The sequence below is a fragment of the Gossypium arboreum genome, unplaced genomic scaffold, assembly GCF_025698485.1.
Source record: "Gossypium arboreum isolate Shixiya-1 unplaced genomic scaffold, ASM2569848v2 Contig01109_ERROPOS376215, whole genome shotgun sequence".
NCBI classification, from domain to species: Eukaryota; Viridiplantae; Streptophyta; class Magnoliopsida; order Malvales; family Malvaceae; genus Gossypium; species Gossypium arboreum.
In genome coordinates, this window is record NW_026441215.1 from 38,001 (window position 1) to 150,964 (window position 112,964).

Below are 112,964 nucleotides of genomic sequence, written 5' to 3' on the forward strand. Positions count from 1 at the left end.
TTGCAAAGTTTGGTGCAAAGGCAGACGAGAAAACAGATTTGAGTAAGGTAAGCAAAATATCATATACCTTTATAGTCAGCAGATAAAAGTATGCATAACTATTTTCCAAATCTCTTATCTTTGTATGTATCTTTTTTATTTTTTTATTTGGTTTTAGCCATTGTTGGATCTTGGAAAGAAGCATGTGCCTCGACATCTCCGTCAAAAATTGTGATTCCTAAAGGGATATATTTTTTAAGTACAGCTACCTTAGATGGTCCTTGCAAGGCTCCTATTGAGCTTCAAGTTCAAGGCAATGTGAAGGCTCCGGCAGACTCGGTGCTTTCAAGGAGCCTAAATGGATTGCTTTCAATAGAATTGAAAATTTCAAATTATCTGGCGGAGGAGTTTTCGACGGTCGTGGAACCACCGCTATAAAAGGGAAGGTTGCAAAGGTCATGATTATTGTAGTTCACTTCCTATTGTAAGTTACTTTCTTATTGTGAAGTTATGACTTTTGTTTTATAAATAGAATTAAGTAATTATTTTTGTTTCATTCGAATTAAAAGAACCTAAGGTTTGATTTTTAACCAACGCAATGATACAAGATATAACTACCAAAGACAAGAAGCGTTCTGTGCTAATGTTCTAGGATGCAAAACATTACTTTCGAACATTTCATTGTATCTCTTTTGTGAAAGCCCAAACACAGATGGGATTCACATTGGGAGATCAGATGGGGTCAATGTTCTTAACTCGGAGATAAAAACTGGTGATGATTGTGTTTCAATTGGGGATGGTTCCAAAAATTTGGTTATCAATGGAGTAACTTGTGGACCAGGACATGGTATCGAGATTAAGATCTCGGATTGTTTAAAAATGAAGAACCAGTTGATGGAGTTACAGTAAAAAATTGCACCATGACTAATACTTCCAATGGTGTTAGAATCAAAACTTGGCCAGGTGCTGAACCTGGCACTTGTTCGAACATTCACTTTGAGGATATTATCGTGACCAATGTCAGTTCTCCTATTATAATTGATCAGAAATATTGCCCATGGAACAAATGCAAAATAAATGTATGTACATATTTATCAAAATCGTAAGAGAGCAAAAAGAGTTAACCGGTCATTGAATCATTATTTTGTTGATGCAGGAAGAATCAAAAGTTAAACTAAGCAACATTAGTTTCAAAAACATTCACGGCACTTCTGCGCGTCCAGAAGCTGTCAAGATTATTTGTAGTGCTATTTTGCCTTGTGAAAATGTGGAACTTGCAGACATTGACATTACGCATAGTGGACCGACTGGACCTGCAATATCACAATGTTCAAATGTGAAGCCTAAAGTTAGTGGCAAACAAAATCCAGCTGCATGTTCTGCCCCTATCCCAGCAAAACCTACCCCGACCGCTTAATCAATAGCATAGGTATAAATTTTTTTGATGACGTTGTAACTCTTATAATTATATTTATTTTGCAAACAAATTTTGTTTTTTTTTTATATTCTATGTTATTAAGAATATTTTTCATAAACTTAATTATTTTTAAAAATACACTTCAACAAAAAATATTGCAATGTGACAACATTTTATGCATTTAGGCTTACGATATAATTATTTTAGAATCTTGCTAAACCAAATACTATTTAAATATTTTGTTTTTTTTCTTTATATAAATTTTTTATTTTTATATATAAAATTGGCATAATAAAATTTTAATAATCAATATTTATACATTGTATCAATTTAGTTTTGATTCGAAAATAACCTTTAACTTTTACACCTTGTATAATTTGATTTTCTTTTTAGTTTTGTTTTTTATTACTCTTTCACCTTAAAAGCTAAAAAATAAATTTATCAATTAAATTTGATTGAAAATATATTAAAATTAAAACCTAAAAATTTAATATAATAATTTTATCTTCTTTTATTTTTTAAATTTAACCTTGAATCTTACAAATAAAAGCAAAACTCTAAAAATACAAAATTGCACTATATAAATGTTAGGAGTTGAATTTTTAGAATAAAGATTAAATGGACACAATGTATAAACAAAGAGAGTTAAAATTACTATTATGTCAATATTAAAAGCTATCAAAGTTTTATAAAATGTTTGGCTACGGAATCCATCAAACTGGTTGAATCAAAAAACGATGGTTTAACACAATAGCCTATATACTAAACGACCCATCATTGCAACGAATTAGTGACTCCTCTTTTGGCTTACATATTAACCATGGCATTAGCTAGCAGGTACGATAGTTTAACATAACTATCAATGAAACAAGCCATTCTCGAGGAAAAATTGAGAACAAGTTACCCAAAAACCATCGTATACTCGAAGAAAATCCTCCCTAGATTAAACTCGAACATTATGAAACTCCAACGTAAGGCCTCGTTGGCCTTACAATAAGGACCAATCCTTCATTGACGCTATCATAGTTATGTTTCAGGAAAACGCCGACTCCTAGGATTAACACGAGTTGGAAGTCACCGAGTTCATAAGATAACTGGTGGCTTCATGTTGTTTTTCTCTATATTCGGTATAAGTCCAACATTGATACGCTCAATCTTTTATATATATATATTTGAACAATCATACTTATATTCATATATGAATATATGTTGGAATAAAATTTAAATTTAGGTAATATAAAGGGTTAGATTACTTTTGGTATCTGAACTTGACAAATTTTCTCATATTGTGTAACCCTAAACCTTAAATTTGACAATTGATTCTACTTTGAGGCTTGGATTTTTTTATCTAAATTAAACCTTGAATTTTGTAGTTGTTCTCACAATAGGGTTTGAAATTTTTTTGGTTCAAGTTTGTCCTTAAAGCCCCTAGAGTTTAGGCCTCAATGTGGGAACCATTGTAAAGTTTAAGGACTAACTTAGACATAAAAAGTTCAAGCCCCAAAGTGGGAACGATTACCTTGTTCAAGTCTCAATATGAGAACAATTTACTAAGCTTAAAGCCTAACTTTGGGAAAAAAAAAAGTTCAGACTCCAATGTATAAAAGTTACTAAATTAGATCCAAATAGTGATTTAATCTTAACATATATGATAATTTGTGTAGGAAAATTTGGAGCAGTGTTTGCATCCATACCTTTCCCCATCTTTGCAGCACTTTATTTTATACTTTTCGGCCTTGTAGGTATGTATTAATTCTAACCATACCTACCCATTTTTATCCCAACGTTAGATTGTCACATCCTGGAAACCGGATCGATGGTATTGACATTATATTATAGATTAAAATAGACTAAATAGAAATCATGTTAGTAATTAGTACTAAATAGGAATAATAGCAAAGTAGAGAACTTAAATAGGTAAATCGGGACTAATGGTTAGTGGGGATTTATTAAAACAAATGTAGAATTAGGAGGATCTATATGATAAATAAACCAAGTTTATAAATGAATTTTCCTATATAAGTTGTCACTGCTCATTTTCTTCTCATGTTTTAATTTCCTTTTTTATTATTTTCTTTCTTTCTACACTTTCTTCATTTCAAAAGCTGTTGCACTTGGTAGTTAATTTTCCTTCAAAATTTTATTGCGCATTACATTTCTACGCAACCAAGCACCATTTTCTTTTTTAAATTCTCAAGTAATACACCAACTTTTTCTTCTTAAACTTTGGTTCGGTTATTGAGCGGACCACTAGAAAGTCATGAAGGATAGCAAGAACGAAGGTAAACAATATATTTTCATATCAAACATGCATGGAATGCTTTTGACTAAAGTATAAACGGTTTAGTTAGAAAATATAAATAATCTTTGTTTTTTTTCTGATTTGGCTTTATGAAAATGGTGGATTAAAGTTGGCGAAGCTAAGAAATGTTGTTTAAAATGGTTTTGTTCTTGAGGAAGACATTGAACGGTGACTGATTCTTAAAAGAAAGATTTAGGTGAGAGTGACGTTTAAGTAACTGTCTAGATCTACAAATATATGTACATTAGGAAGGTTAAAGGTTAGATAATGGGGTAAGTATTAGAATAATAAAAATCTGCAAGAGATAACGTAAGTAGTGGGCTGTTATTGAATAGAGAATGAATTAAATTGTTTTAGACAATATGTGATGTGTATTTTTTCATTCGAAGCTGAAAATACCGGAGAAGCATCGACTAGTAGAGACAAAGGGATGGAAAAGGTCACATAATCGACATTGTGGTGAACAAAGGTGAGTACACTATATACTGCATCTGAAAACGAGGACACACTCTACTAAAAGCAAGTAAGACATGCGAACCCTATCTTCTGTCGTGACTTGAACATGTGCATGTGCGAACCTCTTCCATGCATTGTGCAAAGCTCATCTATGCGTTGTGCGAACTCCTAGCATGAATCTATGTCCGTGTGTTTTTACATGCTATGCGAACCTTGAGTAACATGTACACATGCGTCCAAGGTTAGGTTAAATATATGATATATATATATATATAGGCCTCTAAATTTTGTTATATAATATAATTTGTGTGTACTGTTATATATTATATATAGGTTTGTGGCTTTTAATTTATGTAGTATATATACATCGATGTAAAAGGGAATTGTTATATATAATGAATGCATGCGCAAAGGATATTATAAAAATATATGTACATAACTTTGCATTAAAAGGGTTTTGTATTTTATGTATGCATGCGTGGGTTTTAATATAAAAATATATTTACATACCTTTGCATTAAAATTTTTGTTCTATCTATTATATATAAATGTAGATATATGTGGTGTGCGAACCCTAAATCTACTATGCTGTTGTTTTATGCCTAATTTTCTATTTTGCAAGCTATTCTATGATGTGTTGTGGTACTGTGAGCTCTATTAAAAATTTTGAACCTAAAATGACGTGATCTGTAAATGTGTATTACTACGATATGTTGGCATTGTGAGTTTTTGGAACTATTAGAAATAGTTGGCTTGCCATAGGATCGTGAGTGCTCACCTATGTAATGTGATAGGGCATTATGGCCTAATGATTTGATGGAGAAATAAGGGAATGTCGAGTAATGCTTCATTCACCGGGGATCGTAAGGGTGTGTTTTTCGAAGAGTGTGAGCATTCGTGCTACCCTTATATGGCTATTCGAGTGACTTTTTGAGTCTTAGGGTGTGTTTTAGGAGAACCGTTTATCCAATGAATATATTATTTAATTATGTTTCATTTTCACAAACTGATAATATATCACTAAACTAAACGGGGTTGATTATATGTGAATTAGTAACATGCCAACCGATTGTATGCAAACCACCTATGTGTAGAACTATTTATGTGCGAACTGTTTTATACGATTTGTCTATAAGTGAGTTATTTAGTTTGTGAATTATTGATGTGTTTTCTTGTGTTGTGTACTTGTGTATTCACTAAGCTTTCGCAAGCTCATCTCTTTTAGCAGTGGAAAAGTGATAATTGTATGTACTTTTAATAAAAATCGGGGGTTTATAATTAACTGTATAGTGGCATCCTTAAATTCTATTTACGTGTCATGCAATACAAAAAACAAAACCTAAACTCTAAATTCCATGCCATAGTTCAAAATAAAATATATTAAAACTTTGAATAATTAAATAAATTGAATAATAAGCCTAAATAATTCAATAAATAAAACTGAGCCGAGACCCTCTGGATGTCGCGTCCATGTTTTAACTTGGTGGGTCATCTATAAGGATGGAAATAAATAGGGGATTTAGTTATGACGCTTAGTGTGAGTCACTCATAAGAAAATCAGAGCAAACAGTCGTTAAAACATATTAAATAATAACACATAGAAAAATAGTATCCAACTAACAATTCCATCTTGATCAAAGATTTCCGATATGGGCACCCTATGCAACCGCACTATCTCAGAAATATAGAACTTAACCAGTTTTTTCAAAGAGTAATCTTTACAGACAGGAAAGAAGTGTGTGGACTTAGTCAGCCAGTCTATTATTACCCAAATTAGATCTTTCTTAGTGGGTGTTAAGAGTAACCCACTAACAAAGTCCATCGTTATTCGCTCTCACTTCGACTAAGGTATTTTGATAGGTTGCAACAACCCAGAAGGGAACTGGTGTTCTGATAACCAATCCATACCTGTAATTAAATCAAACTCCCAAAATGGTAACTCCATAAGGTCTACTAGAGGCACTACCCCTTAAACCTCTAATGGACATCTCCTATAGACTTTATTTATAATAACTAACTATCCTAAGTAGCATGCTATGATTATATCAATAATGGTTTCCTCTACCACAACACCTAATTTATCAGGCATATTACATGCAACATACGAATGGGTGGATCCTATTTCAATTAAGGGCAATTTATGAGATTGAATTAATGGAAAAAAATACTTGTGATGACATCAGACACATCCCTTTCATCACGACCTCTAACGATGTTAAACAACGGTTGGTTACCTAGCCTCGGTTCTAATCGTGCCTGTTGCTACATTATTTGTAGCCCTATTTTGCCAAAGACCCTTTAGAGGTAGCTAGCCCACTCCTTGATTTTGGGTCGAAGTTGTGCTTGATTACTTGAGCTAGAACAATCTTTCATCAAATGCTCCATTAATCTGCATTTCAAACAAGCACCCATCTTCTTCCGATAATCTCCCAAATGGTAGTTTCCACAATATTTACAGTGGTAAACCTTACCCCTAGAGTTAGTTATTGCGCCCCTTGTCTGTGGTTTACCCTCTCTAAATTGTTTTACAGGATGAAAGTTTGAACTAGTGGAACCTAAATCTCTTTTGACTAAGAAACAGCAGGAAGCTTTTGAGAAGTTGAAGAAAGTTTTGACTGAAGCACTTGTGTTAATTCAGCCAGAGTCTGGGAAGGATTTTAATGTGTACAGTGATGCATCACACGTGGGTTTGGGCTGCGTGTTAATGCAAGAGGGTAAGGTGGTTGCATATGCATCATGACAGCTTAAGCCTTATGAGTGGAACTATCCGACTCATGATTTAGAGTTGGTAGCAGTAATATTTACACTTAAGATTTGGAGACATTACTTGTACGGAGAAAGGTGTATTATATACATTGACCATAAGAGTCTTAAGTATTTGTTGACTCAGAAGGAGCTGAACCTTAGGCAAAGGAGATGGATTGAGTTACTTAAGGATTATGACTTTTCGATCGAGTATCACCTAGGCAAGGCTAATGTGGTAGCCGATGCTCTAAGTCGTAGAGCTGTATCTGATCTGAGAGCAATGTTTGCTCGTCTGAGTCTGTATGATGATGGAAGTCTGTTGGCTAAGTTGCAAGTGACGCCAACCTGGGTGGATCAGATTAAGGAAAAAAAAATAGTTGAACGGTGAGTCTTTGGTCGCTCGTTTGCAACAAGTTAAGGAAGGGGAAACTTCTGAGTTTGGGAGCCAGAAGAGACGATGCAACAACAATACCCTCATCTGTTTGGATTAGGTAAATTTCGAGGACGAAATTTCTTTAAGGAGGGTAGAGTTGTAACGCCCCAATTTTTGGGAATCCTGTGAATGTTGGCATAGGTTTAATTATGTTAGTGGGCCTCTAGAAAGCCCAAGCTAAGATAGAACCCGTAATTTTAGTTTATTTTTGTTCCATAAGAAAAGAGAGTGAAATTATGATATAGGACCTATGTGAAAATGTTTGAAAATGCTATAGGCTAAATTGAAGTGGCCAAATAAATAGGAGTGCAAAATAGGAGGATTTGCATGACAAACCTCCCATTTTACATGAAGTGGCCAGCCATCATGTTGTTGTAGACAAAATGTACACTTGATATCCATAATTTATGGTACAAATTGATACAAATTGATAATAGGTTAGGTAAATGTTCCATGATAATAGGTTAGGTAAATGTTCCATGATAATAGGTTAGGTAAATGTTTCATGATAATGGGTTAGGAAAATGTTTCATGATAAGAATTTCATGTCTTTTGTATTCAAGAATTAAATGGATGAAATATGAAGTTTTATTAAAAGAAAAAGGGGTGAAAAGAACAAAGTTTTGTCCATCTTTGTTCATCATAGCTGAAAGTTAGAGAAGAGAAAGGAGAGGAGAAAGCTCTTGAGTATTCGGTCATTAGGAGGAGGAAAATTGAAGGTAAGTTCTTGGTACCTTGCTTCTTATTTTGAGGTTCATGATTTCATCTTGATTCTACCTTAACTCTTGAAGCATATTTTGGTTTTTAGTTGTGTTGTGATCATTTAGTCATGAATTAAAATGAAGGAAATGATTGTTGTTTCATGTTCTTTTGATGAAAAATGGAAGATAGGTGAAGTTGAGCCAAACAAATGAGCATGCATGTGCCTTAGATGTTAAAGGGAAAAATCAGCTAACATGTTGTGCTTTAAAATGATGAAATGGAGATTATACTTAAGTAAAATCATAGATATGTGATGATTGATTGGTGATATACATGTTTAAATAACAAGCATGCAAGTTAGGTGTGAAAGAGTGATTTGGTAATAAATCTGCTTGGGATAGCAGCAGTAACGTGCTTTGGAAAATCACCATAAATTGTGGGAGATAAGTTAGAAGCTGCATAAATTATGTAATTAAAGCTTAATGAGTCTAGTTTCAAATAGAATAAACTAGAACATATTTTGAATTCTGTACAATAAGAAATTTGATTCGTAATGAAGAGTGGTTAGATTAGTCAAACAGTGAAACATGGGAAACTTTAAGAAAGATCTGGTATTTATTGGCCATACCAAAAATTCTGAAAATTTTATGGATAGAAGATATATGAGTCTATTTTCAGGGAAAATTAACGGCACTTGATTTGGAGTTTCGTAGCTCCAATTATAAATGATTTAGTGACTATTGTTCAGGAAGACAGCTTGCAGTGAAATTATGATTATGTGGTAAACATTGACAAAAATTTGTTAATGAGTTGCTTATTGATTTCTTAAAGTTTACTATGATCTGTAGGTGTGGTTGATCGAATATTGTAAGGGGTTAATACGTAGTTTATATTTGAATAGTTAGATTAACGTGTTAGTAATCCAATTGTAGGCGGTTCGTGTGGATCTCACAAGATATCGTCGCAAAAGCAGTGTGTAACTAACACCTCTTTCTTAGTCTAGATCGGCAAAAGTCGAAAAGTCAAATACCGAAAACCGTATTTTGGAGATTTATGAAAAGTGCGAATGCTCGTGAGGTAAATCGATTAATGTTTTTGGTAAGTTACAATGTTTGGACGCAAAGTGCATGATTTACGTGCCCTCGACATTTTTGGGCCTAATGGGCCAAAATTGGAATGATGGGCCAACGGACCCAATTCGGTAAGAACCCTCGATACGTGATTCTGTAGTACGTGAAAAGTAGGAATATGCATGGAAAACCCTAAAATAGATAAATTACTGAAATACCTTTAAAAGTGAAAAATTTACAGTTTTACCCCTAGGAGGTAAATTACCGAAATACCCCTAGGGTTAAATTGACTTAAATGCATGTTTGACTATTGTTATTTACTGCATGCCATGTTGTTATTATCTCGATGCATGGACTGGGATATTGACGGAGGAAGTACTGAAGTGGCTTGTCCACGTCATCGAGCCTTTACCTCAATTTATCGTTAATCGAGTAGCAAGGGCAAGAATCGTGGAGTGTTAATTTGGGTGGGTTGAGCTATTCCCACATGGAGTGTATGGCTGGTACGAGTGGAGTGTAGTGGTTGGTGGGTTGAGTAGTCTCCCCAAATAGGCTTGCATATGTTTACTGATGTTGCATGTATTTTGAAATGGACCTATGGGCCATACTGTTATCTGAATAAGGGGCTAAAGCCCAGTTTATTGTAATCTGAAAAGGGCTCTGGCCCAGTACCACTGTTACCTGAATGGGCTTAGGCCCAATGGGCTTGAGCTGACTTGGGCTTTGAATGGGTTTTCCTTACACACTGAGTTTCCCCAAACTCACCCCTTTTATTTTCATCCACGCAGGAAATCCCCAACCATAGTGGGCTTGGAGCTGTGAGGGAATTCGGAGTGGCCACCCATTCTGAAAGTTTGATTTTCTTCTGGTGAACTGGACATCCTTTTATTTACGATTGAAGTTTTGGGTTTTTAAATGTAATAAGGCCGCTTAATTATTTTTGATGGTTTTAATATGTATTACTAAGATAGGTATTACTTATTTTAACTGTTGAAATTGGATAGCTTTAGGGCGCGTTTTTAGAAACAACAATTGATTTCAAAATAACACGACAACAACCAAAGCTTCTGCAATGAAAGTATTTTCCAAAATTAATCATTTTTCCTAAAAATAACTTAATCAAATCGGTTTCCTAGAAATATCCATGACGTTAAGGTGTGGCAATGGCAGTATGCATGTCTAGGATTGGATCCGAAGAGAGCTTGGTACTTAAGCAGTCCGATGGACTCACCACCTCTTTTCCAGTTTCCTACCTGGTGCATAGCTTCCATTCACTTTAATCCTTAATGAATTAATCTTTTGAACATCAAGTACGATTTTTTGGACTTAGAATGGAAATTTTTTTTTAACGTTTTTGATGTGGCATGCCGGATCCGGCCATAACTTTTGGGCCTGGTTTGGGGTGCTACATTTAGTGGTATCAGAGCCTAGGTTGCAACAACTCGGCTGTGGAATGGGTTTACAAAAACAAAGATTTTTGAAAACGAAAATTTTATAAAGAATGCAAAAAACTCGATTTTCAAAATTTAGATCTTTAGAAGGTGGCATTCCGAATCTCCGTCTCAAGTCTGTAAGTATTACTCTGAACTCTTCTGAATATTTTTCTGAATTATCTGTCTGTACTGAAACCTTACTAGGATACTCTAGATAGGATTATTTTGAAACAATAAAAAAATCTATAAGAGACTGAAACTGTAGCTAGACTTCGATTCTGCGAAAACAAACTTTGAATTACTGTTTGATTCATAAAACATCTGTAATAAACACTGGAATATTGAATTGATGCATAAAAATTCGTAATCAAGATAAATCGATATGAGTACGAGAGCTACTTGGGAAGAGGCCGTGGTCGAGGCCGAGGTAGTACTCAAGTCGGATCTTCGTCTTCGAACACATACCCACTAAAGTAGCACGACCACCACCGACGGATGAGAATGGGCCGTATGATAGGGCCACCGAGGATGATGCCTTGTCACGAGCAATGCTTCATGTTCGGAAAGGGTTCTTGAGCAAGTTCGGCAACGAAATTCATGGATCAATTTCGAATGACTTGGGACTAACGAACGGAGATCTTTAAGGCGTGTCTGGTATAGCCCGAATGTGGCGGAATATTGGTTGGAGGCCATGAACCGATTATGGACGACTTGGACCGCCTCGAGGAGATTGTGAGTGGGGTATCTGTACTAAGTCCCTTGGGTCACTTTCGGTTAGGGTAGACAAACCGTATAAGAATGTACCCTTAAAAACTCAAGGTAAGATTTTCCCTGGAGATCTGATGGAGTTACCATTCGGAGAGTTTGATCTCATTTTGGGAATGGACTGGCTTGTTAAGTATAAAGCGATTCTGGATTGTGCTGCTAAACGAATAGAGTTAAGGACCACAAAGGATGAGGAGGTTATGGTGATAGGTGAGCGAAGGGATTATTTGTCCAATGTGGTGTCGGCATTAAGAGCCAAAAAGTGGATTCGGAAAGGTTGTGAGGCCTATTTGGCATTTGTAAGTCAGTCAGAAGAGGAGGGACTGACAGTGGATAAGGTTAGGACCGTAAAGGAGTTCCAAGATGTTTTTCCGGAGGAGCTTCCAAGATTGCCTCCGAACTGAGAAGTTGAGTTTGGAATAGATTTTTTGCCTGGAACGGCGCCCGTGTCCATCGCACCTATAGGATGGCACCGAAGGAGTTAGTGGAGTTAAAGGCTCAAATTCAAGAGTTGTTGGATAGGGACTTTATTAGGCCAAGCGTGTCTCCATGGGGAGTACCGGTGCTATTCATGAAAAAGAATGATGGTAATGCGGATGTGCATTGATTATCGCCAGTTGAACAAACTGACGATTAAGAATAAGTATCCACTGCCAATGATTGACGATCTGTTCAACCAGCTTAGAGGAGCTTCTATATTCTCCAAGATCGACCTTCGATCTGGATATCATCAGTTAAGCGTCAAGGAGGTAGATATCCATAAGACGGCATTCAGGACTCGGTATGGTCATTACGAGTTTCGGTTATGCCATTTGGACCGATTTAACGCTCTGAAGCGTTTATGGATCTGATGAATCGTGTGTTCCAATCATTTTGGATCAGTTCATAGTCGTCTTTATTGACGATATCCCGGTATATTCAAATCAAACGAAACATGATGAGCATCTCCATATAGTGCTGTAAGTATTAAGGGAGAAGGAACTCTTTGTGAAGTTCAGCAAGTGTGAATTTTGGTTGAGGGAGGTAACCTTCTTAGGACATGTGGTCTCTGCTGAGGGGATTAAGATGGACCCTCGAAAAATTGAAGCGATTTTGGAGTGGACGCCGCCTAGGTCAGTGTCGGAAATATGGAGTTTCCTAGGACTGGCAGGATACTACAGAAGGTTTGTGGAAGGTTTTTCTGTGATGGCAGCACCTCTGACAAAACACATAAAGAAAGGAGTACCGTTTGTATGGACTAAGAAACAGTAGGAAGCTTTTGAGAAGTTGAAGAAAGTTTTGACTGAAGCACTTGTGTTAATTCAGCCGGAGTCTGGGAAGGATTTTAATGTGTACAGTGATGCATCACACGTGGGTTTAGGCTGCGTGTTAATGCAAGAGGGTAAGGTGGTTGCATATGCATCATGACAGCTTAAGCCTTATGAGGGGAACTATCTGACTCATGATTTAGAGTTGGTAGCAGTGATATTTACACTTAAGATTTGGAGACATTACTTGTACGGAGAAAGGTGTATTATATACACTGACCATAAGAGTCTTAAGTATTTGTTGACTCAGAAGGAGCTGAACTTTAGGCAAAGGAGATGGATTGAGTTACTTAAGGATTATGACTGTTCGATGGAGTATCACCTAGGCAAGGCTAATGTGGTATCCGATGCTCTAAGTCGAGAGTCAGATTCGATCCGAGAGCAATGTTTGCTCGTCTGAGTCTCAGTATGATGATGGAAGTCTGTTGGCTAAGTTGCAAGTGACGCCAACCTGGGTGGATCAGATTAAGGAAAAAAAAATAGTTGAACGGTGAGTCTTTGGTCGCTCGTTTGCAACAAGTTAAGGAAGGGGAAACTTCTGAGTTTGGGAGCCAGAAGAGACGATGCAACAACAATACCCTCATCTGTTTGGATTAGGTAAATTTCGAGGACGAAATTTCTTTAAGGAGGGTAGAGTTGTAACGCCCCAATTTTTGGGAATCCTGTGAATGTTGGCATAGGTTTAATTATGTTAGTGGGCCTCTAGAAAGCCCAAGCTTAAGATAGAACCCGGTAATTTTAGTTTATTTTTGTTCCATAAGAAAAAGAGAGTGAAATTATGATATAGGACCTATGTGAAAATGTTTGAAAATGCTATAGGCTAAATTGAAGTGGCCAAATAAATAGGAGTGCAAAATAGGAGGATTTGCATGACAAACCTCCCATTTTACATGAAGTGGCCAGCCATCATGTTGTTGTAGACAAAATGTACACTTGATATCCATAATTTATGGTACAAATTGATACAAATTGATAATAGGTTAGGTAAATGTTCCATGATAATAGGTTAGGTAAATGTTCCATGATAATAGGTTAGGTAAATGTTTCATGATAATGGGTTAGGAAAATGTTTCATGATAAGAATTTCATGTCTTTTGTATTCAAGAATTAAATGGATGAAATATGAAGTTTTATTAAAAGAAAAAGGGGTGAAAAGAACAAAGTTTTGTCCATCTTTGTTCATCATAGCTGAAAGTTAGAGAAGAGAAAGGAGAGGAGAAAGCTCTTGAGTATTCGGTCATTAGGAGGAGGAAAATTGAAGGTAAGTTCTTGGTACCTTGCTTCTTATTTTGAGGTTCATGAGTTCATCTTGATTCTACCTTAACTCTTGAAGCATATTTTGGATTTTAGTTGTGTTGTGAGCATTTAGTCATGAATTAAAATGAAGGAAATGATTGTTGTTTCATATTCTTTTGATGAAAAATGGAAGATAGGTGAAGTTGAGCCAAACAAATGAGCATGCATGTGCCTTAGATGTTAAAGGGAAAAATCAGCTAACATGTTGTGCTTTAAAATGATGAAATGGAGATTATACTTAAGTAAAATCATAGATATGTGATGATTGATTGGTGATATACATGTTTAAATAACAAGCATGCAAGTTAGGTGTGAAAGAGTGATTTGGTAATAAATCTGCTTGGGACAGCAGCAGTAACGTGACTTTGGAAAATCACCATAAATTGTGGGAGATGAGTTAGAAGCTGTATAAATTATGTAATTAAAGCTTAATGAGTCTAGTTTCAAATGGAATAAACTAGAACATATTTTGAATTCTGTACAATGATAAATTTGATTCGTAATGAAAAGTGGTCAGATTAGTCAAAAAGTGAAACATGGGAAACTTTAAGAAAATTCTGGTATTGATTGGCCATACCAAAAATTCTGAAAATTTTATGGACAGAAGATATATGAGTCTATTTTTAGGTAAAATTAACGGCACTTGATTTGGAGTTTCGTAGCTCCAGTTATAAATGATTTAGTGACAGTTGTTCAGGAAGACAGCTTGCAGTGAAATTATGATTATGTGGTAAACATTGACAGAAATTTGTTAATGAGTTGCTTATTGATTTCTTATAAGCTTACTATGATCTGTAGGTGTGGTTGGTCGAATATTGTAAGGGGTTAATACGTAGTTTATATTTGAATAGTTAGATTAACGTGTTAGTAATCCAATTGTAGGCGGTTCGTGTGTGGATCTCGTCAGCATATCGTCGCAAACAGGTGTGTAACTAACACCCTCTTTCTTAGTCTAGATCGGCAAAAGTCGAAAAGCTGAAATGCCGAAAACCGGTATTTTGTAGATTTGCGAGTGTGCGAATGCTCGTGAGGTAAATCGATTAATGTTTTTGGTAAGTTACAATGTTTGGACTGCAAAGTGCATGATTTCTGTGCCCTCGATATTTTTGGGCCTAATGGGCTAAAATTGGAATGATGGGCCAACGGACCCAATTTGGTAAGAACCCTTGATACGTGATTCGTAGTACGTGAAAGGTAGGAATATGCATGAAAACCCTAAAATAGATAAATTACTGAAATACCTTTAAAAGTGAAAATTTACGTTTACCCCTAGGAGATAAATTACCAAAATACCCCTAGGGTTAAATTGACTTAAATGCATGTTTGATCGTTGTTATTTATCGCATGCCATGTTGTTATTATCGATGCATGGGACTAGGATATTGACGGAGGAAGTACTGAAAGTGGCTTGTCCACGATCGGAGGCTTTGCCTCAATTTTCGTTAATAAGCGAAAAGAAGGCATTGCTGTGGAGTGTTAAATTTGGGTGGGTTGAGCTATTCCCACATGGAGTGTATGGCTGGTACGGTGGAGTGTAGTGGTTGGTGGGTTGAGTAGTCTCCCAAATGGGCTTGCATATGTTTACCGATGTTGCATGTATTTTGAAATGGGCCTATGGGCCATATCGTTATCTGAATAAGGGCTAAGGTGAGTTTATTGTAATCGAAAGGGCTCGCCCAGACCACTTATACTGAATGGGCTTAGGCCCAATGGGCTTGAGTGACTTGGGCTTTGACTGGGTTTTCCTTACACACCGAGTTTCCCAAACTCACCCTTTTATTTTCATCCACGCAGAAATCCCCAACCATAGTGGGCTTGGAGTCGTGAGGGAATTCAGAGTGGCCACCCGCTCAAAGTTTGATTTTCTTCCGTGAACTGGACATCCTTTTATTTACGTTTGAAGTTTTGGGTTTTAAATGTAATAAGGCCGCTTAATTATTTTTGATGGTTTTAATATGTATTACTAAGATAGGTATTACTTATTTTAACTGTTGAAATTGGATAGCTTTAGGGCGTTTTGAAACAACAATTGATTTCAAAATAACACGACAACAAGCAAAGCTCCGTAATGAAAGTATTATCCAAAATTAATCATTTTTCCTAAAATAACTTAATCAAATCGGTTTCTAGAAATATCCATGACGTTAAGGTGTGGCAATGGCGGTATGCATGTCTAGGATTGGATCCGAAGGAGCTTGGTATTTAAGCAATCCGATGGACTCACCACCTCTTTTCGGTTTCCTACCGGTGCATGACTTCCATTCACTTTAATCCTTAATGAATTAATCTTTTGAACATCAAGTACGATTTTCGGACTTAGAATGGAATTTTTTTAACGTTTTGATGTGGCATGCGGATCCGCCATAACTTTTGGCTGGGTTTGGGTGCTACAACGGACTTGTCTCCTTGTTTTAGATCGATAAATTTGAGCCTACAAGCCTCCGTATACCTAGTGCCCAAATAATTTTTCTGAAAGGCCTCTTGAAAGTATTTTCAATTTATGCGGTATACTTGCATACCTCTTATGGAAAACTACCACTAATGATATGCCTATTCTCTTAGGGAGGACATAGTGCTCTTCAACTTCTGCTCTGAAATACAGTTTAAATCCTTCACAATTCTCTCCACTGACTCCATCTAATACTCATCCACCATTGGATTTGTTCCAGCAATGCCTTTGAACATTTCTAACGCATTCATGCGGAGCCTCTCTGCAGTGGATCCCTGGCTCCCCGATCCAGTTTGGGCTCCAGTAACCCTTTGTAAAATCCTCAACATCACATGGTTCATCGTGTCGTCACCATTTTCGTTCTCAACATAATCCTCCTCTGGTATTGGGTTTTCTCCTTGGACAATGGGTAACTCTATAGGTGCAGCTTTACGTGGCCAACCCCTACCACGTCAGCCTTGGGTGTTCATAGTGATCTTTCGAAAGTTTTAAATCTAAAGTATATCTATAGTTTTCAAACAAAAGTTGAAGCATTATTTATCATCCTAAATGTTCACAATCTAAAGTTTACAATTTATCTAAATTTTTTACAATAATCTTGGATTTAATTTTCTATAGAAAAATAAAATTTTCAAAAATCTTGTGGCGTGGTTTTTCCTAAAATGCCCCTTTTTGATGCACTCATGCAAACATATATCAAAATTTCACGATGCAAATTTAGAAAAACTAGGCACTGATGCCACCAAATGTGACGTCCCCAACTTGGCCTAGACGTTAGACTTGAATTCGAAAGATTACATTAGCCACCAAAATGGCCTAGTATGCAGTCGAAGTTTTGAAAACAAATATTTTTGAACATTTGTTTAGCTTTAGAAGAAAACTTAGTTTATTATCAATATATTTATTACTCAAAATTTTAGTATTGTTTAGTACATAAATTATTGATGTATGTCTTCTTATGTTGTGTACATGTGTATTCACTGAGCTTTCCTGATCTCATCTCTTTGCTTTCTTCTCCCTTCACGATAAGTAGTGCATGGGATAACGAGCAGGGCAACAGTTCAATGATCCATCACACAAACTTTGTTTTTACAGTATGTGCGCCACGCTTATAAAATCCCAAGAAGGGAATATGGGACATTTCCATCCTACAGAATTGGAATGGGGCTTAGATAATTTTGGACAATTTAAAAATAATTTTTTAGAGGGTTGTAATTGGAATTTTTTGGTCTATTTTAAATTTTGGGATTTTTAATCTCCATGTTTGCTTGTTTGGCTGAATTTGCTGTTTGAATTATATGATAACGCCCATATGAACTAACGAGACATTTTGCAGCTAGTACACTTGCCAAAATCTAGGTACGCCTTATTCCCTTATTATATGACTTATAGTTTAATTTAGAAAAGCATGCTCTTAGGAGTAAATGCTTGTATGAAAATTTTGTATATGTATGGTGAGTATGGATGGTTGGTGTGATTTGTGGTAGTTTTTCAGAGAATCACCTCGGTGGCAAATGTGTCGCTCAAATCCAGTCGAGACCCTCCCTTTGAGTTTGGGGTGTCATATAGATCTTTACTCGACTAATTCAAATTGAGCTCGATATAACTTTTTTAGCATAAAAGGTCATATTAGTTTAAGAACTTGATAACTTTTCTCAATTTAATCCTTAAATTTAGATTCCATTAAAGTACACTTAAATGATATTACTAAATTTCGCCATCACCGATTTTTTAATTAATATTTTAATATATTTCTTACATTTTATAGATTTTAAAATTTTAGGTGATGGCTTCAAATTAAAAGTGTTACATCATCCGAATCCAAGTTCATGACAAAATTTCCCAATTTTGTCAAAGACAAATATGGACCAAGATGAAAAAAATTATTGCATTTAGGCCTAAAATTGGTTTATCTAATCTTAGTAACCTTAATGAAAATATTGTTGCTTTGTTGATTGCGAGGTTCGTTAGATAATCATGTACGCAATTCGAAACATGAATTACACGAGAAACCTTATCATAACAGGATTATCACTCTTCTTAGGGATTTCCATCCCTTAATTCTTCAACTAATATTGGAACCCATTCCATCATGGCCTCGCTCACACTGATGTAGCCTGAGTAAGTGTTTTATTTTTTTTTCAAAAAAAATCCAATCCCATAATCTTCAATGATAAAAGAGGGTAAAACAAAGTGAATGTTTTTTTTAGTTTAATGTATTCGTGAACACCGTGTTCTCACTGCCGATAATGGTGGGATTGATGGTGGAGGTGATCTTAGACAACACGATAAAAGTGGAGAAATCGAAGAAAGATAAAGGGATGCCATGGGGCTTAAGTTTTGATCGTTTAGAGGAGGTAATAGGATTGAAGAATTTTATACTATGCCTTTTAGTCGTAATAGGGTTTTTCCACCAACCTAAATTTCCCAAAATTAGGCTTGGTAATTGCATATGTTTTACCCGTTTTTCCTTTGATAAATATGGGTAGTAGGAGAAGACAATTCATGTAATTTTTTAAAATAATTTATGAATTGTTTATTAATTTATATTATTTAAATTATTATTTTTTTATAAATATTTTTGTATTAGTGGCAAGAGTAATTTAAATATGAGCTTTTAAAGTTGTCAACATTGCTATTAAAGTAAGGCCTTAATCTTTCGGCTGGCAGAGTGGTTGTTGACGATTATATGGCTGAAAATCAACTCTCCCTTCCCCCTTTATCTTCCATCTCACTGAATTTTGTATTATCCAGCATAGTATCGGCCTGTGGACGCCAATGAGATGAGAATGAGCCTTCTCTTTTCCAACATAATATTGCACTGCTTGGCTCCTCTGATAAGGCTTCGATTTCCCATTTTTGAGAGCTCTCAAGAAGCTTTAGTTTGCCTATTTTTGCACAAGCTTTTCGTATTTATTGGGTGCTTGATGCGTGCCCATTGTAACAGCAGTGAAGGTATGACAAAACTATACACATCAAGGTCTAACCTTCACATCCCTAATGGCTAAACACCAACATATGATATAGTTTTCAACTTGATTCAAACAAAGTATGATTTTCTTTTGTAATTCATTTTTTATTTACATCTTATTTAGTACATTTACCGAGATTTGATCCTCACTTGTAATTTTTTTCGTTGAATGGATATTATTTTTTAAAAAAACCTTACCAATAAATTGAAATAAAATAAAAGCATACTTGCATATTATGTTTATTAACAATACTTAGTAGCATTATAACTAAACTTGTATACCATTGCTGATACATGGAATAATTATATGAAATTGCAATGAGACTTTGAATTCAAGTAATCTACAGACCAAAGTTGGTTCCCTTGGCTTGTGATACCAACTCAATCAAGCGAGTTCAGTTTGTTTCATTGAAAATGGTTTCAAAAATATTTTCTACATTTTCCGTGTTTGTCTCATGGAAAACAGTTTGGTCAATGGAAAATAACTTACAAGTCAACGAAAAATAAGCCCTTTTTCTTTCACTCTAGATTGACTTAACCTTTATGGGTGATTTTATTTTATATAAAAATTAACTTAAGTCAAGCTTAATATTATTATATTATTAATAAATTTTATTTTTAAAATATATCAAATTAATAAAATACTATAATTTTCAATACTATTAAACATACATATTTAATTATCTATATCTAACCATATAATAAATTATTAATACAATATAGAAAAGAAATTAGTAATGGATAATTTTACTCATCATTTTTTATACATTGCCTAGAACTACTCATAACTCCTCCCCAACCCTTAATATAGGATATCATTAATGCCCTTCAACATGCTCGAACCCACGTCTCGCATGTGCAATAAGGTCGATGCCAATTGAGCTAAGTCGACAATTTCATTCATCATTTTCATTTATATATACAAACCTTAAATAGTTATATTAAGTCACGTGTTAGTTAATTATTTTTACTATATCAAGTTTGTTGGTAAATTATCGAGTTAATTGCTTCCAAAAAGAAAAAGAAGTGCTAATTATAGTAAGCAAAACTTGGTCAAATTATTTACCCACGCTAAGTAAAATAGAAAATGTTTAGTTGGTTGTAATTTGGCCTTACTCTATCTATATAAGATGGTTTGAAACAAAACAAAAGACAGAAATCATTCTCTTTTTGTAGTGAATAAAAATAAAGTATGGCAATTCAATTTAATTTTGTTTCATCCATGTTAATACTAGTACTGTCGAAACCATTTTTAAACCAAGTTTTTGAAAATGGGAATCGACTTTAAGAAAAACGAAAACGGGAGTCGCAACCAATCTTTTTAGGTGTGATTGGATCACCTTATAAAATGTTTTGGTCTACGAAAATTAAGGAAACATGTTCGGGAGTCGGTGGCCGTTTTATATATGATTATCATTTTTCCTTAATTTTAGAGACCAAAACATTTTATAAGGTGATCCAATCACACTTAAAAGGTTGGTGGCCGTTTCCGTTTTTCAAAAGTCGATCCCCATTTTTCAAACATCCCTTTAAAAAATGGTTTCGACAGCTTGACGTGTGACATCCCTAAAGTGACCCTAGTCGGAAAGCGGTTTCGGGACCACTAAACCGAGTCACTAAATTATTTGAGTATGATAGTTCTTGTCTAAATATGTGAAAATGCATGTGTGAATTTTTTTAATTCTTTGATTTAGTTAATTTGAAGGTGAATTGAAAGAAAAGGACTCATGTGAAAGGATTTAATTATATATGGCTAATTTTAAGAGGTTAATAAAGGAATGAAGTAAAATAAATGGAGTTGCATGTAAAATAACCCATTTGACAAGGTTAGTGGCCGCCATGACAAAATTATGGGCAAGGAACATGTTTCCAACATGTTATGCTAGTGGTGTATGTAGGAAGCCATAAAATAATAGCTAGCATTAAAGAAATGAACAAAAAATGAGCATGGATGCCCCCATTGTGCCGTAACTAGAGAGAAAAACAAAAAAAAGAAGGAAAATGCTCATTCTATTCTCCATTGCCGTGGCTTGAAGGAGGAAGAAGAAGGAATTCTTTTGTGCATGATTTGGCTTGGTTGATGCTTAGGAAGAGGTAAGCACTTTGAAACCCTTGGAAATTTAGATGTAAATGAGGTGATTAGTTCAAGTTCTATTCATTCCATGGATTAAATTTGGTTGTTTGGAGGTTTGGTATTTGGCCAAGTAGTTGAAGCTCTTGGTACATATATTTTCATGAAAGTTGAAATTGGTTTGTTCATAAGGGAGGGTGCGAATGTGGCCAATGAAAGGCCTTGATGAACTATATATGTGGCTTGGGTTTATGATATTCAGTTAAGGGATATTGTGCTAGCAAGGTTGGTTTTATATATACATGTAAGTTACTTTGTATATGATGTTTAAAAAAAAATAGTGAAGGGCAAGTTAATGATGTTGGATAAATTTTAGTAGAGTTGTGCTTAGGCATTCGGTCATTGATGAGCATTGTGGTAACCTAGTTGTAGTTGCAACTCCTAATTTTGAGATGGAATTTGTACACATACGTTAAGTAAATGGTTAGGGCGAATGGGGACTATGTGTTTGAAAGAATAAAATCGATACTATAATTGATAGTATAAGTATTCGGCCATTCAATCAAGGGTATAGGTGATGTTAGATCAATTTTAGCACATTCAGCTATTTAGGTATACCCAATCATGATATTGCCTTTGATTGTATAAAATCAACTAAAATGGGTGGTTAGTGAGGGTGGCTATTTAATATACTGAATATGTATATGTGTATGTGTGATAGGATTATTGATAGAATAGTAAATTGCATAAGGCTATTGGCGAATAGCCAAGAACATAAGGTAGCAAGATAAAATTTTACCATGTCGCTCCATATGTTATATGATCATTAGAATGTGGATACCAACATATGTACCAAAGCGATTGAATGAGTTAATTTGTTTGTTTAAGCTCAAGATCCTAAAGGAGAGGCGTCCAACAAGGGGAAATCAAGGTCAACGAGTAGCCGACTTAGAATTATTTGCCCAACACAAGGTAAGTCATTAAGCACATATGTTTGATATTGCTTAAATGATTGTAAAATCTATGCAATTGTGTTTAATGGGATGCTATATATATATAAATGAAATTGTATGTGTATGGAGTGATGACAATTGTTGAATGTAAAAGAAATAGTGAAATGTGTAGAAAGTTTGCTTTCGGCACTAAGTGTCTTGGGCAATACGTGTGTACGGTGATTTAGATTTGCTGGAAATATATGGCACTAAGTGTGCGTGCTGGAAATATATGGCACTAAGTGTGCATGCTGGAAATATATGGCACTAAGTGTGCGAGCTCAAGGGTATGGCACTATGTGTGCGGGCTTAAATCGCATGGCACTAAGTGTGCGAAATCGAGTATTAAGCACTGTGTGTGCATCTCTATATATATATATATAAATATCTCCGATCGAACAATTATATGGAGGGTGTGTCTCCATCGAGTTGAGTATGGACAGCGGATCGGGTAAGTACCTTGAGCTCATGATGAATAGGTAATATGTTCATGCTCGGGGTTGAGCTTGGTAAGCTTTAAATCTATGTGATGATTGCAATTGTATGATTGTGGTGAAAATGAGTTGGTGTGTAAAAATGCCTCAAATATCTTATTGTATAGAATATGAAATGTGGATGTATGACTTGGTATGAGATTGAACCGAAAGGTCCAAGGAACTATGATATAGTTCGATATGGATGGAGTACTTAGCCTCGTTCATTATTTCATGTTGTAATAATTTTGTTAATGGATGCTTGTGGAATGCTTATGGCTTACTGAGTTATAAACTCACTCGGTGTTTTCTTGTCACCCATTTTAGGTCTCTTGGACTCGTCTCTTGTGTACTCGAACTGTCGTCAAGTCATCACACCGGCTGGAAATCTTTTGGTATTGTCTTCGTTGTTGAAGAACATTTGGCATGTATAGGCTGTTATGTTTTGTTGAACTGTGGGTTGTAAACTTTAAGCCATGTGAAAATGGCCTATGTGGTCGTCGAGTGGGATGCTAGAACCTATAGCTACGAGTCTTAGAAACTTTAATTTTGATAAGGTGGCCATAATTTGTGTCATGTATGATGGATGATTAAGGCCAAGGAAAGATTCATGAAATTGGCATAGTCTACTGCAGTAACTGTTGAGGACAGCAGCAGTGAGATGAGATTGAAAAATCACTAAAAATAGTAGAAGTAGAATTAAATAGTGAATAAATTATGAAATTTAACCTTGATGAATCTATTTTTATATGGATGAAACGAAACGACCATATGAGCAGTATACTGAGAGATATTAAAGTTCTCGCGAGACAGGGCTGGAACGGTTTCTGGGTCCCCTGTCGCGACTTTGAAAATTTACTATAAATTATAAAGAAAGAATTAGAAGTCATGCCTTATATTTGCAGATTCCATTTTGAGTCTAGTTTCATTAGAAACAATCGGCACCAGTATTAAAGCCCTGTACAGAGAGATATTCAAGTTGTAACACGCGAAGGTCAGTGTAGTCGAACCCTGTAACATGGGTGACTTTAACTAATAAACTGTACCAATTGGCCAGACCAAAAATTCTAGAAATAAATCCATGGATGGATATATGAGTCTAAATTCAGGGAAAATTTACGGAATCAGTTTCCGAGTTTTGGAACTCGAGATATGATTTTTAAGGCGACAGTGACGCAGTTTTCCAGCCTGTCTGGAAATGCCAAATTGGTTGGTACTTTGAGAGGATTTGGCCCGTTAACCCCTCGTGTCCGACACCGGCGACGGTCACGGGTTCGGAGTGTTACATTTAATTGGTATCAGAGCTATGGTTTAGTCGGTTCTAGGACTACCATAGAGCGTGTGAGTCTAGCTATACATGCCAAATTGTTAGTGCTTAATAATGTGATGACTTCTGACGGTTGAAATTTTTGTTTTGATTAGCGATGGAACCCGGGATAGAGAGACCCTTGGCGGATGACGTTGAAAGTGTAGCGGCTGCCCCCGTGCAAGGGACACCTCCTGTTGAGCCTCAGTCATCCGCGAATAATCAAAATGAAGGGGCAAAACAAGCCTTCTTCACCATGATGAATGAGTGGGTCGCGCAATATGCCCGAACCAACCCGGCTGCCCAACCATTCCCAAATTTAAATACTCCACCCCAAGAGCCCGTAATGCCTCCAGTTACTGATCCTGTGAGGCTAAGCAAACCACCTGTAGACTTGATTAGGAAGCGCGGGGCCGAGGAGTTCAAGGCCATAGTCACTGATGATGCTGAAAGAGCCGAATTCTGGCTTGATAACACCATTCGAGTGTTAGATGAACTGTCATGCACACCCGATGAATGTCTTAAGTGTTCTATATCCTTGTTGCGAGACTCAGCTTACTATTGGTGGAGGACTTTAATTTCCATAGTCCCAAATGAACGAGTTACTTGGGATTTCTTTCAATCCAATTTGAAAGAAATACATTAGTCAACGGTTCATCGATCGAAGCGTAAGGAATTCTTGGAACTCAAGCAAGGCCGGATGATCAGATCTCGAATCGAACATGAGTTCGTAAGACTTAGTCGGTATGCTCGGGAGTGTGTGGCTGATGAGGTTGCGATGTGCAAAAGATTTGAAGAAGGATTGAATGAAGAGTTAAAGTTACTAGTGGGAATTTTGGAGATAAAGGAGTTCGTGACACTAGTCGAACGAGCACGCAAAGCGGAAGAACATGGGAAGGAGAAGAAGAAGGCTGAATTTGAAGCAAGAGATTACCGTAAAAGATCGACGAGTAAAGCTCCGTTCTCGGCTGTAAAGAGGTTCGGGGAGGACACCGATGAAGTCGAGGACATCTGGAATTTCCATTAGAGCCCGACCATTGCACGGAGCTAGATGAGAGGAATAAGACACAAGGTGCAAGACCTAGTGGAACGACGGTGGAGGTAGGCCCCGAGAATCTCTAGAGGTAGGGGTGGTAATCGAGAGGAGCCTCTAATCGGCTGTCCGATCCGAGACTCGTGCTCTGCTAGAGCATATGCCATCCGCGCACGAGAGGAGGCATCCTCCCCGACGTTATCACCGGTACTTTTACTCTCTTTGATACTATTGTGATTGCATTGATTGACCCGGCTCTACTCACTCATATGTATGTGAAACCTTAGCATCCAAAGAAGACTCTACCGTTGAGTCTCTGAGTTCGTAATTGAGTGTCAAACCCTTTGGGTCAATACGTGCTCGTTGATAAAGTGTACAAGAGATGCCCCTAATAATTCGAGAATCCTTTTTTACCGATCCGATGCTTCTACCATTTAATGAATTCGATGTTATTCTTGGTATGGATTGGTCGATCAGACATGATGCGATGGTGGACGCAAAGGAAAACCATTGATTTGAGGAGTGCAAATAATGAGGTAGTCCGAGTCGAGTCTCATCGATTTAAAAGGAGCGCCAACGATAATATCTTCTATGACCGCTTCGGAGGTATGTGAAAAAGGTGTGAAACATACCTTGCGTATGTGTTTGAAAGTAAAGAGACGGAAAGGAAACTCGAATCGGTACGATGGTTTGTGAGTATTGGATGTTTTTCCCGAGGAGTTACCGGATTGCCACCGGTTCGAGAAGTGGAATTTGGCATCGGTTGTACCGGTACTACGCCGATTTCAATAGCCCCGTGTCGTATGGCATTAACGGAATTAAAGGAATTGAAGGTTCAATTGCAAGAATTGACGGATAGAGGTTTCGCTCGACCGAGTTTTTTCTCCATGGGGCTTTGTATTGTTTGTGAAAAAGAAGGACGGAACCATGAGGTTGTGCATCGACTATTGTCAACTCAATAAAGTGACGATAAAGAATAAATACCCATTGCCACGAATTGACGATTTGTTTGATCAATTAAAGGGAGCCTCGGTGTTTTCAAAGATAGATTTGAGGTCGGGTACTATCGGTTGAGGGTCCGAGAATCGGACATACCCAAAACCGCTTTTAGAACGAGGTACGGTCACTACTGAATTCTTGGTGATGCCGTTTGGGCTCACTAATGCCCTGCGGTGTTTATGGATTTAATGATAGAATTTTCAGGCCATACTTGGATCGATTCAGTAGTTGTATTTATCGATGACATTTTGGTCTATTCGAGAGATGAACCGAACATCTTGAACACCGAGGCTAGTGTTGCAAATCTTACGAGATAAGCGATTATCGCAAAGTTCGGTAAATGTGAATTTTGGTTGAAAGAGGTTAGCTTCTTGGGGCACGTGGTGTCCGTGATCGGTGTCGTGGTGGACCCGAACAAAATTTCAGCCATAGTCGATTGAAACCACCAAGGAATGTTACGAAGTTAGGAGCTTTTGGGGCTTGCGGTTATTACCGACGATTTGAAAAAGGTTTCTCGATGATAGCCACGCCAAAGACGGCTACTCCAAAAGGATGTTAAGTTCGAATGGACGGAGAAATGTCAAAAAGTTTCGATCAACTGAAAGCTTATTTGGTGAAGCCCCAATTCTAGTGCAACCGAATCGGGCAAAGAGTTTGTCATTTATAGTGACGCATCCCTACTTGGGTTGGGTTGCGTATTGATGCAAGAAGAGGCGAGTTGTGGCCTATGCGTCGAGACAATTAAAGCCACATGAGAAAAATTATCCGACCCATGATCTCGAATTGGCTGCCATCGTATTCGCCTTAAAGATATGGCGATATTACTTATTTGGTGTGAAGTGCCATGTGTATTCGGATCACAAAAGTCTCAAATATTTGATGACCCAAAGAGACTTAAATCTGCGACAAAGGCGATGGCTCGAGTTGTTAAAAGATTATGAGCTCGTCATTGATTATCACCCGGAAAGGCTAATGTGGTTACGGATGCCTTAAGCCGAAATCTTTATTTGCTTTCTGAGCGATGAATGTACACTTGTCTATCCTACCCGACAATGTGTTAGTAGCTGAATTGAAAGCCAAACCATTATTGATACGTCAAATTCGTGAAGCTCGTAAAGTCGACGATGAGTTGGTTGCAAACGGGATGAGTGTGTTCGAACAAGGACTCGAATTTCAAATCGATGATGACGATTGTTTGAGGTTCGAAGTCGTCTGTGTGTTCCAAAGAATTCGAACTTATTCCAATAATTTTGAATGAAGCCCATTGTAGCGAATGGCAATCCACCGGGAGTACGAAGATGTACAACGATTTGAAACGTCGGTTTTGGTGGCATGGTATGAAACGAGACATCTCGATTTTGTTTGAGATGTTTAATATGTCAACAAGTGAAAGCGGAACATCAAGTGCCTTGAGGATTACTTCACCGATCACGATACCCGAGTGGAAATGGGATCGAGTCACAATGGACTTTGTATCCGGACCGCCATTGTCGTGAGTAAGAAGGATGCGATTTGGGTCGTTGTCGATGGATCGACTAAGTCGGCTCACTTTATCCCCGACGCACGGATTTTTCAATGGACAAACTAGCCGAATTGTACGTTTCTCAGATTGTGAGATTACACGGGGTGCCTATTTCCATCGTGTCGGATAGAGATCCGAGATTTACCTCGCGATTTTGGAAGAAGTTGCAAGAAGCTTTGGGTACCAAGTTGCATTTCAGCACCGCCTTTCACCCCCAAACCGATGGTCAATCCGAGCGGATAATTCAAATACTTGAGGATATGTTGAGATGTTGCATCCTTGAGTTTAATGGTTCATGGAAGCAGTATCGCCTTTGATTGAATTCGCACAACAATAGCTTTCAATCAAGTATTAAGATGGCGCCTTACGAGGCTTTATACGATTCGTAAATGCCGTACCCATTATTCGGACTGAACTTAGTGAAGGTAAATTCTTGGGTTGATTTGGTTAAGGATGCCGAGCAAAAGTTCGAGTAATTCGTGAAAGTTTGAAGGTCGCCGGATCGCCAAAAGTCGTATGCGGATTTGAAAAGGAAAGACATTGAATATCGGGTTGGAGACAAGGTATTTCTCAAAGTCTCACCGGAAGAAGGTGCTTAGATTTGGCCGTAAGGAAAATTGAGTCCGAGGTTCATCGGTCCGTATGAAGTATCCGAACGAGTTGGACCGATGGCGCATCGATTAATTTTACCCCCGAGCTTGAAAGGATCCATAACGTTTTCCATGTCTCGATGCTTGACGATATAGATCCGACCCATCGCACGTAACCACTCCATCCGAGATTGAGATTCACCTAATTTGAGTTATGAAGAAGAACCGATTCGCATATTGATGCGTGAAGTAAAGGAGTTGCGAAATAAGAAAATCCCATTAGTGAAGTGTGACATCCCTAAAGTGACCCTAGTCGGAAAGCGGTTTCGGGACCGCTAAACCGAGTCACTAAATTATTTGAGTATGATAGTTATTGTCTAAATATGTGAAAATGCATGTGTGAATTTTTTTAATTCTTTGATTTAGTTAATTTGAAGGTGAATTGAAAGAAAAGGACTCATGTGAAAGGATTTAATTATATGTGGCTAATTTTAAGAGGTTAATAAAGGAATGAAGTAAAATAAATGGAGTTGCATGTCAAATAACCCATTTGACAAGGTTAGTGGCCGCCATGACAAAATTATGGGCAGGGAACATGTTTCCAACATGTTATGCTAGTGGTGTATGTAGGAAGCCATAAAATAATAGCTAGCATTAAAGAAATGAACAAAAAATGAGCATGGATGCCCCCATTGTGCCGTAGACTAGAGAAAAAAAGAAGGAAAATGCTCATTCTATTCTCCATTGCCGTGGCTTGAAGGAGGAAGAAGAAGGAATTCTTTTGTGCATGATTTGGCTTGGTTGATGCTTAGGAAGAGGTAAGCACTTTGAAACCCTTGGAAATTTAGATGTAAATGAGGTGATTAGTTCAAGTTCTATTCATTCCATGGATTAAATTTGGTTGTTTGGAGGTTTGGTATTTGGCCAAGTAGTTGAAGCTCTTGGTACATATATTTTTCATGAAAGTTGAAATTGGTTTGTTCATAAGGGGAGGGGGTGCCGAATGTGGCCAATGAAAGGCCTTGATGAACTATATATGTGGCTTGGGTTTATGATATTCGGTTAAGGGATATTGTGCTAGCAAGGTTGGTTTTATATATACATGTAAGTTACTTTGTATATGATGTTTAAAAAAAAAAATAGTGAAGGGCAAGTTAATGATGTTGGATAAATTTTAGTAGAGTTGTGCTTAGGCATTCGGTCATTGATGAGCATTGTGGTAACCTAGTTGTAGTTGCAACTCCTAATTTTGAGATGGAATTTGTACACATACGTTAAGTAAATGGTTAGGGCGAATGGGGACTATGTGTTTGAAAGAATAAAATCGATACTATAATTGATAGTATAAGTATTCGCCATTCAATCAAGGGTATAGGTGATGTTAGATCAATTTTAGCACATTCGCTATTTAGGTATACCCAATCATGATATTGCCTTTGATTGTATAAAATCAACTAAAATGGGTGGTTAGTGAGGGTGGCTATTTAATATACGAATATGTATATGTGTATGTGTGATAGGATTATTGATAGAATAGTAAATTGCATAAGGCTATTGGTAGAATAGCCAAGAACATAAGGTAGCAAGATAAAAATTTTACCATGTCGTTCCGTATGTTATATGATCATTAGAATGTGGATACCAACATATGTACCAAAGCGATTGAATGAGTTAATTTGTTTGTTTAAGCTCAAGATCCTAAAGGAGAGGCGCCCAACAAGGGAAATCAAGGTCAACGAGTAGCCGACTTAGAATTATTTGCCCAACACAAGGTAAGTCATTAAGCACATATGTTTGATATTGCTTAAATGATTGTAAAATCTATGCAATTGTGTTTAATGGGATGCTATATATATATAAATGAAATTGTATGTGTATGGAGTGATGACAATTGTTGAATGTAAAAGAAATAGTGAAATGTGTAGAAAGTTTGCTTTCGGCACTAAGTGTGCGGGCAATACGTGTGTACGGTGACGAGATTGGCACTAAGTGTGCGTGCTGGAAATATATGGCACTAAGTGTGCGTGCTGGAAATATATGGCACTAAGTGTGCATGCTGGAAATATATGGCACTAAGTGTGCGAGCTCAAGGGTATGGCACTATGTGTGCGGGCTTAAATCGCATGGCACTAAGTGTGCGAAATCGAGTATTAAGCACGTGTGTGTGCACTCTATATATATATATATAAATATCTCCGATCGAACAATTATATGGAGGGTGTGTCTCCATCGAGTTGAGTATGGACAGCGGATCGGGTAAGTACCTTGAGCTCATGACGAATAGGTAATATGTTCATGCTCGGGGTTGAGCTTGGTAAGCTTTAAATCTATGTGATGATTGCAATTGTATGATTGTGGTGAAAATGAGTTGGTGTGTAAAAATGCCTCAAATATCTTATTGTATAGAATATGAAATGTGGATGTATGACTTGGTATGAGATTGAACCGAAAGGTCCAAGGAACTATGATATAGTTCGATATGGATGGAGTACTTAGCCTCGTTCATTATTTCATGTTGTAATAATTTTGTTAATGGATGCTTGTGGAATGCTTATGGCTTACTGAGTTATAAACTCACTCGGTGTTTTCTTGTCACCCATTTTAGGTCTCTTGGACTCGTCTCTTGTGTACTCGGAACCGTCGTCGAAGTCATCACACCGGCTGGAAATCTTTTGGTATTGTCTTCGTTGTTGAAGAACATTTGGCATGTATAGGCTGTTATGTTTTGTTGAACTGTGGGTTGTAAACTTTAAGCCATGTGAAAATGGCCTATGTGGTCGTCGAGTGGGATGCTAGAACCTATAGCTACGAGTCTTAGAAACTTTAATTTTGATAAGGTGGCCATAATTTGTGTCATGTATGATGGATGATTAAGGCCAAGGAAAGATTCATGAAATTGGCATAGTCTACTGCAGTAACTGTTGAGGACAGCAGCACTGAGATGAGATTGAAAAATCACTAAAAATAGTAGAAGTAGAATTAAATAGTGAATAAATTATGAAATTGAACCTTGATGAATCTATTTTTATATGGATGAAACGAAACGACCATATGAGCAGTATACTGAGAGATATTAAAGTTCTCGCGAGACAGGGCCGGAACGGTTTCTGGGTCCCCTGTCACGACTTTGAAAATTTACTATAAATTATCAAGAAAGAATTAGAAGTCATGCCTTATATGTGCAGATTCCATTTTGAGTCTAGTTTCATTAGAAACAATCGCCACCAGTATTAAAGCCCTGTACAGAGAGATATTCAAGTTGTAACGCGCGAAGGTCAGTGTAGTCGACCCCTGTAACATGGGTGACTTTAACTAATAAACTGTACCAATTGGCCCGACCAAAAATTCTAGAAATAAATCCATGGATGGATATATGAGTCTAAATTTAGGGAAAATTTACGGAATCAGTTTCCGAGTTTTGGAACTCGAGATATGATTTTTAAGGCGACAGTGACACAGTTTTCCAGCCTGTCTGGAAATGCCAAATTGGTTGGTACTTTGAGAGGATTTGGCCCGTTAACCCTCGTGTGTCCTAATCGGCGACGGTCACGGGTTCGGAGTGTTACATTTAATTGGTATCAGAGCTATGGTTTAGTCGGTTCTAGGACTACCATAGAGCGTGTGAGTCTAGCTATACATGCCAAATTGTTAGTGCTTAATAATGTGATGACTTCTGACGGTTGAAATTTTTGTTTTGATTAGCGATGGAACCCGGATAGAGACCCTTGGCGGATGACGTTGAAAGTGTAGCGGCTGCCCCCGTGCAAGGGACACCTCCTGTTGAGCCTCAGTCATCCGCGAATAATCAAAATGAAGGGGCAAAACAAGCCTTCTTCACCATGATGAATGAGTGGGTCGCGCAATATGCCCGAACCAACCCTACGCCCAACCATTCCCAAATTTAAATACTCCACCCAAGAGCCCGTAATGCCTCCATTCATCGATCCCGTGAGGCTAAGCAAACCACCCAGACTTGATTAGGAAGCGCGGGCCGAGGAGTTCAAGGCCATAGTCACCGATGATGCTTTGAAAGAGCCGAATTCGCTTGATAACACCATTCGAGTGTTAGATGAACTGTCATGCACACCGATGAATGTCTTAAGTGTGCTATATCCTTGTTATGAGACTCACTTACTATTGGTGGAGGACTTTAATTTCCATAGTCCCAAATGAACGAGTTACTTGGGATTTCTTTCAATCCAATTTCAAAGAAATACATTAGTCAACGGTTCATCGATCGAAGCGTAAGGAATTCTTGGAACTCAAACAAGGCCGGATGATCAGATTCGAATCTGAACATGAGTTCGTAAGACTTAGTCGGTATGCTCGGGAGTGTGTGGCTGATGAGGTTGCGATGTGCAAAAGATTTGAAGAAGGATTGAATGAAGAGTTAAAGTTACTAGTGGGAATTTTGGAGATAAAGGAGTTCGTGACACTAGTCGAACGAGCCTGCAAGGCGGAAGAACTTGTGAAGGAGAAGAAGAAGGCTGAATTTGAAGCAAGAGATTACCGTAAAAGATCGACGAGTAAAGCTCCGTTCTCGGCTGTAAAGAGGTTCAGGGAGGACACCAGTAAGTCGAGGACGACTGCGGGAATTTCCATTAGAGCCCGACCATTGCACGGAGCTAGATGAGAGGAATAAGACACAAGGTGCAAGACCTAGTGGAACGACGGCTGGAGGTAGGCCCCCGAGAATCTCTAGAGGTAGGGGTGGTAATCAGAGAGGAGCCTCTAATACGGCTGTCCGATCCGAGACCCGTGCTCCTGCTAGAGCATATGCCATCCGCGCACGAGAGGAGGCATCCTCCCCTGACGTTATCACTGGTACTTTTACTCTCTTTGATACTATTGTGATTGCATTGATTGACCCCGGCTCTACTCACTCATATGTATGTGAAACCTTAGCATCCAAAGAAGACTCTACCGTTGAGTCTACTGAGTTCGTAATTCGAGTGTCAAACCCTTTGGGTCAATACGTGCTCGTTGATAAAGTGTACAAGAGATGGCCCCTAATAATTCGAGAATCCTATTTTTCGGCCGATCTGATGCTTCTACCATTTAATGAATTCGATGTTATTCTTGGTATGGATTGGTGATCGTACATGATGCAATGGTGGATCGCAAAGGAAAACCATTGATTTGAGGAGTGCAAATAATGAGGTAGTCCGAGTCGAGTCTCATCGATTTAAAAGGAGCGCCAACGATAATATCTTCTATGACCGCTCGGAGGTATGTGAAAAAGGGGTGTGAAACATACCTTGCGTATGTGTTTGAAAGTAAAGAGACAGAAAGGAAACTCGAATCGGTACCAGTGGTTTGTGAGTATTCAGATGTTTTTCCTGAGGAGTTACCGAGATTGCCACCGGTTCGAGAAGTGAAATTTGGCATCGAAGTTGTACCGGGTACTACGCCGATTTCAATAGCCCCGTATCGTATGGCATTAATGGAATTAAAGGAATTGAAGGTTCAATTGCAAGAATTGACGGATAGAGGTTTCGCTCGACCGAAGTTTTTCTCCATGGGGCGCTTTTGTATTGTTTGTGAAAAGAAGGACGGAACCATGAGGTTGTGCATCGACTATCGTCAACTCAATAAAGTGACGATAAAGAATAAATACCCATTGCCACGAATTGACGATTTGTTTGATCAATTAAAGGGAGCCTCGGTGTTTTCAAAGATAGATTTGAGGTCGGGGTACTATCAGTTGAGGGTCCGAGAATCGGACATACCCAAAACTGCTTTTAGAACGAGGTACGGTCACTACTTAATTCTTGGTGATGCCGTTTGGGCACACTAATGCCCTGCGGTGTTTATGGATTTAATGAATAGAATTTTCAGGCCATACTTGGATCGATTCGTAGTTGTATTTATCGATGACATTTTGGTCTATTCGAGAGATGAAACTGAACATGCTGAACACTTGAGGCTAGTGTTGCAAATCTTACGAGATAAGCAGTTATACGCAAAGTTCGGTAAATGTGAATTTTGGTTGAAAGAGGTTAGCTTCTTGGGGCACGTGGTGTCCGTGACGGTGTCGTGGTGGACCCGAACAAAATTTCAGCCATAGTCGATTGGAAACCACCAAGGAATGTTACCGAAGTTAGGAGCTTTTTGGGGCTTGCCGGTTATTACCGACGATTTGAAAAAGGTTTCTCGACGATAGCCACGCCAAAGACGAAGCTACTCCAAAAGGATGTTAAGTTCGAATGGACGGAGAAATGTCAAAAAAGTTTCGATCAACTGAAAGCTTATTTGACTGAAGCCCCAATTCTAGTGCAACCCGAATCGGGCAAAGAGTTTGTCATTTATAGTGACGCATCCCTACTTGGGTTGGGTTGCGTATTGATGCAAGAAGGGCGAGTTGTGGCCTATGCGTCGAGACAATTAAAGCCACATGAGAAAAATTATCCGACCCATGATCTCGAATTGGTCGCCATCGTATTCGCCTTTAAAGATATGGCGATATTACTTATTTGGTGTGAAGTGCCATGTGTATTCGGATCACAAAAGTCTCAAATATTTGATGACCCAAAGAGACTTAAATCTGCGACAAAGGCGATGGCTCGAGTTGTTAAAAGATTATGAACTCGTCATTGATTATCACCCGGGAAAGGCTAATGTGGTTACGGATGCCTTAAGCCGGAAATCACTGTTTGCTTTACGAGCGATGAATGTACACTTGTCTATCCTACCCGACAATGTGTTAGTAGCTGAATTGAAAGCCAAACCATTATTGATACGTCAAATTCGTGAAGCTCAGAAAGTCGACGATGAGTTGGTTGCAAAACGGGATGAGTGTGTTCCAAACAAGGACTCGGAATTTCAAATTGATGATGACGATTGTTTGAGGTTCAGAAGTCGTCTGTGTGTTCCAAAGAATTCGGAACTTATTCCAATAATTTTGAATGAAGCCCATTGTAGCCGAATGGCAATCCACCCGGGGAGTACGAAGATGTATAACGATTTGAAACGTCGGTTTTGGTGGCATGGTATGAAACGAGACATCTCTAATTTTGTTTCGAGATGTTTAATATGTCAACAAGTGAAAGCGGAACATCAAGTGCCTTCAGGATTACTTCAGCCGATCACGATACCCGAGTGGAAATGGGATCGAGTCACAATGGACTTTGTATCCGGACCGCCATTGTCGTGAGTAAGAAGGATGCGATTTGGGTCATTGTCGATAGATCGACTAAGTCGGCTCACTTTATCCCGTCGACGCACGGATTTTTCAATGGACAAACTAGCCGAATTGTACGTTTCTCAGTTGTGAGATTACACGGGTGCCTATTTCCATCGTGTCGGATAGAGATCCGAGATTTACCTCGCGATTTTGGAAGAAGTTGCAAGAAGCTTTGGGTACCAAGTTGCATTTCAAAGACCGCCTTTCACCCCCAAACCTATGGTCAATCCGAACGGATAATTCAAATACTCGAGGATATGTTGAGATGTTGCATCCTTGAGTTTAATGGTTCATGGAACAGTATCGCCTTTGATTGAATTCGCCACAACAATAGCTTTCAATCAAGTATTAAGATGGCGCCTTACGAGGCTTTATACGGTCGTAAATGCCGCACCCATTATTCTAGACCGAACTTAGTGAAGGTAAATTCTTGGGTTGATTTGGTTAAGGATGCCGAGCAAAAGTTCGAGTAATTCGTGAAAGTTTGAAGGTCGCTCGGATCGCCAAAAGTCGATGCGGATTTGAAAAGGAAAGACATTGAATATCGGGTTGGAGACAAGGTATTTCTCAAAGTCTCACCCGGAAGAAGGTGCTTAGATTTGGCCGTAAGGGAAAATTGAGTCCGAGGTTCATCGGTCCGTATGAAGTATCCGAACGAGTTGGACCAAGAGCGCATCGATTAATTTTACCCCCGAGCTTGAAAGGATCCACAACGTTTTCCATGTCTCGATGCTTGACGATATAGATCCGACCCATCGCACGTAACCACTCCATCTGAGATTGAGATTCAGCCTAATTTGAGTTATGAAGAAGAACCGATTCGCATATTGATGCGTGAAGTAAAGGAGTTGTGAAATAAGAAAATCCCATTAGTGAAGGTGTTGTGGCATAAACACGGAATTGAAGAAGCCACTTGGGAACCCGAGAACTCTATGAAAGAGCGATACCCAAACCTATTTACCGGTAAGATTTTCGGGGACGAAAATTTCTTAAGTGGGGGAGAGTTGTGACATCCCTAAAGTGACCCTAGTCGGAAAGCGGTTTCGGGACCGCTAAACCGAGTCACTAAATTATTTGAGTATGATAGTTACTGTCTAAATATGTGAAAATGCATGTGTGAATTTTTTTAATTCTTTGATTTAGTTAATTTGAAGGTGAATTGAAAGAAAAAGGACTCATGTGAAAGGATTTAATTATATGTGGCTAATTTTAAGAGGTTAATAAAGGAATGAAGTAAAATAAATGGAGTTGCATGTCAAATAACCCATTTGACAAGGTTAGTGGCCGGCCATGACAAAATTATGGGCAAGGGAACATGTTTCCAACATGTTATGCTAGTGGTGTATGTAGGAAGCCATAAAATAATAGCTAGCATTAAAGAAATGAACAAAAAATGAGCATGGATGCCCCCCATTGTGCCGTAACTAGAGAGAAAAACAAAAAAAAAGAAGGAAAATGCTCATTCTATTCTCCATTGCCGTGGCTTGAAGGAGGAAGAAGAAGGAATTCTTTTGTGCATGATTTGGCTTGGTTGATGCTTAGGAAGAGGTAAGCACTTTGAAACCCTTGGAAATTTAGATGTAAATGAGGTGATTAGTTCAAGTTCTATTCATTCCATGGATTAAATTTGGTTGTTTGGAGGTTTGGTATTTGGCCAAGTAGTTGAAGCTCTTGGTACATATATTTTTCATGAAAGTTGAAATTGGTTTGTTCATAAGGGAGGGTGCGAATGTGGCCAATGAAAGGCCTTGATGAACTATATATGTGGCTTGGGTTTATGATATTCGGTTAAGGGATATTGTGCTAGCAAGGTTGGTTTTATATATACATGTAAGTTACTTTGTATATGATGTTTAAAAAAAAAATAGTGAAGGGCAAGTTAATGATGTTGGATAAATTTTAGTAGAGTTGTGCTTAGGCATTCGGTCATTGATGAGCATTGTGGTAACCTAGTTGTAGTTGCAACTCCTAATTTTGAGATGGAATTTGTACACATACGTTAAGTAAATGGTTAGGGCGAATGGGGACTATGTGTTTGAAAGAATAAAATCGATACTATAATTGATAGTATAAGTATTCGCCATTCAATCAAGGGTATAGGTGATGTTAGATCAATTTTAGCACATTCGCTATTTAGGTATACCCAATCATGATATTGCCTTTGATTGTATAAAATCAACTAAAATGGGTGGTTAGTGAGGGTGGCTATTTAATATACTGAATATGTATATGTGTATGTGTGATAGGATTATTGATAGAATAGTAAATTGCATAAGGCTATTGGCGAATAGCCAAGAACATAAGGTAGCAAGATAAAAATTTTACCATGTCGTTCGTATGTTATATGATCATTAGAATGTGGATACCAACATATGTACCAAAGCGATTGAATGAGTTAATTTGTTTGTTTAAGCTCAAGATCCTAAAGGAGAGGCGTCCAACAAGGGAAATCAAGGTCAACGAGTAGCCGACTTAGAATTATTTGCCCAACACAAGGTAAGTCATTAAGCACATATGTTTGATATTGCTTAAATGATTGTAAAATCTATGCAATTGTGTTTAATGGGATGCTATATATATATAAATGAAATTGTATGTGTATGGAGTGATGACAATTGTTGAATGTAAAAGAAATAGTGAAATGTGTAGAAAGTTTGCTTTCGGCACTAAGTGTCTTGGGCAATACGTGTGTACGGTGACGAGATTGGCAATAAGTGTGCGTGCTGGAAATATATGGCACTAAGTGTGCGTGCTGGAAATATATGGCACTAAGTGTGCATGCTGGAAATATATGGCACTAAGTGTGCGAGCTCGAAGGGTATGACACTATGTGTGCGGGCTTAAATCGCATGGCACTAAGTGTGCGAAATCGAGTATTAAGCATCGTGTGTGCGTATCTATATATATATATATAAATATCTCCGATCGAACAATTATATGGAGGGTGTGTCTCCATCGAGTTGAGTATGGACAGCGGATCGGGTAAGTACCTTGAGCTCATGACGAATAGGTAATATGTTCATGCTCGGGTTGAGCTTGGTAAGCTTTAAATCTATGTGATGATTGCAATTGTATGATTGTGGTGAAAATGAGTTGGTGTGTAAAAATGCCTCAAATATCTTATTGTATAGAATATGAAATGTGGATGTATGACTTGGTATGAGATTAAACCGAAAGGTCCAAGGAACTATGATATAGTTCGATATGGATGGAGTACTTAGCCTCGTTCATTATTTCATGTTGTAATAATTTTGTTAATGGATGCTTGTGGAATGCTTATGGCTTACTGAGTTATAAACTCACTCGGTGTTTTCTTGTCACCCATTTTAGGTCTCTTGGACTCGTCTCTTGTGTACTCGGAACCGTCGTCAAGTCATCACACGGCTGGAAATCTTTTGGTATTGTCTTCGTTGTTGAAGAACATTTGGCATGTATAGGCTGTTATGTTTTGTTGAACTGTGGGTTGTAAACTTTAAGCCATGTGAAAATGGCCTATGTGGTCGTCGAGTGGGATGCTAGAACCTATAGCTACGAGTCTTAGAAACTTTAATTTTGATAAGGTGGCCATAATTTGTGTCATGTATGATGGATGATTAAGGCCAAGGAAAGATTCATGAAATTGGCATAGTCTACTGCAGTAACTGTTGAGGACAGCAGCAGTGAGATGAGATTGAAAAATCACTAAAAATAGTAGAAGTAGAATTAAATAGTGAATAAATTATGAAATTGAACCTTGATGAATCTATTTTTATATGGATGAAACGAAATGACCATATGAGCAGTATACTGAGAGATATTAAAGTTCTCGCGAGACAGGGCTGGAACGGTTTTTGGGTCCCCTGTCGCGACTTTGAAAATTTACTATAAATTATCAAGAAAGAATTAGAAGTCATGCCTTATATGTGCAGATTCCATTTTGAGTCTAGTTTCATTAGAAACAATCGGCACCAGTATTAAAGCCCTGTACAGAGATATATTCAAGTTGTAACACGCGAAGGTCAGTGTAGTCGACCCCTGTAACATGGGTGACTTTAACTAATAAACTGTACCAATTGGCCCGACCGAAAATTCTAGAAATAAATCCATGGATGGATATATGAGTCTAAATTTAGGGAAAATTTACGGAATCAGTTTCCGAGTTTTGGAACTCGAGATATGATTTTTAAGGCGACAGTGACGCAGTTTTCCAGCCTGTCTGGAAATGCCAAATTGGTTGGTACTTTGAGAGGATTTGGCCCGTTAACCCCTCGTGTCCGATAACCGCGACGGTCACGGGTTCGGAGTGTTACAACCAACCCTACTGCCCAACCATTCCCAAATTTAAATACTCCACCCCAAGAGCCCGTAATGCCTCCGATTCATCGATCCCGTGAGGCTAAGCAAACCACTGTAGACTTGATTAGGAAGCGCGGGCCGAGGAGTTCAAGGCCATAGTCACCGATGATCTTTGAAAGAGCCGATTCGCTTGATAACACCATTCGAGTGTTAGATGAGTGTCATGCACACCGATGAATGTCTTAAGTGTGCTATATCCTTGTTATGAGACTCACTTACTATTGGTGGAGGACTTTAATTTCCATAGTCCCAAATGAACGAGTTACTTGGGATTTCTTTCAATCCAATTTCGAAAGAAATACATTAGTCAACAGTTCATCGATCGAAGCGTAAGGAATTCTTGGAACTCAAGCAAGGCCGGATGATCAGATCTGAATACTGAACATGAGTTCGTAAGACTTAGTCGGTATGCTCTCGGAGTGTGTGGCTGATGAGGTTGCGATGTGCAAAAGATTTGAAGAAGGATTGAATGAAGAGTTAAAGTTACTAGTGGGAATTTTGGAGATAAAGGAGTTCGTGACACTAGTCGAACGAGCTCGCAAGGCGTAAGAACTTGGGAAGGAGAAGAAGAAGGCTGAATTTGAAGCAAGAGATTACCGTAAAAGATCGACGAGTAAAGCTCCGTTCTCAGCTGTAAAGAGGTTCAGGGAGGACACCAGTAAGTCGAGGACGACTGCGGGAATTTCCATTAGAGCCCGACCATTGCATGGAGCTAGATGAGAGGAATAAGACACAAGGTGCAAGACCTAGTGGAACGACGGCTGGAGGTAGGCCCCCGAGAATCTCTAGAGGTAGGGGTGGTAATCAGAGAGGAGCCTCTAATACGGCTGTCCGATCCGAGACCCGTGCTCCTGCTAGAGCATATGCCATCCGCGCACGAGAGGAGGCATCCTCCCTTGACGTTATCACTGGTACTTTTACTCTCTTTGATACTATTGTGATTGCATTGATTGACCCCGGCTCTACCCACTCATATGTATGTGAACCCTTAGCATCCAAAGAAGACTCTACCGCTGAGTCTCTCGAGTTCGTAATTCGAGTGTCAAACCCTTTGGGTCAATACGTGCTTTCGTTGATAAAGTGTGCAAGAGATGCCCCTAATAATTCGAGAATCTGTTTTTCGCCGATCGATGCTTCTACCATTTAATGAATTCGATGTTATTCTTGGTATGGATTGGCTGACAGTACATGATGCAATGGTGGATCGCAAAGGAAAACCATTGATTTGAGGAGTGCAAATAATGAGGTAGTCCGAGTCGAGTCTCATCGATTTAAAAGGAGCGCCAATGATAATATCTTCTATGACCGCCGGAGGTATGTGAAAAAGGTGTGAAACATACCTTGCGTATGTGTTTGAAAGTAAAGAGACGGAAAGGAAACTCGAATCGGTACCAAAGTGGTTTGTGAGTATTCGGATGTTTTTCCCGAGGAGTTACCGGATTGCCACGAGTTCGAGAAGTGGAATTTGGCATCGGTTGTACCGGTACTACGCCGATTTCAATAGCCCCGTGATCGTATGGCATTAACGGAATTAAAGGAATTGAAGGTTCAATTGCAAGAATTGACGAATAGAGGTTTCGCTCGACCGAGTTTTTCTCCATGGGGACTTTTGTATTGTTTGTGAAAAGAAGGACGGAACCATGAGGTTGTGCATCGACTATCGTCAACTCAATAAAGTGACGATAAAGAATAAATACCCATTGCCACGAATTGACGATTTGTTTGATCAATTAAAGGGAGCCTCGGTGGTTTCAAAGATAGATTTGAGGTCGGGTACTATCGGTTGAGGGTCCGAGAATCGGACATACCAAAACCGCTTTTAGAACGAGGTACGGTCACTACTGAATTCTTGGTGATGCCGTTTGGGCTCACTAATGCCCTGCGGTGTTTATGGATTTAATGAATAGAATTTTCAGGCCATACTTGGATCGATTCATTAGTTGTATTTATCGATGACATTTTGGTCTATTCGAGAGATGAAACTGAACATGCTGAACACCTGAGGCTAGTGTTGCAAATCTTACGAGATAAGCAGTTATACGCAAAGTTCGGTAAATGTGAATTTTGGTTGAAAGAGGTTAGCTTCTTGGGGCACGTGGTGTCCACATCGGGTGTCAGGGTGGACCCGAACAAAATTTCAGCCATAGTCGATTGGAAACCACCAAGGAATGTTACCGAAGTTAGGAGCTTTTTGGGGCTTGCCGGTTATTACCGACGATTTGAAAAGGTTTCTCGACGATAGCCACGCCAAAGACGGCTACTCCAAAAGGATGTTAAGTTCGAATGGATTGGAGAAATGTCAAAAAGTTTCGATCAACTGAAAGCTTATTTGATTGAAGCCCCAATTCTAGTGCAACCCGAATCGGGCAAAGAGTTTGTCATTTATAGTGACGCATCCCTACTTGGGTTGGGTTGCGTATTGATGCAAGAAGGGCGAGTTGTGGCCTGCGCGTCGAGACAATTAAAGCCACATGAGAAAATTATCCGACCCATGATCTCGAATTGGTCGCCATCGTATTCGCCTTAAAGATATGGCGATATTACTTATTTGGTGAGAAGTGCCATGTGTATTCGGATCACAAAAGTCTCAAATATTTGATGACCCAAAGAGACTTAAATCTGCGACAAAGGCGATGGCTCGAGTTGTTAAAAGATTATGAGCTCGTCATTGATTATCACCCGGAAAGGCTAATGTGGTTACGGATGCCTTAAGCCGAAATCACCGCTTGCTTTTCTGAGCGATGAATGTACACTTGTCTATCCTACCCGACAATGTGTTAGTAGCTGAATTGAAAGCCAAACCATTATTGATACGTCAAATTCGTGAAGCTCGTAAAGTCGACGATGAGTTGGTTGCAAAACAGGATGAGTGTGTTCGAACAAGGACTCGGAATTTCAAATCGATGATGACGATTGTTTGAGGTTCGAAGTCGTCTGTGTTCCAAAGAATTGAACTTATTCCAATAATTTTGAATGAAGCCCATTGTAGCCGAATGGCAATCCACCGGGAGTACGAAGATGTACAACGATTTGAAACGTCGGTTTTGGTGGCATGGTATGAAACGAGACATCTCGATTTTGTTTCGAGATGTTTAATATGTCAACAAGTGAAAGCGGAACATCAAGTGCCTTCAGATTACTTCACCGATCACGATACCCGAGTGGAAATGGGATCGAGTCACAATGGACTTTGTATCCTGACCGCCATTGTTAGTGAGTAAGAAGGATGCGATTTGGGTCGTTGTCGATAGATCGACTAAGTCGGCTCACTTTATCCCGTCGACGCACGGATTTTTCAATGGACAAACTAGCCAATTGTATGTTTCTCGATTGTGAGATTACACGGGTGCCTATTTCCATCGTGTCGAATAGAGATCCGAGATTTACCTCGCGATTTTGGAAGAAGTTGCAAGAAGCTTTGGGTACCAAGTTGCATTTCAAGACCGCCTTTCACCCCCAAACCGATGGTCAATCCGAACGGATAATTCAAATACTCGAGGATATGTTGAGATGTTGCATCCTTGAGTTTAATGGTTCATGGGAGCAGATTCGCCTTTGATTGAATTTGCTTACAACAATAGCTTTTAATCAAGTATTAAGATGGCGCCTTACGAGGCTTTATACGATCGTAAATGCCGCACCCATTATTCGGACTGAACTTAGTGAAGGTAAATTCTTGAGGTTGATTTGGTTAAGGATGCCGAGCAAAAGTTCGAGTAATTCGTGAAAGTTTAAAGGTCGCCGGATCGCCAAAAGTCGTATGCGGATTTGAAAAGGAAAGACATTGAATATCAGGTTGGAGACATGGTATTTCTCAAAGTCTCACCCTGGAAGAAGGTGCTTAGATTTGGCCGTAAGGGAAAATTGAGTCCGAGGTTCATCGGTCCGTATGAAGTATCCGAACGAGTTGGACCAGTAGCGTACCGATTAATTTTACCCCCTGAGCTTGAAAGGATCCACAACGTTTTCCATGTCTCGATGCTTCGACGATATAGATCCGACCCATCGCACGTAACCACTCCATCTGAGATTGAGATTCAGCCTAATTTGAGTTATGAAGAAGAACCGATTCGCATATTGATGCGTGAAGTAAAGGAGTTGCGAAATAAGAAAATCCCATTAGTGAAGGTGTTGTGGCATAAACACGGAATTGAAGAAGCCACTTGGGAACCCGAGAACTCTATGAAAGAGCGATACCCAAACCTATTTACCGGTAAGATTTTCGGGGACGAAAATTTCTTAAGTGGGGGAGAGTTGTGACATCCCTAAAGTGACCCTAGTCGGAAAGCGGTTTCAGGACCGCTAAACCGAGTCACTAAATTATTTGAGTATGATAGTTCTTGTCTAAATATGTGAAAATGCATGTGTGAATTTTTTAATTCTTTGATTTAGTTAATTTGAAGGTGAATTGAAAGAAAAGGACTCATGTGAAAGGATTTAATTATATGTGGCTAATTTTAAGAGGTTAATAAAGGAATGAAGTAAAATAAATGGAGTTGCATGTCAAATAACCCATTTGACAAGGTTAGTGGCCGCCATGACAAAATTATGGGCAAGGGAACATGTTTCCAACATGTTATGCTAGTGGTGTATGTAGGAAGCCATAAAATAATAGCTAGCATTAAAGAAATGAACAAAAAATGAGCATGGATGCCCCCCATTGTGCCGTAACTAGAGAGAAAAACAAAAAAGAAGAAGGAAAATGCTCATTCTATTCTCCATTGCCGTGGCTTGAAGGAGGAAGAAGAAGGAATTCTTTTGTGCATGATTTGGCTTGGTTGATGCTTAGGAAGAGGTAAGCACTTTGAAACCCTTGGAAATTTAGATGTAAATGAGGTGATTAGTTCAAGTTCTATTCATTCCATGGATTAAATTTGGTTGTTTGGAGGTTTGGTATTTGGCCAAGTAGTTGAAGCTCTTGGTACATATATTTTCATGAAAGTTGAAATTGGTTTGTTCATAAGGGAGGGTGCGAATGTGGCCAATGAAAGGCCTTGATGAACTATATATGTGGCTTGGGTTTATGATATTCGGTTAAGGGATATTGTGCTAGCAAGGTTGGTTTTATATATACATGTAAGTTACTTTGTATATGATGTTTAAAAAAAATAGTGAAGGGCAAGTTAATGATGTTGGATAAATTTTTAGTAGAGTTGTGCTTAGGCATTCGGTCATTGATGAGCATTGTGGTAACCTAGTTGTAGTTGCAACTCCTAATTTTGAGATGGAATTTGTACACATACGTTAAGTAAATGGTTAGGGCGAATGGGGACTATGTGTTTGAAAGAATAAAATCGATACTATAATTGATAGTATAAGTATTCGCCATTCAATCAAGGGTATAGGTGATGTTAGATCAATTTTAGCACATTCGCTATTTAGGTATACCCAATCATGATATTGCCTTTGATTGTATAAAATCAACTAAAATGGGTGGTTAGTGAGGGTGGCTATTTAATATACGAATATGTATATGTGTATGTGTGATAGGATTATTGATAGAATAGTAAATTGCATAAGGCTATTGGCGAATAGCCAAGAACATAAGGTAGCAAGATAAAAATTTTACCATGTCGTTCGTATGTTATATGATCATTAGAATGTGGATACCAACATATGTACCAAAGCGATTGAATGAGTTAATTTGTTTGTTTAAGCTCAAGATCCTAAAGGAGAGGCGCCCAACAAGGGAAATCAAGGTCAACGAGTAGCCGACTTAGAATTATTTGCCCAACACAAGGTAAGTCATTAAGCACATATGTTTGATATTGCTTAAATGATTGTAAAATCTATGCAATTGTGTTTAATGGGATGCTATATATATATAAATGAAATTGTATGTGTATGGAGTGATGACAATTGTTGAATGTAAAAGAAATAGTGAAATGTGTAGAAAGTTTGCTTTCGGCACTAAGTGTCTTGGGCAATACGTGTGTACGGTGTGAGATTGGCACTAAGTGTGCGTGCTGGAAATATATGGCACTAAGTGTGCGTGCTGGAAATATATGGCACTAAGTGTGCATGCTGGAAATATATGGCACTAAGTGTGCGAGCTCAAGGGTATGACACTATGTGTGCGGGCTTAAATCGCATGGCACTAAGTGTGCGAAATCGAGTATTAAGCATCGTGTGTGCGTATCTCTATATATATATAAATATCTCCGATCGAACAATTATATGGAGGGTGTGTCTCCATCGAGTTGAGTATGGACAGCGGATCGGGTAAGTACCTTGAGCTCATGACGAATAGGTAATATGTTCATGCTCGGGTTGAGCTTGGTAAGCTTTAAATCTATGTGATGATTGCAATTGTATGATTGTGGTGAAAATGAGTTGGTGTGTAAAATGCCTCAAATATCTTATTGTATAGAATATGAAATGTGGATGTATGACTTGGTATGAGATTGAACCGAAGGTCCAAGGAACTATGATATAGTTCGATATGGATGGAGTACTTAACCTCGCTCATTATTTCATGTTGTAATAATTTTGTTAATGGATGCTTGTGGAATGCTTATGGCTTACTGAGTTATAAACTCACTCGGTGTTTTCTTGTCACCCATTTTAGGTCTCTTGGACTCGTCTCTTGTGTACTCGGAACCGTCGTCGAAGTCATCACACCGGCTGGAAATCTTTTGGTATTGTCTTCGTTGTTGAAGAGCATTTGGCATGTATAGGCTGTTATGTTTTGTTGAACTGTGGGTTGTAAACTTTAAGCCATGTGAAAATGGCCTATGTGGTCGTCGAGTGGGATGCTAGAACCTATAGCTACGAGTCTTAGAAACTTTAATTTTGATAAGGTGGCCATAATTTGTGTCATGTATGATGGATGATTAAGGCCAAGGAAAGATTCATGAAATTGGCATAGTCTACTGCAGTAACTGTTGCGGACAGCAGCAGTGAGATGAGATTGAAAAATCACTAAAAATAGTAGAAGTAGAATTAAATAGTGAATAAATTATGAAATTGAACCTTGATGAATCTATTTTTATATGGATGAAACGAAAAGACCATATGAGTAGTATACTGAGAGATATTAAAGTTCTCGCGAGACAGGGCCGGAACGGTTTCTGGGTCCCCTGTCGCGACTTTGAAAATTTACTATAAATTATCAAGAAAGAATTAGAAGTCATGCCTTATATGTACAGATTCCATTTTGAGTCTAGTTTCATTAGAAACAATCGGCACCAGTATTAAAGCCCTGTACAGAGAGATATTCAAGTTGTAACGCGCGAAGGTCAGTGTAGTCGACCCCTGTAACATGGGTGACTTTAACTAATAAACTGTACCAATTGGCCCGACCAAAAGTTCTAGAAATAAATCTATGGATGGATATATGAGTCTAAATTCAGGGAAAATTTACGGAATCAGTTTCCGAGTTTTGGAACTCAAGATATGATTTTTAAGGCGACAGTGACGCAGTTTTCCAGCCTGTCTGGAAATGCCAAATTGGTTGGTACTTTGAGAGGATTTGGCCCGTTAACCCCTCGTGTCCGACACCGGCGACGGTCACGGGTTCGGGGTGTTACATGGCGACTCCATTGGGGACGTAAGAGAGTCGAGCCAAGAAATTGATTATTTTATGTCTTAATGTCGGAAGTTTTGGAAAATTTAAAATTTGATCCTGTTTTACATGTGTTTGCTGCATATGTTTGTTATCCTATTGTCGTACATTGCATTTGCATGACCGTTGTGCTCACACCCTTAAGTGTGAGTGAGAAGCTTCGCTTTCGTAAGGTTTTCACCTTCGTATGAGCTAGTGGAATGCTTCCGGGATACTATACCTATGTCTTCGTGAGATTTTCATCTCCGTATGGCCATAGGGAAATGTGTCCCCCTGAACTGAACTCGGTCTGTATGAGCCTATAATGGGTGAAGACCGAGGAATCTGCTAGTTAGGTACCCTTGCTTTAGAGCTAAAACTCATATAGTGAACCTTTAAATGCTTACCCTAGGGAAATAGTGATAACCTTTAGAAAATTACCCTTGTAAGTATTTGTTTGTCATTTTCTTATATATATGATACTAACCTATTTTTTTTATTTTGTTGTCATTGCATGTCATTTCGCATTTAAAGGTGTCGATTCAAGGCTCGATTTCTAGATTAGAAAGTTTTGTAATGAGGAACGAATACCTTAATAAAGTGTAGGACAATGCTTCTGTCTGTACCTGGTCAGAGAAAACCCAGTTAGAGACAGGAGATAGTGTCACCGATGAGTATACATCTGAGTTATCAGACTTCACCCGTGTTAATTCGACGCAGAATGAGTTTCAGGAGCTGAGAAACATTTGGGCCCAACGGGATGACGAGGTTAAGTAGCTTTTCTATCAGACTTATGGAGACCTTCCCTATTTGGGCCAGAATAAGTTCATGGAGGGATCTTGCACAAGCCTTCATGTAGCAGTACAGTCATGTGACTGACATGACTCCAGACAGGATCACGCTGCAAAACATGGAGAAAAAGCCTAATGAGAATTTTAGGCAGTATGCATAGAGATGGAGAGAGGTGGCCATGGAAGTTGAACCACCCTTGTTGGAGAAGGAGACTACCATGTTGTTCATCAACACTTTAAAGGCTCCATTCATCACCCACATGATCGGAAGCACCACTAAAAGTTTTACCGATATAGTCATGGCAGGAGAGATGATTGAGAATGCCATAAGAGGTGGAAAAATTGTGGGAGAAGCAACCAAGAGATCGGCCCCAAGAAGAAAAGATGGTGAAGTGAATAACACAAGCACCTACAACATGAAGGCAATCACAGTTGGTCAGTCTAAAACGACTACAGTTGAGCATCAAAGTTCTCAAAAGAAGGAGTCGAGTACAAGGCAAAATTCTGAGAGGATGCAATTCACACCTATCCCTGTGACGTATCGTGAGCTTTATCAAAGCTTATACGATGCACATGCTATTTCTCCTTTTCTCTTAAAACCACTACAGCCCCCATATCCCAAATGGTATGACGTAAACGTCAGATGTGAATACCATGCTGGGATACCAGGGCATTCAATCGAAAATTGTACTGATTTTAAAAGGGCTGTGGAAAGGCTTATCAAAATGGGGGTAGTGAAGTTCGACAATACCCCCGGTATCGAAAACCCACTTCCAAATCATAGCGATCAAGGAGTGAATGCCATTGGCAAAGCCAATGAGAGAAGACTAAAAGAAGATGTTGCTGAGGTGAGGATGCCTATGAAGGTGATCTGGGGGGAGTTGATGAAAAGAGGTATGTTAACCTTCAAAAATGAGAGAAGAGAAATAAGGAACCATGGTAAGTTCCATGAAACTCAAGACTGTGAAGAATTCAAGGCCTTGGTACAAGGCTTTATAAATAATAAAGAGCTACAGATTTTTGAAGATAGCTCTAATGAAAAACAAGTATGTGTGCTGGAGGATGAATAGCAGAGAACCAGTCAGCCAAAGATTATTATTTCCTTGCAAGGGAATAATGAAGTAGGGGCACAAGTGGTACCTAAAGTCATAATCCATAAACCTGTGTCCTTTCCTTATAAGGATGACAGGAGGGTACCATGGAGTTATAACTGCCATGTGTCATTGCTGGAGAAAGAGGATGTAGCCAGTACGTCCAAGGATATACAAAGTGAAGGTTCCCACACACGGAGTGGGAAATGATATGATACGGTGAACGTCAGATAGGAACCCATAAAAATAAAGAATGCTAGTGTGGAGAAGGAAAAAGAAGTTGAAGTGCCTGTCAAGGAGCCAGTAAAGGAGGAGGAGGCTAAGGAATTTTTAAAGTTCCTAAAGCATAGCGAGTATAGCGTGGTCGAGCAATTGGGCAAGTAGCCGGCTTGCATATCAGTATTGGCTCTACTTTTGAGTTCTGAGGTGAATAGAGGGGCATTGATGAAGGTGCTTAACGAGACATTTGTCACCCATGACATATCTGATAACAAGCTGGACCGGTTGGTGAACAACATTAGTGCAGATAATTTCATCTACTTTAATGACAATGAAATCCCACCGGGGGGCAGGGGGTCAACTAAGGCCTTACACATTACCACTCGATGCAAGGGATACACACTCTTAAGTGTGCTTGTCGATAATGGATCAGCCTTGAATGTTCTACCGTTGTCTACATTGAACAGATTACCCATTGATGATTCTTACATGAAAACGTGCCAAAATGTGGTAAGAGCGTTCGACAGAACAGAAAGGAAGGTGATGGGAAAGATTGACATCCCCTTGGAAATTGGGCCAAACATATATGAAGTAGAGTTTTTGGTAATGGATATCAAGCCTTCCTACAATTGCTTGCTAGGCAGGCCATGGATACATTTAGCAAGAGCGATGCCCTCATCATTGCACCAGAAATTGAAGTTAGTGACGGAAGGACGGTTAGTAACCATCAATGCAGAAGAGGACATTATAGCCGCAGTCACTAGCAAGGCCCCTTATGTCGAGACAAATGAAGAGTCTATTGAGTGTTCCTTTCACTTTTTAGAATTTGTAAATGCCACCTTCATTTTAGAAGGGAGTGAGCTACTAGTGCCAAAGATAGCAAGAGCTAAGAGGATGGCTCTACAAATGATGGCAGGAAAGGGAGCCTTACGAAGAAAAGGGTTAGGAAAATACCTGTAAGGAGGGACTCAGATCCCAGAATTGAAAGAGAAAAGAGATCGCTTTGGTCTGGGTTTCAGGCCAGATTATAAACAAAGAAGAAAAGAAGTTGAGAAGCGCCAAGAGGGAAGAAGGGAACGCCTTAATAGAATAGAACTAGAGTGGGAGCCGATGATATTCCCTCCTATATCCCAAACCTTCGTATCGAGAGGGTTACTCATAGAAGGAAGTTATCAAGTTAATGCTATACAAGATGAAGGATCAAAGTAAGGAAACCTTGTGGGCATTCGACGTTATGAATCGGGAAGCTCTTTGAACAATTAGACTGTGGAGGAACTTCCTGTAGTCTTTAGGAATTCTTCAGAGTAATTCTCGAAACGTTCTTGTTACTCTAGAGCCTAGGAGTAATAGGATTACATTTGTGAAAATAGGCTTATGTTCATCTATTATTATTTAAATAAAACATAACTTTTATCAATTTGAAAGAGTATTGTTTCATTTTTATCAACCAATATTCCTTTAAATTTTGGCAATTCTTATTCTTTTATTCATAGCACATAAATAATCATTCATTCATTCTTTGTATATTCTTTATACTTCACATATCCCTAGATATCAATGACATGAGCACTGATATATCGAATCCTGATTTCTCTCACAAGCAAGACATGTGTTTAGAAGAATCTCAGGACTTTGAGGATGTTCAGGACTGTGATGTGTCTTTGGATCTTTTGAGGATGGTAAAACAGGAGGAGAAACAAAACATGCCACATGAGAAAGAGGCAATAGAGAGTGTAGCCCTAGAGGAGGGGAAAGAAGTGAAAATTGGCACGCACATTGCCAAAGACATAAGGTAGAGACTGATTGAGTTGTTACGTGAGTCAAGGATATTTTTGCATGGTCCTATCAAGACATGCCAGGGTTAAATAATGATATTGTGGTGCATCATCTTCTGATAAGACAAGATTGTAAGCCAGTACAACAGAAGTTGCGAAGAATGAGGCAAGATATCGTGTTGAAAATAAAGGATAAAGTCAAGAAGTAGTTCGAGGCAGGATTCTTGCAAGAGGTGAAGTACTCCAAATGGGTAGCTAACATTGTACCAGTTCCTAAGAAGGATGGGAAGGTACGAATGTGCGTTGATTATAGAGATCTGAACAAGGCTAGCCCGAAAGATAATTTCCCTGTAATATCTAGATTTTGGGCCTAGTCGGAATAGTGGTTTCGTGACCACAAAATCTGAGATAGAAATAATTATTTTATGATTATTTTAAGGTCTATGATATGATTGCATGATTGTGTGAAAATTTTGTGAAGAAATTTTATGCATAAAGTGCTTAAATTGAAATTAGGGACTAAATTGAATAATTTGCAAAACTTGCATTCTAGAAGTTTCTAGTATGAAATTGTTTTGAAATATTAATTAGGAGGTCTTAAATAGAATTTTACCAATTTCTAAGTCTTGGACAAAAATTGGACATGGATGGAATTTTTGGAAAGTTTAGTAGTAAGGGCATTTTGGTCATTTAGGGGTAAAATGAATTAAAATACAAAATTAAAAGCCAATTTTGCTCATCTTCAACCCCATGGCCGAATATAGCAAGGAGAAACCATAGCTAGGGTTTTTCAAGCTTCCAAGCTCGATTTTAAGTCCGTTCTAGCCTCGTTTTTAATGATTTTTACGTTTTTGGAGTCCCGGTAGCTTGATTTAGCTTATGCTAGCAATAATTTAACCTACGGTTTATATTTGGAAAAATACCCATAGGTGAAATTTGTGTATTTTGGTGTTTTATGATAGAGTATGAGGTTTTAAATTATGTTAGACAACTTGTGCTACTCGGTTTTAAGTGAAAACGACCAAAAGGGCTTAATCGGTAAAAATACCTAATAGTCATAAGTACATGTTAGAGTGAGAATTTGATGTTGCCATAGAAGGGAAAAATGATCAGCATGTCATAAAACATAAGAAAATAGGCTGAAGTTTAATTTATGAGCTTTGGGGCAAAAGTGTAAATATGCAAAAGTTTAGGGGCAAAATTGTAATTTTTCCAAAATATGATTTTGGGTCAATTTGAATAATGTGAGTCCTAATTAGACTATATTTTAAATGATAGAGCAAGGAAAACTGAAATTCGGGCTAAAATGGGGAAAATACCAAGTTGTGGACGAAATGTTAAAAGTAGCCATTTTCGCATACGAGGTAAGTTCATGTGTAAATGTAGTAACATAATTGTCATTTTAAGCAATTTAATGTTTTTTATATGATACGATGCTGATTATTATCATGAAATATTATGCTTTGTGGTTATTGTTGAATAATATGTAATTATGTGAATTACTTGATGAGTATGAACTATCACCGAAGTATCGATTTCGATATTCCGTGGAAGGCGGCAAAGAAGTGAGATCGAGGAAAAAAGCCCGTTTGAACCTTAGGAATAGATTAGGATACAAGTGACATGTCAATGGGATATTTGGGCATCCGAACTCGTTGAGTTGAGTCCGAGTTCACTTATGGATGCGAGCGTCCGAACTCGTTGAGTTGAGTCCGAGTTCGTGAGATGTAACTAGGCATCTGAGCTCGTTGAGTTGAGTCTGAGTTCACTTATGGATGCGAACGCCCGAGCTCATTGAGTTGAGTCCGAGTTCGCTTATGGGCGGGTTACATGGTAGCTTGGCTACATATGTGGCACTTATGTGCAAACTTTCCATGTATCCGAATTATATTCCGATGTGTTCAACGGGTAAAGTTCTACTGAAATGGAGGAATACTTAAGATGAAAGGGACGTATTGGTAAGTGTTGTGAAATGGGTACTTTGAAAAGGTATGTACTTAACCCTCGGGTTGAAAAATCGATATAACAACAATATGGTAAGATGATAAATGAAAATGTGATATGAATGTCTTGGTGATGATTATGCAAATGATGTTTTATGTTTGCTTATATGGTTATGTTACTTGCTATTTGCATGTGAACTTATTAAGCATTTATGCTTACTCCCTCCTTTTCATTCCTTGTAGTTTTGACAAGCCAGCTCGGAAATCGGGAACGGTCGGAGGCTCGCTCACACTATCAAGTATACCATCTTGGCATAATGGCTTGTATATTTTGAATATGGCATGTATAGCATTATAATCATTTTGTATATATGGTCTTATGATATGGTTATTGAGTGGTGTGGAAATGCTTGGTAATGATTAGCCATTGGAATGGCTAATCATGATCATATTTGGTGTTATGTATGTCAAATTACTAGCTAATCCATGGAAACCATGAAATAGGTAAAATTTACCATAAAATAGATTAAGACAGCAGCAGTGACTTGAGTTTGAAAAATCATTAAAAATAGTAGAGATATAATTAGTTGATGAATAAAATATGGAATTAAATAATTATGAGTCTATTTTTATATGAATGGAACAAAACAGGTATATGAGTTATATTTTATGAGATGTTTAAATTTTTGTGAAACAGGGCCAGAGCGATTTCTGGATCCCCTATTCTGACTTTAGAAATTCACCATAAATTGTAAAAAGGTAATTAGAAGTCATTATTTATATGTACAGATTCCTTATTGAGTCTAGTTTTATTAGAAACAAATGTCATAGTCATTGAAGCTCTGTACAGGGAGATATCTGATTCGTAATACACAGAGGTCAGAGTAGTCGAACCCTGAAACAGGGGAGACTTTAACTAATAAACTGTACTAATTGGCCCAACCAAAAATTCTAGAAAAAAAATTACTAGATAGATATATGAGTCTAGTTTCAGGAAAATTTTACAGAATTGGATTTTGAGTTTTGGAACTCGAGATATGATTTTTAAAGCGACTGTGATACAGTTAGACAGCTTGTCTGGAAAATTTAAAATAAATTGTATGAGCTGTTTAAGTAATGAATTAAGTCCGTTAACACCTCTTGTTCGACTCCGGCAATGGTCTCGGGTACGGGGCGTTACATTCCCTCTGTCACACATTGACACATTGGTAGACAATACAGCAGGATATTCGTTGTTCTCCTTCATGGATGGCTTCTTAGGGTAAAATAAGATAAAGATGCATCCTGAAGACATGGATAAAACCACCTTCATAACATTGTGGGGTACTTTTTGTTACAAGGTAATGCCTTTTGGATTGAAGAATGTAGGGGCAATATACCAGAGGGCTATAGTGACCTTATTTCACGGTATGATGCACAAGGAAATTGAGGTGTATGTCGATGATATGATTGCCAAATCTCGAACGGAGGAGGAACATCAAAGTTTTAAGAAAACTATTCCTGAGATTAAGGAAATTTCATTTAAAGCTTAATCCGGCAAAGTGCACCTTCGGAGTTAGGTCGGGAAAGTTATTAGGCTTTGTGGTTAGCGACAAGGGAATAGAAGTTGGCTCAGACAAAGTTAAAGCCATACGAGATTTGCCTCCACCATGTACTCAGAAGGAAGTTTAGGGTTTTCTTGGAAGGTTGAATTATATTGCTCGGTTAATTTCACAATTAACTGAGAAATGTGACCCTATATTTCACCTCCTTAGAAAACATAACCAAGGTACTTGGAATAAGGAATGCCAGAATGCCTTTGATAAATTCAAGCGATACTTGTTAAACGCTCCAGTACTATCCCCGCCTAGTCTAGATAAACCACTGATTCTGTACTTTTCGGTGTTTAATAACTCCATGGGATGTGTGCTTGGTCAACATGACGAGTCGGAAAGAAAGGAGAAAGCGATATACTACCTTAGTAAGAAATTTACAGAGTGTGAGATGAGATATTCGCCAATTGAGAAATTATGTTGTGCTTTAATCTGGACGACTCGAAGGTTAAGATAGTACATGCTCTATCATACTACTTGGCTTATTTCAAAACTTGATCCCTTGAAGTATATGATGGAGTCAACAACTTTGAATGGGAGAATGGAAAGATGGCAAATGCTACTTTCAGAGTTCGATATAGTCTATGTGAGTCAAAAGGCTATAAACAGAAGTGCGATAGCGGATTTTCTGGCTAGTAGAGCTCTAGAGGACTATGAGCAGTTGAATTTTGACTTCCCAAATGAGGAGTTGATGCGTGTAACAACCATAGAGAATTGTCCTTGGAAGTTGAGCTTTGATGGGGCATCCAATGCAGTGGGAAATGGAATTGGTGCAGTCCTCATTTCCCCAGATGACGATTATTGCCCATTCACATGCAAGCTGGATTTTGATTGCACAAACAATATGGCCGAGTATGAAGCATGCATTATGGGACTCCGAGTGGCTATAGAGCGAGGAATAAGAATCTTGGAAGTATATGGAGACTCTGCATTGGTAATTTACCAACTTAAAGGTGAATGGGAGACAAGAGATCTTAAACTGATCAATTATAGAAAGGTAATTTTGGGGTTACTTAAGGAGTTCGATGACATAACTTTCAATTATATCCCACGAGATGAAAACCAGATGGCAGATGCTCTAGCAACCTTGGCTTCAATGATCAAAGTGAATAAAGAGGGGGATATGAGACCCATTCAGATGAGTATTTTTCAGGCTCTAGCTGGCTGTTGTAACATTGAGGAAGAAGAAAAGGATGATAATCCTTGGTATTTGGATATATTGTGATATGTGAGAGATCCTAAATATCCAGAACAGGTGACTGAAATTGATAAGCGAACTTTACGGAGATTAGCTTGTGATTACGTTTTAGACGGTGACATCTTGTACAAAAGAAGAAAGGGCCAAGTATTGTTGAGATGTGTTGACGCCGTGGAGGCTAAGTTAATCTTGGAAGAAGTTCACGAGGGTGTTTGTGGAACACATGCAAATGGTTTCACGACGGCTAGACAAATCATGAGGTTTGGATATTATTGGTCTATTATGGAAGGGGACTGTGTCAACTACGCCAAGAAATGCCATAAATTCCAGATCTATAGAGACAAGATTCACGTACCTCCTTCACTCTACATGTTATGACTTTTCCATGGCCTTTTTCCATGTGGGGCATGGATGTCATTGGGCCAATATCTCCAAAATTTTCAAATGGATATCGCTTTATTTTTGTGGTCATTGATTACTTCACAAAGTGGGTAGAGGCTGCTTCATATGTGAATGTTACTAAGTCAGCTGTAAGTCAGCTCTTGAAGAAGGAGATCATTTGTCGGTATGGGATGCCTGAGACGATCATATCAGACAATGCATTGAACTTGAACAACAAAACGATAGCAGAAGTTTGTAGTCAGTTCAAGATTAAGCATCATAATTCATCTCCATATCGCCCAAAGATGAATGGGGCAGTGGAAGCTGCTAACAAAAACATCAAAAAGATAGTGGGGAAAATGACTGAAACATACAAAGATTGGCATGAGAAGTTATCATTTGCACTCTTGGCTTATCGAACGTCTGTAAGAACTTCTACAGGGGCAACTCCTTTCTCATTGGTTTATGGGATGGAAGCAGTGTTACCCATTGAAGTAGAGATACCGTCTCTCCGAGTCTTGTCAGAAATAAAGTTGGATGAGGCTGAATGGATACAATCACGATATGATCAATTAAACTTGATTGAGGAAAAGAGGCTAAGGGCCATTCGTCATGGTCAGATGTATCAGAAGCGAATGATGCAAGCTTACGACAAGAAAGTGCAACCGAGAGAATTCCATGAGGGGGATCTTGTGTTAAAAAAGATCCTTCCCATTCAGAAGGACTTTAGAGGAAAATGGATGCCAAATTGGGAAGGGCCATATGTTGTGAAGAAGGCTTTCTCTGGAGGTGCATTGATCTTGACAGAAATGGATGGGAAGAATTTACCCAATCCAGTGAATTCAGACTCAGTTAAAAAATACTTTGTCTAAAGAAGAGAAGAATTCAAGGTGAAAACCCGCAAAGGGCGCCTTGAGTTTTCAAAAAAAAAATTAAAAAAAAATGGAGAGGCCAAGGTGATAACCAGCAAAGGGCACCTTGTGACCAAAGGGGTTTTTGAGTTGAAAACCCGAAAGGGCAGCTCAAATTAGGAGGAATCCACGGTAATCTTGCTATATCTGATTCAACGAAGAGTGAAGCGCGTTGCATATCGGGGCATCGACAAAGTACTTTGGGTCTTTTAAACACATGTTGAACTCAAGAAAGCCTTCATGGAGCTGATATATAAACGCTCAAGCGGCGATATCTAGGGCATCTAACTTTTGTCCTGTTCGCTATCTTTAGATTCTTTTTCTTCTCAAAGATAGGCTTTCAGATTAATTCCCTTTGTATTTGTGACACATTCATTCAAATCTAATTATTCTTAAGATTAAATTCATCTTCCATTACTCTTAAAGTGTGTTGCATTAAATAATGATAGATGAACTAAATAATTTTCACAAATGAAGTTTTGCTCATTACTCTGGAAATTTCTAGATAATACAAGAAACTAAAATGGAACAATTGTTCGAGGAATTCACGTAAGTGAGGTTTGAAAGAACTCGAGCAAATTCTTTCTTTAGTCCAAAATGATGATTGGACAAATCAAACGATTCGATCTTAAGAGAAGATCATCTTACAAGAATTTTGATGGTCATAGCATTTGAAGAATGGTACAAACCCACGGGCTGAGTAAGAATGATATTACGAGAAAAATAAGGACGAGCTTTGATGAAGGAATGAGTAATGACATCTAGAATAGGGGTCATATTCATAAACATTTTGCATTATAACAGGTTTAATTAGGAGCATTTGACTCATTTCGATCATAGCATCCTAATCATTAGGCATGAACTCATACACATTTATACAGGTCATGTCCTTCGAGGGATAATGAAGATTGGTGTGCCTTAATCCCCTAAGTAGTAGGGTAACAGGCTGAAGCATAGCTGATTTGGCTTTCACGTGTTTACGTTGAAGCAAATCTAAGATGATTTGGTGTCTCTGTACTGTCAGAGAGCAGATCGAAGACATAGCTAATTTGGCTTTCACGTGTTTACATTGAAGCAAATCTAAGATGATTTGGCGTCTCTGTACTGCCAGAGAGCAGATCGAAGACGTAATTGATTTGGCTTTCACATGTTTACGTTGAAGCAAATTTAAGATGATTTGGCGTTTCTGTACTGTCAGAGAGCAGATCGAAGACATAGCTGATTTGGCTTTCACGTGTTTACATTGAAGCAAATCTAAGATGATTTGGCGTCTCTGTACTATCAGAGAGCAGATCGAAGACATAGCTGATTTGGCTTTCACGTGTTTACGTTGAAGTAAATCTAAGATGATTTGGCGTCTCTGTACTGTCAGAGAGCATATCGAAGACATAGCTGATTTGGCTTTCACGTGTTTACGTGGAAGCAAATCTAAGATGATTTGGCATCTCTGTATTGTCAGAGAGCAGATCGAAGACATAGCTGATTTGGCTTTCACGTGTTTACATTGAAGAAAATCTAAGATGATTTGGCATCTTTGTACTATCAGAGAGCAGATCGAAGATATAGCTAATTGGCTTTCACGTGCTTATATTAAAGCAACTCTAAGATGATTTGGTGTCTCTGCACTGTCAGAGAGCAGGTTGAAGACGTAGCTGATTTGGTCACGTGTTTACGATGAAGCAGATCGAAGAAGCAAATTTCGCATCTCTGTATTGGCAGAGAGCAGATCGAAAATAATAGATTGGTGTTCCTAAGTTTTCAAGAAGCAAGTTGAAGATAGTCAATTTGACACTCCTGAAGACATCAGGATACCTTTGGGGAAGATGAGGATCAAGATTTTGAGACTTAGACAGACCAGGCAAATTTGGTCCTTTTATAGTCTTTGCTCGATTCCTATTACACAGCAATGAGCAAAGAGGGGCAGCTATAGTAGCTGAAATTTGCCTGGGCCCGTGAGATAAATGAACAACTAAATAAAAATAAAAAAATAAAAGTTTATTTATTTCAGTTCAGTTTACAAAAGCCCAAGCGTTAGTAGCCCAAACACTTAAAACCTCAGACCTGTTACACACAAACCTAAACAGACCGGTTACAACCCAATAGCCTAGACTACCCCACTAGCCCGTTTACACCCACCCAGGTATGGCCCAAATGGCCCAATTTGGTAAACAAGAGAGGGAAGACCTAGGGTTTTTGGAACCCTAGGCGCCGCAAATGAAAGGTTCTAGAGCTGGTATCACAGGAACGCCAATCGTCACCACCATCGGTGCCGTGATTCCAGGCCCCATGACGCGTCGTGATCGGTGCATGGATCAATGATTCCTCGCCATGAAATCCTCGATGGTACCTGCAAAAGAGAGAAATAACCACAACAGCAAAGGAAATAAACATGGAAAGAAACCAAAAGATTCTTTCCTTAAAATGTAATCGAGGGTTATAAAAACCCCTTTCTTTTAATCTGTAACACACGTTTTGGGGAAGAACAGAGAGATTCAATAAAAACAGAATACGTTCTTATACTAAAGAAACCAGCAGTCGATCGAAATACATAAAGGTGAATGTTTTAAATATATGTACATATATATATATATATATATATATATATTGCAAATGATGAAAAGGAAAAGGGAAGCGTACCATTTCGATTCATGTTGAAAAAAGGAAACTTTCTAGTTTCCGACCACCGTACGTGGAGGCCAGGACGGGGGCACGTAAGCGCGTGCAAACCCAAACGGAGGCACGATAGCACTCCGAGAACTCACCTCAAGTCCTCATTCAGAGGATTCCTTTCTATTTTTTTTTGAAACAGGGTGCAAAATGATTTTAAAACTAAAAGTTGGCTTATATAGCCCTGATGAAACGGTACCGTTTTGGTTTCACTCAATAAACATAAAACGGTGTCGTTTCGAGGCCTAGGATCCGCGCGTTGACCCGATGACCCAGGGAGGATCCGCGTGTTTTTGATAAGTGGGCGAATTGCCCAATTGATCCCTCCGATTTATTAAATTCTATAATATCATTTCATTTTATTTTTAATTTGGCCCTAATATTTTATAGTTGTTTCAATTTAGTCCCAAAGGCTTTTGAACTACACTTTGGGGAAACGGTGTCGTTTTGGGATTAGGGCAAATTGCCCAGTGAGTCCCTCGGTTTTTATGTGCTTTCCAAATAGGTCCAAATTCTTTTTTATATATTTTTCAAATTGGCTCAAAGTTTTCACTTATTTTTAATTTTAATCCTTTTATATATTTTAATTTATTTTAGATACTTTATATATTATTTATTTTTTTATAAATATTAGTTGTATAAATGATATATTTTTATTTTATATATATTATCCATTATATTATTTTTTATTTATAAATTATATGTTATTATATTTTATTATATATATCATATTATATTATTTTTTAATTATGTATTATTGTATTATTTTATATGGTATATGTATTGTTTATATTTTATTAATTAAATATTTTTATATATATGTATTATGTTCTTTTAAAATGATAATCATATATAAATAAATTATTTTTATATTATTATATCATGTTTCCTATAAATTTTATATACATTATATTATATTATTTTATATTTTATCGTATATTTATATCTTAGTAAATATCATCACGTATAGTTTTAAAATTCTACAAGTGACTATTAAATATTATTTATGTATTGTTAAATATTTAAAGTTCATTTATCGTTACATTATTTTATTTTTATGTTTCATATGTTATTTTATTAATATATATATTATACCATTATGAAATTTTATTATAAAGTACTATGTTTATGTGTACTAAACATGTAGTATGTATATTATTATAAAGTTTTATTTACATATATATTATACTATATTTTAGTATTTATCAAACACTTTAAAATTTCCCTTATTTATTTATCGTTCCAAATATGTGATTCTTTTTAAGTTTTATTTTCTTCGTATATGTTCATATGTTATTAACATATTTGTGTTAATTGTTTAAATATGTAAATTGGTTGCATAAGTTATTTGTCATCATATGTTTACATGAAAATTATTTATTTACGTAAGTTATATTCTCGTGAAATATAATTATACATCTTATTCTCATTGTTTACTATGTTGTATTCTCGCATGAAATATTATTATATATGTTTAATTTGCATTAATGTACTCATTATTTTTGCCATTTTGTATTTTTATATGAAATTATAGCATGTATATTTATGTTATCTATGACCATGCATAAAATGATAACATATATTGTGTAACTTGTGCCATTCTTCATTATTTTTAATACTATATTTGCATGAAACGATAGAGCATGTATATTGCAATTAGGTTTATTTAATTTCATGTAACATGTAAAACATATCATTACTTTTTAAAACCAAAGTTATATTTCATTTAATTAAAAAGGAATTTTTTAAAAGTGAGGCAATGTTTTGATATTTAGGAATTCGGGAAATAGTGCCCTAACATGCTGGGTTGCAATTTCTCGTTCGCCTAAATATCCAAAATATTCTTTTAAATGAGTTTTACAAATCACGAAACGATTTTAGTTATGAAAGTTTAAAAATATCGTGTCCAAACATGCTGGATGTGATGTTGGTATTCTTTTAGAACGAAGGAAATCTTAATTCTTTTAATTCAAAGCATTACGGTTTTAAAAAGGGGATCTTATTTTTAAATCCTTTCAAATTTTTGACATTAAGACAGAAATCTATTCAATTTGGTACCAATTTTGGGCGTTGCGAGGGTGCTAATCCTTCCTCGTATGTAACCGACTCCCGAACCTATTTTCTTAATTTTCGTAGACCAAAACGTTCTATAAGGTGATCCAATCACACCTAAAAAGGTTGGTGGTGACTCCCATTTTTCGTTTTTCAAAAGTTGATCCCCGTTTTTCAAACATCCCTTTAAAAAATGGTTTCGACATTCAAAATACATGAAATGATAATATAATATATATACATGCATAGAAAATATATATTTGAAAATAAACTATATAAAAGGTTAAATATTATAATATATAAAATACATAATCAAATGTATAAAAGATAGGAATAAATATACATATTTGAAAAATGAATAAATTAAAATAAAAAAAAGGTTGAAAAACTAAGATAGACAAAGAATAAAATAAGAACAAACCACAGAGAGTAAGAACGCAAGAGGGAGAGAAATTTGAGTGAATGCTCTCAAGAATTCTTATTGCTTTCCAAAACTCAAGTGTGTTTACAATGAAGGGAGAGGCCTCTATTTATAGCTGAGCCTCCCCAAATCCAACGGTACAGATCAATTACATCAACGGTTAAGATTAAAGGATATCTACAAATTAAATCTCCAAGATTACAAGACCATATCTTCAAGATTGCATATCACATCTAAGATTGCATATCTTTAAATATTATATTTTCATATGAGTCAAGCTTATAGATGGACCTTAAATCTTTTCAAGTAATGGGCCATTTCGATTAGGCCAAATTATATGTTTGTAATTTTGTACTGGACTTGGACTTGGACTTTGTTTTATTATTATTTTTTTTTATTTTATTTTTTTTTGGATTTATTTCTGGGCCCAAAATTGGGTGTCTACAGCTGCCCCTCTTTGCTCATTGTTGTGTAATAGGAATAGAGCAAAGACTATAAAAGGACCAATTTTTCCCGGGCTCACCGAGTCTTGAGTTCTTGATCCTTGATCATCTTTAAATGGCCTCTTGACGGCTTCAATCTACTTTACTGCAACTCAGGAAGGCGATATCTGCTATCTTTGATCTGCTCCCTGTCTAATACAGAGACGCCAAATCTGTTATCTTCGATCTGTTTTCTGACAATACAGAGATGCCAAATCATCATAGATCTCTGCTATGTCTTCGATTTGCTCCTTGTGAACACAAGGATGCCAAATCATCTTGGATCTGCTTCAGTAAAATCATCTGAAGGTTAGATCTGCTATGTATCTGCTATCCGTCGAAATGGAGATGCCAGATCTGTTATCTTGGATTTGCTTTGGTGTAAGAACATCCGAAAGTCAAATCTGCTATGTCTTCGATTTGTTCCTTGTAAGCACAAGAATGCCAAATCATCTTGGATCTGCTTCAGTATAAACATCTGAAGGTTAGACCTGCTATGTACCTGCTCTCCATCAAAATGGAGATGCCAGATCTGTTATCTTGGATCTGCTTTGGTGTGAGAACATCTGAAAGTCAAATCTGCTATATCTTCGATTTTTTCCTTGTAAACACAAGAATGCCAAATCATCTTAGATCTGCTTAAGTATAAACATCTGAAGGTTAGACCTGCTATGTACCTGCTCTCCGTCGAAATGGAGATGCCAGATTTGTTATCTTGGATCTGCTTTGGTGTGAGAACATCTGAAAGTCAAATCTGCTATGTCTTCGATTTGTTCCTTGTAAACACAAGAATGCCAAATCATCTTGGATCTGCTTCAGTATAAACATCTGAAGGTTTGCTATGTACCTGCTCTCCGTCGAAATGGAGATGCTAGATCTATTATCTTGGATCTGCTTTGGTGTGAGAACATCCGAAAATCAGATCTACTATGTCTTCGATTTGTTTCCTGTAAACACAGGGATGCCAAATCTGCTATCTTCAACTTGTTCCATATAAACACAGGGATGCCAAATCTGCTATCTTCAACTTGTTCCCTATAAACACAGGGATGCCATGCTGAAATCTTCGATCTGCTTCCCTGTAAGTACAGGAGTGTCAAATCTGCTATCTTCGATCTGTTTCCCTAAAAACACAAGGATGCCAAATCTTGTTTCTTTGATCTACATTGTCCCGTAAAAGACATAACCTGTAGAATGCATATGATGCTCATGCCTAATGATTAGGATGCTATAATCGAAGTGAGTTCAATGCTCCTAATTAGACATGTTATGATGCAAAATGTTATGAATATGATTTATATTGCGAACGTCATCACTCATTCCCTCATCGAAGTTTTATTTTTATACTTCTTGATGTATCAATCATACTCTGCTTGTATGCTTTGAATCAACTTAGTCCTATTGTACCATTCTCCAAATGTTGTGACCCGTTGGAGATGTTTATGAAATGATCCTTTCTTAAGATCAATATTGCTTAAAACGTCCAACCACCTTTTAGACTGAAGAAGAAATTTCCCCGAGTACATCCGACCCTCAAATATGGAAATTCTTTAAACAATTGTCTTGTTTCAGTTTCTTGTATTATCTAGAAATTTCCAGAGTAATATGCAAAACTTTGTTTGTAAAGATATTTAGTTCATCTATCATTATTTTAATGCAACATACTTTAAAAATAATGGAAGATGAATTTAATCTTGAGAATAATTAGATTTGAATAAATTTGTCAAAAATACAAAGGAAATTAATCTGAAAGCTATCTTTGAGAAGAAAAAGAATCTAAAGATAACAAACAAGACAAAAGTTAGATGCCCTAGATATCGCCGCTTGAGCGTTTATATGCCAGCTCCATGAAGAGTTTCTTGAATTTAACACGTGTTTAAAAGATCCAAAGTACTTTGTTGATGCCACGATATGCAGCATATTTCACTTCTTGTCAAATCTAGTATAGCAAGATCACTGCACGCCTTTCAAAATTTGATCTGCCCTTTCGGGTTTTCAGCTCAAAACCCCTTTGGTCTCAAGGCGCCCTTTGCGGGTTTTCACCTTGGCCTCTGCATTTTTTTTCTTTTTTATTTTTATTTATTTATTTTTTCTTTTTCTTTTTTGAAATAGAAGTCCCAAAGTGCCATTTGCGGGTTTTCACCTTGGCTTCCCTTCTCCTTCAGACAAAGTACTCCTTGACCGATTCCGAATTTACTGGATCAAAGAAATTCTTCCTATCCATTTCTTGTCAAAATCAGTGCACCTCTAGAGAAAGCCCTCTTTGCAACATATGGCCCTTCCCAATTCGGCATCCTTTTGCATGGGAAGGATCTCTTTCAGCACAAGGTTTCCTTTATGAAATTCTTTTGGACGAACCTTCTTTGTCATAAGTCTGTGTCATCCATTCTTGGTACATTTGCTTAGGATGATTACTTTCAAGTTAAGTTTACTAGAGGTATTCAATTCTTGACTCTATTAAATCTTGGAGGAAAAATCTTGATTCATAAACCCATGAGAAAGGGATTGCCCTAGCAGCAGTCCTGGCTGTTGTTTATTAAACCCTACAAAAAGATGGTTCAATGATTCTCAGCAGACAAGAATGAAGTTGCTGACTTTATCCTTCAACCTGGAAAGCTGAGGTATAGAGATTACTCCCAGAGCATACATCCTACCATGACTCGATGATGTTTCTGAAGTATCCCTAATCTTCATAAATTACCCCCAACTGTGAAGCTGCCAAATAAGCGTAGCAAATAGGAGCCACAACAAATATGGTTGTGGTGCTCCTTTGATACATATAGGATAGAGAATGAACAAACTCTTGCAGATCATCAGCTGAAAACCTAGCCTGGTCTAAGTGAACATGATAGTGGGTCTGCCTCATGCTTCCAATCATTCCAGCATGGGTACCAAGGTAAAAATCATTGTTCTTTGGATGGCATACTTTGTTGTCAATGACAGTACCATGTAGCACATTGTCAGGAGATCCCTGATGAAAAAACTTGGTATGATGGTTTTTTGTACAACAATAACCACAATCTTTAGGGTTCCACTACTCATCAAGGAACTTACAAGCCTCATTAACTTGTTCAAAACTTGATTGAATTGAGACTCGCTAACCCCATCCCTGAAAATAATGATTTGATCAGGCTTTCTCTTCCCTGAACTTGTATAGAAGTCTAAGAGAGCTTCCTTCATGATACCGTCATCCACTTTGTCAGAAACTGGTTTTGAAGAAAGAATCTATCATTTTAAGTTTCAGAGACTGTGTACGGCCTGATGCCCTTAGAAATTAATGGCCAACGCTTGGAGCTAACCATCACAGCTATTGACGGCACATCAGACTACTCAGGAGAGCCAAACAATGTACCCATTCCAAGGATGATGGCTGGAACCTTTAAAACAACTGGAATTGAAGGTGTTTGCCCCAACGTAAGCATAGGGAGTAAGCGGTAGTTTCTTATGCTATTTTTTACCAGTCTCAGTCATCTTCTGTAATTTATTTTTTCTTCTTTTTCTTTTCTTTTGGCAACCTTTGTTGTACTGTGGTATGGCGCCTTATCTTTGAAAAGACTGCAAACTTTTGGCATTGTGCAGTTGGATATGATCTTTTTTTTTTTGAAATGGATGACTATTGACTTTGTAATATTGGCATATGAAGATATCTCCCCCTCTTAATGGAGTAGTTGACGTCCACAAAGATAAGTCATTGTCAGCTTGAAAATTTCGATGAGCTCGGGCCTATAACATACATGCCCCATAAGTCTTGACTCCTTTAAATTTGGCATTCATTGAACAACTAATGCGATCCCTTTCCATGGTGGACCAACAGTGCCCCAAAACCTCATGTTTATCCTGGCAATTGCAAATCCTCTTGCATGCGTCTTTGGACCACATTTTTGAATTCCCATAATAGTCTCAACAAGGTCTTATTTTGTCTCCTCAGCTAATTCCAATTTTGCAATCTTTTCTTCCTCTTAGGCTATATTTCCTACCACCACTTCATGGGGTAAAAACCATTTTCAACAAATTCAGAAACAAGTCACAATTTCTGTCACCTTTAAAGTACTGAGATTCCTCTAAACACATATCGCACTCAAAAGGAACTCTGAATCTGTAGTATCGTTGCCTGTGTCATTGATATCTAGGGATCTATGATAGGCACACAAAAGAATATACAATGAATAAATGAATTCAAGAATGACTATTTACATGAAATGAAAATTTATAAAGAATGTCAAAGGTCAAAAGAATCAGAATGAAAGAATATTTACTCAGATAAGTAATAAAAGTATGTTTTAATGAAAATAAAAATGTCTGAACATGAGCCCACTTCTCAAAAGAAATCTCATTACTCCTAGGCTTTAGAGCAACAAGAGTGTTCTGAATATTACTTCGTAAAATTCCTAAAGATTACAGGAAGTTCTTCTACAGTCCAATTGTTTAAAGAACTTCCTAGTTCATAAGGGCGAATGCCCTCAAGGTTCCTTTGTTCAGTCCCTTCCTCATGTATGACATTGATGGGATATTTTTATTTCCAAACACCCCCTTCTCCGGGTAAGCTATCCCTCCTGACACAAAAGTCGGGGATATGTAAGGGAACGACTTTAATTCCCATTCAACGTCTTTTTCACTCAGCCATGACCCTCTTCTCTCTCTCTCTCTTTTTCTTTCTCTTTTTAATAATTTTAACTAATTAGGGTCTTTTTATAATTTTGAATGCAAATGATGCATTGGAATTCTATAAGATGCAAATGAATGCAAAAGGTATCGATCTCGATTCAATCTCATTTAGAAAACTTTATTTAGAAAAAGAATATCTTTACATATAAGAGGATTACAAATACGCTTTCACCCTAATGCCCAAAGTTTTAATTCTATCTAATAAAAGGGGTAGCTCTCGACCTATATCCGACGATGACTCATGCATCATACTCAATACGTCAGTTCGTACTGCCAAGTCTTGAACGTGTTCAGCTACCTCTCGGATTTTAATTATGGCTTCTCCAATAAGGTAATCTCTATCTCTGACTTGTTCTTTAGACTGGCGCAGTTCTCTCTTTAAATGATCCTATTGTGCCTCAAGCTACTCGATAAAAAGCTTACTATCTTGCAATACTGATTCCAACTCCTCAACTTTACCTTTTAGCTTCTTTACCTCTATCGTGGAATCACGACTTCGTTGCAGATGAAGGGATCGCCCAAGCTCAGTCACCTTAGTTTTTAACCCTTGATTTTCTTTCTCTAAGGTCAAATTCCTGTATTTGCATCTCTTGGAACTTCCTCTCCCAATATTCAGCTTTGGACTTTTCCTCTCTGACCTCTTTCTGCAACTGATCTGAAGACCTTCCTATTCTTCAAGGATACTTGTGCCCTTTTGTAATGCTCCTTTAAATCATCTCGATCTTCATCAATCTTCCTTTCTCCTTCCTTTTTTTTTCAACCTCCATCTTCTGAACGTCAACGTCTAGGCTCAAGTATATCTTTTCTTCCTCGAGCTTTGCTATCCTCTTCTCGAGCTCTAAGTTCTTTCTCTCGAACTCTTGCTTCATAATTTCTAACTCCAAGGGTGTCACTTGCAAATATTCCTCCATCGGTCGAGCTCCTTCCATGCTTGGCCTAGGGATGTTATCATTAATCCTTCTACCTCTCCACTCGACATACCCCAGAGTCGTAGCAGGGCTAATAGCTACTTCCTTTAATTGACAAGTCTTGTTCCAAGCACTAGAGATCTCACTGACCTTTCTCTTGTAGTCAGCTCCTCTATACCCGAACTCACTTTGAACCAACCCGTAAGTTGTCGGTATGAACTGTCTCAATCCATGTTGCCTCAACACAAGCAAAATGGCATAACTAATGGCACCCCAAAATCCCAACAAAGGGACCCAATCAAAGCTGCCGCATCGGTAAAGAATCTCACCAGGAATCATCCATAGAGCCCTCCACTCCAAATCCTTTGACTGCAGGTTCTGAAGTAGCGCTATCCAATTTTTTCAGGAACATCAACTCTCCTAGTTGAAGCTGTTATGTCTTTCAACAGGGAGTAATCCTTGAAGAAGACTCGACAAACCACCCTATCTATCAATCGAAAGTGACTGTAGAACCAAGCTAAAAATAACTGAGCACAACCAACAAACCTGCCTGCACTGGCCCTCCTACATGCATTCAAGGACCTGAACGTCTCCACCAAAATTGCAGAAACAGAAGTGACCCGTTTGCTAAGTCGATGGAAGAGATCCATGGTCGCCTCGTCCACATATCCCAAGGCCCTAGGGTCCATCCGTATAAGCTTAAGGCAAAAATGTCTACCCTCTTCGCCTCGTCTGGATGTGACTGGATCAGATCCTTCAAAGCTCCCCACGGAATGCACTTACTCTCAACCTTTTCCTTAATTCTAGCCATGATCCACTGCTCGCTCATCCCCGTAATAGTCATCAACTTCTTACCAAAGGTTGGGACACAAGCAGCTTGAGAATAAATCCTATCACACTGAAATCTAGGACACCGAAGTAAGGCTGTGTACTCCTCCACAGTAGACACTAAATCTACCTCGCCAAAGGTAAAACAACTGTATACTGTGTTCCAGAACTAAGCGAGAGCTCGAAACAAGTTCTCATCAACCTGAATATCAAACAAATAGGGAAAATCTCTATACTTACCATAGAATGATTGCTTGGTCTCATTGCCCCACTGATCCCAAATCGCCTTAAGCTCCTGCAGATTATTCTGTGTAACACTGATGCGAGTGTAGTCTGACAACTCTGACACATATCCCGTAGTTATGCTATCCCTTTTTCCTAGCTGAGTTTGCTCAGACCATCTATGGACGTTAACGTTGCCCTCCACTCTATCAAGAAGTCCGTTCTCCATAATAAGACTTTCTAACTTAGAAACTGACCGTGAATCGATACCTTTTAAATGCGAAATGACATGCAATGAAAAAAAGAAACAGTCAGTATCACATGATATTAATAAACTCAAGAATGATATGTGAGAGTAATATCTAAAGTATAATTCTAACTAAGTTGAGCTCTTACGGTTTTTCTATATGAGGTTTTAGTTCTAAAGTTGAGGTACCTGAACCAGCAAATTCCTCGATTCTTACCCATTATAGGCTCATTCGAATTGAGTTCAGTTCAGGGGAATACATTTCCCTATGGCTACACGGAGATGAAAATCTCACGAAACCATAGGTACGGATGTATCCCGAAAGTGATCCACTATCCTGCACGGAGGTGAAAACCTCACGAAGGTGTAGTTTCTTACTCCCACTTAAGGGTGTGACCATAACGATCATGCAAATGAAATGCGTATCAGAATATAGCAACACATGCAATACTACAAACACATGTAATGCAAAGAGGATTAAATTTTAAAACTTTTAATTTCCGACATTAAGACAAGAGATACTCAATTACACGACTTGACTCTCTTATTAGTCCCCAGCGGAGTCGCCAAGCTGTCGAAACCATTTTTAAATTGAGTTTTGGAAAATAGGAATAGACTTTAAGAAAAATGAAAACGGGAGTCGCCACCAATCTTTTTAGGTGTGATTGGATCACCTTATACAATGTTTGATTTTAAAACATTAATTTTGGTCTACGAAAGTTGAGAAAACAAATTTGGGAGTCGGTTATGTACGAGGAAGGGTTAGCATCCTCGTAATGCCCAAAAATTGGTACCTAATTGATTATCAAGTGTCTTTAATGTTGAAAATTTGAAAGTTTTAAGATGCAAACCTCAATTTTGAAAATTAAGGCTCACTTATTTCAAACGAGTCAAAACATCACATCTAGTAAGTTAGCACGCAACATTTTAAAACCTTCGAAACTAAGCTGGACTTTCGAAAATTTCTATCTTGAAACAAAAAACGCCATATCCAGTAAGTTAGGACACTATGTATTGAAATCTCGAAATAATTGTTTAAGTTTTAAAACTCAAAATCACTTAGAAGGGTGCTTGACTATTCAAATTCAACAAGAAAAGTCGCAACCCAGTAAGTTAGGGCACTACCTTTCTCGAAGTTTCCAAACATCAAGCATTGCCTTTTATTTTTTAAAAAAAAAACCTTGGAATATTATTTTAAATGACGTTTTAGGATGACATATTAATGCATCATGAAGCATAGATGTACAAAATATTCTAACATTTCCATACAAACATAAATAATATCATTAAAACAAAACTAAATAACATGAACATACGTTTAATGAAAAAAATCATAGGGTAAATATAAGATAATAAACAAATAAAAATATGAGTAAACTAAAAGAAAAACATAATACATGCAAAAATTATACAACAATATATATCATAAAATAGCACATAAAAGAAATAATTAAACATAGCATAAAAATGAAACTATGCACAAATAAGATAAATGACATACACTAAAAAATGAATAAATAGAACATTTACAAATTATAAAAATATAATGCAATAGTTCAAAATACATGAAATGATAATATAATATATATATATATATACATGCATAGAAAATATATATTTGAAAATAAACTATATAAAAAGGTTGAAAAACTAAGATAGACAAAGAATAAAATAAGAACAAACCACAGAGAGTAAGAACGCAAGAGGGAGAGAAATTTGAGTGAATGCTCTCAAGAATTCTTATTGCTTTCCAAAACTCAAGTGTGTTTACAATGAACGGAGAGGCCTCTATTTATAGCTGAGCCTCTCCAAATCCAACGGTACAGATCAATTACATCAACGGTTAAGATTAAAGGATATCTACAAATTAAATCTCCAAGATTACAATACCGTATCTTCAAGATTGCATATCATATCTAAAATTGCATATCATATCTAAGATTGTATCATATCTAAGATTGTATATCATATCTAAGATTGCATATCCTTAAAGATTGTATTTCCATATGAGCCAAGCTTATAGATGGACCTTAAATCTTTTCAAGTAATCGGCCATTTCGATTAGGCCAAATTATATGTTTGTAATTTTATACTGGACTTGGACTTTGTTTTATTTTTATTTATTTTATTTTTTTTTTTTGGATTCATTTCTGGGCCCGGGAAAAATTGAGTGTCTACAAGTACTTCTATCCATATCATCCGTTGAAGGTCAAGGAGGAGGAGGTGGTGGTGTTATTGATGTTGTTGCGAAGTTTGGTGCAAAGGTAGATGAGAAAACAAATTTGAGTAAGGTAAGCAAAATATCATATAACTTTATAATCAGCAGATAAAAGTATGCATAACTATTTTTCCAAATCTCTTATCTTTATATGTATCTTTTTTATTTTTTTATTTGGTTTTAGCCATTGTTGGATGCTTGGAAAGAAGCATGTGCCTCTACATCTCCGTCAAAAACTGTGATTCCTAAAGGGATATATTTTTTAAGTACAGCTACCTTAGATGGTCCTTGCAAGGCTCCTATTGAGCTTCAAGTTCAAGGCACTGTGAAGGCTCCGGCAGATCCTGGTGCTTTCAAGGAGCCTAAATGGATTGCTTTCAATAGAATTGAAAATTTCAATTTCTCTGGCGGAGGAGTTTTCGACGACCAGGGATCCACTGCTTATAAAAGGGAAGGTTGCAAAGGTCATGATTATTGTGGTTCACTTCCTATTGTAAGTTACTTTCTTATTGAGAAGTTATGACTTTTGTTTTTATAAATAGAATTAAGTAATAATTATTTTTTGTTTTATTCTGGAATTAAACAGAACCTAAGGTCTGATTTTTTAACCAACGCAATGATACAAGATATAACTACCAAAGACTGCAAGCAGTTCCAGGCTAATGTTCTAAGATACAAAAACATTACTTTCGAACATTTCACCGTGATTCGCACTTTTGTGAAAGCCCAAACATAGATGGGATTCACATTGGGAGATCAGATGGGGTCAATGTTCTTAACTAGGAGATAAAAACTGGTGATGATTGTGTTTCAATTGGGGATGGTTCCAAAAATTTGGTTATTAATGGAGTAACTTGTGGACCAGGACATGGTATCAGTATTGGTAGTCTCAGATTGTTTAAAAATGAAGAACCAGTTGATTGAGTTACAATAAAAAATTGCACCATGACTAATACTTCCAATGGTGTTAGAATCAAAACTTGGCCAGGTGCTGAACCTGGCACTTGTTCAAACATTCACTTTGAGGATATTACCGTGACCAATGTCAGTTCTCCTATTACAATTGATCAAAAATATTGCCCATGGAACAAATGCAAAATAAATGTGTGTACATATTTAGCAAAATCGTAAGAGAGCAAAAAGAGTTAACCGGTCATTGAATCATTATTTTGTTGATGCAGGAAAAATCAAAAGTTAAACTAAGCAACATTAGTTTCAAAAACATTCACGGCACTTCTTCGCGTCCAGAAGCTGTCAAGATTATTTGTAGTGCTACTTTGCCTTGTGAAAATGTGGAACTTGCAGACATTGAAATTACGCATAGTGGACCGACTGGACCTGCATTATCACAATGTTCGAATGTGAAGCCTAAAGTTATTGGCAAACAAAATCCAGCTGCATGTTCTGCCCCTATCCCAGCAAAACCTACCCCGACCGCTTAATCAGTAGCATAGGTATAAATTTTTTTGATGACGTTGTATGCATAAACTTATAATTATATTTATTTTGCAAAAAATTTTGTTTTTTATATTCTATGTTATTAAGAATATTTTCATAAACTTAATTATTTTTAAAATACACTTCAACAAAAATATTACAATGTGACAACATTTTATGCATTTAGGCTTACGATATAATTATTTTTAGAATCTTCTTGAACCGAAACTATTTAATTATTTTGTTTTTTCATTTATATAAATTTGTTATTTTTATTTATAAAATTGGCATAATAAAATTTTAATAATCAATATTTATACATTGTATCAATTTAGTTTTGATTCTAAAATAACCTTTAACTTTTACACCTTGTATAATTTGATTTTCTTTTTAGTTTTGTTTTTTATGACTCTTTCACCTTAAAAGCTAAAAAATAAATTTATCAATTAAATTTGATCGAAAATATATTAAAATTAAAACCTAAAAATTTAATATAATAATTTTATCTTTTTTATTGTTTTAAATTTAACCTTGAATCTTACAAATAAAAGCAAAACTCTAAAAATACAAAATTAAATGTTAGGGAGTTGAATTTTTTAGAATAAAGATTAAATGGACACAATGTATAAACAATGAGAGCTAAAATTACTATTATGTCAATATTAAAAGCTATCAAAGTTTTATAAAATGTTTGGCTATGGAATCCATCAAACTGGTTGAATCAAAAAACGATGGTTTAACACAATAGGCTATATACTAAACGACCCATCATTGCAACGAATTAGTGAATCCTCCTTCGGCTTACATATTAACCGTGGCATTATCTAGCAGGTACGATAGTTTAACATAACTATCAATCAAACAAGCCCTTCTCGAGGAAAAACTGAGAACAAGTTACCCAAAAACCATCATATAATCGAAGAAAATCCTCCCTAGATTAAACTCAAACATTATGAAACTCCAACTTAAGGCCTCGTTGGCCTTACAATTAGGACCAATCCTTCATTGGCGCTATCATAGTTATGTTTTAGGGAAAACGTCAGACTCCTAGGATTAACACGAGTTGGAAGCCACCGAGTTCAAAAGATAACTGGTGGCTTCATGTTGTTTTTCTCTATATTTGGTATAAGTCCAACATTGATACGCTCGATTTTTATATATATATATATATTTGAACAATCATACTTATATTCATATATTCATATATGTTAGAAATAAATTAAAATTTAGTAATATAAAGGGTTAGATTACTTTTTGGTATCTGAACTTGACAAATTTTCTCATATTGTGGAACCCTAAACCTTAAATTTGACAATTGATTCTACTTTGAGGCTTGGATTTTTTTTCTCTAAATTAAACCTTGAATTTTTTAGTTGTTCTCACAATAGGGTTTGAAATTTTTTTGGTTCAAGTTAGTCCTTAAAGCCCCTAGAGTTTAGGCCTCAATGTGGGAACCATTGTCAAGTTTAAGGACTAACTTGGACATAAAAAAATTCAAGCCCCAAAGTGGGAACGATTACCTTGTTCAAGTCTCAATGTGAGAACAATTTACTAAGCTCAAAACCTAACTTTGGCAAAAAAAAAGTTCAGACTCCAATGTATAAAAGTTACTAAAATAGTTTCCACTCTAAAAACGTTTTTCGCAAAATTCTCGGAATCACAATTTTCCATTCTTCACATGTATCTCTTTTTACCAAAAATCCGGAACTTTGGTCTACACCAACGTATCACATCATAGATACTTTAGTCACTTTATCAAATAAAACCTTGCACATGCAAACCCCATCTTACCGATCTTTTCTCGTCAGATGATAAATCATAATCCAATAAGATTTCTCTCTTAGAAAATAATAAAAATTTTGATTCAATTTGGATAGAAATTCTATCTCACAACCACTTCTATAATATCACTGATTTCTTTTATTCCATATACTTGCATAATCTATTACAACTCAGATAAACAAACATTTTGCAATCGGAGTTCATATAAGGATCCTTTACGTAACCTTTAACCAATCTGTATACTTATTCCATACCAGAACAATAATAACGCTGATAAAGGGGTGAGGTCGTTAAGCCTCGAAAGGAACTTTCATATTTGTATACACAGATATCTTTATCACTCATCGTCATAATATTACGCACATTGATTCAAACATTTCAAATTTCCAACTCGTTACAGATACATTTTCACATATCTCAGTAATACATGCAACTTTATTTCATGTGAATATTAGCAAAACATAAGTGAATTTATCACAATTCAAACTTTCATTTCTCTTACTCAAATTACCAATAATGTCTTATCAAGTTTCCACATTTAGTATTGATCACTTGTCAATATTTATCAAATCAAAAAACGTCTTACGGTTTTGAGTACATCGCTCACTTGATGCCATAGTCCAACTATGGTCTTATACTAGCTCTGCCCTGCCCGTGCTGATGCCTATTCCCGATAGGTCTTACAGTAGCACTCATTGGGCTGTACAGATGCCTGTCCTAGATAGGTCTTACGCTTAGCACAAGTGGAGCCGATGCCACATCCCCGACAGGTCTTACACTAGCTCATCTATCTCATGTATTGCCATGGTCCAACCATGGTCTTTTCCGTCGATTCACTAATGAACGATTGTACTCATTCCCTGCATTCCACCCAATTTGATCTTTCCTTACCATTTACTTTACACAATCTTATACATATCTTTACACTGATGCACACATATCATAAACTTCTTTTCATACCTTTCAATCCGTCATATCACAAATATATCACAATCAGTTCAATAGTTTTTTCGGATCAATTAATAATAGCTCGGTTGGAACACATCATTACCTGAGCAAAACAATTTATGAGAGCCGGGAGATATCACATCATCACGCTTTACTTACGGCATGTATAGCTAGACTCTTATACTTGCTATGTTAGTCCGAGAACCGACTAAACCATGGCTTTGATACCATTAAATGTAACACCTCTCGCCCGTATCCCTCACCGAAACAGCGTTTGAGGTGTTACCTGACTTAAACTCAATCAATCACACAAAAACCGTGCTGAAAAATTTCAATCAATTTAAAACTTTTCTTTTCACATGCAATCTATCCCATATATGAGCTTACGAGGTCCAAAACATTAAAACCCTATACATGCCATAGACTCGAAATACTAGGATTTACTTACACCGATAACGTAAGCTCGATAGTGTGATAATACCTCCGGCGAACTCCAACCCGAGCAGGTAACTGAAGTCAACAATCTATAAAACAGAGAAATGTAACAACGGAGTAAGCTTTCATAAGCTTAGTAAGTCTTAAGCAATGCAAACAAATAAACGCAATTATACTTCGATTATTTAATTTCTTAAGAGGCCAAATTCTAGGGATGTTGCCATCTGGCCGAATATACACAAGCACATAATGCACGTTCAGCATTCTTATCACACTTAATCTGAATTCATATAACATATTTTTATCAAATACCCTTACATACTTTCACACCCTGACCAGGTGTATCATGATCATAGGTATAGTTTTAACATTTATTCACGTACATATCACATTACTCCCTTATGATTCACTTCAAATCAAACTCACATATGAGTACATACTGCGTACCTGGCCCACTTTAAGTATTAAATGTATTCATTTGAAAATCTAGCATGAGGTACCTTAGTCATAGGCTTTTCTTAAATCACCGGCATTTCGCCTGCTAGGCTCGAGGCCCGATATCATTTCATCGGCTTTATAGCTTGCTAGGCTCGAAAGCCCAAATAGTATCTTACCGACATTATACACTGCTAAGCTCAAAGGCCCGAATAATCAAATCAACAAGTTCCATATAACATATTCATAGCAATTGAGTACTAACATCATTCGAATGTATATATAATTATACATCTCAAACACTTTTCTTTCATCTCATTTTCACACTTAACATTTGATAGCTTATGCATAACATTTCACTCACATTCATTTTAAACTTATCATTCGATTATAAAAGCACATTGCATATTTACCAACATGTTATACTTGCCATTAGGCCATATAAGCATGATACAATACACTATCATTTCATCTTTAACATTCAGCTAAACCCTTATCTTACAAGGAACACTTAATTCACATAACATATCATTTCACCTGCATTACGCCTGCTAGGCACGAAGGCCCGAATACACATCACCGGCACGAAGCCTGTTAGGCACGAAGGCCCGAATATAATACCAGCACTAGGCCTACGGGATTTATCCCAGATATAATACCAGCACGAAGCCTGCGGGATTTAACCAGGATATTTTACCAGCACGAAGCCTGCGGGTCTTTAAGCCCGGATATAATACCCGCACGAAGCCTGCGTGATTTAACCCGGATATTTTACCAGCACGAAGCCTGCGGGTCTTTAAGCCCGGATATAATACCAGCACGAAGCCTGCGGGATTTAACCCGGATATAATACCAGCACGAAGCCTTCGGGATTTAACCCGGATATATTACCAGCACGAAGCCTGCAGGATTTAACCCTGAATAATGCCAGCACGAAGCCTGCAGAATTTAACCCGAATATAATACCAGCACGAAGCCTGCTGGATTTAACCTAGATATACATTGAATATCATGCATATTTAATCATATTTTAACACCTCTCATTCAACATATCACATTAGTAGTCATTTGCTACATTTGGATATAAGCTCCTTATGAACACCATCATTTACATTTCGGTTCAAAAGTCATACGTAAATATCACATATCCATTTCACCATTCAAACTTAACCCATAGTGACCATTCGACTCTAAGTCATATACATAAATTATTTATCGCACAACTTAATTCAGGTAGAACCAAAAGGTCACAATTCATCTAATATGTACATATTGCTCACTGATTCGTACACAACCTTTCAAATTAGCAATTATAAGATGGTTCCACATAGCCCATCCTTATCGATAATTTACGATGGTTTTACCCTTACTCACATATAGGCATTTTACCTATGCTTCTCAATTGACATTTGTGATTCAATTCCAATCGATTTAACATGCATAAGTACATATCGCATACGACCAACTTAATGTATTTGAGCGAATTCGATTGTCGATTTAACACAAGGTCTCATAGTTGAACATAAACATGAAACCATTTCTTATCGTTCGATTCACATCAATCATCAAATTCATTTAATTTACATGTACTTAATTAGGTTGTTCGTTCCTGAATAATTTACTATACGGAACGAATCCACATATCGTATTAGCCCATAGTCTTATAGCACCACACTTTTAATAGTTTATCGGTAATTTTCCTGCTAGGTAATAACTGATTTCATCACCGCCATAAGCCCGCTAGACCTTTAAGTCGATGTCATTTCAACGGCATTACGTCATTAGGTGTGAAACCGAATATATATTATAATGCATAACTTATATCATCGATCACTAACAATTACCTCATCGAAGTTCACATTTAATCACTTTAGTACGAAGCCACCTTCGGCTACCACAACGGACTAAATATAATAATTGTATACACATCATGGTTTCCTTTAGATATTCAATAATCACAATCATGATATCTCCACCGAACATATACGCATAGTTTATTCATTGTAACACTCATTTAGTGCATCAAATTTCCAAATCCAATTCAACTTAGGCATAATAGCCATAATAAACATAGCCTTAAATCATTACATATGCGGCACATTAACTAAATAAAATTTACATTCCCTTTACCATATTAATTTAACTCTTAGGCATATAAAAGGAATCAAGCTTAAAAACTTAAGAACTTACCTTGAATGTTGCCGAACGATTACAACGGCTATTCGATTACTTTCTCTTTTCCCCTTATCCGAATTTGCCCCTCTATGCTCTTGAGCTTAAATTCAACAATTTTTAACTTAGTCATTATTCGACTATTCAAGCATCACTTTCAGAATATATAATATATATATATTCGACTTTCACACATACAGATCATAGTAAGCTTATAAGAAATCAATAAGCAAGTCATTAACAAATTTTTGTCAATGTTTACCACATAAACATAATTTCACTGCAAGCTGTCTTCCTGAGCAACAGTCACTAAATCATTTATAACTGGAGCTGTGACACCCCGAATGTGACCCTAGTCGGAGAGTGGTTTCGGGACCACGAAACCGAGTCACAAGAATAATTAAGTGTTATATTCTGTACTTATTGTATGTGGAATTGGTATGCGTAAATATTTCGTGTCTCGATTTTTATTAATTAGGTGCTAAATTATAAGAAAGGACTTAGTAGTGAACTTTGAAAGTACGATAGGGAAATAGGTGATGACTAATTAAAGCATGCATGCAAAATAATGGACTTGCATGTCAAATTCCCCCTTTCTACAAGTAATGGCCGGCCATGACAAAGAAATATGGGTCAAACATGTCATGAAACATGTTTTGTTGGGCATTAGGGAGAAATAGTAAACAAATAAGCATGGGTAAGAAAAGAATGAAAAAAAAATGTGTGTGAGAGAGTGGCATACCCCATTGCCGTGAGTTGTAGAGAAGGAAAGAAAAAAAAAATTTGTTCATCCTTTCTTTGAGCCAAAACTAAGGAAGAAGGAGGATTTTTGCTTCATGCTTGGTTTGGAAGAGATCTAGAAGGAGATTTGGCTAAGTTTGCATCAAGATTAAGGTATGTATGAGGTTGTGTTGGGAGTTTCATGCATGTTTTGGTTGCTAACTTGATGTGCATGTTAGCCATGGCTCAAATCTTTGGTATGCCATGGAAATGGTATTTGGCCAAAGTTGTTATAGTGATAAAGCCATTGCATGCTAAGTGTGAAGCTTGATGATGATGCATGCAATGATGGATTTTCTACTCATGAGTAAGATTTTGAGTTTTCTCTTTGTTTTATCATGATTAAAGTTGAAAAGGAGCATGATTGTCATACTTGGCCATGATGCATTCTTGAGCATGATTCATGCTTCTTGCATGTTAGTTAAAAGTTTGTGTTTTGGATGGCTATGGACACCTTGAAAATTCGGCCATGCTCATATATGCATATATATGATTGCACATTATGTTTGGTTATGAACTAAGTGCTGAATATATTGATTTAAAGAAGAAAATGTGGAAGAATGCTTGTGAAATTGCAAGCACAATTCGGCCTAGCACACATATAAGTGCTTGATGCTATATTATAAGTTTTGGGCCACAATGTGCAAAGCATAAATTAGTAGATTGCATGCTGTTTTTGTGAGGTATTAAGTGCAAAATTGACCTCAACATGTACATGAATATTCGGCCTTGGGTAGCCTATTGAAGGCCTTAGCATTTCCTTGATGCTCAAATAAATTGTATTGAATTGCTTGATGTAGTATAAAATGTGCATGACCATTGTGTATTCAAGCTAAAGAGTGGCCATATGACCATTTAAAATCCTTGTCATATTCGCCATAAGCAAGCACAATGAGGTTTTAATAAATTGAATTTGTTTGAATTAGCTCAAGAGCTAAGAGGGCCACAATTGGACAAGGGGAAGGAAAAGGTGATCGAATAGCCGAAAAAGCCGTTCGACAACATCCGAGGTAAGTCCTCAAGAAGTGACCTTACTTGAATTATGTGAGATGAAATATGGATGTGTATGATTATTGATTATGTGTGTATGAGTATTTGAATTCCACCCGGGCTAAGTCCCGAAGGCGAATATGCTAATGATATTAATTGTGTTTGAGCCTTAGTAACGAAAATGAAATATGTATGTCCAATGATTATTGATGTATGTGTGCATGAGAAATTGAATGATATCCGGGCTAAGCCCGAAGACAATTATGCTGGAAATTATATCCGGGTTAAGACCCGAAGGCAATTGTGCTAGTGGTTATATCCGGGCTAAGGCCCGAAGGCATTCGTGCGAGTTATTCTATCCGGGCTAAGACCCGAAGGCATTTGTGCACGTGATTATATCCGGTTATATTCCGAAGAATCTTGGGCTGGAGGTGAGTGTTGGTTGCTGAAATGAATTTAATTAGTACACTCAGACAGCCCAAAGGATAAGGTACGTTATATGTGCATTGGAAAGTCGACGTGTTTGAGCAACATTCGCTCAATCGACTAATGAATTTCAGTTATTGAATTGATTGATGCTTTGCGAACTTATACAATGATGAAGTATGAAGTAAGAATGTGTATTAATGAAATGATGCATTTGGCTATGTGAATGTATTGCTGTAAATTATAGTTCATTATATTCCTTGAGACTTACTAAGCATAAAAATGCTTACCCCGTTGCTTTGGCTCTTAGTTTTCTAGATTTCGCTCGAGGCAATCGGATTTGGGATCGTTGAAGTCGAAGTCATCCACACTATCAAGCCTCCATTTTGGTATAAATTTTTGGTTGAACTTGAGATGGCATGTATAGGACTACCTCTTGTTTGTTAAATACGTTGTAATGTAAGTATGTATGGCCATGCGAAAATGGCTCGAAAAGGGAGCATGAACTTAGACTTATTGTGGGTTGTATGTATATATATTTGGGGTCATGATGTGGCTATGGTTTGGAAATGGGAATGTTGGTCATATGATCAGCCATTGGCATGGTTAAAATGATCATATATGAACCTATGTATGGCAAGATTAGTTGAATCATGGAGACTACCAAATAGGTAAGTCCTACCTTAAAACAGATGCTGCCAGCTGCAGTGGCGTGAATGTGAAAAATCACCATAATTCATAGGAATGGAATCAAATAGTGAATAAGCTATGTAAATGAACCTTGATGAGTCTATTTTCATATGGAAGAAACGAAACGGTCATAGGAGTTACAGGTTAAGAGATATTAAAGCTATTGTGAGACAGGGCCAGAATGGTTTCTGGGTTCCCTGTCGCAACTTTAAAATTCACTATAAATTATCCAAAAGAATTAGGAGATATACCTTATATGTACAGATTCCATTTTGAGTCTAGTTTCATTAGAAACAAACGACACCAGCATTAAAGCCCTGTGCAGAGAGATATTCAAGTTATACCGCGCGAAGGTCAGAGCAGTCGATCCCTGTAACTTGGGTAACTTTAACTAATAAACTGTACCAATTGGCCCGACCAAAAATCCTAGAAATAAATCCATGGATGTATATATGAGTCTAAATTCAGGAAAATTTACGAAACCAGTTTCGAGTTTTGAAACTCGAGATATGATTTTAAGGCGACAGTGACGCAGTTTTCCAGCCTGACTGGAAATGTCAAATTGGTGGGCAAAAACATGTGAACTTGGTTTGTTAACCCTCGGGTCCGACACCGCGATGGTCTCGGGTTTGGGGTGTTACAATTTTATTGGTATCAGAGCCACGGTTTAGTCGATTCTAGGACTACCGTGATGTGTTTGGGGTCTAGCTATACATGCCATTAAATGATGAATCGATAGTGTGATGAATTCTGACAATTTGACTTCATGTTTGTTTATAGCAATGGATCCCGATCCCAACCGAGCGATAGCTGATGATGTGGAGAGTGTGGCGCTGCTCCGCGCAAGGGACAGCGCGGCGGACTCTCAACCTATGGCCAGCAATCCTAATGACGAGGCTAAGCAAGCCTTTTATAGTGTGATGAGCGAATGGTTTAATCAATACATTCGAACCAACACTACTGTTCCACCACCTCCATTCCCGACGAATGCAACCCCGCACCTACAATACCTCCGTTGGATGACCCAATAAGGTCGGGTAAGCCCCGATCGATAGGATTGAAAACATGGGGCCTTGAATTTAAGGCTACGGATGATGATGATGCCGAAGCGAGCTGAATTATGGTTAGATAACACTATCCGGTGCTTGATGAGCTATCCTGTACACCCGATGAGTGCTTAAAGTGTACCATCTCCTTGCTACGCGAGTCCGCCTACTATTGGTGGAGTACTCGACTTACGTGGTGCCTAGAGAGCAAGTGACTTGGGAATTCTTTCTAACCGAGTTCAAAAAAGTATATCGATCGAGATTCATCGACCAAAAGCGGAGGGAGTTCCTTGATCTTAAGCAAGGTTCTATGTCCGTTACCGACTCTGACGAAAGTTTGTGAGGCTTAGCGATGCTGCGAGAATGCATTTCGTCCGAAGCTATTATGTGCAAACGCTTCGAGGATGGGCTGAACGATGATATAAGGATGTTTGTTGGCATTCTCGAGATCGAGAGTTCGTAGTACTTGTTGAGCGAGCTTGTAAAAAGAAGAGCTTAGAAAGGAGAAACAAAAAGCTGATGTGGGGATTGGAGAATTCGAAAGAGGTCCTCGGAAAGTCTCTTCAACAAGCATCGAAGAGATTTGAGATGATGCGAGCCGGTCTAGAGGCGTTTGGGATTTTCTAGACGAGGACGCGATCGACCCCTGTGACCACGAGTCACCTCGATTGCCGGTGGCGGAAATGATCGCCGAGAGAGGACGGAGTGTCCACATTGTGGCAAATGGCATTCGGGAGCTGTTGGTTTCGTGATCGCTCTGCTATAAGTGTGGATCGGCCGACCATTTTATGAAGGATTGCCCGAGGATGCATGAACAGAATGCAAGTCAGAGTGCAAACCCGGGTGCTACCACTGCTCGAGGTAGGCCACCTAGAAATATGGGCAATGTCAGTGGCGGTCAGAGAGGATCTAGAGATGCTACCATCAGATCTGAGGCTCGTGCTCCTGCTAGGACTTATGCCATACGCGCACGCGAGGATCTGCCTCTCCAGATGTTATTACCGGTACTTTCACTCTTTTCAATACAAATGTAATTGCTTTGATTGACCCTGGTTCTACTCATTCTTATATATGTGAAACCTTAGCATCCAGTAAGACTTTGCCCATTGAGTCTACTGAGTTTGTAATTCGGGTGTCAAACCCCTTGGGTCATTACGTGCTTGTTAACAAAGTGTGCAAGAAAAGTCCCCTAGTGTTCCGAGGTTCTTGTTTTCCGGCGGACTTAATGCTTTTGCCATTCGATGAGTTCGATGTTATTCTTGGTTTGGATTGGTTGACCATGCACGATGCGGTTGTAAATTGCAAGAGCAAGACTATCGATTTGAGTGTGCGAATAATGAAATAATTGGGTTGAGTCCACGGACTTAAAGGGGTTGCCATTTGTAATATCGTGATGTTGGCCCGAAATATGTAAGAAAAGGGTGCGGCGTACCTTGCGTCACGTACTTCGATGACAAGGAATCGAGAAGAAACCCGAATCTGTGCCCGTGGTTTGTGAATACCGGATGTTTTCCCGAAGAATTGCGGGTTTACCACTGTTCGAGAAATAGAATTTGGCATCAATTGGTACTGGTACCACCCCAATTTCGATAGCTCCGTGTCGTATGGCACCAACGGAATTGAAGGAGTTGAAAACTTCGGTTGCAAGAATTGGTGGATAGAGGTTTTGCTCGCCGAGTTTTTCGCCTTGGGTGCGCCGGTCGTTGTTCGTGAAGAAGAAGGATGGAACCATGCGACTATGCATCGACTATCGTCGACAACAAAGCGACGATAAAGAACAAATATCCGTTGCCACGTATTGATGACTTGTTCGATCAAGCTGAAGGGAGCCTCGGTGTTCTCGAAAATAGATTTGAGATCGGGCTACTATCAATTGCGAATCCGAGATTGAGGCGTGCCCAAGGCGCCTTGAGCGAGATATGGTCACTATGAGTTCTGGTGATGCCGTTTGGGCTCACTAATGCCCTACGGTATTTATGGATTTAATGAATCGAATCTTTAGACCATATTTGGATCGATTCGTAGTCGTGTTCATTGATGACATCTTGGTCTATTCAAGAAATGAGACCGAACATCTTGAACACTGCGGTTAGTCTTTGCAAATTTTACGGGACAAGCAATTATATGCTAAGTTCAGCAAGTGTGAGTTCTGGTTAAGAGAGGTAAGCTTCTTGGGTCATGTGGTATCTGCATCGGGTATTCGAGTCGACCCGAATAAAATTTCAGCCATACTAAATTGGAAGCCTCCTAGAAATATTACTGAGGTTCGAAGCTTTTTGGGGCTTGCCGGTTACTACCGACGATTTGTAAAAGGCTTCTCAACGATAGCCACGCCGATGATGGCTACTCCAAAAGGATGTTAAGTTGAATGGACGGAGAAATGCCAAAAAGCTTCGATCAACTGAAAACTTATTTGGTGAAGCCCCAATTCTAGTGCAACCCGAGTCCGCAAGGAGTTTGTCATCTATAGCGACGCCTCTCTACTTGGGTTAGGTTGCGTATTAATGCAAGAAGGTCGAGTTGTGGCCTATGCGTCGAGGCAATTAAAGCCACATGAGAAAAATTATCCGACTCATGATCTCGAATTGGCCGCCATCGTATTCGCCTTAAAGATTTGGCGACATTACTTATTTGGTGAAAGGTGCCATGTATACTCGGATCACAAAAGTCTCAAGTATTTGATGACCCAACGAGACTTAAATCTGCGACAAAGACGTTGGCTCGAGTTGTTAAAGGATTATGAGTGATCATTGACTATCACCGGGAAAGGCGAATGTAGTTGCGGATGCCTTGAGTCGTAAATCGTTATTCACTTTCTGGCGATGAATGTGCACTTGTCTATCCGATCCGACCGAGTGTGTTAGTGGCTGAAATGAAAGCCAAACCATTATTGACACACCAAATTCGAGAAGCTCGAGAAAGTCGATGACGAGTTGGTTGCAAAGCGGCTGCGTGTGTTCGAACAAGGACTCGGAGTTTCAAATCGGCGATGACGATTGTTTGAGGTTCAAAAGTCGTCATGTGTCCCAAAGAATTGAACTCATTTCGATAATTCTGAATGAAGCCCATTGTAGCCGAATGGCAATCCACCGGAGTACGAAGATGTACAATGATTTGAAACGTCGATTTTGGTGGCATGGTATGAAGCGAGACATCTCCGACTTTGTTTCAAGATGTTTAATATGTCAACAAGTGAAAGCGGAACATCGGTGCCTTGGATTACTTCACCAATCACGATACCCGAGTGGAAATGGGATCGAGTCACAATGGACTTTGTATCCGGACCGCCATTGTCGACAAGTAAGAAGGATGCGGTTTGGGTCGTGGTAGATCGATTGACTAAGTCGGCCCACTTTGTCCCCGTCGCACGGATTTTCAATGGACAAATTAGCGGAATTGTACGTTTCTCAGTTGTGAAATTACACGGGTGCCTATTTCTATCGTGTCGGATAGAGATCCGAGATTTACCTCGCGGTTTTGGAAAAAGTTGCAAGAAGCTTTGGGTACCAAGTTGCATTTCAGACCGCCTTCCACCCCAAACCGATGGTCAATCCGGCGGGTAATTCAGATACTTGAGGATATGTTAAGATGTTGCGTCCTCGAGTTTAGTGGTTCATGGGAGCGGTATTTGCCGTTGATTGAATTCGCTTACAACAACGACTTTCAATCGAGTATTAAGATGGCACCCTACGAGGCTTTGTGCGGGCGTAAATGCCGTACACCATTGTTTTGGGTGAGCTTGGTGAAAGCAAGATTTTTGGGTGGATTTGATTAGGGATGCGAACGAGAAAGTGAAAGTAATCCGTGAAAGTTTGAAGATAGCCTTCGATCGTCGAAGTAAATGCGGATATGAAGCGTAAGGATATCGAGTATCGGTGGGTGATAAAGTGTTCCTCAAGGTATCGCCTTGGAAAAAATACTCGAGTTTGGCCGTAAGGGCAAGTTGAGCCGAGGTTCATTGGGCCATATGAGATATCGAGCGAGTCGGTCCGGTGGCATATCGTTTGATTTTGCCCCTGAACTCAAAAGGTTCACGATGTCTTCCACGTTTCGATGCTTGACGTTATAGATCCGATCCATCGCACGTGATTAGTCCATCGAAATTGAAATTCAAGCTAATATGAGTTATGAGGAAGAACCAATTCGTATCCTATCACGAGAAGTGAAAGAGTTGCGAAACAAGCGGGTTCCGCTAGTGAAAGTGTTATGGCTCAAGCACGGGATAGAAGAAGCTACTTGGGAGACCGAGAACTCAATGAGAGAGCGATATCCGAACCTATTTACGGTAAGCTTTTGGGACGAAAATCTCTTGAGTGGGGAGAGTTGTGACACCCGAATGTGACCCTAGTCGGAGAGTGGTTTGGGACCACGAAACCGAGTCACAAGAATAATTAAGTGTTATATTCCGTACTTATTGTATGTGGAATTGGTATGCGTAAATATTTCGTGTCTCGATTTTTATTAATTAGGTGCTAAATTATAAGAAAGGACTTAGTAGTGAACTTTGAAAGTACGATAGGGAAATAGGTGATGACTAATTAAAGCATGCATGCAAAATAATGGACTTGCATGTCAAATTCCCCTTTCTACAAGTAATGGCGGCCATGACAAAGAAATATGGGTCAAACATGTCATGAAACATGTTTTGTTGGGCATTAGGGAGAAATAGTAAACAAATAAGCATGGGTAAGAAAAGAATGAAAAAAAAAAATGTGTGAGAGAGTGGCATACCCCATTGCCGTGAGTTGTAGAGAAGGAAAGAAAAAATTTTGTTCATCCTTTCTTTGAGCCAAAACTAAGGAAGAAGGAGGATTTTTGCTTCATGCTTGGTTTGGAAGAGATCTAGAAGGAGATTTGGCTAAGTTTGCATCAAGATTAAGGTATGTATGAGGTTGTGTTGGGAGTTTCATGCATGTTTTGGTTGCTAACTTGATGTGCATGTTAGCCATGGCTCAAATCTTTGGTATGCCATGGAAATGGTATTTGGCCAAAGTTGTTATAGTGATAAAGCCATTGCATGCTAAGTGTGAAGCTTGATGATGATGCATGCAATGATGGATTTTCTACTCATGAGTAAGATTTTGAGTTTTCTCTTTGTTTTATCATGATTAAAGTTGAAAAGGAGCATGATTGTCATACTTGGCCATGATGCATTCTTGAGCATGATTCATGCTTCTTGCATGTTAGTTAAAAGTTTGTGTTTTGGATGGCTATGGACACCTTGAAAATTCGCCATGCTCATATATGCATATATATGATTGCACATTATGTTTGGTTATGAACTAAGTGCTGAATATATTGATTTAAAGAAGAAAATGTGGAAGAATGCTTGTGAAATTGCAAGCACAATTGCCTAGCACACATATAAGTGCTTGATGCTATATTATAAGTTTTGGGCCACAATGTGCAAAGCATAAATTAGTAGATTGCATGCTGTTTTGTGAGGTATTAAGTGCAAAATTGACCTCAACATGTACATGAATATTCGGCCTTGGGTAGCCTATTGAAGGCCTTAGCATTTCCTTGATGCTCAAATAAATTGTATTGAATTGCTTGATGTAGTATAAAATGTGCATGACCATTGTGTATTCAAGCTAAAGAGTGGCCATATGACCATTTAAAATCCTTGTCATATTCGCCATAAGCAAGCACAATGAGGTTTTAATAAATTGAATTTGTTTGAATTAGCTCAAGAGCTAAGAGGGCCACAATTGGACAAGGGGAAGGAAAAGGTGATCGAATAGCCGAAAAAGCCGTTCGACAACATCCGAGGTAAGTCCTCAAGAAGTGACCTTACTTGAATTATGTGAGATGAAATATGGATGTGTATGATTATTGATTATGTGTGTATGAGTATTTGAATTCCACCGGGCTAAGTCCCGAAGGCGAATATGCTAATGATATTAATTGTGTTTGAGCCTTAGTAACGAAAATGAAATATGTATGTCAATGATTATTGATGTATGTGTGCATGAGAAATTGAATGATATCCGGGCTAAGCCGAAGACAATTATGCTGGAAATTATATCCGGTTAAGACCGAAGGCAATTGTGCTAGTGGTTATATCCGGGCTAAGGCCGAAGGCATTCGTATGAGTTATTCTATCCGGCTAAGACCGAAGGCATTTGTGCGTGATTATATCCGGTTATATTCGAAGAATCTTGGGCTGGAGGTGAGTGTTGGTTGCTGAAATGAATTTAATTAGTACACTCGGACAGCCCAAAGGATAAGGTACGTTATATGTGCATTGGAAAGTCGGCGTGTTTGAGCAACATTCGCTCAATCGACTAATGAATTTCAGTTATTGAATTGATTGATGCTTTGCGAACTTATACAATGATGAAGTATGAAGTAAGAATGTGTATTAATGAAATGATGCATTTGGCTATGTGAATGTATTGCTGTAAATTATAGTTCATTATATTCCTTGAGACTTACTAAGCATAAAAATGCTTACCCGTTGCTTTGGCTCTTAGTTTTCTAGATTTTGCTCGAGGCAATCGGTTTGGGATCGTTGAAGTCAAGTCATCCACACTATCAAGCCTCCATTTTGGTATAAATTTTGGTTGAACTTGAGATGGCATGTATAGGACTACCTCTTGTTTGTTAAATACGTTGTAATGTAAGTATGTATGGCCATGCGAAAATGGCTCGAAAAGGGAGCATGAACTTAGACTTATTGTGGGTTGTATGTATATATATTTGGGGTCATGATGTGGCTATGGTTTGGAAATGGGAATGTTGGTCATATGATCAGCCATTGGCATGGTTAAAATGATCATATATGAACCTATGTATGGCAAGATTAGTTGAATCATGGAGACTACCAAATAGGTAAGTCCTACCTTAAAACAGATGCTGCCAGCTGCAGTGGCGTGAATGTGAAAAATCACCATAATTCATAGGAATGGAATCAAATAGTGAATAAGCTATGTAAATGAACCTTGATGAGTCTATTTTCATATGGAAGAAACGAAACGGTCATAGGAGTTACAGGTTAAGAGATATTAAAGCTATTGTGAGACAGGGCCAGAATGGTTTCTGGGTTCCCTGTCGCAACTTTAAAAATTCACTATAAATTATCCAAAAAGAATTAGGAGATATACCTTATATGTACAGATTCCATTTTGAGTCTAGTTTCATTAGAAACAAACGACACCAGCATTAAAGCCCTGTGCAGAGAGATATTCAAGTTATACCGCGCGAAGGTCAGAGCAGTCGATCCCTGTAACTTGGGTAACTTTAACTAATAAACTGTACCAATTGGCCCGACCAAAAATCCTAGAAATAAATCCATGGATGTATATATGAGTCTAAATTCAGGGAAAATTTACGAAACCAGTTTCCGAGTTTTGAAACTCGAGATATGATTTTTAAGGCGACAGTGACGCAGTTTTCCAGCCTGACTGGAAATGTCAAATTGGTGGGCAAAAACATGTGAACTTGGTTTGTTAACCCTCGGGTCCGACACCGGCGATGGTCTCGGGTTTGGGGTGTTACAGGAGCTACGAAACTCCAAATCAATTTCCATTAATTTTCCCTGAAAATAGACTCATATATATTCTATCCATAAAATTTTCAGAATTTTTAGTTTCGGAAATCAATACCAGATTTTTCTTAAAGTTTCCCTTGTTTCGTTGCTTGACTAATCTGACCACTCTTCACTACGAATCGAATTTCTCATTATACAGAATTCAAAATATGTTTTCGTTTATTTCATTTGAAACTAAACTCATTAAGGAGTCTAAGAATATAAATTTCATCTTATGACCATTTTTTTACAATTTATAATGATTTTATAAAAATAGAACAGAGGATCTAGAAGTCATTCTGACCCTGTCACACATCACTTCAAATATCTCATTATCGGCAATTCCTTTGCTTAACGGTTTATTTTATAAGAAACGAGACTCATTAAGCTTTAATTCCATAATTTATTCAGCTTCTAACTCATCTCCCACAATTTATGGTGATTTTCCAAAGTCACGTTACTGCTGCTGTCCCAAGCAGATTTATTACCAAATCACTCCTTCACACAAACCTTGCATGCATGTTATTTAAACATGTATATCACCAATCAATCATCACATATCTATGGTTTTAATTAAGCATAATCTCCATTTCATCATTTTAAATTCATGATCAAATGCTCACAACACAACCAAAAACTAAAATATGCTTCATGAGTTAAGGTAGAATCAAGAAGAACCCATGAACATCAAAATAGAAGCAAAGTACCATGAACTTACCTTGGATTTTTCTTCCCCAAGTGACCGAATATTCAAGAGATCTCCCCCCTCTTGCTCTCCTATTTTCGGCTATGAAGAACCAAGAATGAACAAAACTTTTTTCTTTCCATCCTTTTTTTGTTATTCTTACTCCCCAACATTTTATGACACATAAATGATATATTAATTTGTGTCATAACTAAGCCATAACTTCAATAAAAAATTTTACACAAAAGCTTATCATGCCCACCATCCATTATAGCTATTACAATGCTAAAATGCATATTTTATCTAATACCCATCACCTTGGCCGGCCACTACATGTAAAAATGGGGGGGTTTGACATGCAAATCCTCTTATTTTGCACTACAAATTATTTGGCCACTACAATTTAGCCTATAGCATTTTCAGAAATTTTCACACATGCACTTTCACATATAATAAACATAGAATATAACATTTAATTATTTTTGTGACTCGGTTTTGTGATCCCGAAACCACTTTCCGACTAGGGCCAAATTAGGGCTGTCACAATATGTGCATGTGCGAACCTCTTCCATGCATTGTGCAAACCTCATCTATGCGTTGTGCGAACTCTTAGCATGAATCTCTGTCCGTGTGTTTTTACATGCTATGCGAACCTTGAGTAAAATGTATACATGCGTCTAGGGTTAGGTTAAATATATATATATATATATATATAGGCCTCTAAATTTTGTTATATAATATAATTTGTGTGTACTGTTATATATTATATATAGGTTTGTGGCTTTTAATTTATGTAGTATATATACATTGATGTAAAAGGGAATTGTTATATATAATGAATGCATGCGCAAAGGTTATTATAAATAATATATGTACATAACTTTGCATTAAAAGGGTTTTGTATTATATGTATGCATGCGTGGGTTTTAATATAAAAAATATATTTACATACCTTTGCATTAAAAATTTTTGTTCTATCTATTATATATAAATGTATATATATGCGGTGTGCGAACCCTAAATCTACTATGTTGTTGTTTTATGCCTAATTTTCTATTTTGTAAGCTATTCTATGATGTGTTGTGGTACTGTGAGCTCTATTAAAAATTGTGAGCCTAAAATGACATGATCTGTAAATGTGTATTACTACGATATGTTGGCATTGTGAATTTTTGGAACCATTAAATATAGTTGGCTTGCCATAGGATCGTGAGTGCTCACCTATGTAATGTGATAGGGCATTATGGCCTAATGATTTGATGGAGAAATAAGGGAATGTCGAGTAATTCTTCATTCACCGGGGATCGTAAGGGTGTGTTTTTCGAAGAGTGTGAGCATTCGTGCTACACTTATATGGAGATTAGAGTGACTCTATGAGTCTTAGGGTGTGTTTTAGGAGAACCGTTTACCCAATGAGTATATTATTTAATTATGTTTCATTTTCACGAACTGATAATATATCACTAAACTAAACGGGGTTGATTATATGTGAATTAGTGACATGCCAACCGATTGTATGCAAACCACCTACGTGTAGAACTATTTATGTGCGAACTGTTTTATATGATTTGTCTATAAGTGAGTTATTTAGTTTGTGAATTATTGATGTGTTTTCTTGTGTTGTGTACTCGTGAATTCACTGAGCTTTCGCAAGCTCATCTCTTTTAGCAGTGGAAAAGTGATAATAGCATGTATTTTTAATAAAAATCGGGGGTTTATAATTAACTGTATAGTGGCATCCTTAAATTCTATTTACGTGTCATGCAATACAAAAAACAAAACTTAAACCCTAAATTCCATGCCATAGTTCAAAATAAAATATATTAAAACTTTGAATAATTAAATAAATTGAATAATAAGCCTAAATAATTCAATAAATAAAACTGAGCTGAGACCCTCTGGATGTCGCGTCCACGTTTTAACTTGGTGGGTTATCTATAAGGATGGAAATAAATGGGGGATTTAGCTATGACGCTTAGTGTGAGTCACTTCATAAGAAAATAAGAGCAAACAGTCATTAAAACATATTAAATAATAACACATAGAATAATCGTATCCAACTAACAATTCCATCTTGATCAGAGATTTCCGATATGGGCAACCTATGCAACCGCACTATCTCAGAAATATAGAACTTAACCAGTTTTTTAAATAGTAATCTTTACAAACAGGAAAGAAGTGTGTTGACTTAGTCAGCCGGTCTACTATTACCCAAGTTAGATCTTTCTTAGTAGGTGTTAAAGGTAACCCACTAACAAAGTCCATCATTATTCGCTCCTACTTCGACTAAGGTATTTTGATAGGTTGCAACAACTCAGAAGGGAACTGGTGTTCTGATAACCAATCCATACCTATAATTAAATCAAACTCCCGAAATGGACTCCATAAGGTCTACTAGAGGCACTACCCTTTAAACCTCTAATGGACATCTCTTATAGACTTTATTTATAATAACGGGCTATCCTAAGGAGCTTGCTATGGTTATATCAATAATGGTTTCCTTTACCACAACACCTAATTTATCAGGCATATTACATGTAACATACGAATGGTTGGATCCTATTTCAATTAAGGTCAATTTATGAGATTGAATTAATGGAAAAAATACTTGGGATGACATCAGACACATCCCTTTCCTCACGACCTCTAACGATGTTAAACAAGGGTTGGTTGCCTAGCCTCGGTTCTAATCGTGCCTATTGCTACATTATTTGTAGCCCTATTTTGCCAACAGCCCTTTAGAGGTAGCTAGCCCACTCCTTGATTTTGGGTCAAAGTTTGTGCTTGATTAGTCGAGCGAGAACAATCTTTCATCAAATGCACCATTAATCCGCATTTCAAACAAGCACCCATCTTCTTCTGACAATCTCCCAAGTTGTAGTTTCCATAATATTTACAGTGGTAAACCTTACCGCTAGAGTTAGTTATTGTGCCCCTTGTCTGCGGTCTACCCTCTCTAAATTGTTTTACAAGATGAAATTTTGAACTAGTGGAACCCAAATATCTTTTAACCAGGACCTTAATTTTCTCTCGTTGTTCGTGATTCACTAGTTTAATCTCTTCCACTAAATTGGCTTTCTCCATTATGGTCTAAAACACTCATTTTTAGTGTGGAGCAACTTGAATCTTGAGGTCGAAACGCATCCCATTTTCGATCCTCAAGCATTTATCCTACTTCATGGTGACCACAGCTTGAGCATATACACTGAGCCTCAGGAATTCAACCTCATATTCTGCCACAGACTTGTCTCCTTGTTTTAGATCGATAAATTTGAGCCTACGAGCCTCCGTATACCTAATGCCCAAATACTTTTTTTGGAAGGCCTCTTGAAAGTATTTTCAATTTATGCGGTCTACTTGCATACCTCTTATGGCAAACTACCACTAATGATATGCCTCTTCTCTTAGGGTGGACATAGTGCTCTTCAACTTCTTCTCCGAAGTACAGTCTAAATCCTTCACAATTCTCTCCACCGACTCCATCCAGCCACCGTTGGATTTGTTCCAGCAACGCCTTTGAACATTTCTAACGCATTCATTCGGAGCCTCTCTGCAACAGATCCCCAGCTCCCCAATCCAGTTTGGGCTCCAGCAACCCTTTGTAAAATCCTCAACATCACCTGGGTCATCGTCTCGTCACCATTTTTGTTCCCAACATAATCCTCCTCTGGTATTGGGTTTTCTCCCTGGACAGTGGGTAACTCTATAGGTGCAGCCCTACATGGCCAACCCCTACCACGTCAGCCTTGGGTGTTCATAGTGATCTTTCGAAAGTTTTAAATCTAAAGTATATCTATAGTTTTCAAACAAAAGTTAAAGCATTATTTATCCTCCTAAATGTTCACAATATAAAGTTTACAATTTATCTAAATTTTTTACAGTAATCTTGGATTTAATTTCCTATAGAAAAATAAAATTTTCAAAATCTTATGGCCCAACTTTGGCCTAGACGTTAGACTTGAATTGAAGATTACATTAGCCACCAAAATGGCCTAGTAAGCGATCAAGTTTTGAAAATAAATATTTTTGAACATTTGTTTAGCTTTAGAAGAAAACTTAGTTTATTATCAATATATATATTACTCAAAATTTTAGTATTGTTTAGTACATAAATTATTGATGTCTGTCTTCTTGTGTTGTGTACATGTGTATTCAATGAGCTTTCCTGAGCTCATCTCTTTGCTTTCATCTCCCTTCACGATAAGTAGTGCATGGGATAACGAGCGAGCAGCAGTTCAATGATCCATCACACAAACTTTGTTTTACAAGATATGTCTTGTATGAGCTTATAAAATCCCAAAAAGGTAATATGGGACATTTCCAGCCTAGAGAATTGGAATGGGGCTTAGATAATTTTAGACAATTTAAAAATAATTTTTTAAAGGGTTGTAATTGGATTTTTTGGTTTATTTTAAAATTTGGGATTTTTTAATCTCCATGTTTGCTTGTTTGGCTGAATTTGCTGTTTGAATTATATGATACTACCCATATGAACTAACGAGACATTTTGCACTAGTACGACTTGCGAAATCGAGTGCACGCCTTTATTCCGCTTATTATATGACTTATAGTTTAATTTAGAAAAGCATGCTCTTAGGAGTAAATGCTTTTATGAAATATTTTGTATATGTATGGTGAGTATGGATGGTTGGTGTGATTTCGGTAGTTTTCAGAGAATCACCTCGGTGGAAAATATGTCGTCAAATCCAGTCGAGGCAGTCTGGTTGAGTTTAGGGTGTCATATAGATCTTTACTCGACTAATTCAAATTCGAGCTCGATATAAATTTTTTTTAGCATAAAAGGTCATATTAGTTTAGGAACTTGATAAATTTATATTCCTTTAAAGTACACTTAAATGATATTACTAAATTCTACTATGCCATCACCGATTTTTTAATTAATATTTTAATATATTTCTTACATTTTATAGATTTTAAAATTTTAGGTGATGGCTCCGTAAATTAAAAGTGTTACATCATCCGAATCCAAGTTCATGACAAAATTTCCCAATTTTGTCAAAGACAAATATGGACCAAGATGAAAAAAAATTATTTCATTTAGGCCTAAATATTGGTTTATCTAATCTTAGAAACCTTAATGAAAATATTGTTGCTTTGTTTATTGCAGGTTCTATTAGATTATCATGTCTGCATTTCAGAAACATGAATTACACGAGAAACCTTATCATAACAGGATTATCACTCTTCTTAGGGATTTCCATCCCTTAATTCTTCAACTAATATTGGAACCCATCCCATCATGGCCTCTCTCACACCGATGTAGCCTGAGTAAGTGTTTTTATTTTTTATTTTTAAAAAAACTCCAATCCCATAATCTTCAATGATAAAAGAGGGTAAAACAAAGTGAATGTTTTTTTCAGTTTAATGTATTCGTGAACACCGTGTTCTCACTGCCGATAATGGTAGGATTGATGTTAGAGGTGATCTTAGACAACACGATAAAAGTGGAGAAATCAAAGAAAGATAGAGGGATGCCATGGGGCTTAAGTTTTGATCGTTTAGAGGAGATAATAGGATTGAAGAATTTCATACTATGCCTTTTAGTCGTAATAGGTTTTTCCCACCAACCTAAATTTCCCAAAATCAGGCTTGGTAATTGCATATGTTTTACCCGTTTTTCCTTTGATAAATATAGGTAATAGGAGACGACAATTCGTGTAATTTTTTAAAATAATTTATGAATTTTTTATTAATTTATATTATTTAAATTATTATTTTTTTATAAATATTTTTGAATTAGTGGCAAGAGTAATTTAAATACGAGCTTTTAAAGTTGTCAACATTGCTATTAAAGTAAGGCCTTAATCTTTCGGCTGGCAGAGTGGTTGTTGACGATTATATGGCTGAAAATCAACCCTCCCTTCCCCCTTTATCTTCCATCTCATTGAATTTTGTATTATCCGGCATAGTATCGGCCTGTGGGCGCCAATGAGATGCGAATGAGCCTTCTCTTTTCCAACATAATATTGCATTCCTTGGCTCCTCTGCTAAGGCTTCGATTTCCCATTTTTGAGAGCTCTCGAGAAGCTTTAGTTTGCCTATTTTTGCTCTAGCTTTTCGCATTTATTGGGTGCTTGAGGTGTGCCCATTGTAACAGCAGTGAAGGCATGACAAAACTATACACATCAAGGTCTAACCTTCACAGCCCTAATGGCTAAACACCAACATATGATAGAGTTTTCAACTTGATTCAAACAAAGTATGATTTTCTTTTGTAATTCATTTTGTATTTACATCTTATTTAGTACATTTATCCGAGATTTGATCCTCACTTGTAATTTTTTTCGTTGAATGGATATTATTTTAAAAAAAAACCTTACCAATAAATTGAAATAAAATAAAAGCATACTTGCATATTATGTTTATTAACGATACTTAGTAGCATTATAACTAAACTTGTATACCATTGCTGATACATGGAATAATTATATGAAATTGCAATGAGACTTTGAATTCAAGTAATCTACCGACCAAAGTTGGTTCCCTTTGGCTCGTGATACCAACTCAATTAAGGCAAGTTCTGTTTGTTTCATTGAAAATGGTTTCCAAAAAATATTTTCTACATTTTCCTGTGTTTGTCTCATGGAAAACAGTTTGGTCAATGGAAAATAACTTACAAGTCAACGAAAAATAAGCCCTTTTTCTTTGACTCTAGAATGACTTAACCTTTATGGGTGATTTTATTTTTATATAAAAATTAACTTAAGTCAAGCTTAATATTATTATATTATTAATAAATTTTTATTTTTTAAAATATTTCAAATTAATAAAATACTATAATTTTCAATACTATTAAACATACATATTTAATTATCTATTTCTAACCATATAATAAATTATTAATACAATATAGAAAAGAAATTAGTAATGGATAATTTTACTCATCGCTTTTTTATACATTGCCTAGAACTACTCATAACTCCTCCCTTAATATAGGATATCATTAATGCCCTTCAACATGCTCGAACGCACGGTCTCCTGCATGTGCAACAAGGTCGATGCCAATCGAGCTAAGTCGACAATTTTATTCCTCATTTTCATTTATATATAGAAACCTTAAATAGTTATATTAAGTCATGTGTTAGTTAATTATTTTTACTATATCAAGTTTGTTGGCAAATTAACGAGTTAATTGCTTCCAAAAAGAAAAAGAAGTGCTAATTATAGTAAGCAAAACTTGGTCATATTATTTACCCACGCTAAGTAAAATAGAAAATGTTTAATTGGTTGTAATTTGGCCTTACTCTATCTATATAAGATGGTTTGAAACAAAACAAAAGACAGAAATCATTCTCTCTTTGTAGTGAATAAAAATAAAGTATGGCTATTCAATTTAATTTTGTTTCATCCATGTTAATAATAGTACTTCTGTCCATATCATCCGTTGAAGGTCAAGGAGGAGGAGGTGGTGGTGTTATTGATGTTGTTGCAAAGTTTGGTGCAAAGGCAGACGAGAAAACAGATTTGAGTAAGGTAAGCAAAATATCATATAACTTTATAGTTAGCAGATAAAAGTATGCATAACTATTTTCCAAATCTCTTATCTTTATATTTATCTTTTTTAATTTTTTATTTGGTTTTAGCCATTGTGGATGCTTGGAAAGAAGCATGTGCCTCGACATCTCCGTCAAAAATTGTGATTCCTAAAGGGATATCTTTTTTAAGTACAGCTACCTTAGATGGTCCTTGCAAGGCTCCTATTGAGCTTCAAGTTCAAGAACCTTGTGAAGGCTCAGCAGAGACCACGGTGCTTTCAAGGAGCCTAAATGGATCGCTTTCAATAGAATTGAAAATTTCAAATAGTCTGGCGGAGGAGTTTTCGACGGCCAGGGAACCACTGCTTATAAAAGGGAAGGTTGCAAAGGTCATGATTATTGTGGTTCACTTCCTATTGTAAGTTACTTTCTTATTGAGAAGTTATGACTTTTTTTTTATAAATAGAATTAAGTAATAATTATTTTTTGTTTCATTTTGGAATTAAACAGAACCTAAGGTTTGATTTTTTAACCAACGCAATGATACAAGATATAACTACCAAAGACAGCAAGCAGTTCCAGGCTAATGTTTTAGGATGCAAAAACATTACTTTCGAACATTTCACCGTGATTGCACTTTGACGAAAGCCCAAACACGATGGGATTCACATTGGGAGATCGATGGGGTTAATGTTCTTAACTTCGGAGATAAAAGCTGGTGATGATTGTGTTTCAATTGGGGATGGTTCCAAAATTTGGTTATTAATGGAGTAACTTGTGGACCGGACATGGTATCGAGATTGGCGATCTCGGATTGTTTAAAAATGAAGAACCAGTTGATGGAGTTGCAGTAAAAAATTGCACCATGACTAATACTTCCAATGGTGTTAGAATCAAAACTTGGCCAGGTGCTGAACCTGGCACTTGTTCGAACATTCACTTTGAGGATATTACCGTGACCAATGTCAGTTCTCCTATTATAATTGATCAGAAATATTGCCCATGGAACAAATGCAAAATAAATGTATGTACATTTTTATCAAAATCATAAGAGAGCAAAAAGAGTTAACCGGTCATTGAATCATTATTTTGTTGATGCAGGAAGAATCAAAAGTTAAACTAAGCAACATTAGTTTCAAAAACATTCACGGCACTTCTTCGCGTCCAGAAGCTGTCAAGATTATTTGTAGTGCTACTTTGCCTTGTGAAAATGTGGAACTTGCAGACATTGAAATTACGCATAGTGGACCGACTGGACCTGCAGTATCACAATGTTCGAATGTGAAGCCTAAAATTAGTGGCAAACAAAATCCAGCTGCATGTTCTGCTCCTATCCCAGCAAAACCTACCCCGACCGCTTAATCAATAGCATAGGTATAAATTTTTATGATGACGTTGTAACTCTTATAATTATATTTATTTTGCAAAAAATTTTGGTTTTTTTATATTCTATGTTATTAAGAATATTTTCATAAACTTAATTATTTTTAAAAATACAGTTCAACAAAAATATTACATTGTGACAACATTTTATGCATTTAGGATGACATATTAATGCATCATGAAGCATAGATGTACAAAATATTCTAACATTTCTATACAAACATAAATAATATCATTAAGACAAAACTAAATAACTTGAACATACGTTTAATGAAAAAAATCATACTAGGGTAAATATAAGATAATAAACAAATAAAAATATGAGTAAACTAAAAGAAAAACATAATACATGCAAAAATTATACAACAATATATATCATAAAATAGCATATAAAAGAAATAATTAAACATAGCATATAAAAAATGAAACTATGCACAAATAAGATAAATGACATACACTAAAAAATGAATAAATAGAACATTTACAAATTATAAAAATATAATGCAATAGTTCAAAATACATGAAATGATAATATAATATATATACATGCATAGAAAATATATATAAATAAACTATATAAAAGGTTAAATATTATAATATATAAAATACATAATCAAATGTATAAAAGATAGGAATAAATATACATATTTGAAAAATGAAGAAATTAAAATAAAAAAGGTTGAAAAACTAAGATGAGCGAAGAATAAAATAAGAACAAACCACAAAGAGTAAGAACGCAAGAGGGAGAGAAATTTGAGTGAATGCTCTCAAGAATTCTTATTGCTTCCCAAAACTCAAGTGTTTTACAATGAAGGGAGAGGCCTCTATTTATAGTTGAGCCTCCCCAAATCCAACGGTACAAATAATTACATCAACGGTTAAGATTAAAGAATATCTACAAATTAAATCTCCAAGATTACAAGGTCATATCTTCAAGATTGCATATCATATCTAAGATTGCATATCATATCTAAGATTGTATCATATCTAAGATTGCATATCATATCTAAGATTGCATATCCTTAAAGATTATATTTCCATATGAGTCAAGCTCATAGATGGACCTTCAATCTTTTCAAGTAATGGGCCATTTCGATTGGGCCAAATTATATGTTTGTAATTTTGTACTAGACTTGGACTTTCTTTTTTTTTTTTAAATTGAACTTATTTCTGGGCCCGGGCAAAATTGAGTGTCTACAGCTGCTCCTCTTTGCTCATTGCTGTGTAACAGGAATAGAGTAAAGACTATAAAAGGACCAATTTTGCTCGGGCTCGCCAAGTCTTGAGTTCTTGATCCTTGATCTTCTTTAAATGGCCTCTTGATGGCTTTAATCTATTTCACTGCAACTTAGAAAGGCGATATCTGCTATCTTTAATCTGCTCCCCGTCTAATATAGAGACGCCAAATCTGTTATCTTCAATCTATTTTCTGACAATACAGAGATGCCAAATCATCTTAGATTTGCTTTATCATAAGCACTCGAAAACCAAATCAACTATGTCTTCGATTTGCTCCTTGTAAGCACAAGGATACCAAACCATGTTGGATCTGCTTCAGTCTAATCATCTGAAGGTTAGATCTGCTATGTGTCCGCCCTCCGTCGAATATGGAGACACCAAACTTTGATTTGTTCTTTGACAATACAGAGATGCCAAATCATCTTAGATATGCTTCATCGTAAGCACGTGAAAGCCAAATCAGCTATGTCTTCGATTTGTTCCATGTAAGCACAAGGATGCCAAATCACCTTAGATCTGCTTCAATATAAACATATGAAGGCCAGATTTGCTATGTGTCTGCTCTCCGTCGAATATGGAGATGCCAAACTTCGATTTGTTCTCTGACAATACAAAGATGCCAAATCATCTTAGATTTGCTTTATCGTAAGCACGTGATAGCCAAAGTAGCTATGTCTTTGATTTGTTCCTTGTAAGCACAAGGATGCCAAATCACCTTGGATCTGCTTCAGTATAATCATATGAAGGCCAGATCTGCTATGTGTCTGCTCTCCATCAAATATGGAGACGCCAAACTTCTATTTGTTCTCTGACACTACAGAGATGCCAAATCATCTTAGATTTGCTTTAGCATAAACCATGAAAGCCAAATCAGCTATATCTTCGATTTGTTCCTTGTAAGCACAGGGATGCCAAATCTGCTATCTTCAACTTGTTCCCTATAAACACAGGGATGCCATGCTAAAATCTTCGATCTGCTTCACTGTAAGCACAGGAATGTCAGATCTGCTATCTTCAATTTGTTCCCTATAAACACAGGGATGCCAAATCTGCTATCTTCAACTTGTTCCCTATAAACACAGAGATGCCATGCTGAAATCTTCAACTTGTTCCCTATAAACACAGGGATGCCATGCTAAAATCTTGATCCGCTTCCTTTGTAAGCAGTGAGTGTCGATTCGCTATCTTCGATTTGTTCCCTATAAACACAGGATGCCAAATCTTGTTTCTTTGATCTACATTGCCCCATAAAAGACATAACCTGTAGAATGCATATGAGTTCATGTCTAATAATTAGGATGCTATGATTGGAGTGAGTCAAATTCTCCTGATGCAAAATGTTATGAATATGACCCCTATTTCGGACGTCATCACTTATTCCCTTATCGAAGTTTTATCTTGATGAATCAACTTAGTCCTGTTGTGCCATTCTCCAAATGTTGTGACCCACTAAAGATGTTTATGGAATGATCCTTTCTTAAGATCAATATTGCTTAAAACGTCCAACCACCTTTTAGACTGAAGAAGAAATTTCCCCGAGTACATCCGACCCTCAAACATGGAAATTCTTTAAACAATTGTCTTGTTTCAGTTTCTTGTATTATCTAGAAATTTCCAGAGTAATATGCAAAACTTTGTTTGTAAAGATATTTAGTTCATCTATCATTATCTAGAAACTGGTTTGAAGAGAGAATCTATCATTTCAAGCTTTAGAGACTGTGTATAGTCTAATGCTCTATAGTGGGAAATTGATAACTATTACGTTGATCTATCCAATGCAGCTATTGACAGCATATCAGACTCCCTAGGAGATCCATGCGCTGCATTCATTCCAAGGATGATAGTTGGGATCCTTGAAGCTGTTTGCCCCAGCATAAACATAGAAAGTAGGTAGTAGCTTTTTATGCCAATTTTTACCAAGTTTCAGTCAGCTTCTGTAATTTGTTTTTTTTTTTGTTTTCTTTTGGCAACCTTTGTTGTACTGTGGCATGGCGCATTATCTTTGAAAAACTGCAAACTTTTGGCATTGTGCAGTTATATATAATCTTTTTTTTTTTTAAAATGGATGACTTTTGACTTTGTAATATTGGCATATAAAGCTATCTCCCCCTCTTAATAGAGTAGTTGACAACCACAAAGATGAATCATTGTCAGCTTGAAACTTTTGATGAGCTCGGGCCTATAACATACGTGCCTCATAATTCATGACTCCTTTGAATTTGGCATTCATTGTACAACTGATGCGATCCCTTTCCATGGTGGATCAATAGTGCCCCAAAACCTCATGTTTATCCTGGCAATTACAAATCCTCCTGCATGCATCTTTGGACCACATTTTTAAATTCCCATAATAGTCCCAACAAGGTCTTGTTTTGTCTCCTCAGCTAATTCCAATTTCGCAATCTTTCCTTCCTCTAAGGCTATATTTCCTACCACCACTTCATGGGGTAAAAACCATTTTCAACAAATTTAGAAACAAGTCACAATTTCTGTCACCTTCAAAGTACTAAGATTCCTCTAAACAGATATCACACTCAAAAGGAACTCTGAATCTATAGTATCGTTGCCCGTGTCATTGATATCCAGGGATCTATGATAGGTACGCAAAAGAATATACAAGGAATAAATAAATTCAAGAATGACTATTTACATGAAATGAAAATTTATAAAGAATGTCAAAGGTCAAAAGAATCAAAATGAAAGAATATTTACTCGGATAAATAATAAAAGTATGTTTTATTGAAAATAAAAATGTCTGAACATGAGCCCACTTCTCAAAAGAAATCTCATTACTCCTAGGCTTTAGAGCAACAAGAGTGTTCTAAATATTACTCCGTAAAATTCCTAAAGATTACAGGAAGTTTTTCTGCAGTCCAATTGTTTAAAGAACTTCCCGGTTTGTAAGGGCGAATGCCCTTAAGGTTTCTTTGTTCAGTCCCTTCCTCATGTATGACATTGATGGGATGATTTTCATTTCCAAACACTTCCTTCTCCGTAAGCTATCCCTCTTGACACAAAAGTCGGGGATATGTAAGGAACGTCGTTAATTTCCATTCAACTTCTTTTTCACTCAGCCGTGACCGTCTTCTCTCTCTCTTTTTCTTTTTACTTTTAATAACTTTAACTAATTAGGGTCTTTTTATGGATTTAAATGCATGTGATATGATGCAATGTAAATGCATGAATTCAAAAGAAAAGGAGATGTTGATCTTGAATTCAATTCCATTAGAATAACTTTTCTAGAAAACAGATTTCTTTACATGAAAATAGATTACATATGTAGTCTTGCCCTTCATAGTCCAAGTAAACACTGATCTTTTCTTCATGGTCGAATCCTGTAAATTCTCTAAAAGATGCCTTTGCTAGCTCCTTGCTGCTTAGTCTGAGCCTCAATCTCTTGCTCGCTTATCTCCATGATACTCATCAAAAAGTGTCGGCTCTTGGATAATCTTCGTTGGCAATCAAGTCATGTATTCCTTCGTGGACTTCCGGCTTTCTCTCGTCATGCTCTTGGATAATCTTTATTGGCTTGAATCTCTAGCAATTACATCATGTATTCCTCCATGGACTATCAGCTTTCTCTCGTCATGTTTATTTGGACTATATTTAAACGACCGCACTATAATCCATTTTATCAAGAAATTCGTTTCCTTATGACAAACTATTTTATTTAGGAATCGAATTTTGAATCAACACCTTCTTTTCTTTGATGTAATGAAAATGCATGAATGCAAAAAGGTATCAATCTCGATTCAGTTTCATTTTAGAAAACATTATTTAAGGAACAAAAGTCTTTTCATAAAATGAATTACAAATACGATTTCGCTCATTGGCCCAGAGTCTTAACCCTATCTAATAACAAAGCTAACTCTCGACCTCTATCTGAACTGCCCCACTTTATATTGCCTTAGGATGAGTAATGGTGCATAGCCAACGACTCCCCAAATCCTAGGAAGAAGTACCCAATCAAAACTACCACAGTAATAAAGGACTTCATTAGGAGTCATCCAATGTGCTTTCCACAAAACCTCCTCCTCTCGAAGATTCTGAAGAATATCCATCCACCTTTCTTTTGTAATATCGTCTCTCCTTGGTGTAGTTGCTGCTTCCTTTAAGGGGGAATAACTCTTACATAACACTTAGCAAGGAACCTTCTCAAGCTTCCAAAAGTGACTATGGAACCATACTAACAACAACTGTGCGCATCTAATGAATCTACTTCACCGGCTCTCTGACATGTACTTCAAAGATCTAAACGTCTCAGCTAGGATTGCTAGGATCGGTGTGTTCTATTTACCAATACGATCAAACAAATCTGCGACTGCCTCATCTATATGCCCTATCGCCTTCGGGAAAATCACCAAGCCGTAAATACTTAAGGCCAAAACATTGACCTTCTTCTTCACATCTGGGTGTGTCAATATCAGATCCCTCAAAATGGCCCACGGAATGCACTTACTACCGCCCTTTTGCTGTACTTGAGCTACAGCCCACTGCTCACTCATCCCTGTGATCATCACTAATTTCCTCACGAAAATTGGGAGACTAGCAGGCCTAACATAAGCTTTGTTACCTTGAATTCTCGGACAGCGAAACAAGGTTGTATACTCCTCCAAAGTAGCACTACATCTACCTCTCCAAATGTAAAACAACTATAAGTAGGGTTCCAGAACTGTACCATAGCTCGAAACAGATGCTTATCTACCTTAATGTCTAGCAAATAAGAAAGATCTTCATAAGTTTGAAAGAAAAGTTATCTAGCCTCGTCATCCCATTGGGCCTAAATGTCCTTCATCTCTCGAAAATATTCTGTGTCGAACTGATACGAGTAAAGTCCCACAACTCTGATGTATATCCCTCGGTGACACTATCTCCTTTCTCTAACTATGTTTTCTCGACCGGTACAAAGCAGGCGTTGTCCTCCACTTTATTAAGATATTCGTTCCTCATTACAAAACTTTCTAACTCAGAAATTGAACCGTGAATTGATACCTTTAAATGCCAAATGACATGCAATGATAGTAAAATAAAAATAGGTCAGAATCATAAATATATAAAAATGATAAACAAGTACTTATAAGGGTAGCTTACTAAAGGCTATTACTATCTTTCCTAGGGTAAGCTCTTTAAGGTTCACTATATGAGTTTTAGCTCTAAAGCAAGGGTACCTGAACCAGCAGATTCCTCGGTTTTCACCCATTATAGGCTCATACAGACCGAGTTCAGTTTAGGGGGACACATTTCCTATGGCTATACGGAGATGAAAATCTCACGAAGACATAGGTACAGTATCCCAGAAGCAATCCACTAGCTCATACGAAGGTGAAAACCTTACGAAAGCGTAGCTTCTCACTCCCACTTAAGGGTGTGACCACAGCGGTCATGCAAATGCAATGTACGACAATAAGATAACAAACATATGTAGCAAACACATGTAAAATAGGATCAAATTTTAAATTTTCCAAAACTTCCGACATTATGACATAAAATAATCAATTTCTTGGTTCGACTCTCTTACGTCCCCAGCGGAGTCGCCAAGCTGTCGAAACCATTTTTTAAAGGGATGTTTGAAAAACAGGGATCGACTTTTGAAAAACGAAAACGGAAGTCACCACCAACCTTTTTAGGTGTGATTGGATCACCTTATAAAACGTTTTCGTCTACAAAAATGAAGAAAATAATTTCAGGAGTCGGTTACGTACGAGGAAGGATTAGCACCCTCGCAACGCCCAAAATTGGTACCAAATTGAATAGATTTCTGTCTTAATGTCAAAAACTTGAAAGGATTTAAAAAATAAGATCCCTTTTTTTAAAACTGGAATTATTTAAGTTAAAAAAAATTGAAATTCCTTAGCTCCGAAAGAATACAAACATCACATCCAACATGATAGGACACGATATTCTTAAACTCTCGTAACTGAAATCATCTCGTGATTTACAAAATCTATTTAGAAGGATACTTTAGGCATTTAGACAAACGGAAATCGCAACCCAAACATGTTAGGGCACTATTTCTCAAGTTTCCAAACATCAAGCATTGTCTTTTATATTTTTTAAAAACCTTGGAATATTATTTTAAATGACGTTTTAGGATGACATATTAATGCATCATGAAGCATAGATGTACAAAATATTCTAACATTTCCATACAAACATAAATAATATCATTAAGACAAAACTAAATAACATGAACATACATTTAATAAAAAAAATCATACTAGGGTAAATATAAGATAATAAACAAATAAAAACATGAGTAAACTAAAAGAAAAACATAATACATGCAAAAATTATATAACAATATATATCATAAAATAGCACATAAAAGAAATAATTAAACATAGCATAAAAAATGAAACTATGCACAAATAAGATAAATGACATACACTAAAAAAATGAATAAATAGAACATTTACAAATTATAAAAATATAATGCAATAGTTCAAAATACATGAAATGATAATATAATATATATACATGCATAGAAAATATATATTTGAAAATAAACTATTTAAAAGGTTAAATATTATAATATATAAAATACATAATCAAATGTATAAAGGATAGGAATAAATATACATATTTGAAAAATGAAGAAATTAAAATAAAAAAATGTTGAAAAACTAAGATAGACGAAGAATAAAATAAGAACAAACCACAGAGAGTAAGAACGCAAGAGGGAGAGAAATTTGAGTGAATGCTCTCAAGAATTCTTATTGCTTCCCTAAAACTCAAGTGTGTTTACAATGAAGAGAGAGGCCTCTATTTATACTTGAGCTCCCCAAATCCAAAGGTACAGATCAATTACATCAATGGTTAAGAATAAAGGATATCTACAAATTAAATCTCCAAGATTACAAGATCATATCTTCCAGATTGCATATCATATCTAAGATTGTATCATATCTAAGATTGCATACCATATCTAAGATTGCATATCCTTAAAGATTATATTTCCATATAAGTCAAGCTTATAGATGGACCTTAAATCTTTTCAAGTAATGGGCCATTTCGATTGGGCCAAATTATATGTTTGTAATTTTGTACTGGAATTGGACTTTGTTTTATTTTTATTTTTTGGGGGTTTATTATTTTAAATACTGAAATGGGCCGGGAAAAAATGGGCTATTACATAATATATACTATTTTTATATATAACTAAAAAAATAAATAATACATTTAGTTTTTAAAATAAATTAAATATATAAAAGGATTAAAATTAAATTTAATTAAAGAATGGGGTTAATTACAAATAAATAGAAAAATTTGGGCCTAATTTAAACACGCACTAAAAGCTGAGGGACTCACTGGGTAATTCGACCCTAATCCCAAAACGACGTCATCCTGAAATAGGCTTTATAATAGCCATTAGGACTAAATTAAAACAAAAATAAAAGGTTTGGGCCAAATTTTAATAAAAATAAAATGAAATTGTAAATATTAAAAATGCGGAAGGATCAATTGGGCAATTAGCCCTTTTACTAAAAACCATGGATCGTCCCTCGGGTCATGTGTCAATGTGCGAATCCTTCATTTAAACGGTGCCGTTTTAGTGCTTATTAAACTAAGCAAAACGACGTCGTTTTTGTAATGCTATATATGTCAAATTTTAGCCCAAAACTCATTTCACAATCAGTTTTCTAAAAAAAAAAACCTAATATTCTCTGAAAGAGGAGAAAAGAGGAGCCCTCCAGCTCCGGCCTCATGCCACTAGGCCGCACGCGCACATGCGCCACATGCGCTGCCATACACGGCGGTTTGGAAGGCTAAAAGCCTTCATCTTTTTGGGAAAATCCCGGGTAAACTCTTCCCCTTCTTAATACTTAACAGCCTTTTCTAAAAAAAAAACGATTTATATGTGTTGAACAGAGATAATAAACTATAAACAAATATGTAGCTAAATCACCTTTTTTCAGAAAATAAACCGCTCTTATTTCTTTCTTCTGTGTATATATATGCGTGTATCTCGCTGTCTATATGTGTATCAATAGTTTGCCTATTTTTTGTATCTATTTTCGTATGTATTAAAAAAAAGGTCCTTGTTACAGTGAAATTATTTGGCTTTTATAGCCTCTATTTACAAGTTTGTATATTCTCTGCTCGATTCTTGCCATGTTTGCTGTGTTTTTTTTCTTTTTTTGCAGGTGTCGATGAGAAATCTGGCGGTGAATGCACTGGCATTGATTCGTGTGCCGATCACGGCGCAATACGGAGCCTAGAATTACAGCACTGATGGAGGCGTCGATGAATGTCATTGGAACGGCGCAAAAAAGGGTGTGACGATTGGCGTTCCTGCGGCGCAAATTTTGGAACCTTCTTCTAGCGTTTGCGGCGCCTAGGGTTTCAGAAACCCTAGGTCTTCCATTCTCTATTTGTAGTTTGGGCCTCCTTGGGCCGTGCCCATTTGTGGGTTGTGTGTAACCAGGTATTGGGGTAGCTTAGGTATTCTGGTTTAAACCAGTTGGGCTACCGAGTTTGGGCTATCAGGCCTTTAGGCCTGTTTATTGTAAGTTGGACATTAACATGGACTTTTATTTTCAATTTAGTTTATCTCATTTCATGGGCCCGGGTAAATTTGGGCTATTACAGCTGCCCCTCTTTGCTTATTACTGTGTAACAGGAATACAGCAAAGATTATAAAAGGACCAAAGTTGCGCGGCCTGGCCAAGTCTACAAATCTTGATCCTCATCTTCCTCCAAGGTATTCTGATAGGTTCAAGCTTGCTTCACCGTAACTCAGGAATGTCAAATCTGCTATCTTTGATCTGCTTTCTGAAAATGCAGAGATGCCAAACCTACTATATTCGATCTGCTCTTTGACAATATAGAGACGCCAAATCTATTATCTTCGATCTGCTCTCTGAAAATTCAGAGATGCCAAATCTGCTATCTTTGATCTGCTCTCTAACAATACAGAGATGCCAAATCTGGCATCTTTGATCTGCTCTCTGACAATACAGAGATGCCAAATCTGATGCCAAATTTGCTATCTTCGATCTACTCTCTGACAATACAGAGACGCCAAATCTGCTGTCTTCGATCTACTCTCTGACAATACAGAAACGCCGAATCTACTATCTTCGATCTGCTCTCTAACAATACAGAGACGCCAAATCTGTCATCTTCGATCTGCTCTCTGACAAAGATGCCAAATCTGCTATCTTTGATCTGCTCTCTGACAATACAGAGACTCCAAATCTGCTATCTTCGATCTACATCGTCCCCTAAAGGACATAACCTGTAGGATGCGTATATGCTCATGCCTGATGATTAAGATGCCATGCTCTAAATGAGTCAAATTTTCCTACTTAGACATATTATGATACAAAATGTTATGAAAATGACCCCTATTTCAGACGCCTTTATCCATTCATCCATCCGAGTTTCATCTTTATTTTACTCAAAGTATCAATCATGCCCTGCTCCTGCGTTTTGAATCCAATTGGTCCTGTTGTACCATTCTTCGAATGTTACGACCTGCCGGAGAAATCCTCTCCTAGGATTGAATTATTTGAATTGTCCGATCATCCTTTTGACTGAAGAAGAAATTTCCTCGTGTACCTCCTACCTTTACTCATGGGAATTCTTCAAACAATTTTTCTGTTTTAGTTTCTCATATTATCTAGAGATTTCCACAGTAATATGCAAATCATCATTTGTAAAAATATTTAGTTCATCAATCCTTATTTCAATGCAACACACTTTATGAATAATGGAAGACAAATAATTTGATCTTGAAAATAGTTAGATAAATCCTCAAAATACAACAGGAAATTAATCTGAAAACATATCTTTGAGGAGAAAAAGAATCCAAATATAGTAAACAGAACAAAAAATTCAAAGTCCAACATATTATAGCTTGGGCTTCTGTTTACAAATTCCATGAAGACTGTTTTGAGTTTAACATGTGTTTAGAAGATCCAAAGTACTTTGTTGATGCCCCGGTATGTAACATACTCCACTTCTCGTCAAATCTGGTATTGCAAAGTCACTACATGCTTCTCAATATTTGAGCAGCTCTTTCGGGTTTTCAACTCAAAACCCCTTTGGTCTCAAGGTGCCCTTTGCGGGTTTTCACCTTGGCCTCTCCATTTTTTTTTTTGAACTCTCAAAGCGCCCTTTGTAGGTTTTCACCTTGTCTTCCCTTTTCTTTAGACAAAGTACTTCTTCACTGAGTCTGAATTCACTGGATTGGGTAAACTTTTCCCATCTATTTCTGTCAAAATCAGAGCACCACCAGAGAAAGCCTTCTTCACAACATACGGCCTTCCCAATTTGGCATCCATTTTCCTCTAAAGTCCTTCTGTATGGGAAGGATCGTTTTCAGCACAAGGTCCCCTTCATGAAATTCTCTTGGATGAATTTTCTTATCATAAGCTCGCATCATTCGCTTCTGATACATCTGACCATGACGAATAGCCCTTAGCCTCTTTTCTTCAATCAAGTTCAATTGGTCATACCGCAATTGTATCCATTCTGCTTCATCCAGTTTTATCTCTGCCAAAATTCGAAGAGAAGGTATTTCCACTTCAATAGGTAACACTGCCTCCATTCCATAAACCAACGAGAAAGGAGTTGCCCCCGTAGAGGTTCTGACGGACGTTCGATAGGCAAAGAGTGCAAATGGTAATTTCTCATGCTAATCTCTATAGATCTCAGTCATTTTCCCCACTATCTTCGTGATATTTTTATTAGTAGCTTCCACTGCCCCATTCATTTTTGGGCGATATGGAGATGAATTATGATGTTTGATCTTGAATTGGCTACAAACTTCCGCAATCATGCTATTATTCAAGTTCAATGCATTATCTGATATAATCCTCTCAGGCATTCCATACCGACAAATAATCTCCTTTTTCAAAATACGACTTACTGCCAACTTGGTAACAGTAGCATATGAAGCTGCCTCTACCCATTTTGTGAAGTAGTCAATGACCACAAAAATGAAACGATGCCCATTCGAAGCTTTTGGGGATATTGGCCTAATGACATCCATGCCCCACATGGAAAAGGGCCATGGAGAAGTCATAACATGTAAGGGTCAAGGTGGTACATGGATCTTGTCTCCATATATCTAGCATTTATGACATTTCTTAGCATAACTAATACAATCTCCTTCCATAGTAGACTAGTAATATCCAAACCTTATGATTTGTCTTGCCATTGTAAAGCCATTAGCATGTGTACCACAAAATCCTTCATGTACTTCTTTCAGGATTTGTCTAGCTTCTACAGCGTCAATGCATCTCAAAAGTACCTGATCTTTCCTCCTTTTATAAAGGATATCCCCATCTAGTACATATTCGCAGGCTAACCTTTTCAAAGTTCTTTTGTCATTCTCAGTTGCCTGTTCAGGATATTCATGATTTCTCACATACCGTAATATATCTTGATACCAAGGATGGTCATCCTTTTACTCTTCTTCGATGTTACAAAGAATGAGTGGAACCTCGAAATACTCATCTGAATTGGTCTCACATCCTCTTCTTTATTTGCTTTAATCATG

At 37.2% G+C, this 112,964-nt stretch overlaps 3 pseudogenes; all 3 read left to right on the plus strand.

Moving 5' to 3' along the window:
* Positions 1 to 1,532, plus strand: part of LOC108473949 (polygalacturonase-like) — a 7,696-nt pseudogene extending 6,164 nt beyond the window's left edge.
* Positions 1,533 to 20,517: 18,985 nt separating this feature from the next.
* On the plus strand, positions 20,518 to 73,425 carry LOC108489045 (polygalacturonase-like; annotated as a pseudogene).
* A 25,157-nt stretch (positions 73,426 to 98,582) lies between these two features.
* Positions 98,583 to 100,201, plus strand: LOC108488636 (polygalacturonase-like; annotated as a pseudogene).
* Positions 100,202 to 112,964: the final 12,763 nt, after the last annotated feature.